Genomic DNA, 131858 nt, shown 5'->3' with positions numbered 1-131858 from the left:
CATGCTGAAGTTGCTGACATCAACTTGAGAACTGAAGTCTCATTTTCATCTGTTCTTTACTTGATGAATACTTTTCCATCCATTATTGATGAAAAATGTCTTAATCAAGTAGAAATTGAATTTTCCATGTATCAAGTAGATGATTTGAAAGAAATTGTAGATTTGCGTATTGATATAGCATGGGGAGAAATTGCCAAATTAAAAAATATGAATGGGTATTAAATACAAAGTATTGCCTTCTGTAATGCTTGCTGTCTTAATAATACCTCATTCAAATGCAGTTTGCGAAAGAATTTTTTCTATTGTTAAAAAAAATCAGACGGAATTTCGACCAAATTTAGGTCTTAAAACTCTTGAAGCAGTTTTGATTGAAAAAATAAATATGCAGGCAAATGAAGAACTGTGTTATAAAAAAAACATTCTCAAAATCAGAACTTAAGCTTGCTAAGCATGCTACATATAAATCTTTGCATTCATAAATTATGCGTATTTTGTTTAATACTTATATGTATCATTCTTGGTTATTTAAATTTTATTTCCCTGTAGAAATCATATCCAGAATAAAGATATGATTTATAGCTTCTGATTTTTTCTATGATTAGTAGTGATTTGAAGTACTTTTTATTAGTGAATGCTTGAGGAGTTAAAAGAAAATTTCTAATTAAATGTGCATATAATTTACAAGGTATATTTTTAATTATTTAGTTTTATATGTATATGGATTTTAAATGTAATAAAATTGATTACAATTAATTATTAATTTAAAATTAATAAATGGTTAATTACAACATACGCTACGCGCACATTTTCAAAGTTGTAAAAATGTCGTTCGCGCGTTGACTACTGACAAGGTTTGCTGAAGGTTGGAGTCTATGCATATTACTCGCTTCCACTGCTCTATAGTCCAGGCTTTATGACTTAAACACCACCTTTTCATGTTACGGGCATTAGCATCACCGATGAGTGGCTTCTCAATTGCAGCACGGCCAGCAATTCCCTGTTTATGAAGCTCCCTTCTAATTGTTTTGGTACTCACAGGGTTCGGTAACACAACATTCATTTCAGCAGTAACTTTTGCAGCTGTGGTCTTCTTATTTTTCGTCACAATTGCTCTTAATAATCGTCTGTCACGATCACTCAGGACACACTTTCGTCCGCGCTGTGATTTAGCAGATGATGTTTTTCCGCTTTTCAAATATGCGGAATAAATCTTCGATACAGTACCTCTTGAAACACTAAACACCTCGGCTACCTTGCTTACGGAAGCACCTACCATACGTGCTCTAACAATTTGCCCACGTTCGAAGTCTGTTAACTCTGACATAATGCAATGACAACCTCACATAACAGTACTCCGACAACAACTGAACTGTTTAGCACATTTACGAAGTTGTATAGGTGGCGTCAGTAGTCAAAAACGCCAGCGCCACCTACATATTTCATTAAAATCAATCTTTCTTTTCAAACATGCATTTCACATGGTGTTTCCATATTTTTGTCCATCCACTGTATATGAGCTTTATTTGTTTGTAAATATTTTACAGGAAAGATAAGAAGTAATCTAAATAGCATATCTTGAAGAGAAACACATTAAATACACTTTTTCTAAAGCAAAATTTAAAGAATAACTGATTAAATTTTCTTTAAATACCTTTTGTAAAATATTATATATGAAACCAGATATTGTTTTCAGAAAGACAATTCGTAGAGTGATTAGGTTTTTTTGATGCTAAGGACGTGTGTGATAAGGTCACATAAAAGAAGAAGAGACTGAAGATTAATATGGACAAGGATGTCTCGTGAGAATAAGCTGAAAATTATTATTTTTTTAACTTACAAACACGTTTTCAATAGTTATTAAAATAGTCTTTATTAAAATAATTAAATCGTTGGCAATGTTAAAAACGCAAGCTCGAGAGCCACGAATTGCTCTCGCACGTAAAATGTATAGAATTTGATTTTTGATATAGATAGGTTTTTCTCTGCAGAATTGTACGTAGCCATTTTTTTTTTGGGGGGGGGGGTTCAATAAAATTTTTATGCTGTGTTTTGTTTTCAACCTGATGTCACAACTCAGGGTTTGCATAGCAGTTTCGGCCACTACACCACAGCAGTAAATATTAAAAGTTGGTGGCAGCTTTTAGGGATTGTTCCTGAGAGTAAATTTAGGAACGGACTTTTTCGCCTGTGAACTTGAGTTTTGTGTGAACAGTAAGGACTTTCTTCTCTTCAAAAACGATCTAATTTTACGTGCAAGGACAGTTCGCGTGGTGAAGCCTCTTCAGTGACAAGTGACAGTGTGTCAGAAGGGAACGCCGGAGGAAGCGTGATCTAGTGCCGCAAAATAGTGAAATTTCGCGGAAGAATATCCAAGTAGTGCCAGGAGAGTCAATTGAAGGCGTCTTCAAAATTGGTGAGTACCATTTTTGTGATTTTGGAGAAGTTATGCCAGTTATTCGAGACTAGGCTTATTTTGGATATAGAGCAGGAAAAGGTTGCCTCTTAATTAGCATTTTTTTATATACGCTTTGTTTGTAGGCATAGGTATTATCATTAAGTGTTGTAAGGCAATTTGTGTTCAGAATTGTTAGGGAATTATTCAGTTTTGGAGAGATAGACCTGTTGTTGTTTTTGTGTTATTGTTTTTCGGGGTAGGTTATTTTTCTTTAATTTTCCATAATGGGTGAGTTTATGAGGAAATTTACTAAAACTCTGCTGTTGGAGTTAGCGGAGGAGTTTGAAACAAGTGTGTCTCAGGCAAATAGAGTAAGAGAAATTAGGCAGGCTATTCTAAATGCCGAGGACTATGAAGAAGAAGCTGCGAAAGAATACGCGGCAAGAATTTGGGCTGCGGCTGAGCAGAGAAAAGCAGAAGAAATAGCTGAACAAGAGAGAGCAGAACGTGAACAAGAGAGAGCAGAACGGGAACGGGAGCGGGAGCGAGTTTTTTAATTGGAAAGGTTAAAACTGATGAATGTGGTTCAGACTAATAGCCTAGCTTCAACGGTTTCGAAAGTTGAACAATCTAGAGAAAAAAAGTTTAATTTGAAAGATCTAGTACCGCGTTTTGAACCGAGTGATATAGATATTTCATTATTCTTTATGCTATTTGAGAAACAAGCTCAAAAAGAGAACGTTAATGAGATTGATTGGGTCTCACAATTAATTCCTTTATTACCTTACGATGTAGCCCAGTTAATAGTGAAAGAACCAGCGGATAAAGAGGATGATTATCAGCATGTTAAGAAATTACTCATGCAGAGATTCAAGCTTAGTTCTCGGGCACTAAAAACAAAATTTGAAGACCATTCTAGAAAAAACGGAATGTTATGGGTGGATTTAGTATATGAATTGAGAGTGTATTTAGAGAATTGGTTGGATTCAGTAGAAGTTCAAGATTTTGAAAGTCTTAAGAAACTTATGCTCACTGAGCAAATTAAGCGGCGAGTCCCTCTAGAAATAAGAGAGCACTACTTAGACAATTGGGAAGAATTTAAAACAGCTTCCATTTTAGCAGAGAAATGCGACATGTATGAGGCTTTGAGAAGAGATATGAGGAAGTTAGAACAGAGAGCGAGGTTAAAAAAACCATTTGAGAAAGATAGAGAGCGGTATATAAATTCTAACTGTAGTTATAATCAGAAAAGTAGTGGTCATCAAAGAATTAAATCAGAGGAGCATAGAAAAATGGAGGCTCCTAAAAAAAGGCAAGTTTTCAATGAAGCAGGTTTCGAGAAACAGCGGAAAATAAGGTGTTACCAATGTGGAAAGGGCGGACATATCCGACCTAACTGTCCATCGCTGGAAAAGATTAAGACTAATCTGGTGAATAATCTAGGAACGGAAAGTTTAAGAAAATGTTTTGAACCGTATTTCAAGAAAGCAGTAATTAATGGCATAGAGAGAGAATATCTGAGAGATACTGGAGCTGGAATAGATCTGTGTAATAGTACATGAATTAATACTAGTGACTTATTAGGGAAAACTGTATGGGGGAAACAGCCTTTGGACACAGAATGTAAATGTTTACCTTTGGCGAAAGTCACCATTGAAGGTGATTTTGGTGTGGTCACCACAAAGGCAGCGGTTACTCCGGTAGAGTTAGATAAAGAGTACTATTTGTTAGGGAATAAAACTGCACAGTTGATTGAGGAAATTAGGGAACGACCGGTTCTCTTGAATGCTGTGGAGACTCGTAGTCAGGCGCATGCGCGCAGGAGTTTAGAGAGAGCGAGTGCAAAAGACTTAGATTCCAGATCGGAAGAAAAGAAAGAGATATAAAATGAAATGGCCGTCAATAATGAACATTCGGAAGAAAGGAATTAACCAGTAATACGGAGGAGGCCATTAAAATTGCAGACATCAGTTTAGAAGAAAGGTCTATCCTTGCGATGTTTCGCCAGCAGAATTCTCGGAAGCACAAGCAACAGAAAATGATGATAATGTTCAACACCAAACAAAATTTATTATATCGCATACTGAAGGAACACAAGATCTGTAGAATTCGATATTCGAAAAACCCACTTCTATCAAGACGTTTTCTTCTGAGAAATTGCTTCCAAATAACCTTGCTGTAAAAATGATGTTCAATTATAATGCTGAATCAAATGCATATGCCATATGGCGTGAAATGTATAAGGAGACATTATCAGCCATTGGCGAGTTTTCTTTGGATGAACTGACAAATCATAAAGTCAGGAAAAAGAAATTGGGACCTCATCTAAATATAGTTGAAATGTATTTTGCTTTTGCTGATCAAACACCTCTGCTTCCTAGTGCCTTCACTGACCATCCACAAGCCCTTCCTGTCCGTCTTCTGAGTGATGGATGTTGTAGAAATATGATTCTATTTCTTGTTATGAAGAGATACAATTGCAATTTAAAAGAATATTTGAAAAAAAATAGATGTTTCTGGTCACGCAGCATTGCTACTTTTTTCTCAGCTTTTGGAAGTTTTAGTACACTTGCTTCAAAATGATGTTACTCATCGGGATTTACAGACTGACAATATTTCATTAGATTTCCAGTATGGACCCTTCACTCCTAGACTTGCTATAACTGAATTAGGGTGCTGTCATGCAGGCCTCTATTTGGTCTACAATTCATATGATTCTGAGAAAGGTGGAAATATAGCATTAATGGCACCAGAAGTTGTAAATGTTGAAGAGTGTCCTATCTCAGTAATTGACTGTTCGAGATCAGATCTACGGACAGCAGGAACTTTAGCATATGAAGTATATGGAAGAGCCAATCCTTTTTGTTCTGGAAACTCTTGTTTGAAAAATGATTTTTGTAGTATTTTGGAATTATATTTTTGTAGATTCAAATTTGTTTGCATTGTGTGTTTCTTATTCAAAATGGTTAGAATCAAATGTTTTGTGTTACGTATTAGCATTTTGCAAACTGAAAAGGTACTTTGTCTAAATTCAAAATTTAAATCTTTTTGTTGTATTTATGCAATTTTGTTATCTGGAAATAAGTGCAGGGTAATGTAACTGGCTTCTCTATTATCACTTAAATGGTTACCACTTGTGTTTTGAAAGCAGTGAAATGTATTTAGAATTTTTCCTTCCATAGTCAAGAAAAATTTCTTTATGAGGGGAGGAGCTGTGATAAGGTCACATAAAAGAAGAAGAGACTGAAGATTAATATGGACAAGGATGTCTCGTGAGAATAAGCTGAAAATTATTATTTTTTTAACTTACAAATACGTTTTCAATAGTTATTAAAATAGTCTTTATTAAAATAATTAAATCGTTGGCAATGTTAAAAACGCAAGCTCGAGAGCCACGAATTGCTCTCGCACGTAAAATGTATAGAATTTGATTTTTGATATAGATAGGTTTTTCTCTGCAGAATTGTATGTAGCCATTTTTTTTGCGTTCAATAAAATTTTTATGCTGTGTTTTGTTTTCAACCTGATGTCACAACTCAGGGTTTGCATAGCGGTTTTGGCCACTACACCACACGTGAAAAATGAGCAATGCCCTCGCCGGGATTCGAACCTGGACCTCTCGAATGCGCCCTGAGAGTGCTACCATTACACCACGAAGGATGCAGTGAGAAGTTAGAAAATACCTTATATACTCCGCCTTTTAAAGGCCGACTGGAGATTAGGAGACCCAACTGCCAAATCCTGGTGGTGAAGAATCATCATCCATCCCCCTTTTTTTTAGTTCGGACGACACTGTAGAACATTAGGTTGTTTGTGGAGGAGACACATAAAAAATGAGCAAAGCCCTAGCCGGGACTCAAAACTTGGACCTCTCGAATATACGCCGAATGCACTACATTACACCACGAAGACATGCAGAAAGGAGGGAGAAAATACCTTATAACTTTAAGGAGGAAAGTATTATTTTAAAATGAATATCGCACAATAATTTCCATCTTAAATTGTCTTTCTGAAAAACACTTTTTGTAATATTCATTCTATAGTTCGTCTAAAGCAATATTTCTATACATAAATTTGATATTCTTAAAGTTATGTTATCTAAATGTATTTATAAGCAGTCAGTTAAAACACAATATAACAACTGCACAAGATCTATGTAAAGATCCATTTCTATCGTCTATTTCCATATATTCTATTATCCGTTTCTGTCTATTCTATGATCAGCTAAAATAGAGTTATAATTATCCTCTTGAATATTTGAACGGGTAAAATATGTCAATATGGCATATGCAAACAAGTAAAATTATCTCATTATTGTAAGGGATGTTGAATGTGAAACTTCCTTTAAAAAAGCGGCAAAACACATCACAGTTTTAGGTTTAGTTTAGTTTATTTGATTACGGCAAAGTAAGAAAGTGTTATCTTACTAATGAAAGTATGTCTTAGTGGAGAACTTCCCAAGGGAAATTGGCTGGTATTGAACCACAGAAGGAAAATCATCGAAGCGTCCATGCAGTCAACTTGTTTGCCAGAACTTGAGTCCGGGTCGAACTACCAGTGTTCAACGATATTACCGCTCGACCATTGGCTAGCCCATATCTGTTTAGGAAAATGTGACTTTGCGTGCTATGTTAAATTTTTAAATCTATGTGGCATGCAAATTATTTAGCCGATGCAATGTATTAGCAAATTCTTTAATGACTCGATTCTTGTAGTTTTCTACGAAACTGGGTTTTCTGATGGCCGACTGGATATACCACAAAATCTGGTCCTTCGATACGGATTCGAATCATGGCGTACAGCCTGGCTACGTAGGAACTTTTTAGGATTTTTCTGTGTGAAATACAATTATGAGCCAAGTTTCCTTTCAGAAGCGTCCACGAAAGCATTCCACTTCTTAGTCAGATGATTCAAGAATGTTTCATCGTTTTCACTTAAAACAAATAAGCTTTTTAGGAAGTACGACATAAAGTATACATTAATCATTTATTTTTTCCAAAATATTCTTATTAAAAATCTATTTAACAATGATTATTTTGTTTATATATCCTAGTAAATTATGAATATTTTTTTAGTTTTTTTGTTATCTCTGTTTCTGTGTATTATAAAAATTCAAGTATTCAGAATTTAGCACAAAAATAAATCTTTCCGTAGTAACAAATATGACGTTTGCAGTCAAAATTATGTAAGAAAAATACTTTTTTTTTTTTTTTTTTTTTTTTTTTTTTTTAAAAGCAACAGTATGCTTTGGCTTATTTGACTAATGTAAAGCATTCTAGGGCTATCTGCCTAAAAGGAGGGATGCCTTCGTTGGAGGACTAAGAATTCAGGATTAGTATTCCATTATTTCAATGCCAAGACACCTCCTGAAATCTTTGTTATAAATATTAAAATTTTAAAGCCTTAAATCATAGTAAATACAGTTTCTGAAACTTATTATATTCATACAACTGCTTTGCAGTTGAAGAACACTTTCTATTTTGAAATTTCTTGCTGGAGGACTAATGTAAAAGTTAAATTTCGTAAATTAGTGTATGTAGATAAAATGATTTACATAGCATCTAGATATAATACGAAATTTTTTTGAATTGAAAAGGTGACGATCGGTTTAGAATCAACAAGTTAAAAAATAATCAATCATAATATCCATTTGGAAATACATTCCTTATAATTTTCGAGGTTAAGATGTCCAACAAATAATGTAATGCTGTCGTGTTGGTACATTTATAAAGAATAATTGCCTTTTTTTGCCTTGCGTCCCCTGGTGGTGCAAATAGTAGCAGGTCCAATTAGTAAACTGAAAGATCTATGATTCGAATTTCAGTCTTTAAGACAGGAGAATATATGAAATTAACAGCACGTCCAGCTGAATAAGTTTGGAGATTCATGATTGTGTTCAAGGCCTCATGAATGTGCGGAACAGTTAAGACCTCTGAATCTGAATACTGGTAGTTCGGCCTGGTTTGAGTTCGATCTCAGAGGAACGGGCTGACTGCATGGTTGGTTTTCGTAGTTTTCTTCATGTGTAATATGCTAGCTTTCTTCAGAATATCCTCCATGAAGGCATCCCCTCCTCTTAGGTAGATAGTCTTCATAACTTTCCTGTATTTAAAAAACCAAACCGGCCATGACTGTGAGCCTGCCGAGTGCGTTGTTAAGTTTACCTGTTTCATGGCTTTAAGCACCTAATGGATTCTATATATTATTTTTATCAATGCATTCCTCGCAGGAAGTTATCCAAAAATGTATTAACTGCATAGATTTTGTGAAGATGTTTTTTTTTTTTTCTGAGAAAGTACTCAGTAAAAAGACGGATTTCGAATTTGAAATTTTTATCATATTCGGTTAGTAAATTAATTGATATAATGTTATTAATGTGACTACTTAGTTATCTATGCTTTCATTGGAAACCCTTTAAGAACATATTATAAAGGAAAAATTATTTTTGTTCTTTTTTTAAGTTTCTCTATGCATTATAATATTAACAAATAAAGCAATATTTGCGTTATTGCAGCCTTACTGCCTTACAAGTACTTATACAATAAAATAAGCACTGTAACACAGCAACAACGATTAAATGCCTTCTTACATAACAATCCCAATTAAAACTACTAACTCAAAACAGCAAATGAATTTCCCAAAATGTAAACTTTCTAGTATGTTGTAAAGTAAGCTTTAAAATATTTTGGAAGAGCTAGTCAGAAATTATGTGAAAGGAAGTGACTCCAGTTTTCATTTTTACAAACTTTCGTATAATGTATCAATTTATTTTAAGCCATTTTAACCAGTAATTACAACTTAATATTGTTTCAAATTAAAAATAATGAATGAAAGCATTCACAATGCTCGAACACAGCATATTTAAAACAGTACAAGGCTTTGCTAGGAACCTTTGTTAGGAGGAAGCAACTGATTGAAAGCATGTGTTCAAATTATCACATCTGCCATTTATGCTGTGAGAAAAAGTACGTCTTTTGTATGCGTATGTTTAAACTCCACTTAATTCTGCTAAAATTTGAATATACTGCGCGCTCTACTACAATTTACATACTCTAGCATTGGCAATTCTAGGGGAAAGTAAAGGCTAGGCAGGAAATATAACTTAAAATAAATGTTAGTTAAAATAAATATAAACCCTACAAGCTCTAAAAATATTCCTATAAATCAGTTGGTGGGCTTAGCAAAGGACTGAGCTTCTGCGATGGAGGCAGAGAGAAGAGATTCACAACCTTGTGTCGCAGAGACAGTAGTATTCCGAAATTTCTGTTTTACCATTGCGTACTACACCAGGAGTCACTTTGTGGAAAGTTTTTAAGTATGGACAATGTGATGAAAATAGACACAAAATCAGTCAAAAATGTTGTTACAGCATCTGCAATTCAGAGACGTTTGTTCAGAGCACTGACTGATGAACTAGATTGCGAGTATGGTGATCTAGTGCTTGAAGTTCGTTGGTTGAGTAGAGGCAGTTTTACAACTTTTTCAAGAGTTGCAAACAAACATTTAAATTAACAAAGTATTTAAATTAAAACAAAACATTTAAATTAACATTTCTCAAGATCAACACAAATTATTAAACCAAGGAAAATAATAAAATGAATATATGAAAACATTATGAAAAAGAATATATTTTTTTAATGTTTATCAGTCGTTCAATCTATTTTTGACCAGTTACTGATTATTACAATTATTGATATCATCAATTTCTAAATTGTACAACAGCTGCACTGGATGTTTGATTACCGAATTACTAGTTTTCACGTCACACGATCTTATCATTCCATCTCTACCAATAAAAGATTTGGTTGTTCTTCCTAATTTCCCCCAGCTTCTAGGTAAGTTTTCATCATGAACAAGCACTATATCATTTATCTTTGATGCAGTTGGCTTTTTCTTCTCAGTATAATGAACAGATATCAAGCACAGGAGATATTCTCTTTCCATCTGTTCCAAAAGTGATTTATTAGATTTTCTCGTGTACGAAAACGTTTTAAGATATCTTCTCTGGAAAATTCAAGTCATTCTTCTTTGTAGCTGGCAAACTCAAGAGTCATTTACCAATCAACAAGTGGGCTAGACTAAGTGCGGGGCTCTTCAAGATCAGAAAAGATATATGTTAACCCTTTCAGGGGCGGTGGTTTCGCCTTGAAACCGCATTTTCAACATTTTTTTTTAATTTAGAAAATTTGGTTTCATTTTCTCAAAACCGCTGCTAAAATTAAATTACTTCTTAAAGCTGATAACAAATGGCAGCACTAAACCTTTTTGGGCATCCATTAATTGATACGAATCGTTCAAAAATAGCTTGTTTTTGTCATTATTCATTTTGGGCTAATTTAAGAACAAAAAAAACCTAACAATTTTTAATTTTTCCACAATATATTTTACATGCAGGCATCAATGATTAATGAAATGTCCTTCACAAAAAAAAGTAATGGAACCCTTTTAATTTTGAATGTTTTCAGCGCGGTTTAAGTATGAAACCACCGCCCCTCTGAGACATCGAAAAAAGGATCAGATGACGCAGTCGCGAGATTTTTTACGGCTGTGTTTATTGCTTTCGGATCACTGCTGTAAGCAGTTGCATCATATCATCGTTTGAGTGGCTTCAAAGATGAGGATTTATGGAGCTTTTGAGAGAGGGAAAACATTTCTTATTTTTTACAGAGACACAGAGCACACTGAAGAACACTCATAGTTGCGTTTTTATTCTGCTTTTCTTAGCCGTCGCTTTTCTCATTCTTCTAGTTCATAGTAAAATATTTGTATACATCTAAATTAATTTTATTTCCAAATATAATTGTCTTAGTTTTTAACATAATTTTTAAAAATATTTCATAGTTTTATGTAAGTAATTTAGTGCATTATTAGTTACTTTTTGTCTCATATTTTTGTTTCCTCTTTTAAATTTTTTATTTATATTTAAAAATGCGTGTTTATGCAAATATTACTTACTTCATTAGTTGTTCAGTAATTTACTAGTATAATCTGCAATGTGGGTTACGTTCAAATACTTTCCAGCAAAGTAAAGATAAATAAGCAAATGCTTAGTCTTAAATGCTCTAGACGGGCGCTGGTTTCAAGGCGAAACCGGTCCCCTTTCCATAAAGGGGGACGAAAAAAAATTTTTTTACACTCATTTATGTTGTCTATAGGACCATTGCATGTCATTATGCTTACTTTTTCAGAACTTTTAAAAAATCATAACATTGCGCCTCTGAAAGGGTTTTAATGGGTGCGAGTTTATCATTGCTTCTATTTCAAGCAAAAACGTTTCTCAATCACTTTGAGTCAAAGACGATTTCCCAATGTTCTCTCTTAAACTAAGTTTTAGACTGCGAACTAAACGCTCATAAAAACCGCTCCAACCAGGCAGCACGTTCCACATTGTATTTTCACGCGATTCCATGCGAAGCATAAAATTTTTTAACTTCAGGATGGTTAATCACTTTCCACATTTGCTATAATTTAAGTTCGGCTCTTTTAAATGTTCTAGCATTGTCTGAGTACACAGTGGAACACAAACCTCTTCGGAATACGAACTTGTAAAACGCAAGTAAAAATTCTTTCATGTTCGTATCCACATCCGTACCGATATAGCCGGAATATCGCGCTAGGCGCAACGTGTCCGGCTCGATGATAAGCAAGGCCAAGAAGGCACATGACGCTAGAAAATGCCGGACGTACAGAAGTGGAGGTCTAAGTTGGGTAAAAGGGGGGGGACCAGGAGTCACCGTCCAAACACGGCCAAAGACAGAGGAGTATACAAACGAGTCGGAGCAGCGAAGGCCAACTAAAAGGCATGTCTGCGCTATGCTAGGAGACAAAGACAAGATCATGATAAATTAAGCATACATAAATACATAAAATGCAACAAACTACACAATCACATACGAGGTGAAAGATAAATGGGAAAAAATTACAATAAAATACTACTGAAATACAAGGAACATAAAGGAAAAAATAAGGTAAAACAATAAATACATGAGTATGTACGAAAATTAGGTAGGGAAGTTTGAGTCACGGGTGAGTTGGGTCGCAAGGGGTCTAAAATCTGAGTCCATTTCGAGAATTTCATAATTGAAAACATTAAGTTGTCCAAGGTGTGGACAAGTCCGAGCATTCTTGAAGAAGTTGTCGTTCATTCTCTGGAGAAACGTATCCACAGTTTCGATATGTAGGTATCCATGGAGCGTATAATTGGAGACAAAGTGATGTGCACGAGTACTCAGCCGCAAGAACTTATTTTGAGTGATCTGTAATTTACGTAGGTCATTTGTGCGAACCGCAGCCCAGGCAGGCGATGCGTAGGCGAAAAAAGGCCTGATAATGGTAATATAAATATGCTGCTTCCTCCTGAGATCTAACTCGGAGTCTGCAGAAAGCAGAGGCATGAGGCTCTGGATAACTCAGATCACGTTTTTCCTTACATAGCTGATGTGTTCCTTCCACTTGAAGTCTGAGGTATACTTTACATCAAGATAAGTGGTCTTAGTGACAATCGGCACAACAGCATGACTCGGGCAGAAAGACTTGGCTGCAATAGCAGTATCATCTAAATAACATCCAATATAGTAAGAAAGGTCCATGCTCATAGTTGGCAAATCAGCAACATAAAATAGATATAACACGGGGCCGATAATCGAACCCTGCGGGACACCAGCGTTGATGCGCTTGCAATCAGAAGTGTCCTTTCCAAGCTGCACGAAAAACTTTCTTTCCATGAGAAAAGAGTAGATGAGAAGTATGAGTTATTTGCTGAACTGGAACCCAAATAGATTGAAGATAAGTCCTTCATGCTAGACGCGATCGAATGCCTTCGCCACGTCCAGCATAAGTAAGGCGACTTTCTGCTTATTAAGCAAGATGCCCCTAATACACTCATTGAGATGCACGAGCTGCTTCGTGGTAGAGAGGGCCTTTCGGAAACCGAACTGTTCCATGGGTAACTTCTCAAGGTACGGCTGCATTCTGCTTAAAATCAGTCTCTCTAAAATCTTGCTCATGCTGGGCAGCAAGCTAATTGGCCTATAGCTCTCCGGCTTCGTCTGGTCTTTTCCAGGCACCACCAGAGAAATCAATGCTGGTGTCCCACAGGGGTCTGCACTTTCGCCGCACCTTTTTAATATTTATACACAAGACATCCCTAAAGACCCTTCTGTTCATCTTGCACTCTTTGCCGATGACACCGCCATACTTACTAAAGCCTGCACAGTTATCGCCGTAAGAAACCAACTCCAAAGCTATCTCATAAAACTGAAAAAATGGCTTACCCTTTGGAGGACTAAAACTAACACTGATAAAACTAAGGCAATAATTTTCCGTAAAGGAAACATGAAATACTATCCTCCACCCCCTGAAATATTTGATGAAGAAATAGACTGGATTAATGAAACCAAATACCTTGGAGCATCCTTGACCAAAAACTTACCTTCAGAACCCATTTCCGATCCGTAGTACAAAAATTTTAAATCACCACAGCTACTATGCGACCTCTTCTTGGTAGAAAAAGCAATTTATCTACTACAAACAAATTAATTCTCTATCGCTCCATACTGCGCCCAGCTCTTCTTTACGCAGCATCGATCTGGGGACATGCAGCTAAAACCAATATTAAACAATTACAAATTCTACAAAATAAAGTTCGACGAGAAATTATCAATGCTCCTTGGTATATTCCCATTATCTATATTCACAGAGACCTTGGAATTGAACTTATTCAAGAGTATATTAAACGATTAGCGGTCAACTTCTTTTATTCAGTACAAACCCACAGTAATAGCCTTATTAGCACTCTCAGACACTCCCCGCGTCCCAGAGAAAAACATCGTTACCCTTATGACGTCCTTCCCACATAAGAATCACAACCTTAATTGACTCATTCACGCAAAACTGACTCTGCGGTTTTACCACCCGCGGCTACATCTTATAATGACACTGAACTTGACATCCCCCTTTTTTCGCCGCCGCTAGTGCGGACCTCACTCTCTTTCATCCGCCTCCCACACTCCTTTCACCCTTCTCTTTCTCCCCCCACCCTATCTTTATCAGAACTCGAGTAAAAAGATGTTTCTACATCTTGACCCTCGAGAATAAAATACGATCTGTGTGTGTGTGTGGTATGACGATCATTTTAGCTTTTTTACACTGCCTGGGGAAGTAGCTGTTGTAAAGACGTGCATTTAATATTCTGGTAAACCTAGTGATGATGCCAAGTGGAAGCTACTTGAGTGCAACGTTGTTAATATCGTCGAATCTGGGCGCTTTTTTGTTCTTTAACTTCCTGATGATCTCCGTAATCTCGCGGGGAGAAGTGAGTTCAAGAGAATTTTGAGTATTGGAGGTGTTTAACCCTTCGTATACAGAAGAGCTGACATCATGAACAAAGTTCTCGTCACATGGCCAACTATTAGGATAGAACTGCTTCTCGAAAAGTGCTCCGCGAGGAGACAAGCCTTGTCTTTATTTGTAAGTGCTTATTCCCCGTGTAGATTGGCTTGTTAACAGTAGGGGTATTCTTGAGTCTCTTCACAAAGGACCAGAAGTTATTATCGGGTTCATTAAAACTCGCGATCTTGTCCTCCCAAAGCTCCTTGTGGCGCGTGGAAATAAATTTCTTTGCCTTTATTTAGCTTGTTAATTTGCCTCTTAGTGTGCGGATCCCAGGTGACGTGGAACGTTTTTATGAGCCTATTCCTGTCTTTAATGCGTTCCCTGATATGACTAAGAAGCCGATCTGCGATGTGTTGTTTGGGAATGCTCCTGGTAGCCTTAGGTAAAAGTATAGTTTAGGGTACCCCTTGGCGAAACTTGGCGATTTTGGGCGGTACATGGATACCGATTTTGTACAATTCGACTCGTTATTTTGGCTTGCGAAGCGGCGATTTTTGCCCCAAAAATGCCGCTACACAAAGCCAAAATAACAAGACAAACAACTGCACAAACTCGGTATCCATGTACACATCAACTTATTTTCACTTAAAAAAAATCTCCGAATTGCACAAAAATGGCATTGCGCACTTCTTTGACTTTATCCATGTACAGGTCGACCTATTTTCACTTAAAAAAATCCCCGAATTGCACAAAAATAGCATTGCGCACTCTTTTAACTTTATCCATGTACACTTCGACCTATTTTTACTTTAAAAACAAAAATCCCAGAATTGCACAAACTTGCATTGCGCACTCCCTTTACTTTGTCCATGTACACATCGATATATTTTCACTTACAAAGTCAAAAGGAGGACCAAATTCTACAATATAGGCAAACAAAAAATACACAATCTCAATAAAATACATTTTAAACCAAACAATAAAATAACATAAAAAGGAAAAACATGTTATACATTTAAGCACTACCAAAAGTGAATATTCACTTTCCATGATTTTCGAGTTCGCTTCGTACACCCAGAGTCACGTAAAAATCAAAATATCAATCATACTCAAATGACTTTTTTCAAACCAGGTACTCTTTCTGATCGAACGCTTCACATAGTGATCATAGTGAACCTTTCTTCCTACAAACCCATTCAAATCCATCTTAACGGTTGTTACGTTCGACTAGACGCATATCCTTCCTACATACAAGGACACTTATAATGGCTACTAAGTAAACCTTCATTTACACACCAGTCAATTAAAGCTCTTTTCCCCTTTCACTCCAAATCGTACAGAAACTTCAAATTAATCTTACTAAATTCGGCCATTCTACCGTCTAAAGAATCAAACCAACACACATCACAAAAACGCTTACAAAACATCCCATGATTCAAAATTTCCCAGAATCATGCACCCGATTACGTCACAATAGGGTTTCCATGACATTCAACTACTCAGGCTACCATAAATGAAACAACAACTTAGCGATAAATCAGACAACTTTGCCATAATACAAGGGTTACCTTAAAGTCTACTCTACCCGTAGCCTAATTATAGACAATGTGGATTTTCACGTGAGCTGATTCACAGCAAAATGGATATCCAAAGGCGTTCTGAGACTATAAGTATCGAAGGAGTTATCATCCAGAAGGTCATAGAAAAGCTTCCAGTTGGTGGTCTTAATATAGTCATTCTCGATGTTCTTAGTAGTACCAAGAATGGCGACAACCGGTCACTGACTGGAGCTCATTTCGTGGAAAACTTTAAGGTAGAGAAGTAAGGCAGTAGTGGAAAGGAACAAGTCGAAAATATCACCCCTACGTGGGTTGTGCGGTAGAAAAGTATACTCACTACGAGCATAAAAATACACAGGATAATTATTAATGAACTCCAACAGCTGTTCACCATTCTTGTTCGTCTTCCGGCAATACCATTCCGTATTCTTGGCATTTAGATCACCTGCCAATATTACATTTTTGTTCATATCCAGTATGTTCACAAGTCTGCTAATCTCTAAGAGATTTTGCGGGGGATTGTGCAATTAATTGAAATACACAACTCCATAAAAGGGGATAAGTACTGAAACTGTGACTGACTCTTGCTCATTATTGCGTTCTTCACTAATTAGGCAGAACTGCAGCGAATACCTAATATAGATGGTGACTCCTCCACCTCTGTGGCTCAACCTATCACAACTTATAATTAGGGATATTCAGACGTGAGCTAGGCGTAGCAAATGTCTCAGTGAGCATAGCTACGTCGATATCATAATTAGCTAAACAGTCAGAGAGCTCGTAGAGTTTGTTCAGAACGCTACAAGCGTTCCATGTCATAATTTTGATAGGAGCTCCGGTAGCGTCTAATTAAGCTCATTATCAGTCTGTTCGGGTTTATTTGGCTCCTGATTGTTTAAGTTTAGAATTTTAACTTGTTGGGATTGTTGAAAACCCGCAGTTTTCATCACGGACACAAGTTCCGAGAGATCCGCGAAGACTTTCTTCGCTTCGCTTAATATGATAAGTAAGAGTAAACACCCGTTGATAAGGCCTGTGCATATGATTTATTTTCGACTACTCTAGTAGGGAAATTGTTAATCTTGTCAACTTTGCGTTTGGAGAATTTCTCACAGCCCCTAACATCTTTCATGTTCATGCCTTGGAACTACTCTTATATGCGCCCTCAGGTCGCCAAATGCGGCGACAAATTTCTCTCCAAACATTTTTGGCGAGAAACTCTATGCTGCCATATTACTATCTAAATTTTTTGTCTACACTTCGAACTTTAAGCCTAAAATGTCTCCAAAAATGCGATTTTCGCACACGCAAAAACCACGTTTTGAACACACAATTTAAGCTAAAAATCGGAAACAAAAATAAAAAATTTAGATAACAAAAACGTAAAGTTTCTAACCAAAAATATTTGACAAGAATCCATGTACACAGCGGTATGTTTTAACTTAAAAAAAATCTACGAATTGCACAATCTAGCCAGCGAAGGAGTCTACGAACTACGCACACGTCGCTTTAATAAATTAACATAACAACAATAAATTTCAAAGAAAATCATGTAGATAGCATTCTGTTAAAACTTTAAAAAATCTATGAATTACACAATCTAGGCATTACGCACAAATCAACAAAATAAACTAAAATAAATTTCAAAGAATTCAAAACAACAATAACAACAGAAATTCATAGTAAAAAACAGTGAACATAACATTCTACAAAATAAAAACAATAAAATAAAATGCACTTACCATAATCGATGCTTCTTCGGACAGCAGAACGTAGCTTTAACATGCCGCCAAGTACTCTCTATGGTATTTATATAACAGCCAGACTAAGTATCCACAAAATGTATACTATGGTTCACAAATAATTGTTCAATACCTTCTTTTTCTAAATCCTTGTAAGAGTTCCAGCCATCCGAAAAAATAGTTGTACAAGGCTCAATCCACTGCATCAGCGTTTCCTTACTTCTATCATGCACAGCCACTAATTGTAATCTTCCAAACCCTCTTGCAACCACGTCTCTCATTGCAACGTAGGCCATTTCGAAACACGCCCGACGCGAACCAACGAGCAATTAAACCACTCCACCAAAAGAGTTTTCAACGTCAAAAGGGTTGCCATACAACACGCCATCGCGCCCAAAACCAGCGCACACCTTCTTTTCGATTCCTTTTAATGATATTCTGGAAGGATTCTTTCAGCGATTCCTTCTTTTCGATTCGGTTCAAATGACGGATCCGACAACTCAAAGCGCATGCGTGGTTAATGTTGGTGCGAATAGCTGAAGCGGCTAATCGCACCGCTGGTGCCAATAACATCGGCTCGCAGAACACATATCGCCACATTTGGTGATCTTAGGGTGCATATGAGAGTAGAGCCCATGCCTTTACCAACACCTTCTTAAATACAAGCCTCCCTACTGAAGGCTCGTAGTTTAGTGACGTCACAAACTGTTGGTCTTCTCAGTGGGGTGCGAAAGATCGCCCCCTAAACCAAGGCCATCTAGATGGCATTAGCAATTTAGGGGAATTTCGTCCTTGGTCGTGAGAAAGGCGCGTTAGTGAACCAAGTTTTCTTAATTTAATATTAATATTTTTTTCGATTTCCAGTATGTTTTTAAAGTGCTGTGTGCCGTTATGCCGAGGAAATTATACTGACGGCCTTAAAGTGTCAGTATATAGATTTCCTAAGCAACAAGACGCATTACACAGATGGTTAAAATCGATACCACGAGAAAATTTTACCATTTCGAAGTATTCAGGGTAAGTTAAGCCTAACTTGAAATTTTAATTTATTAATGTATTTGCTTCTGTATTTAAAAGAGTGGATTACGTTAATATTAAGGAATTTCATTTCTATAGTATACATTATGTATAATATTGTGTAATAACGTATCAATAAGCATAATTATGTATCGAATTGTATGGTTAATAATTATGTATTGAATTGTATGGTTAATAATTATGTATCGAATTGTATGCTAAATATTCACTTACTTTTTAAAATCTCCAATTTTTTACTTTTTGATTAATTTTATAACTTGAAACGTTCAACTTTATATGGCAGAAAATGAAATTATTTAACTTAATATTTAATATATTTTGGTATTAAAATTTTTTTTAAAGAAATTGTGAAAGCAATAAATATGCTTATAGTTTTTAAAATTGTAATATAAAGTGCACAGTTTTGCGTAAAATAATGAATAATTTAAATTCTTATTACATGGAAATTCAAATATTATTAAAACTTATGTCACTAAGAATTCTTTTCTCCCCCCTCCCGAGTGGGAGACAAACACACATATGCTTGCTATTACCTGTTTTGTTAAAATATAAATTGCATTACTAGAAATCCTACTTTTAGTACTTTAAAATTAGTAATTAGGTCTATGTTTACATTTGCGGAGATTTAGGTTTGTGAATTACATTTTCATGAGAAAGATTTTCAGCGTGTTTCTGAATACTACGATGAAAAACCGGGAAAAAATGGAAGTTCCATTAAAACAAGTACGATTGAAAGAAAATGCAGTTCCTTCAATTTTCAGTACTTGCCCCAAATATTTGTTTCAACAAAATTATCTCGTGAAGAGCCGCTGAAGAAAAAAAGAGAGAAGGGAAAATGAGCAACTTGAAGCCAGTAATATCTAAAAACATAGCAGAATAGCAAGTATATAAAAAGAAATACTGTTATAGTAATCTCAGTGAGCTTTCATCATGTCTAAAAAATGTTAAGATACCTGATGATTTAACAGTTGTGATTAAAGAAAATAGTCTTTTTTTTTTTTTTTTTTCATATAAGCACAGAATCTGCTCCTTTTATTTCTGCATCAGTTGTTATCCATGATGATCTGCAAGTAAAAGCATATTTTAGAGATATTCCATTAACAAAAATTAGTAACCATGAATAATGTGCATAATCTCTATTCATTGCTTAAAAAAGTTGCAAAAATTAAAGGTGATAATAATGGAAACAGCTTAAAAATTTATTATTCGTAACTCAAGGCCTTCTTCGTGAATTAGAAAAAAATGCTCCTGAACATAAAAAGAAAGTAGTTCAGTTTATATTTGAGCAGCTTGTCATTAAATGACTCATTGTCAAAAAAACAAAAAATAAATAAATAACTCATTGTCCAAACAAGGTGGAAAGAAAAGAAAAATTCAAACGTTTAAATGATGAAAAAAGATTACTTAAAATTTTATTTTGAGAAACTTCATTTTTTTCCGTGGCATAAAAGTTTAATTGCATAGACACAAATGCCAGTCAGAGCACAAAACTTTATTGAAAAATTTTTATTTAATGTTAATTTGTATGAAAAAATCTACAATTTGAATGTAATAAGAATAAGAACATTTTGAGAATGTTATTAAAATACTTGGTAAATTGACAGCAGAGGAAAATTTATTTAAAAATTGTGAATTTCAAAACGGGAAGGAGTGGGAATGGAGTGTTAATGCAAGGGACGTCCGGTATCCTATTATGTCATAGCACTTTTCCTGACATAATTAGGTTCTACTACGTACACTCTGGTAACGAGGATTGGAAACCTCGGTTAACACCTTGCTATTTAAGAAAATTCTATTTAAGAATAAAAATAAGAAAGAATTGTAATTCAACTTGTGGTATATATGTGTATATAGAATTAGTTTCTTTAATGGAAGCTTTTGTGCTTATAAATCTTCCCTGCTAAAATTTAAAAGCTTCTAATATCCTTAAAAATATTTCCATACATCCTTCCTATGTATTCTTTATGCAGTTAAGTGACTTGAATATTATTAGTATATAGCGAGATTCCAACATTTCCTTACTGTTACTTATTAAAAGTCAAGCAGTACTTTAAAGCATTATTTTAACTGTAAACACACAATATAAGACCATACAAAAGTTAATAATATATAATATACTTTGTGCATGTGACTATGTTTTCAATATTATATCCGCGAATGAATTGAAAATACATATTTTCATCTCCCTCTGTATATATATGTCTATTTACATATATTAAATGTTGAATGGATATATACAGTAAAAAAAAAGAAAAATAATATGTATCTACATCACTAAAAAACACCATCTTGTTAGTAAAGCTTTCAGACAGCCGGAACACAACACGTAATTACAGTCAAAAGTCGTTAATTCGGACACCCATAATCCGGAATGATCTATAATCCGGACCTCAAAGCTAAAACCTTTGTGCGCATGCGCCGCGTTCACACATCCGCATAGGCGTTTCGCGTGCTCGTAAGGCCTTTACGACTGCGCATATGCGTGCGCGCAAGCGCAGAATACGTTTTTGCGTGCGAGTTTTATGTATAACGGACGGTATATGCTAAAATTATCTAATTATTTATTTCAGTTAATGTTGATGATTGCGTTGTTCCTTAATGTTCGAGTTGGGTCCGGCTTATTATTTTTTGCAGACCGTAAGAGCAATTTTATAAAAGTAAACTTGAACTTTCGATTATGTCAAATAGAATTTCCGATGATGGAGCTCCCATAGGATCTGCAAAACGAAAGTATGTTTCGATGTCCATCAAACAAAAAGTGGAATTGCTGCAAAAAATGGATAAAGACATGAAGAAGGTGACAGAGAGGTTAGTGAAAAAGAAAAAATTTCGATTGACAAGTTAGTTGGTAATCTCGGCACAGAAATTAAGGGACTTGAACAGCGGAACTTTGTAAATGAACAAGAAATTATGTCTGTTTATAGAATTAAAGAGAAAGTATTATCACATAAAACGAAGCAACTTAAACAACTTACATTGAAAGAAATGTTTAATAAAGTAAACAAATAAATATTAAGCTTTTTTTTGTAAATTTTGATACCCTTTAAATCATAATTGTTCTTTATTTCATAAATTACGATTTCATATTTTTAATTTTAGAATTTCTGCATGCCATCTTACGAGATTTAAACTGATGATCTATACACCGAAAAAATCGATAATCCGGAATTGCCGAAGTCCCGACGAGTCCGGATTAACGACTTTTGATTGTACTGCGTCTTATTGAGGAACTTGGAACCTAGGTATTTGCGATCCCAACTATTGGATAATCAATTACGCATTCTCGCCTTTACGGGGTTGATGAGAAAGAATTCAGGCTATTCACCTGAAGCGCGTAAAGGCAACACCTTCTTAAACAGAAGCCCAACTACGAGATCGTGACGTCACAAACTGGCGGCTGACAATAGCCGTTGGTCACCTACTACTTACCTTTAAAATGTATACGTTTTTGATGCTATTAAGAGCGCTGAAGGTAGAGAAATGCTTGAGCTGGGCAGTGCAGGAAGAGCTGTAGAAAGGGGTGTTACCAAAGTTACTTGAGCTCTGAGATGACATCTGATAGTTGTTGAAGTATTCGTCAAAAAGTAACGTATATAGAATGCAAGAAAAATATTAAATAAAATGCAGAATAAATAGATGAAAAACAATATTCTTAGTTAAATATAGATTATATACATATATACATAGTTTCAGAAAAGCTTGATTGCAGGAAAAATATATCTGAATAGCGGTGAGCGCAGGGACGCCACCCTCACGTGGACGTGGGACCATCATGGACCTTATAAGAAATAGACTAACACAAACGGGTTTTCTCCCTTGTCTGAGGCGTTACCGGCTGTCACCTTGATCGCATCCGGAGGAGTAGGGACGACTTGCAGAAATTTAACATTGCCTATTGCAGCGTGTATAATTGTCAAGAAAAAGCTAGTTGTAGCGCCTCATTTCACAAATTAGAATTTCTACATATTTTCATTTTTGAAATTGATATTGATTTTTAAAAATTTAGCATATTTATCAAGCATAATTAACGTTCCAAATTAATTATAAAGCTATTGCATGATTTCAGGGCTGGATATTTTTTTTAGCTTTTCCTATGTTGTAAGGAAATTTGTAAATACTTCTTTTAGAAAATAATATTTTAAATCTGAACTAATAGAAAATTTCAAACAAGCAATTTTCTCTTGCAATTTTTATGCTTTTTATTGGTAATAATAAATAAAAATAAAATAAGTAAAAAATACTAAAATATTTAAAACGAATTTTTGAACGTTTTGCTTAAAATTCTAAATTGTGCTGCTTTTTTTAAATTATAGATGAGTATTATAGCACAATTTCTATAAAGGAATTTTATTTCAATCATATTTCATAATACATCATAGTGATAAACACTTTTGACTCCTTAATTTTTATACACTTAATTCTAATATTAAAATTGTATTTAACCGTAATAATTAATTTTGCTTGTATTTTATAGTAATTATTTTTAAAATTTATTTTTAGTTCTGCGTAAGATTTTTTTTATTTACTATTAATTTACTTTATTAGCTCGAAACGGCATTTTGCGCTGTTTCACTATAAATAAATGTCCATGTCTCCTTGCAAATTGTTGTTACCAAATATTACCGCCCTGTATTTAAAGAAATCAAATAATGAAGAATCTGCATGAATACATATATCTTTCTCGCACTGTGACAAAAACGGCGGAATCTAGAGCCATCAAATTTTGAATAATGTAATCCTAACCCGAACATGGGCATCTGGACGGTCGAGTTTCGAATTTGTTTTAATCTATTTCATATTTTGTAAATTTTTAACGAATTTTTCATTAAAAAACTCAACGAGTTCAAAGCGAGCAATGGTAACACTGCATGGAAAATAACATTTTTATCTCCAGTGCGGAAATTCTAAAGATATGCTGTTTTCAAATGTATGTGGTTTACGGGCCAAGAACATGATATTCAATAATTCTAAGTACCACACAAAACGTTTAAAAAAAGGTTCTTTTTGGCCGTAATATAAAATCTGAATGCGTCTACATTTTATTTTATCTTTTTTTCCCCCCTGCATTTACACTCAGAAAATTTTATGCTCCGAATTTTATAAATTACTAAAATAAATAATCCACTTTAATGTTAATAATTTAATGATCATATAATCAACAAAATAATCGTTTTATAATGTTATTATAGTTTTGAAAATAACTGCCTGAAAATTTTCATTAAATTAAAAAAATATATATCAAATCTTGTTTAATTTTACCTGATTTATTTCAAAGCATCCCGTACTATCAATATAATTTAATTTTACTTTATTTTTACGCAAAATGAAGTTCATAAATTTTGTGCTTAAGAGTTTTTACCGTTTTACCAAAGTAAAAATGTTTCTACAAGAATTAATTACGCCTGAAAAAAATGCGCGAAATGCAGTAAAAAGTGCTTTAATGAGATATATTAAATTCTATTTGGAAAAAACTGTGGATTTCATAGTCTCATCACTATACAACGTATCACATTTAATAATTAAAAAGAGTTATGTGATACAAACGCCATAGGTTTCAGTGTTAAAGTAAACCAGATTGCCCCTACTCTTTCTTGCCGACATGTTGGTGACGCGCGCCCCGCCCACTGGCTTAGTCTATTTCTTATAAGGTCCATGGGGACCACAGAGTTGTAATGTACAGCTGTAAGCTGTAAATAACTGAGATGTAAATAGACACGCCCATAGAGCTGTAAATAACAGATCTATGTGTGGCAGGCCACCCTCCCAACTGCTGGCTCTGATGAATGCTGCTTAGGTTTGGAGAGTTCCAGTAGTCACTAGATAAAATAGATAGCAATTACGTAGGAAAGTTCTAATTGCTATGCAGGATAAAAGCAGTAAAAGGATGGAGATATCTGTCTTCGTCTAATATTTCATAATGAAATAGATTAAATAAATTCAGATGTTCACAGTCTTTAGCTTTCCTGAAGAACTTGTCATTTGTTTTGCGTAAGAAAGTATCCAGTGGCTGGATTTTTAAGTCCCTGCGGAGTACTTCGTTCCTCACAAAGTAATGAGCACTAGTTATCAGTCTTAGAAAACGATTTTGCACAGCCTGAAGCTTGTTTAAGTCAGTTTTTGACACAGTAGTCCAGGCTGGTGAGGCATACTATTTCATGATAGGACGAATAGTTGAAAATAAATTAATCTCTTTTTGGTGAGATCACGTTTTGAATAGCGTCCTAACATAGGATACAAGCATTTCATTACATAGATGGATTTATTTCTCACAGTATTAATGTGTTTAGTTCGTGCCATTTTACTATTCAGGGTAACTCCTAAGTACTTACCCTGTTTCACAACAGGTGCCTCTTGAGGTTCGTTTTGTTTTTCTTTTTTCTGATGATGAGTAGTTGAGACTTGGATGCATTAATTTGTACTTTCCACTTTTTGCACCAGTCTTCTAGGAGAGGGAAAAATACCAAGGTTCTTTTAATACATAAATAATACTGAAATACTGGTAAATATATCACGGATAAGGTTCGGAGAAACGCACCTACAACGGAGAAAATCTTTTAACTCTTCCGCTCTTCAGGTACCCCCTTTTTTCCCTTGTGAAGATCTCCTGCAAATAACGACTCTCGTTTATTTTCGTAGTAGTGCTGTAGAAGTAACGAGAAATTATGTACCCGTATGTATTCGTTACTCGGTGAACCAGTACTCGTTACTATCGTATCGTTACTCGTTACTTTCGGTAAAATCCATCGGTATCCGTATCCTGAGCCTATTTTATCGGTCTACGGACCTAAAAAGGGCCTTGAAACGTCGCATCGCATTGAATCACGTGAGCTTTTCTACCCCGCGGGAACTGGGTAGTGCTGCGATAGGGAGTTTTGCGTCGCATTTTTGAGTAGAAATAATTCACTTTATTTTGGCTATTATTTTTTGGTGCACTGGATATGATTCATTATTAAATTTTCTATTGCTGTCAGGGCTTAGTTTCTAAAGTCAGAAGCGCCTACGGAAGGCTGTCAGGAAAATAGGAAAAAATAAAGAAAGAAAGGAAATAAATATTACAATAATAACATTAATTAATAATTAAAATAACAAAAAATTACTTATTAAAAAACTTAATAATTAAAATAATAAAAAATAGTGATTAAAATAATGAATAATTAAAGTAACATAATAATTAGCAACTGAAGTATAAAATACTTATAAGTAAAATTTAATAAAAATGTAAAAACAAATAAAAATTAAAATAATTTTTAAGTTTATGATGATTAATTAAATAATAAAGTAAAATACCAGATCTTGTCTTATTGGCTTAGTATCGTTTCGTCCTTTCTCATTTCATCCCCAGCTCGAAAAAGTGTTATTTCGTTCGCTGCCTTCCCCCACCAATTCCCTCTTTCCCGTTTCATCCGCTGTTTGAAAAATAAGTGTTTACTTTACGATAAGGCGAACGTCTGTTTACTTCAATTAAAATGGTTTAGAAGAGATGACTCAGGACTTAGAAGACTTCAGGACTTATTTATCCTTGGAGATGACTGTTTCTACTTCGACTTAGCTTTTGATTTTTTAATAATATTTAATATTTTATGCAGACAAATTATGTTGAGCAGAATAATGAATTTCAGACGTGTTCAAAAGGTGTGTATCTGAATATAATAACATTTTTCTTGTATAGTATCCATTTTTTTAATTTCACACATTTCTAAAGCAACGGAAGTACGGTATCACTATTTTGGCACACACACATCAAAAACATGTATAATTAAGATTAATGTTACATTCCTTATTAAAAGTAATGGGTCTTCATTAAATGCAACCATTCATGCTTTTAGAGCATTTTACATGTGGTGGTCTTAAAAAGATGATGTTCACTACCAATGTTTGTTTATGTTTCCCAAAATAGAGATCTCTTAAAAGGTGACCTTTTAGAGATGTTGTAAATAGATGATTTGCTATAATTATTTTCCAATAGATAATGGAATTAATGTAATTTAATGTCAATAACTTGAGGAAGCAAGTTTAAATACGGTGCAACAAAAATACAGAAGTATTTTAAATGACGAAAATATTCATATTTTGTCAATATCAAATTTAAAAAAGAATTAATTTTGGACAAATTATGAAATCTAACTTTTAATGTCGTCTTCTGGTTTCTATATTTATATCTGGCAAAGTTTTATACTTGTTATGAAAAAATAAAAATGCAAGAAGTTTGAGTCCCGTAGGACAAAGATTGACCGGGAAATTTAGTTTCAAAATTTGCAATGTTTGGTGCCATTTGTAACTTGCCTTCGGGTATCGCTTAATTGAGTTAGAATAATTCGAGGAAATAAGTTTAAATGAAGTGCAGCAAAAAAAAGCATAATTTAAATAGTCGTAGAAGGAATCCATATCAAATTTTCACTTTTTCATAATGACCATAAAACTTTCCCAAATAAAAATACAGAAACTGGGAGACCGCATTAAAGATTAGCTTTCGTTATTTGTCCGTTATTCGTTATTTCGTTTGCTGCTTCCCCCATTCCCTTCATCAGAACCGCTAATGACGAAAGGGTGAAATTTCCCCGATTCATCCCCTTTCCAAAAACTCCTAATTGAGACTGTTATTTGTTGAGACAAGGAATGCTATGTTATAAATGTCAACTTGCTTTTTACACTTAACAATATAATCGATAAAAACATTCGCACATGCATAGGTTAAGTACGAATTAAGAAAGAGCTTAAAAGAAATTTAGAAATCTATAAAAGGTAAGGACATTTTTATGTTACTTTATTAGAGATAATACTGCAGCACTAAATATTTCAATCAGTGTTATTTCATAATGCAATGAGTATACCTTTATTCATTTAAGAAATGGCTCATCAGCGGTCGAGCGGTAAAATCGCTGAACACTGGTAGTTCCGACCTGAGTTCGATCTCAGGCAAACGGGCTGGCTTCATAAGCGTTTTGTGGTTTTTTTCCCGTACCAGCTTACAAGCCAGCTTACCACGTACCATACAAGCCAGCTTACCACGTACCATACGAGCCAGCATACCACGTACCATACGAGCCAGCATACCACGTACCATACGAGCCAGCTTTCCTAAGAAAGTGCTCTACGAAGACATTTTCCCTCTTAGGCACATAGCCCCAGTGTGTTTTGTCATAATCAACTAAACCAAATCATTTAAGAAATATACCAGTTGATCACTGCTCAGTGTACATCTGCTGTTTGCTTATAAAAACACTTTGTAAAGACATTTCCACTATTTTGCTAATAATTCTGGAAGGCTCATAGAATCCGAAATTATGTTACACCAGCTAACAGAGAACTTAAGCCTGCTTAATCTGCTTGACTTGCTTTCGTGTCTTTGGGAAACGTAAGTATATGCAGAAATAAATATTAAAATCTATCACGTATATTTGTAAAGATGTAAAGCATACTGTTTTGGTTCACAATAATGATAAATATGCATCATGTTACGACAGTTTTAAAAGATCACAAATAACTATACATATGCTACACTTCTAACAAAATTTCTGTTACAATATGAATATGCATTTATTATTATATGAGTCGTAAAACGGCCCACCAGCGGCCGAGTGGTAAAGTCGCTGAACACTGGTAGTTCGGTCCGAGGTTCAAATCCCGCGAACGATCCGGCTACATGGGTGTTTTCGTGGTTTTCCCCATGTATAACGTGTATACAAGCCAGTTTCCCTTAGAAAGTCCTCCACGAAAGCATCCATCCCTTAGTCAGATAGCCATAGTGTGCTTTGCCATAATTAAACACACGCATACACACATGAGACGTAAAATTCAGTATTCGTCAATTTTAGATTCTAGGTATATGACAAAAAAATTTCTTTTTTAATTTTCGTTTTCTTTTTAAAAATTAATTCACTTTATAGCTTTTCTCCAATTTATTATAAAGGTATAGGAGTTAAATTTTGATTTATATATAATATGATATAAATTCATCATTCATTAATAATATTTTATGTATAACAAAAAAATTTTTATTAATGTTCCAAATTTTAATTTTTTTAATGATTTGTCTTCCATTTGTTGTATATTTGTTGAATGCATAGCTAAATATTTCAATTATACACAATAAGATTCTGCAGAAAACAATTCAGCTGGCATGACAGCTAATTGCGAAAGAAAAATTAGAGTCTTATTGCTCTTAACTCTTAGTACAAGCAGCCATTTTAAAATTGACGTTAAAATAAATTTATTCTATGGTCTATTAGAAAATAACTATACTGAATCATTTATTGACGACTTCTAAGAGGTCGCTTTCTGAAAGAAACCTGTATTTTTGAGAACATAAACATACGTTGATATTGAACATCACTTTTTTAAAATGCCAGAGCAAATGCACAGAGCTCCAAAAATCATCTAAAAGCATAGACGGTCACGTTTTAAAAGGCTGACTACTTTTAATAAAGCTTGTATGTTAATGTTCATTATACATTTCTCACATTTTTACTTTCTTTCAAAACAGCGATACTGCGGTCAATTGCTTTAGAACTATGTGAAACTAATAAAATGGGCCCTATGTTATAAAAACCTAATTATATTCAGATAAACACCTTTTGAACATGTTTGATATCCATTATTCTAATCAGAATACTTTGTCTACAGAAAACATTGAATCAATATTAGAAATCAAAAGCTAAGTGAGATTAAAGTAGGAAGAGTCATATCGTCTCACACATTTTAATTGAAGTAAACAGGTGCTTACTTTATCGTAAAGTGAACACCCGTTTTTCAAACAGCGAATGAAAAGAAAAAAAGAGCCCACCAGAGCTCGAGCGGTAAAGTCGCTGAGCACTAATAGTTCGGTCCGGGGTTCAATTCCCGGCTAACGGCTAGCTGCACGGGCGTTTTCGTGGTTTTCCCCGTGTGTAACTTACATATGAGTCAGTTCCCTTTAAAAAATCCTCCACGAAGGCCTCCCTTCCCGTAGGGGCAATAGCCCTAGTGTGCTTTGCTGTAACCGAATAAACCGAAACCGGAAAAAAAAAAAAAAAAAAAAAAAAGAGAATTGTTGGTGGAAAGCAGCGACGAAACGTCGTTTTAGAAGAATGGGCTACATAACCAAATTTCTATCTATACTCTGGTAAACAATACATTATTTTCTCATCAAAAGCCTAAATTTAGCTAATGCTCGGCTTAGTTCTTAAATTGCAATTTTAGCCACATCCCCCAAACAAGACGATGTCTGGTATTTTATTTCATTATTTAGTTATTCATCATTAATTTAAGAATTAACTAAATTTTCATTTGTCTTTAAATTTTTATTGAATTATAATAATAATCATTTAATATTCTAGTTGCTAATTATTTTATTATTGTAATAGTTATTTTATTTATTTTTATTTATTTATTTATTTATTCATCTTTCCTGATGGCCTTCCATAGAGCTCCAGCACTTCTAATTTTAAAAATTAAATCCTGACTACAACCAATGATTGCGAAAATAAAAGTCAAGTAACTTATTTAGTGATAATTAAATAAAATAAAAGCCAAAGCTTTTATTATATATATATATATATATATGTTTGTGTGTGTGTGTGTACTTTAAATTTAATTATAAGGACATATATATATGTACTTTACATTTAATTATAATTTATTTGATATATATATATACATATTTACGTTTGGTAGCATTACCAATTGCAATAAAAAGGGAGGTGCACATCTAGATGTTATAACGGACCCATATACAAAATTTCAACGTTCTATAACTAATCGTTTTTGAGTTATGCAAAATGCATACATACGTACTTGCACATCACGAAAAAAATCCCTTTCAAGTATCAACTTAGAGTCATAATCATTAGTCATAAGTATCAGCTTAGAGTAAATGGGATTACATTTAACAATAAGTTTTTTTTTGAAAAAAAAAAGAGAGAGGTCCTTCATTGTGTTCGTACGTACAAACGTCACCCCAAAAAATAATTCACATGGATTCCGTAATCGTCAAAAACGGATATTTCCGTTAAAATATGATACCCAAAGTTTTCTCGATTACAATAATTACTACCATTTTATTTAATACAAGGAAGTAAAGAACCTATATTAACCTACATATTCTTATATAAACAATACCTAAGTGCAGTATATAAATATTTCAAATCAATAAAATCTCACTATGGCACGTTCAAGAAAATAAATAAATAAATAATCATCTAAATTTTCAAATTACAAACATAAATAGCAATAGTAAAAAGCAAATGCAAACTAACGCTTCCCGCTATCAAAATTGCTCATCTTCTTAAATATCAACAACTAAACTAGATAGTATTTCAACTAAAACACATAATGTAAACAAGAATTTGCCCGATGTCGAAAAAAATTCAAAATTATCTATGAAAAATATGAGCACATTGTAACGCAACCGCATCATTCGCATTCGCATAGAAACCGCATCATTCGTATTCGCATAGAAATCGCATCATTCGTATTCGTATAGCAACCGCATCGTGCATATTCACAAAGCCTACAGACAATTTCGCTACGGGCTGCTCTTCATTGGAGGAAACATCTTCTTGGCGGTCATATTTGGAATGGCGAGTTATCGCCCTGTAGGAGTGGTAATTAACAGCAAACAAACGGAAACAGCATTTATTTCATTCAATATTTTTTTAGTTTATGAATGAAAGCTTAGAGGAATTGTGTGGAATATATCTTAAATAACCTACTGATCTTATTAATAGTTTATTTGTATTTGAATTTAAACTTTTAAAAGTACGTAATTGTTTTACAAGAAAAGGTGTTTATATCGAGACAGCATATGCACTTTTTCGTTATTTCACTTAGGAAGAGCCTGTTGTGTAAATTTTCATAGCGCATTAATTTATACAAATAAAGGAATATTAAAAAATTAACCTAATGAAAACATTCAGTAAACATTTAAGGGTGTCGGATACCTATTCTTTTTACGAGTAAGTATAACTAAAATTATATTTTATTCCATTATGGGCTATATCTATTGAAACGCTTTTCGGGATCTTGGATCGTAATCTTGCTTACTGGTACCTACTACAAAGAGTACAAACCAGTAAATAAAAATAAGAAAAATCAACATTAACAAAAATAGAGAAAATAAAGGCGTTTAATTTTTAACACCGTACCCGAATGCTAAAAGAAAAATAATGACAAAGTCATTCAATAAAGTTAAAATAAAAATAAATCCGTATAAAGCAGAGTTTATAAAAGCTACGAGCGGGGATAGATCCGGCGACCTAGAAGTCTGAGAATTATTCTCGCACTTGTTACCACTGGGTTTTGCGGTTTCTCCGGTGGGTTATGCTCACTTTTTGGTACACCACGCTTAGATACAAATTGTAAAGGCGATGAACCAAAAGTCGCCAAGCACTAGATTCTGTAACCCTACCTCTTTTAACCAATCGGAGCAAAGAGCAGAAGAAACGGTCTGTAGGCTTTGTGAATAAGCCCGCATCGTTCGTACTCGAACAAACCGCATCGTACGACAGATGCGAGTAACAAACAGATGCGAGTAACGAAATGAATTCGTGAGTACGGAATCGGTACTTCGAGTCAACCGATGTACCCGTTACTCAGTAACGAATACATGCGGTTTGCTCCAGCTCTATTTCGTAGTGTCAACACGGATTGAGAGTTCTTTTTATCATTATGGAAGTTCATCACCATATAAAAAGTATTTCAGTTAAACTTTCTTGATTTTGTTAATATCAAGTAATCGTTTTTAAACTGAATATCACTGAAAGTAGCTTGATCTTGAAGAAACATGAAAGGCCTGCTTCCATATCTTGTAACAGTTCTGTACCTGTGGAATTACATTTTGTATGCTATGTGTAAAGACCACGGAATAGGTGAGTAAAGAAAGTCTATGTACCTTTATTTAAAATTGCTTATTCTTACCGATTATTCTTTACCGTTTTTCAGCCTGATCTCGTGCATGTGTTCAGTTTTGTATGAAGCAATGCCATTAGGAATTCTAAGGGGAAAATTCAATTTTGAAAATCTTGATATTAATATCTAGACTGAAGTGTATGTTATAAAGTTTCTGTTGTAGAGGCTTGTTATGTAAAATCTCCAAGGATATCATATGCGTTTCCTTACTAAGCAGTGTTTTAAACTGAATTTTTATTTAAACTTCAATAGGAAATATTTTTGCTGTGTAGTAACATTTTTGGATACACTTGTCTTAGTTGGTATTTGCTGATATATCGCTGAAAATAGCACACCTGACTCTGAATTGTGAGTGAATTGAATCCATTTGTATTGAAACAAGTCCCTAGCACAGTACACTTTTTAGCTTGTATTAAATTTAGTTTCCAAGTTAGGACAATTTAAGAATTAATAGATGTAGTGCCCACTGCATTGCCTTAGGTTAAAAAATTCAAGCTATGGAAATTAAACATTTAGCGAGTAAAGGGCCATTCAGATTGGAGTTTATCTGAGCTAATGGAGACAACTGACTTAGCTGACCCATCATCTCCAAAACCAGTTTTTCCCCATAGTGCAGCGAGTTGAAAAATCTGAACTGCATGCATAGCAGAGCTAGTCTACATATGGAACTGACTTCATTAGCTGAGATAAACCCCAGTCTGAGCAGCCCTTGGTCATTTTCTAAGCCCCCATATGTAGAGTTGATTGCCAAGCAGGTTGAAAAGGTGGGGAAAGTGTAGAATCACCCACTGCTTGGCGCGTTTTTAAGAATTGCACATACTCGGTATCCATGTACACATCGACCTATTTTCACTCAAAAAAAATCCCAGAATTCCACAGAAATGGCATTGCGACATGGCTCTTGACTTGATCCATATACACATTGACCTATTTTCACTTAAAAAGTCAAAGAAAATTGACAAAAATCCAATTCTTTTTACGCTTGTAAAAAGCGCCAAACAAACGCCAATCAAAAAAAGTGGGCAATTCTGCACTTTGGCCGAAAAGGTTGCTAAGATTGGATTATCTTTAAATGAAGAAATCACCAATTTACATTATGAAATATGGATTTGGGTTGTTTAAAATTTTGCAAAACTTAAGGATCATAATTAGAAAAAATTCAAATCGTATCATGAGAAGAATTTTTGAGTCTTTCGAAGAAATTATGGAAATACTCTGATATACACCCTCAAGTCGCCAAATTTCTCTCCAAACATTTTTGGCGAGAAACTCCATGCTGCCATATTACTATCTATTTTTTTTGTCTGCACTTTGAACTTTAAGCCTAAAATGTGTCCAAAAACGCGGTTTTCGCACACGCAAAAACCACGTTTTGAACACACAATTTAAGCTAAAAATCCGAAACAAAAAACTTAGCTAGCAAAAATGTAAAGTTTCTAACCAAAAATATTTGACAAGAATCCATGTACACAGCGATATGTTTTAGCTTTAAAAAAATCTACAAATGGCACAATCTAAGCTATGAACGTATCTACGAATTATGCACACCTCGGTTTAATAAATTAACATGCCAACAATAAATTTGAAAGAATACCATGTACACAGTGTTCTGTTTCAACTTTAAAGAACATATACGAATTGCACAATCTAGGCACTATGCAGTAATCAGCAAAATAAACTAACTAAAAAAAAAGGAACTACTTTGATATACCTCCCAAATCGGAAATTTGGCGACTTTTTTCCCTCGCCAAGATGAATTCTCGCTAAATACAAATAATTAATACATAAAAAATACGGAATCATTAAATACAAAAAAAAAAAAAAAAAAATACCTAAAAAATGCAATGAATACATAAAAAATACAAATAAATGACACTGAATAACATATTATATACAATTTACACAAAAATTTCAACAAATACAATTGAAAATACGTGTCGGCAATCTAATAAAAAGAATTATTCATACAGAAATTTTGAATTCCTCCCAGTTTACCCCAGCAGCAATTTCAATAAATTTATTGAAACAATCAACATTAGCCACTAAACGTGATTTACGAAACATGTACATCGCAAGGTAAAATTTATAATCTGCCTTGTGATTGTACATAGGCAAAGAAGCTTTAACACGCCTCCACATACTTTCAGTTGTATTTGTATGACACCCGGAATCGGGGTCTACAAATGTTAAAGAATGATTTACCTTTAAATGCTCAAAACCCTCATCCGTCAAACAATCATAACTTTTCCAACAATCAGAATAAACAGACGTACCTGGCTTAATCCATTCCTTAATTACTGACAACAACGTCTCCTGAGACCTATCATGCACAGCAACTAAAAAAACCTTACCTGATCCCCTTTCAACACCACCAAAAACCCACTGACCTTCAACACTATGACCCCTATTGTACTTCCTTTTGTCAAACTTTGACTCATCTATTTCCACAACAACACCATCACCACCTACCTTCTCAGAATTCTCCTCAATATAATTCAAAATGGTCTCGTTAATGAATTGCCTCCAATCAGCTGAAGTAGTACTAGAGAAACCATACTCCTCTGCAATCCTACCTGTCTTAGTGCCTCTCAAAATCTCATACATGATCAACAAAACCTTGAACAACTTAAGCTTAGACTTCGAAAACCAAGAATTATGCCTTATCGACATTTCAGTGTGGCACTGATTACCACCTACCATTTTGCGACAAACATACACAAATCCATCCGAATACGACTTCTTCAACTTCTGTTTCATACCAGACTCACATTTCTTACACACTGCAGCCTTCAACAATCCAACCTCCATAAAAAAATCAATTAACATTTGCATATCCTGAGCCAAATGATGCAAAAATAAACAATTAACAATACCTGGCCTTCCAACTGTCGGCCTACCCGACGAAAATGAAGCACAACTATCAATTTTCCGACTCGAAATTCCCTGAAACTTTTCAACAACACTATATACAGTAGGCATATTGAAAGTTAAAAGATAAAAGTAATTAATAGAAAAAAAATATAATTGAAAAATACAACCAGATTTGCAGCAAAATACAGCAAGTCAGAAATCCGCTTGATCACTTCACAAAGAAATGGCGAATGAATGAAATGGCGGTAAAACATATATGAAATCCAAAAATTGTTGCCGCAAAACTTTAAAAAAATGGTACAAAATACAAGAAAATACTAAATTTGGCAACAGCAAAAACCTAAAAGCTGAAAAAAACCTAAATTGGCAACACCAAAATAAGAAACAGCAACCCTAAAAAGTCCGTAGGGAGTGCCAGATTTGGCGCATAATTTTTTGATGGAGATGACAAGATGTCTTTTAGCTGACCTAGGTCAACCTCACAGATATTGGGCCGAAGCATGCTGACTGCATTATTTACAGAAGCATATGCCTACAAAACCAAATGCAAAAACTCCATACGAATTATGGAATAACAAGAAACCCAACCTCTCTCATCTGAGGACTTTCGGGTGCAAGGCTTTTGCTTTACATCCATAAATCTAAAAGAGGTAAATTGGATGATACTGCTATAGAAGGAATACTCGTCGGCTACGACAGCAGAAGTAAAGGCTACAGAATTTTAATTCCTGGAGACAAAATTATAATAAGTCGATCTGTACGATTTATTGAAAACACCGGAACTGAGAAGCCTGTAAGCATCTATTTAAACCAGGATGAAGAAAATCCTAAGGAAGAAAGCTCAGAATGGAAAGAAATAAAAATAGAAGAACCCGAAGAAGAAGAAATATCAGAACACAAAGAAGAACCTTTGGAACTCAGAAGATTGAACAGACTCACAAAAGGTAAACCTCCTGATCGCTACGGATTCCATGCCAAATATCCAATCTCCTCCGAACCTAAAACTTGGAAGGAAATTCAAAGTTTGGAAGAAAATGAAAAAAGAAAATGGCTAACAGCTGTTCGAGAAGAAATTAATTCACTAGAAGAAAACAACACTTGGGAATTAGTTGATTTACCAAAAGGAAGAAAACCAATAGGATGCAAATGGTCTTTCAAGACAAAGCTCAATGCAGAAAGAAAAATTGAAAGATACAAAGCCAGATTAGTCGCAAAAGGATTTAGCCAGAAGTTTGGATCTGACTATGATGAAACCTTTGCTCCTGTAGTAAAATACACAACGCTACGAGCCTTCCTGTGTGCAGCTTCATATAAAAACATGTCTGTCAGACATATCGATGTCAAAACAGCTTTCCTTCATGGAGAACTAGAAGAAGAAATTTACATGACTCAACCCAAAGGATACTCAAAAGCTGGAAATAAAAATAAAGTTTGCAAGCTGAAGAAATCTATATATGGTTTAAAAGAAGCTGCGTAGAGCTTGGAATCTGAAAATTGGAAAAATACTTCTAAACATGTCATTTAAACAAAGTAAAGCAGATCCATGCTTGTTTTTCAAAAACATCAATGGAAAATTCACGTATATAATATTATATGTAGATGATATGCTTGTAGGAAGTGGAAGAGAAGAAGATGTAATGGAAACAATCCAACAATTGAACGTTAAATTCGAAATCAAAAACCTAGAAGTCACCTACTACCTCGGCATAAACATTGAAAGATTTGAGGATGGGACTTTTGCCATAAACCAAAAGAATAAAATTGAAGAAATAGTTCAAAAGTTTGGACTTCAGAACGAAAAACCAACATATACGCCAATGAAAACAAATTACTGCAAACTAGAAGCTGAAGATGATCTTCTAGAGAATAATACAGAATATAGACAAGCAGTAGGGGCATTATTATATATTGCAACAATCAGCAGACCAGATATAGCATGTGCGATCAATCTACTGAGTAGAAGAAATGAAAAACCTCGGAACACAGATTGGAATGCTGTCAAGAAAGTCATTCGATACTTGCACACAACTAAAGAGTTAAAGTTGGTCTTTAACAGAATTCAAGAACCTATACTAACTGCATATTCGGATGCAGATTGGGCAAATGACAGAACAATGAGAAAATCCATTAGTGGATACATATTCAAACTAGGAAATAACTGCATTTCATGGAGCAGCAAACGTCAAAACTGCACTGCACTATCTTCAACTGAAGCAGAATATATTGCAGCAGCTAATACAGCACAAGAAGCACAATGGCTGTTAAATTTGCTTAAAGATCTAGGATTAAAACAAAATTTGTCGATTACTCTCTATGAAGATAACAAATCATGCATCAAACTATCACAAAAATAGCTCCAGAACAAAGCAGATAGATGTGAAATACCACTACTTGCATGAACTTCAACAAAACGGGATCCTGAGTCTAGACTATTGCAGAAGCTCCGACATGATTACGGATCTACTCACCAAACCACTAGGCAAACCTGTGCTCGAGAAACATCGAGAATCGCTGCAAATGGTGATCCTGCCCATCAAGTAGGGGTGTTGGTATGCATATAGTGATGGACTGTCGCCAATAGCACGATAAACTGTATGAACTGGAAAACCTGCAAAAGAGTTAACTGCGTAACTCTCTTATTCTTTACACTTACTTTTCTCATTCCTTCAGGATAGGACAGTGATATGATACTCTCTATAATATAAATTCCTTTTTCAATATGTATTTGGAATACTAATGAATTTTTTATCTTTTTTCATGTACAGTCAAGTCTTTAATCCGGACGTCCATAATCCGGAATTATCTATAATCTGGACCTCAAAGCTACATACTTTCGGCGCATGCGTAAACGTAATTGTGCAAAGGTATTATGTGCATATACGTTTACGCATGCGCGCTTAATGTATAACGGACGGTATAAGCTAAGCTAAAATTATCTAATTATCTATTTCAGTTAATGTTGCAGATTGCGTTGTTCGTTAATCTTCGAATTGCATCCGGCTTATTATTTTTTGCAGACTGTTAGAGCAATTTTATAAAAGTAAGCTTGAACTTTCGATTATGTGAAAAAGAATTTCCGATTCTGGAGCTGCCAAAGGATCTACAAAGCGAAAGCATGTTTCAATGTCCATCAAACAAAAAGTGGAATTGCTGCAAAAAATAGATAAAGGCATATCCTTTGTTTCTCTAACCATTCTGAATCTGTTTATCAATTTCACGCTGCTCTCGTGGGGGGGAAACGTCGCGGCGGCACAATGAACTGGAAGTTGATCTGTCAGCACTATCCTTATCTTCAAGGCAGATGTTTTTATTTTATTCGACTCATAATTCCTTACTAAATGTAGTATTTCATCTCGATGTACTCTGTCTTTGATATGATATAAATCAAATTCCTCGTCATTATAAATATCACGAATACACATCAAATAGTTGTCTGGTTGCAATTTTCTAATTTCGACTATGCGTAATGTATGCTTTAGGCATGTGCGCATTGAAAGAAATGTTTAATAAAGTAAACAAATAAAAATAAAAAAATTTTTTTGTAAATTTTGATACCCTTTAGATCATAATTGCTCTTTATTTCATAAATTACAGTTTCATATTTTTTATTTTATAATTTCTGCATGCCATCTTACCAGATTTAAACTGATGATCTATAATCCGGAATCGCCGAAGTCCCGACGAGTCCGGATTAAAGACTTTTGACTGTATTAATAAAGAATGTGTTTTGTGATCTTACAATTTCCGTCTACACCTATTTTGGATTACAAGTTAATTAGGTATGATCTCGCTTAATGCTGCACTGGATACAAGGTAAGAAGAATAATTTTGCTCTTTATTTTTATTAATTTGTTGTGAAATTTCAAGGCTATAAAATGTTTTACAACACTTTCAAAGTGTGCACGCGTAAAACATACATTACACATAGTCGAAATCAACAAATTGCAACCAGAAAACTATTTGATATGTATTCGTGATATTTATAATGACGAGGAATTTTATTTAAATCATATCAAAGACGGAGTACATCGAGATGAAATACTACATTTAGTAAGGAATTATGAGTCGAATAAAATAAAAACATCTGCCCTATAGATAAGGATAGTGCTGATAGATCAACTTCCAGTTCATAGTGCGCCGCAATATCCCTCCCCTCCCGCAGCGCAGCGTGAAATTGATAAACAGATTTCAGAATGGTTAGACAAACAAAGGATATGCCTTTATCCATTTTTTTGCAGCAATTCAACTTTTTATTTGATGGACATCGAAACATGCTTTCGCTTTGTAGATCCTTTGGCAGCTCCAGAATCGGAAACTCTTTTTGACATAATCGAAAGTTCAAGCTTACTTTTATAAAATTGCTCTAACAGTCTGCAAAAAATAATAAGCTGGATCCAATTCAAAGATTAAGGAACAACATAATCTGCAACATTAATTGAAATAGATAATTAGATAATTTTAGCTTAGCTTATACCATCCGTTATAGAGGATGATCTTTTTTAAAGTGGCAGTGTTTGGAGCGCCCTATAGCGTAGTCTAATAGCCGAAATGGCACCAAACTTGGTATTTATACTAATCAAGACATGGGACATCAAGACATAAAATCGTACAGTTAAATTAATTATGTTTATTTGCTACATTAACTTCCCCGGTGAGGAATTGGACCACATTCAATGTGAGCACCGTTCTCATAAATAACACCGTGCACTCTGTGCACAATGTTCTCCACAGCCGTATGTAACATATCACGAGGAATATTCTGCACTGTCTTTGTTATGTTGTCTTTTAGAATAGACAAATTTGATACTCCACCAACATAAACTTAAGATTTTAAATAACCCCAGAGCCAAAAATTGCATGGCGTGAGGTCAGGGGAGCTGATTCATGTAATACAGCTTCACCAGTAACGCACGTTCCGGTAACGTGAGAGGCATGTTCACTGTAGCTCGTTTACTTCAGCTGAGATTATTTGTCGAAGCTGTCTACTACTTGCTTTTATAGCCGCTATTACTGGCCCTGTCGTCGCACAACATTTGCATTTTTCTTTGAGACCTGCGTTTTATGCTAATTCTCGTTATTGAAAGCTACAGCAGCGCCACAAAATACCCTAGTGGTGATTTTTGGAACTAAACTGTTTTTTCATGGGATTCTTTTTCCCATGGCTTGATTAGTCTAAATACCAAGTTTGGTGCCATTTCGGCTAGTAGATGGGGCTACAGGACGCTCCAAACACTGTCACTTTAAAAAAGATCACTCTGTACATTAAATGCACATGCGTAAACGTATTATGCGCATGCATAAACACATATGCGCAAGCGTAAAAGTATTGTTACATATTTCTTTTCCTGACACCAGTTGTTACGTTATTTTCTTCCTTCACGTTCGTATGGGGTTTGTAGATTTGGAGGGAATAACAACGACACTTGATGAAGTATCGAAACACACTTTATTCAGCCAATATTAATCAGGACAGCTCCAATAACACTTTTTACAGTCGTCGAAAATCTATTATAAACATGCTGGAGCAATCAGCGACACAGCGTTCACACTGTCAGGCAATAATGGTGAAGATAGCTTCACTGCAAAGTAGAGTACAGCTTCCGACTCTGTTTGGTCGTTCTCGGAACTCCACGTACTTTCGAGACTCTCCACGCTATGCACTCGATGATACACAAGAGTAAATCTCTCGACTCAGCACGGTCTAAGACAAAATTCGATGATGCACTAATTTGCGATGCATTAAAAGACTCTCTCGATGCACTCGATGACCAACTCGGCGCTAGACTTCGAGAACATTCTGGGCTAAACCGGTAAGAATTTGTTCCAGAAGGTTCTCCGTCCATCCATTTCATATCTCCAATTTCGTCGCCAAATGGACAATTTCTCGCCAAGTGTGGCAACCCTGCCTTCCCTTGCCATTCTTATGGCAACCCTAAAACTGCTTTGCGGGCGAGCTATCTCACCGCACCTGTACATTTCGTAACAGTATAATGCGTTTACGCATGCGCAGAAAGTTTGTAGCTTTGAGGTCCAGATTATAGATCATTCCAAATTATGGACGTCCAGATTAAAGACTTTGACTTTACTCTGTTATTGAAGAAAGAATAATTTAGCATAAATTTGTGAGATCAATAATTTGGCTCCATAGCTGCGTATCTGCTTGGCATACATCTCAAACTGAAACATTCTAGATAGAAACATCGTTAATTTTACGCCTACTAATATTTTATATCCCTGATGCCAACCTGGTAAGTATCTGAGCTGCAGAGATTTATGTTTAAAAATCAGTTTTGAAGATGCTCACAACTCTTTAAACTTGTGGTTCGTAAAGTGTGCTCATTAGATATTTTTTAGTGGTTTGCAGAGGTTTATAAATATTTTGTTTTCGTTGCATAATTACGTGTATTTATCCATCATTATGAAGTTACTATTTAATTAGTTTTACAACTATACACTTATTAATAATTTATTTATTCTTATTTTCTTCTAAGTCTTCTCTGTCTCTTTTCCCTTTGAGACAATTAAATGTGCTTGATGAAGTTAAAACATTTACGAACTCGGCCTTGAAAAATTAGTTTTGTTTGATTTTATTCTGATTCTCCTGTTACTTAAAAGTTAACAACCAAGTTTTTTTATTGCTTTCACTTTAACTGAGAATACTGGAAAGAATATAGTCTTATCAGTGATATTACTAATTTGTATTGCTTATTTTTTATATGTCTAACCTTTTGAAACTTGATGGACTTGGATGCAGTAGTAATAAGAATTTTATTTTAAATGGAATTAATGCAGGATACCTTTTTTCTCTGCTTTAATTAAAAAAAAAACTCGTTATTGAGATCATTTATGGCTTCTTCATGAAGTAAAAATTATGTTATATGAGTGTGTCAGTTATGATCAAACAAATCTCAATCTTTAATTAAATGTACAATACACAACTTCATTCTGTTAATGAGCTTTCTGGGTACTTACGTATTATCGCAACCAGGTTGGCACGATTTGTAAGTTTGAGTAAAAAAGTATGAATAGAAAGAAAATGTACATTTATTAATTACAGATAATTTTTAATACAGTTTTTTACATTATTTTGTTTAAAAATATAAAATAGCCATTAAACCCTTCCGGTTTCGAATTTGAATAAGTTGCAGAATTATTTTTTCGGCGGAAATCTTTTGGCTATAACTTTTAGCACTGATTGAAAACCGTCTTCGCCATTGACAGCTTGACCTTAGCACCATATAAATTCGATAAGGTATGAGTCAAGATGATTTTTACAAGTACGTTCGTTCGGTATAATTCCATATCCCTGCAACAATTCAACAGCATCTTTTTCACTCGCAGGCAGATCCCAAATACCCATAGTTAAAGTATTTCAGGGCATTCAATCTAACCAGTAAGAAAAATAATTTCTTTACGAAAAACTACATATAACACGTAGGGTTTCCGTAAGTAGGGTCACCAAATTTGGTGATTTATGCGAATTTTGGCCTGGTTGCATTAATACTTAAGTACCGCTTTCTGTTATGATTGTCATATTGAGCATTACTGGATTTTATGTTAACTCTTTTGGAATGAAGCATAATTTTTCCTTTTCTGTATTTTTGAAAAGTATTAATTATACTTTTGATTTCATTCAGGATGCTTTTGGCACATTACTGATATTCATGCAGACCAGAATTATTCCAGAACAGGAAATCCATTAAACCTTTGTCATTATGAATATTCCTCTTATCCAGATAATGGCTTATATGGAAATTTTTTGTGTGATTCTCCCCAGTACCTCGTAAATGTGACAATAAAATCTATGAAAGATATTTATCCAACTCCTGATTTCATAATATGGACAGGGTAAGTTCATTTTACTTTAACTATACCTTTTTTAACACTAATTTGTTTTGACTTCATTGCTTTTTAATATTAAAAGGGCCAAATTTATAAAACTGCCAAAAATTAGCATATCAGTAAAAATATATTTACGGGTAACCCTTGGCAAAAATTGGTGATTTTTGGTGGTACATGGATACCAAGTTTGTGCAATTCTTTGGCTTGTGTAGTGGCGATTTTTGCGCGCTACATAAAGCCAAAATAACAAGACAAAGAATTGCACATACTCGGTATCCATGTATACATCGACCTATTTTCACTTAAAAAAATTTCAGAGAATTGCACAAACTTGGCATTGCACACCCCTCTTGACTTAATCCATGTACACATTGACCTATTTTTCACTTTAAAAATCATCAGAGACTTGCACAAGCTAGGCATTGCGCACTCCCTTCACTTTGTACACATCAAACTATATTCACTTAAAAAGTCAAAGAAACAGCCAACAAAAAATATGTATTATCTCAATAAAGTACATTTTAAATCAAACAATGAAATAAAACAAAAAAGGAAATTCATCTTTGCACTACACAAAGGAAATATCCACTTACCTTATTTACGAATTAACATGTCATCAGTCAAACAAAATTCCTTAACAGCATCAAAAAACTTTCTAAAATTATCTGAACTAGAATCTGTATACTGGTGTCACCAAATAAATTCACAAAATAAGAGTAAAAAATATCATCCATAGCGCCGTTATTGTCCAACGTTCGACCATGCTCATTTCCTTCCTACAAGTAGGACACTTAATAATGGCTGCTAAGTAAACCTTCGATTACACACCAGTCAAGTAATGCTTTTTTCCCCTTTCTTTTCAAATCATATAGAAACTTCAAATTAATCTTATCACATTCAGCCATTTTACCGTCTAAACAACAAAACAAGCAATATACTTCCTAACCAACACACACACACATAAGCCCTTATGAATTTACCGCAATCATGCAGCCTATTATGTCATAATAGGATTTCCATAACATTCAACTACTCAGGCTAGCACAAATGAAACAGCAACTTGGCGATAAATGAAACAACAACTTTGCAATAATACAAGCAGTAGCCTTCTCTACTCTAAGATAAACGAAACAACAACTCTGAGATAATACAAGGGGTAACCTTCTCTCTATTTTAACCTATATATCTTTTATTAGTATATTAGATTTTCATAATTTTAAGTTTAAATTAGCTTTATGCAAATAGAGAATATTTGTTGAATTCAAATCTCATTCCTTGCAGCAGTGGTGCAAGAGAATTATTTAAATTTAACTTTACAATTTATTCTTATGAAATGATATATTGTTATGTGCGTATGGGTTCGTTACGAATTGAATGCTTAAGTCTGAGGAAAAATGAACAAAATTTATTACTATTACAACAAATAAAACAAAATGCTTAAATTTCCTCAGATATTCATACAGTATTACAATATCTCACAGTAGTTATCTTCTAACTACTCAAACGTTAAACAGTACTTAATTCAAAACAGCTAGAGAAAGCTAATCCATGAATTCGCTAGTCAGCAAGAGCAGTTTTCTAAACAAACTCTTAAAACAAAAACTAACTAACCAATTGAGAGGTTTTCATGCCGCTCATATAAGCTTTTTAAATGCGCAAGAATTTTCTCGTAATCAAAAAAAGATATATGTTTATTAAATGTTAAATACATGTGCTCTTGTATTTTTAATTTTCCGACTTGCCTTTCTCCTAATATTTGTCTCATGCTGCACTGCACAGGGAATAAAACAATTTTATTTATAATTCTAGTAACATTAACTATTTAAATACCAAATCCAGAACAATATATATGTTAAACAGTCAAAAGTCTTTAATCCGAAATGATCTATAATCCGGACCTCAAAGCTACAAACTTTCTGCGCATGCGTAAATGCATGATGCGTTTACGCATGCGCATAATACCTTTACGCATGCACATATGCATTTACGCATGCGCGTTTAATATATAACGCACAGTATAAGCTAAGCTAAAATTATCTATTTCAGTTAATGTTGCAGATTGCATGGTTTCTTAATCTTCGAATTGGATCCGGCTTATTATTTTTTGCAGACTGTTAGAGCAGTTTTATAAAAGTAACCTTGAACTTTTGATCAGGTCTTAAAGAATTTCCAATTCTGGAGCTGCCAAAGGATCTACAAAGCGAACACATGTTTCGATGTCCATCAAACAAAAAGTGAAATTGCTGCAAAAAATGGATAAAGGCATATCCTTTGTTTCTCTAACTATTCCGAAATCTGTTTATCAATTTCACGCTGCTCTGTGAGGGGGGCTAACGTCGTGCCGCGCAATTAACTGGAAGTTGATATGTCAGCACTATCCTTATCTTCAGGGCAGATGTTTTTATTTTATTCGGCTTAAAATTCTTTACTAAATGTAGTATTTCAAGTCGATGTACTCCGTTTTTGATATGATTTAAATCAAATTCTTTGTCATTATAAATACACATCAAATAGTTTTCTGGTTGCAGTTTTCTACTGTCGACTATGGGTAACGCATGCGCACGTTGAAAGAAATGCTTAATAGAGTAAACAATAAATATTAAGTTTTTTTTAAAATTTGATACCCTTTGTATCATAATTGCTCTTTATTTAAAAAATTACGGGTTCATATTTTTAATTTTATAATTTCTGCATGTCATCTTACCAGATTTAAATTGATGATCTATAATCTGGAAAAACCTATAATCCGGAGTCGCTGAAGTCCCGACGAGTCCGGATTAAAGACTTTTGACTGTATTTGCAGTAGATCGCCATTGGAAATGATGAAGCTTAGCAATCTGTTCACATCAGAGTCCGGGTGTGGTCGTTGCAGAGTGGGAAAGTATTCAAATTGAAGACACAGAAGAATTTAAATTTTAAAACTCCATAGCTTTTTATTCACTTAAAATGGCAGATCATGATTCTTTCAGAATCTCCAAAAACTACATATCCAACAATGATTTAAATTAAGATAAGGTTAAGCTTTCGACGAAGGAAAGAAGAAGCGACACAGAAGCATAAGGTCTTATTGCAGTGATCGTAGGGAGCAGTCTCCTGAAAAATTGTGCAAACTCTTCATTTATAGCAGCGGTTACATAACATGTCCAAATGTTCTTGAAAGTACTGGTGTAGGGTGAAGATCCTGAAATTGTTGAAAGTTAATTAGAGGTTGCCTGCTCACATAGAGCAAAGCCATCATATTTTTTATATTTTACATATACAGTACAAAGTCCAAAATCTGGACTCGTCGGGACTTCGGCAATTCCAGATTTGGGATTTTTCCGGATATTAGATCATCAATTTAAATCTGGTAAGATGTCATGCAGAAATTATACAATTAAAAAGATGAAATCTTAATTTATGAAATAAAGAACATTTATGATCTAAAGGGTATAAAAATTTACAAAAAAAGAACTTAATATTTATTTGTTTATTTTATTAAACATTTCTTTTAATGTAAGTTAAGTTGCTTTGTTTTTGGTGCTAATGCTTTCCCTTTAGTTCTATAAACAGACATAATTTCTTGTTCAGTTACAGAGTTCCACTGTTCGAGTCCTGTAATTGCTATGTGGAGAATACCGACTAACTTGTCATTCGAAACGTTTTCCTTTTCAATAACCTGTCTGTAATTTTTTTCGCAATCGGTAGCGGTATTTTCTGGATCTAGAACCATATTACAGATTTTGCCGTCCGTTAATTGATTGATGATTGGGGTATTGTCATTGCGATGAAGAACTTCTGTTATATCATCTTCATTTATTACCGCTTCTCCATATTTCTTTACAAACTTCATGAACTGGAAAATTTCACCTTTAGTTTGTGATATCCGAAAGCCTTCAAATTTGCGGCTATCATCTTCATCGTCCTCACCATGAAATATAGTAGCTGGCCATAAATTATGCCAAGCACTTTTTAACGTATCTGGAGACACGTTCTGCCACGATTTTGCGATGCTCCACACAGCAGATTTTATGCTAAAATATTTCAAAAATTCTTGAATAGTTCAAGAAATTTAAGTTGGATTTTAAAAATGTTAATTTATATTTGCACTTCAGCGCACGCACTATTTCGATATCTATAGGCTGAATGACAGAGAGGGAAGAATAATATGGATACATTATCTTTCACTAAAACTGTAAGTGAAGTATGAGCCGAACAGTTCTCTATACGATCAGGACTATTTTTTAATTACCCATCAGGTATAAAATGATTTTCAAACTAATCATTCATTAATGCTTGTGTCACCCATGTTGTTTAATTTGCACTATATATGGGAAAGTCGTTACTCCCTTAAATGCTCAAGGTCATGCATGTTTTCCAATTACGAAAAGTTTGCATTATAAAAAACTTCTTATCCATTAATTTTGCCGTTCGGTGCTTCTCCAAATTCCAAAAATTTTGTCTTCCCTAAATTCTGCTGTCTGGTGCCAATATATTCTGCCGCCACTACGGGTTTATGGTGAATAACATATCAGTTATTCTTAATTAAAATAGCACTAAATGTAAAATTTTGACCTATGAGTTTCATTAACGAAATCTATTTTTAGCGTATGAAATGAAAGTTTTGTTGAATTTTTCTTCGTCAACATTTCTTAGAGCATTTAAAAATGCTTAATGGACTTCGAAACAAACTTTCGCTTTGTAGATCCTTTACATATCTATAATCATCACCAAGCATAATGTTAGCATAAAAAATTGCCATACTCTTGTTATTCAATTACTAATGTAAAAAAAAGTTTAGACATCACTGCATGAGTTATTACTGAAGCTGTCATGTATTGATAAACATGGGGTGATGAAAGCAAAATATACTAAATAATGACTCGCCAGGTCGGCGTCAGGGATATAAAACAGGTAAATGTTTAGGTTTGAGATGTATGCCAAGCAGACACTCAGCTATGTAGCCAAATTATTAATCTCACAAATTTATGTTTACATGATTGTTTTTCTATAAGGAGATATTTTATTTAGTGCCTAAGTGAAATTAAGAATTGGAATTTTTAAGTGAAACTCTCCACATGTTTTATTATGAAAAATCAACTGTGCATGCCTTAAGCATAAAAAAAAAGTTTGTGGCTTTGACATCCGGATTTTGGATCATTCCGGATAATGGACGTCCAGATTTTGCAAAGTACAGTACATATATATATATATATAATGTTGTATGATCTTAAATTCACTTAGTGCGAAATCGAGTTATTCTACTACTTGCGCAATTGCTGCAAAGTAAGTTAATAATAATTTATTTACTAAACAATATTGATTATATTATCTCCTAAGATTAATTGTAGTAGAATTATCTGAAAAGAGTGAATCCATATATATATGTGTGTGTGTGTGATAAAAACAACAATTGTAATTATCTTGACGATTGGTCGATAGCTATAACAGGCTTGGGCTCTTGTTTCACGATATAGTTTGACGATGCGTAACAAGGAGAGGCTTGTAGACAGACGTGGTCAAATGCACTTTTACCATAAAGTGGTATCAAAAGACTTTGCATTAGCATTCAATTTAGTAATAAAATCAAATTTATGTCTTATGCATCCATGCTGCAAAATGCTAGTAATGGAAAAATATGAGTTTAAAAATGGATAATGAAGCATTGCTTTAGAAAAATTCAACTTTCATTAAAGAAATTCTGGTGTATACTTATTGGTTTCTCTGTTTTAGTTTTAGAAAGAAAAATTACAAGAAGCTTACAGAATTCAGAAAGGGCTGTATACACACACACACACACACACACACACACACACACATATATATATATATATACGTTGTGTCAAGTTGTGTTGTGTTTACGAGATTCAAGTTATGATTATGATTTACATTCAAGTTACTTTAAAACACAATTTTCGGAATTAAACTTCCTACATATGGGTTCACTCTTTTTTGATACATTCTACTAAATTTATATTAGGAGATAATTTAATCAATATTTCTTTAGTAAATAAATTATTATTATCTTACTTTGCAGCTATTGTGCAAGTATTAGAAAAACTTATTTTCGGAACTCAGTGAATTTTAGATCATTCAATATAAGATAAAAAATGTATAAATCAAAATTTTAATTTAAATTAGTAATAGGCCTTAATTCCCCCTGCATCATTTCTATATCAATCCATCTCATGTGGCTTGCATAACGCTGATGATGCAACTAATTTGGAACCTAAACACAAAATTTCAAAAACTGAAATTTTTCTCTAAATGAACAACCTAAACCAAAATCTTCTCTTGGTGAGCTTCCATACTGGGTAATTGTGTACTTATGAAATATTAACCCAGTATCCAGATATTAATCAGTCATGTAATCTCAAATGTTAATCTGGTATAAAAGGTTCTTTGCTGCACAGTCTCTCTTTCTTTTGCTTTGTCTTTTTTGTTTCGACTCTTGTTTCCTGGCGGCTCTTTGGTTTATTGCTCTTTTTGCTTTGCGTTGCTGCTAACTATGCCGTTATCCAAAATATGATACTCTATACAAAATTGAAGGGTGTATATTGCGCCCATGATCATATGTTATGAAAAATATATTTTCAATAATTAGTGCTTGTCCAGCAGTAAAAATTATGTTCAATTCGACCATGTCTGTCTACATGTCTTTCCTTTGTTATGCATCATCAAGCTACGCTGCAAAATAGCTGCCCAAATCTGTTACAGCTACAGTCAAAAGTCGTTAATCCGGACTCGTCGGGACTTCGGCAATTCAGGATTATCGATTATTGCGGATTATAGATCATCAGTTTAAATCTGGTAAGATGGCATGCAAAAATTATACAATTAAAAATATGAAACCGTAATTTTTGAAATAAAGAACAATTATGATCTAAAGGGTATCAAAATTTACAAAAAAAAAAAAAAGCTTAATATTTATTTGTTTACTTTATTAAACATTTCTTTCAATGTAAGTTGTTTAAGTTGCTTCATTTTATGTGATAATACTTTCTCTTTAATTCTATAAACAGACATAATTTCTTTTTCAGTTACAAAGTTCCGCTGTTCAAGTCCTATAATTGCTGTGTCGAGAATACCGACTAATTTGTCAATCGAAATTTTTTCGTTTTCAATAACCTCTGTGTCACTTTCTTCACTATCGGAAGCGAATTATAATGACGAGGAATTTGATTTAAATCATATCAAAGATGGAGTGCATCGAGATGAAATACTACATTTAGTAAGGAATTATAAGCCATATAAAATAAAAACATCTGCCCTGAAAGATAAGGATAGTGCTGACAGATCAACTTCCAATTCATTGTGCGCCGCGGTGTTTCTCCCCTTCCGCGCCGCAGAGCAGCGTGAAATTTATAAACAGATTTCAAAATGGTTAGAGAAATGAAGGATATGCCTTTATCCATTTTTTGCAGGAATTCCACTTTTTGCTTAATGGACTTCGAAACAAACTTTCGCTTTGTAGATCCTTTACATATTAATATTAGTAAATATATATTGGAAATTCTATTTGAACATAATCGAAAGTTCAAGCTTTCTTTTATAAAATTGCTCTAACAGTCTGCAAAAAATCATAAGCTGGATCCAATTTGAAGATTAAGGAAAAATGCAATCTGCAACATTAACTTAATTAGATAATTTTAGCTTAGCTTATACCGTCCGTTATACATTAAACACGCATATGTAAATGTACTTTGCGCATGCACACACGCATATTCGCAGCCGTAAAGGTCTTACGCACATGCGTTAACGCGACGCATGCGCAGAAAGTGTGTAGCTTTGAGGTCCGGATTATACAGTCAAAAGTTGTTAATTTGGACACCCATAGTCCGGAATGATCTATAATCCGGACCTCAATGCTACAAACTTTCTGCGCATGCGCTTAAGACCTTTACGGCTGCGAATATGCGTGTGCGCATAATACGTTTACACATGCGCGTTTAATGTATGCATTTTGTATGCATTTAGTTTTGCTACTTCATTCTCCGAAATTTCATCTATAGTCATTCAGTATCTCTAAATTTAGGTATAAAATTGCTAATTTTTGGCAATGTTAAAGTTTTATAAATTTGGCCATTATATTAAAACTGTGATAAAATAGTAACAAATTTATGACTTTTATATAATCATTAATTTGATAAGCTGCTTCAGATGAAAATTGTGCTGCCAAGTCTTGCTTTTATTTCCAAGAATGGTGAATCTTCAGATTATGGTAACTTGGTGATTTTTTGGCGAAAATTTGGCGGCCAACCCTGCTACAGCAACCTGCTAGTTTTTTTTTTTGGACGCCATTTTGTTTTCACGAATTAAAGGCTTTTTCTTTTTTTACTCAACATTTTTTCCAACAATCTGCTAGCCGAATTATGCTTATGCTAGAACTTTTATGGAACAAAAGTGCTTAATCATGACGAAGATTAGGTGCAAAATTGGGAGAAAGTGCAGAATCGCCCACTGCTTCGTGCGTTTTTAAGAATTGCACATACGCGGTATGCATGTACATGTCAACCTATTTTCACTTAAAAAAACATCCCAGAATTGCACAAAAATGGCATTGCGCACACTCTTGACTTTATCCATGTACACATCAACCTATTTTCACTTAAAAAGTCAAAGAAAATTGACAAAAATCCAATTCTTCTTACTCTTGTAAACAGCGGCAAACAAATAAGTGGGCGATTCTGCACTTTAGCAGCAAAATTGTTTGTAAGTGCTTATTAGCTAAAATTACAATCGGAATTTTCCGAAAAATGTCACATGACATGTCTCATGATCTCTCATTTCTCCGATACAAAATAATCTGTGATTCGAACTGTGTACTTCTCATAAAGTCCTACCTAGTAACCTTTATCGCCTTACCAAAATGTCGCGAAACTACCTGTTACCATTATGGTGATTCCTATCATATTGTTACCTATATGTTTTACCACCAATCCTCGCATTCCATATCACAGGTTATGTTCTTACTGCATTAGTATAAATATTAACAAGACATAGTGCACAATACAAATTAGGCTTTATTTCGGAACTTCGCGCACTCTCCCCGACAGCCGGCTTGTTTTGCTCTGCTGGCTACTCGTAAGAAACTTCTCCTCTAGGGTTGTCACACTTATCGGAGGGCGCAAGGCGCGCTCCTTATCACCATCACCACAGAGTTTCCCTCCAGTTCCTTTGATGGCTATTCAAAGGAACGACATCAGGTTATGAAATTATCTCAGAGGATCCGTACTGTCAGGTATTTATTTCATGATTACAAAATTAGAATATAAAATTAGAAAAGATTAAAATGCAGTTCAGTATATAACAAGGTAATGACACATATAATAGACATGAAATAATAAAAAATATGTTACAATATGAATTAAAAAAATGTTTTAAATTGTTATGTAAGAAGCAAGTTTCTTAGGGAAGTGAACGTGTCTTCCTGATCTGGTGACAGTTTGTGTCTTAGAGAGTTCGTTTGCAGATTTTTTCTGCTGAACTGTCTTTAAGTCTTTATTTGTCTTCAGTTCAGGCAAATTAGAGTCCGAAAGCAAATAGGCTGTTTTCACACTGTCTATAGACACAGTAGATTTCAGACCGTTAATATCAATTGTGAAAGTTTTGTTCATTCTAGAAAGGACTTTATGCGGACCTGTATATGGTTGGCACAGAGGTGGCTTTACTCGACCGACACGTAAGTATACATGCGTACACGACTTTAAGGTAGCACTTACGTAACACTTTTCTTGGCAATGTGCAGATGTTGCTATTGGATTTGATTGTTGCATTCTACGCCGAAGATTCGTGATAAATTGAGTGTCATACGGAGATATCTTAGATGACGTTATCATATCACTAGGCAGCTTGAGAATTGTGCCGTACACCAGTTCAGCACAAGATGACTGTAGATCCTCCTTTATGGCTGTCCAAATACCAAGCATAACAACTGGTAGTGTTTCAGTCCAGTTATTGGTCTTGTGAGCCTTGAGAGAAGATTTTAAATGTCGATGAAATCGTTCAACGATGCCGTTAGACATTGGATGATAGGCTGTTGTTGTGATTCTGTTCGTACCCAAAATGCGCGTAAATTCTGAAAAAATTGCGGATCTCATTTGAGAACCTTGGTCTGTTGTTATGATCGATGGGCAGCCAAAACGAGATATCCAACAGTTGAAGATGGCTCTGCAAATGGTTTCCGTTTTCATATCCGAGATGGGAATGGCTTCAGGCCATCTGGAGAATCTATCTATTAGAGTCAAAAGGTACACGTTGCCTTCTGATGGAGGTAACGATCCAACGATATCTATATGGATTTCTGAAAAACGTGCATCAGGAAGAGAGAATGTGCCCAGTGGTGCTTTAGTATGCCTAGTAATTTTCGATTTTTGGCAAGATTCACAGGATTTCACCCAATTTTTGATATGATGTTTCATATCGGGCCATACATAACGAGAACAAATAAGCTTCGTAGTAGCTGCAATTCCTGAATGTGACAGATTATGCAAATGATTAAAGATGAGTCTGCGAAAGGAATTCGGAACAAATGGACGAGGAATGTCCGTTGATATGTCACAAAGAATATTACCATCAGAATACTGGCACGATTTAAATTCCAGTTTCAAAGATGATGTGTTGTTTTTGAGAAGGTCTTGTACCTCCGGATCATGCCGTTGAGCTTCTGAAAATTTTTTAAAATTCAAAAATGGAGATTTTGTTATGGAATCAATTTCAATTCTTGAAAGAGCGTCAGCAACGATGTTTTTTGAACCTTGCACATGCCTAATATCAGTAGAGTACTGAGAAATAAAATCTAAGTGGCGCAATTGATGAGGTGAACATTTAGGAGGGTTCTGTTTAAAAGCGTGTATTAACAGTTTTTGATCCGTATAAATTATAAAATTTCTGCCCTCTAACATGTGTCGGAATTTCTTAATTGCAGAATAAATTGAAAATAATTCCCTATCGTACGCGAACCATTTCTGTTGACTTTGAGTTGTATAGAGAAAAATGCTATAGGTTCCCATGTTTGTTGAGACAACTGCATAAGTGTGCCGCCTATTGCGACGTCTGAGGCATCTACCCAGATGTTTAGCTGGGCTCCGGGAATAGGGTGTCTCAAAAGGGTAGCCTGAGCAATGGCATTTTTGGCAGCAATAAAGGCTTGTTCAGCATTATCGTTCCAATTTAATTGTGGGGATGAATCCTGAACACGAGAACGAGATTTCTTTTTATTAATATAGCCTTCTAACAATTTTATTAAAGAAGAAAGAATATGTGCTGTATGAAACATCTGTAAAAGTTAAACATGCCTAAAAATCTGCAAAGCTGAGTGAGAGTGGTAGGTTGAGGAAAATCTAAAATACATTTGACTTTGTCAGGAAGAGGTTCAATTCCGTTTTCACTGAGGTGAAAACCTATGAAATCAATAGACCTTTGACCAAAGGTGCATTTTGAAACATTTATGCAAAGTCCATATTCTTGAAGTTTGGAAAATAAAGCTTTCAAATGCCTGCAATGTTCCTCAGAATCTTTAGAGGCTATGAGCAAGTCATCGACGAAAGCGTAAACACCTTCTAAATCCCGCGTGACTTCATCTATAAAATGTTGAAAAGTCGTGGATGCATTGCATAAGCCGAATTGCATACGGGTACTTTTGAATAAACCCAATGGTGTGCATATGGTGGTTTTGTGGATGTCGGCTGGGTTAATTGGTATTTGATGGTATGCCTTAATCAGGTCAACATTATTAAAAATTTTAGTACCGTGCAATGCAGCAGTCATTCAGTGATGTCTGAATAAATATTTTTTTTTTAATATTAGTATTGAATACCAAACATCTTGGTAACTTTTTATGTTGTTATTATACTTGAGGACAATTATAGACTTTGACCTGCTGCGTAACAAAATGTGTTGACGAGTATAAATTAAAGAGTAATTTCTTTTCATATGCTAAAAGTAGATTTTGTACACTATTGTTTGTGAAAATTACGACACGATGAAGCAGTTATGCAAATTGAACCAAACTTGCAGGAAAGTGAGATAAGACATGCAAATGATAAGAACTACAAATTGATAGAATACAAAAGATTGTGCATGTGTGGAATGATAACCAGCCGCTTGTTTTATATACACAGCACAAAGTCAATAATCCGGAATGTTCTATAATCCGCACCTCAAAGCCACAAACTTACGCATGCGAGTTTGATGCGCGCGTCCGCTACGCATGCGCATAAAGCCAGTAAAGCGTTTACCCATGCGTGCTTCCGGTAGTGAAGAAAGTAACAGAGAACGTTATTGAAAACGAAAAAATTTCGATTGACAAGTTAGTCGGTATTCTCGACACAGCAATTACAGGACTTGAACAGTGAAACTTTGTAACTAAAGAAGAAATTTTGTCCGTTTATAGAATTAAAGAGAAAGTATTATCACATAAAACGAAGCAACTTAAACAACTTATATTGAAAGAAATGTTTAATAAAGTAAACAAATAAGTATTAAGCTTTTTTTTTGTAAATTTTGATACCCTTTAGATCATAATTGCTCTTTATTTCATAAATTACGGTTTTATATTTTTAATTGTATAATTTTTGCATGCCATCTTACCAGATTTAAATTGATGATCTATAATCTGGAAAAACCCCTAATCCGGAATCGCCAAAGTCCGGACGAGTCCGGATTACGGACTTTGAACTGTATATAAATGACTGTAAAGTTGTGCTGTTATCTGTTTATCTACCTCTGTCTGCAGTGACAGGGTTCGTACAGTCCTTAAGAGTCCGTAAAAGTCATTAGATTTTTTGGAATTGATTTTTGGTCTTTAAAAGTCCTTAATTTTGGCCAAAATCAGCAGAAGGTCCTTAATTTTAATCATCTGAAATTTCTGTTTGTTTTTTATGACTGCCATTTTGAGTGTGAATTAGCATTTTGGAGGAATATTTTTGACGATTCACTGGTGTATATGGTTATCTTTTGAGTGGGTTCATGGGTTATAATTTGTTTCTATTTCTAATATAAATGATGGGATACTCAAGTTTCTAAGCAAGAAGCATTTCGAAATTCATTTTTTCTAATATCTCTTAAATAACTTTTCGCGTTTGGGGATGTGAATTCTTGTATTAAACGGTTCAAAATTTGGTAGCTTATCAACATTTTGGTGATTTTAAGATCAATTTGTATAGAAAATTTTGAATTCCGAGATCTGAGAATTTTTTGACGATTTTTCTTAAAACATTGTAACATTGATAAATTTCATTAAAATAATGGTAATGTATTGAAATTATATTTAAAAAATAACATTAAAAGAAAATATTTTTATTTTTCGCTGTCGTATTATAAAGTTTCATTTTGGCAACTTATTATACAATATTTTGAATCTGAAAAATAAACAAGGTATAATGCTATAAAGCACAATTTACGAAACAGCTCTTTGCAAAAGCAAAATTAGCTATGTAATTAATTAAAAATTTATTCTTTTAAATTTTTTCATAGTAAGAGTTTTTCCTATGTAACTGTTTCAGAATATTCAAAATTCTCAGAATATACATCAGTTTTCTCTATAAAATTAATTTTACACTTCCCCCCTTTTTTTTTCCAAAATATTGCTTTCTTTTTGCTGTTACAGAATTGGTAGGAATAATTTTTCTTTATGATTTTAGATATTGCAGCTTGGAAAGTTTAGAAGGATTTGAAAGCTAGATTTATAGGGCCACAATTCTAGAAGATTCGTGAAATATGTGACAAAATGAAAAGTGTCTCCATGGTATCAACACGTAATGGATGTATTTTACTGAAAAATTACAATGAATTTCTTACTTTTTAGAGAACGTCTGGAAGAACAATGAAAACATAATATTTGAATGTTTTACTTCTGATACTAGCATTTAACATGTTTATCTTCCCTTTATTTTCTCTACTTTTCGCTAGACACAAGCATGGAAAATATCAAAAATGCTTCTAATCTTATTACAAGAGCAAGCATTATAGAAAGAGATTTTTTTTATTAATAAAGAAATTGGAAACTTACAATTTAAAAGATTCATCTAATATGTCTTAATGCCTGACATTAGGCATTTTCCCACCTGATGCAATCTCTGTGGATCCTAAATTCTGCTGCCTAGTGCCTTTCTAAATTCTGCTTCCAGTGCCTGCTCTAAATTCTAAAAGTTTTGCCTTTTCTAAATTTTGCTGTTTGGTGTGTCACTAAATTCTAAAAATTCTGAGACACCAGCTCTGTAACCGGCCTTTACCATATATGTTTCATATTTTTTCAGAATGTTCATATTACTAAAAAAAAAAAAAAAAAAAAATTAGCCACTTTTTTTATACATATTCTAAATGCATTTAATGTTTTTTAGAATAACACAAATCCTTAATTAAATCCAAAAATCCTAAAATGAAAAGGAAACATGTAGAAAGAAACTGAATACATAAAGAAAAGTATTCTTCAAAAATATGTGCAGTTATTATTATGTAAATTACCCAAATGTTTATGATTTCAGCCTTTACTATAATGTCCCCTTTCTATTTCTTCATATGATAAGAGTTACTGAGCCAGATTAAATTAAAATTAAATTGTATAATCTTTGACCACTAGTCCACGTTTTTAATTTGAATTTGACTGTTCTTGTTTAATTACATCACTGTGAGCTGTAGTTGATTTTGTTAGCATTAGAACATGCCTTTATGTTCTAAGTTCTTTTTAAATAAGAGGCTTATTTAAACCTTTGTCTGATATTGTAGTTATTTTCAGACATAGCGATATGCTTCATGTCTGTCAGGGTTTTGGACTATTTAACTTTTACCAGATCAAGTAAACCCTCATAGGTACATTGTGGAGAGGTTGACAAGTCAGAAGATAAAGCACACAGAAACTAGCAAGAGCATTGGTTTGCATATTGAGACAAATCTTTAATTGTTAGATAAGATGCTTAAAGAGAAGGAAATAAATATAAACTAGCCAAAATATTCGGGAAGGCTTCAAATTAAAATGACGGATAAATATTTTGTTCAGTGTTGTTGTTAAAAAGCATAAATGTTTTGTAGCTTTTAAAGTGTAATTATCCTAATATCATTTAAGAATCAATGTCATAAATTAATTGTATTTTAAACTGTGAAATTTTATTAGATTTTGATTTTAATAGGGCTTTTTTAATAAATAGTGTTAAAAAATAAAACTTAATAGTGGCCATGTAAATCCATAAAGACTAAGGTTATTAAACTACTTAATTTAATTATTTATAACTAACTGCTAACCCTTAAAAATTATCTCTACATATTAAAGCGAATTATTGCCTTTCATTAATGCTCACTGTGGTCACAAGATAAAATACAAGTAAAACTTATTCTTTGTATCTAGTGAGACTTAAAATAATACAAACCAACTTATCACCTCTGGTGCTTTAATGGCTTATTGGACCCTTAAAGTATATTAACCCTTAAGTATTATGTATTTACAAGCCCTGGAACCTTACACAAAGCTATGACACTAACTGCATCAAACAGAGCATAACTAACTTTCATTGCTTGCCAACTGTGCCTACATCAGGCCTTTCAGGTTTGTTCTAATCAGCAGGTCTCTATCTAGACAAGCAGCAGTGGTGACAACATTCAGTCTTTCGTTACGAATCATGCTGATTATGATCTTACTTCTCATTTTAACCTATACCGCTTGACATAAAATCTACATGCTATTTACTAAACCTCTAGACTGACCAAGTATGTGACAAAATGAGACATAAAAAAAAAAAAAAAAAAAAAAAAAAAAAATCAACATAAAGCTAGTAAAACGTAAATGTCGCTTATCTTCTTTCAAATATGTTCAACTATTATAAGTGTAAAATATTTAATGCCACTTGATAAATTGTATAAAGTTTATTTTATTCTCAAACTTATTAATAATTATGTTAATTCATGTTTAGTAATAATGCATACTACTTAGGGATCTATTTTATTTTTAGGATGTTATTACAAAAGTGAAATTCAAGCATAGATAATATTTTTAATTGAATTTATTCGGTTCCCCTTTTCTTCCTAGGTCCTTAATTTTTTTCATTAATGGTCCTTAAAAGTACTTAATTTCCATGTGCAGAAATATGTACAATCCCTGAGTGAGCTTTTAATTAGTGGTGTGTATGTCATGTCAACAGCAAAGGGAGCTATACCAACAACTAATGGAGTTCAAACTAGTCTGCATCCTTGGACTTTCATATCGAGCATTTGCAACCCACACACAGTGTAATGCCACAACCAACAGTGATGTGTGTTTGGAAGAAAATGGACAGAGGAGAGCCAAATGAGGTGAAATCCTGGTAATAGGGCATGCTGTAGCACAACAGCACGAGAAGATGGACACCACATCTGCATGATTGTGATGGATCATAAGGTGTCCTCTCATGTGTTAGTACAGTGTTGGAGCATGTCTCTAGATGTTGTGTTGTCTAGTTCCATGGTTCGTCGCTGTCTGGTTTCTCTTGTCGCTGAATTACAGATACCTTCCACTTCATTAGGCAAGGCAACACAGTGTGTAGCATTTGTTAGGTCAAAAAGATGTTTTCTCCGATGAAACTTGCTATAGTCTGGAGTACAATTAGGAAAGAGCATGCGTCAGATATTGCAGAAGGGAATGTCTGCTCCCACAGTGTGTTATCCAGCATCATACTGCACAAACACCTGGCATCATGGTGTGGAGAGCTATTGAGTATAATTGGCAATCCCATTTAGTGCAAACTGCAGGCAACCTCAACAGTGATCACTACATAAGGGAAGTTATGGAGCCAGAGATCCTCCCCATTCTTGGATGGATTTTGGACAGCCAATGAAGAATGATTTATTATCGGAGTCTCCTTTAAAATTCCTTTGTCCGTTTTTCTTTTATTATTATTATTATTATTATTATTATTATTATTATTTTTTTTTTTTTAAGAATAGAGAATATGACACTCAAGAAAAAGCAAGAAACTACATTTTTATTTTCAGCCCTTAAATGGCTGTGTTTGGGAGGGTTGCTGCAATTTTTTTTTTGTTTGTTTTTGTTTTTTGTAATGTCTTTAGCTCTGTATGCAATAACTGAACCCCAAAGTACCATGTTTGTTTGGATGATAGTATAGCAGAAAAGAAGGAAGCTCAACTAGCATTGTTAATTGTGCTATTTCTTAATTTTTTTGAATGGACACAGTATTATTTTTTTCAGTTTTATTATTATTTATTTTATCAATATTAAAGTTTTAGAAAATGGATGTTTCCATTTTACTTATTCCTCGAAAGTGTGCATGCGTCATTTGGCCAATGGATATCGGAATTTTGCCCACACTGAAATGCAGATATAAAGTAGCTTTTCCAAAACTGATGCAGATCTAAGACCATCCAATAATTCTAGAGCTATTTTTTTATTATAAAATCTGTTGCATGTCATATTGAAAGGTCATGAGAAGATGTAGATGTTTTAAAAAATACATGGTTAGTTGTATAATGAGCAACAAAATTTCATTTTGATGATAGCTAAGCATTTAAAATTTTCAGATATCACAAGTAAAAAATGAAATTTCCTCATTAATAGATTATCTGAAGAAATGCTAGAAGATGATGATATAACTGATGTCTCCCATCGGGGCAATACCCCAATTATTAATCAATCAACACCCCCTCCCCCCCAAAAAAACTCCAGCCCAAAATTTACGAGTAGTTTGAACTTCCTATTTGAAGGCATCTGCAGCTAAATCTAATGATCGAAATGAAACCAAATTTCGTATAAAGATTGTGGGAGGCATGAATTAAAAAAAGTAATATGAGAGGTTGCTGATAGGAGAGATTTTGGCACTGTTGTGATACACGCACTGGGATATTCACTGAATCTGGGTAGATTATGCAAATTTCTTAGTGCATACGAGACAGCAGCACTTCTCATTCCTTTTCAAAAGATGTGGGCAAACATTGAGTCAACAGTTTTTTTGATTGACTATTTATACATTTGTGTCCTACTTTGAGAATATTTTTCTCGTAAAGCTGCTTTACACTAGAGAGTCCATGCTGCTACACTCTTAGGGAATTTAGAAGGCTTCATAACATGCATAAAGGTTCAATTTCTATTGCAGCACTGAGAGGTATATGCAGACAGAGTGTGGAAATTTTGTTTTTGTTTTGTTTTATTTGATTATTGCAAAGCACTCAAAGGCGATCTGCCTAAGAAGAAAGATCCCTTTTTGGAGGGCTTTTTAAGGAAACCTGACTGATACATGTAACACACAGGGATTACAAAATGCTCACGCAGCGAGCCTGTTGGCCAAGATTTATTCTCCAGACCGAAGTAACAGTGTTTAGCAACTTTACTACTCAACTGCTGGTAGGCAAGAGTATGGAGAGACAGAACTGGTTACCATCGCCAGAATGTTTAAGAAATGAATTGCTATGGCTGAGGAGTAATTGTGTGGGCTGATATAATGTGCTATGTGTGGTCATGCTGTTAAGGTATGATTAAAGGTGAACCAACACATTATTTGGGATATCTAATAGTTTGGCTTCTCAGTGTATATCTGTATCCAAACATTTTTATACAGGAAAAACATTTTTCCTGAACTAGATAGACGAAACCTTTCTTGAGATTAAACTAATGAAACACACAGCAACTCATGGGAAAACAAAAGGCACAAGAGGGAGAAATAAAAATACAGTGCAGACCCTTGAACACTCAGCTTTTGGCATGTCAGGACAAAATCCTAACAACTGCAGTAAGCCACAACCAAAAGCATTTTGAAATTCGCTATACTCTGATATATTGCTGAGGACTTCTAACTAATATAGTCTTCTAACTGATCTTTTGATATAGTCTTAATCATATAAATGAGTTATATTCCAAACAACCCTTTGTACATTGATTATGTTTGTAAAATGTTACAAGGCTTCTATGCATATCATTTAATGATGCTCAGGAGATAAAAGTATAAACACTATCAAATAAGCAATTACAAATTTTAAAGCAAATAAATAATGCATTTTAAATGCAGTACTTTATGAAGAAAAATTATAAGTAAATAAATAATTTTGCTATACAGTGCATACCTTGGAATTATTTTGTTTGAGGGCATGTGTAGATGGGGTGAGTATGAGGCTGGTAGATCTTTATACAGGAGGAGGTGAGTAAATGTCTGAGTCAACCTCTGAAGACTTGTTTTGCAAGTGTGAAGCACATATATGATTGAGAAGGCTACAGGAGAAGTGGAAGGAGTTAGCATATTGGATGGGCCTGCAACTATGATTTCTGAAGTGAGTGTTTTAACAAAATAAGTGTCTAAACTTGCCTAAACAGAATTCTTTTTCTTTCATCATAAATAAGACAATAGAAATGTATGATGTCATGCACAACAGATTTTACTTAGAATATGGGTGTTTTATAAGTTTTCAAGTTTTTGTCTACAAAGTCATGCTCAGTGCCAAGATCTGTCATGCAATAATTGTTATTTCCCTGTGGCATTTTTGTTTTACGAGCAACACTAGCTTAACTTTTAAGTTTGAAATATTACTTAAGGGCTGTTTAAGATATTTTTATTGTTATTGATTGTTTTATTAATTGCTTTTATATGTTAATATACTTACATATTATCTGACTGACCATGAAACTTGCCAAATAGCACGATTGAGCACCAGTTATGGATACATGTGATGCTGCAATGCAGTCATAACACCTGTGCTTTCATTTGATTGATAAGCTACCTTTTGTATTTATGAACAAGGATATAAACTGTTATTGCTATATTTTTTTTTGCATTATAAAAATATCATTAAAGTTTGGAACCTGCCTTCTACTGAACAGCAAGCAGTGGAATATTTTCAATGTTATGGCATTGTACCACCAAATAAATATATTAATAGACGTGATATGGTACTTTATTTGAAAATGGATAAATGCAGTGCCAATGTGATATAAAAAATTATGACGAGAACAAACAACCTTCTGAGAGGAAACATGCCTTGAGGATTATAGAATCACATTTGTGACTGAACTGCAGTTAATTTGTAATGTTGCGCGCTTCCAACCTGCATGCAACAATAGTGGTGACTGCTAAGTACTGGAAAGTAGACCAAAGTCTTGAGAAGGGTTTAAATCCCTTTTTATTCAATTTTAGAAATTACAAATGAGTGCTCTTGACGCTCACAAACTACGCCGACCCGGCGGTAAAATAAAAATAAGAAACTAAGAAAAGAATAGTAACAAGTGACTAACTACGAGGCTCTCTAAACGTAACTAACCTCACTGCGTTCTAAGATACCGCTGATAATTCAGAAAACTTCTGAATATTACGTTGAACGAATAACAAACTGCCAAGGCAAGCACACAGGCCAAAACGTGTGGTTCTTCAATTTCTAACTAGCCACCTCCACGCTCGTGAAGCAAGAAAGCACACCTTCGAAGTCGGTTCCCTTCTATTTAACTCAGAATGCTTCCGCTGGCAATTTGAATCCTTGCGCGTTCTACTAAAATTTACATACTCTGGCATTGGCAATTCCAGGGGAAAGTAAGGCTTGACAGGAAAGATAGTTTAAACATAAAATAAATGTTAGTTAAAATAAATATAAACCCTACAAATTTATAGCTGATCGAGAAAATTAAGATCTGTTGAACGTTAAAAAGAACAGCTGGATAAGGCGGGCATCAGATTAATAGATTGGAAAAATTACATTCGAGGAGGTTATGCTCATAGCATTCCAAACAGATTTTCTAAAGTTGGAGGGCTCAACAAAGTAGTAGAAATTGATGAAAGTTTTCCTACAAAGACCAAAAATAAAGCAAGTCGTTTGTTTTACTATAGTGTCTGTTCAGTGGCTAATACAGAGAGACTGCCAAATATTTTATTGTAAGAAGTGCAGATGGAAGTGTGGCCAGAATTCCACAGGAATGAGTGAAACAACTTTGGGAGGATCTCTGCTAGCTTTCATGGTTCGATGCATCTAACTTTCATTGTCAACAGAATAATGCATAAGCATGTGTGCTTTTATATAAGCAAGTGCTTGCCACATATTTAATGCATAAACACCTGTGCTTGTATATAAGCAGGTGCTTGCCACATATTTCCATTGGTAAAAAACATGTTGTTTGCAGTTCTCAAATTTGTTTTGTGTTTCAGCTTGGTAAATGTGTGCGGTATGTGCAAAAAATTTTGGCTTTCATTTTGTTAACATTTTGATCTCGGGAACATTTTCCCTGTATTCATTAGTTAGTGGCAGGGTACTGTTGTATTATCCAGTGTTCTGTCTATTAAAAGGTGCTGGTATGTGCATTGTATATTACTTTCAGGTAAGCATGTTGGTATTTTTGAGTAATAAATATGATGAATGAATTAAGCATGTTGGTATTTTTGAGTAATAAATATGATGAATGAATTACAAAAATGAAAGGTAGTGCAAATAATAGACTGCATGTAGCATATATATTTATTTATTATTTTGAATATTTATATGTAGATATTGACGTAATTTTGCGTATGTAGAATCTTAATTTACTGGTATCATATCCGTCTAGTGACTGTACTTTGTGTAATGCTAATTATTGAAAACTGCCAGTGAATTAAATGAACAGTGTTCACCTTGAACTCGGTCTTCGATAAAAATTTAAAAAATATTTTTCTTACTTGATGTTAACATAGCTAACATGCATCTGTAATATGCATCATAAATCTGTAATTATTATTTTAACAGTTTTCCTTCAGTTTCAACCATTCATGGATAAGTGATCTGTAACAGTAAATATAATAAGGTATAATGCTCTAATGGTGCCATGTTTTTTTACTTCAAAGTTGGAACTGTCTTTAAAGTTTTTAAGTAATATGTTATTATAAATATTAATTTGAATAATTATTATATTTTGTTTCTCTATTTATTTTCAGGGACAATCTTCCCCACACTTTGAAATTTGATCCTGACTGGAATGTTGTGTTTGAAGCTATTAATAATGTAACTGAATTATTGATTTCTGCTTTTCCTGATGTTCCTGTGTTTCCTTCTATTGGAAATCATGATACATTCCCACCTAATGTTTTGCTACCAAATGAAACATCATATTCTATATATGATGGATATTTGAAGAAAGGTGGTTGGGATAAATTTTTGCCTAAAACTACATGGTTTACTTTCTTGAAAGGTATGTTTTTTTTTTCAGTATCTTTCAGTTTCTTATCTAAGCAATAAATTCCTTAACTAGTTTTGTGCAACACACTGTTGATTTATTCAAAATGTTATGCCTTTATATGTTGCTATTGAGTGAAATTGTAACACTAACAAGGTTATGAGTTATCAAATATATTTATGAGGCCAATGATAAATAGTGTAAGATAAATAATATTCATATGACAAATGATGTAAGGTAAAGAAGAATCAAGTGCCAAATACGTGCATTCAATGAATGGGCTAAACTCAATACTTTCTGTACGCATTTTTAATTGCTATAGCAGGTTGCATATGACAGTGTATTCATTGATAAAGATCGTGAATATTAGCTTATATTACATTATTCATGCAAATTTCAGCATGCATCCATGTTGCATCAGTAATAGCTGCAAGTACTGAAATGTAAGCCAACCTTTGCACAGTCATATCCCACATGGCATTTGGACTCTTCTGCTAATGAACATACACATTTATTCTCTCAGGTATATACAAAAAATGTCACTAGAGGGCTGTGATGCATAGGTGTAGTTAATGATGTAACATACAGCCCACATTGAAATCTAAATTTCAGTTTTATATTTATATTACAGCTCAACATTGATACAATTTACAAGGAAATATACTTTTTTAACGCATTAAATGGCAAAAATTCTGATCAAGCTTCATCATTCTAATTCGGGCGACTTTAATATTTGAGTATTTATGAGGTAAAGTGGGTATTTGAATAAAACTAGCTGTTGAATGGTGAAAGAAAGAAATGAAAATGATTGTTGTTGACACATAAATTCATTCATGCTATCTTTGGCATCAATTTTAATTTCTTCCTAAATAAATTCTTGTAAAATATGGTTAGTAATATCGACACCACATTTATTATCACTGCATATATCAGTATCCAAATCAGAGTCTGATAATATCATTCTTTTTATAAGTATCTTTCTGAAAAATCTCAGCTATTCCTCATAGCGACTATTTAAAATTTTGTAACTTCTAATAGGTTTCTTCTTCACTGCTGTGTAATTCACTAAAAATAACTTCCATTTTTCTTTTAGACAATACAAAAAACTAGGGCAGCAGTAAAGTTTCAAAAATTTAAAAAAAAAAAAAATTAACCATTTGTCACTACAGAAAATATATTTGGAAACAAAGAAATAATTTTTAAATCTTACATGCTTGCTTAGATGCTTAGGAAAGATTTTCAACTGAATGAATGTCCCGAATGTTCTAAACTCTTCCAGAAACAGTTGGCACATAGTTTAGCAGTGCTAATAGCCTGACGGAGATTTTTGTACAAACTAGCATAGCAGTCTATGTGTTAAACAGTAAGGAGATTAAGTGAATAAAAGTCAAATATATGTAAAAACAAACATATAAAGATGAAGATGTACTATTTACAATCTATGCAAAATGGAAATTCAATCATTCATTAGAAGCAAGTCAGAACTGAATAATCAGTAAGATCTATTGAAATTGGTACAAGGAGTGTACTATTTAGTATGCCCCCTATATCTGTGTTTACAGTCCTTCAGATGTAAGTCTGGCTCAGCCTACTGCATGTTTTAAATGGCATTTAAAAGATTTCGCCCCAGATTCCCATAGTCTACTGAAATTTGGATATCTCAGGGGAATAAACTTCGAACTAATTTTTTTCTGAATGTAGATAATTTGCTGGGATAACTCATTAGATTATGCAACCTCTTTATTTCTGAATTTGTGCCAATGAAGATACGAGCATTATCAGAACATAAACAAGAAAATTTCCTCATCTTGCAAAGAAAAGTTTTAAAGCTGGAATTAATGTGGCTGTAAATAGTAAATAAGTCTGCTAATAACTCTAAATGAATCGCCTTAGTAGTAATGCACACAAATACTGAAACATAATTTTTTTAAAATGTGCTGTTGTGTTCACGATTGTATTTAATCAAAATTGGGCCACAGAAGTTCATTCCTGAGTTAGAAATTGGAGGATTAGGGTTAACTCTCTCTGCTAGCAAGTTGGTCGAAAGTTGCTAAAAAATGTGAGTTTATTTTTAAAGCGTATTATACATTCATTTACAGATTTTCAAGCTAAATTTCTTCCTCCTATTGCCAAAATTTTTGCCTGATTGAAATATAACAACATTTGATAGCCTATGTGTAAATATCTCTTAACCCCTTAACTGCCGCGGGCACATATATACGCCTTGCTCAGCCGATGCGTTAACTTTGCGAATAATTTTAGGTGTAGCAGCGCAAAGCAAATGATAGCAGTTTGGAAGAACGTATATATATGCCTGGGACAGTTAACGCATCGGCTGAGCAAGGCGTATATATACGCCCGCGGCAGTTAAGGGGTTAAGGAGGGATTTAATAATTTTAGTAAGTTTGTGCCAAGAAGGCAAAAGCTTGGGATGTTTTTAATTTTGATCAGAGTCTGCATTTGATCCACCTACACAAAAGTTCTCATCAAAAAGGAATTCAAATTACTTGATTCACTATTCTTAATATCTTTGTTCCTTTTTAAATAAATTTCTTCAAAAAATTTATTCTTTTGTACTAATCTTATCAATATATCTGAAGCTTCTTTCAGTTCTTCTACACCACTGATTTTCAGAGTCACACAATGTCATTAAAAGGGGCACAGGCCAGGTGAGCAGTACTTCACTGCTCGTACCCACAGCACTAACTGCGTCACACTGCACTTGTGTCTTAGTTGGGCTAAAGAACGTGTATTTTAAGAACAAAAGCTTTGCCAAAGCAGGAGAGGTTGTGTCAGACCACAGAGGGAAACATGCACCTCCGAGTTAACTTTACAGGCCTGTCCATCCAGCCTTAGTATGTTTTTTATGCATGCGAACTGGCGAATAGCTGTCGAAGCAGATCCACTCTTAATACCTTTCTGTGCTTGTGCAAAATAGTAGTCAAGCTGGTGTCAAAGGTTACGTTTGTCAAGAGTTCAAAGTTCTGTGATACCGTTCTGTGTAAATTCTGGATGCACAAGTTACAGGTATTTATAACGCGAAAATGAACTGTCGACTTGTTATTTTTTCCCCTCATCGTGAGTTTGTCGAAAAATGTAAATACAGTGATGATTATATTAAATACAGTTTTGTTACTATAAAAAATGGCATTGACCAGCTGAAATGTGTTATTTATTGAACAATGATGCTGCAAGACCTTCTCATCTGGAGTGACATTTGTCAATAAAACATAACACATTAAAAGACAAGCTAAAGGAGTTTCTTACTGCAAAATGTTCAAATCTGAAATTCGATAATACTGGATCTTTTGCTCAGTCATCTGAAAAAGTGCTAGAAGCTTCGTATGAGTTATCCCTACTTATTGCAAAGGCCAAGAAAAGTGATATTGGAGAAACACTCGTCAAACCTTCTTTGTTGAAAGTAACTGATATTGTTCTTAGACTAGAAGGTAAACAAAAGCTTTCACAAATACTGTTTTCTGACAATGCTGTGAAACATTTCATTAATAATATATCCAAAGACATAAAAAACCAGTTAGTGCAGGTCATGAAAGAACCAAATTTCTTCGCAATACATTTGGACATAGGTATACATGTTGCAAAATGTTGTCAGGCTGACCATGTACCTCCCGAGACTAGGAAATCTGCCCTAGGGGTCAATTCCCGCTGGTTAAGAACTATTGCTTTAGATCATGTATGATGTTCTTCAATATCTGTACAATACGGGTTTTCATTTAATTATGTTTAGTATGTCACGCTGTCTTTTCATTTTTAGGAGTTACTGAGGCATCATCCAGTAGATGTGTATATCTGTTACCTTTTTCTGATGTAGCTTTTGATATGAGAAGAACAACATAAATTCTTTAGCACCCAAAAGTAGGGTGGCATTAGTAAATGCTGATTATAGTTAATAGAGGATAATGGATATGGCACATTTGAAAACCCATTGAAAATCTTTGAGATCATTATGAGTGTGAATAAAATAGAAGCTGAATTACATAAAGAATCTGATATGTAAATTTCATATGCTTCATTCCCTGAAATGCATATCACTGAAATTAACATGCATTTTGCTAAATATTATACAAGTGTTGCATTACAGCTTTTTAATGCAGTTGTATTCTATTTGGCTATTAAAAACAGTAGTATTTTGAAAACTATACAAAAGAAAAATAATGTTATATAAGTACTCATAAACTTTCGAAATAAAATGATTAATGTGAATAAATTATCTAATAGTCTGACCATAGCATAGAAAATATAATTTTAAAGGGATCCTCATATTTCATTTTAGGAGAGGGGGCGAAAATTTTTAAACCAGCCCATGCAAGACAGTAAGTGTGCAGGTTACAAGAAAACAATGTGGGGGAAAAAGAAAAGAAAAAAAAAGTAGAATATCTTTTTTGTTATTTAGTATCCAATTGGCAATATTTATTGACGGTATGGCTTAATTGAGAACATTGTGGTTGTTAATAACATTTGAGTGAGCTGTACCAAAAATATCTTAAAATTATTTTTATGTTATATTTAGAAAGAACTACTTGAAAAATAAGACAGAAAGAAGGAAGGAAAGAAAATGCATTCAAATGTAGGAGAATGTGTGAGTTGTTTGTAATGAATCTGATCTGTAAATGAAATTTTAATTGAGAGTATCAGGATGAAAATATAATCTACTGGATTTATCTGGCTTTCACCTTGATCTTATTTAAAGAAGGCTATACTGCAATTTTGTATGATGCTTAAAAGAAAAATCATTTCTAACCAGTTCAGTTTCTTAGCAAGAAAATTTTTTTCTTGACGAAAAAACATGAAATTTGTAAAGATGCTGTCATATTTTAAATGTATCAGCCTGAATGATTATGGAATTTATTTTAAATTTCTGTTACTAAGCAGTTAAACATGGGAAATGAGACAAGCAGTTTTATAAAATAAGATCAGTCATATGCATAGATAAGATTAACTTTCTTTTCTAGGTGGGTTTTACAGCAGATTGGTGAGACCTAGCCTGAGGATAATAAGTCTGAATACTATTTTATGGTATACCTCAAATAATATCACATCTGGTTTAATTGATCCGGCTTATCAGTTTGAATGGCTTGAAATGGTACTTAAAAATTCATCAAAATTCTCTGAAAAAGTAAGTATTTGTATATGTAGATTTCTATTTTTGAGTTCTTTTAATAGGAAGAAGGATTTTATAAAAAAATTGCTATAGGAACTCTAACATTTTTTATTAAAGGGATATCAGTGGTGTTGAAGTAATAAAACTACAGAATTTTGCTATCATCGTATATTTTTTCTTTGTAATAAGTTCATTTGCAAAATTTAAAATAAGGGAAACTCAAGCTTATTATTGTTAGGAGACATTAAATGAATTGAATTATCACAATATTAAATTGTAAATTTTTTGATACAGTCGTTAATAAAACCATGAGTGCAAAAAGTCATTTCTAAATCTATGATAATTTTGTTAATATGGATAAGCCTTTTTCATTTATTTGTTGTTGTGGCTTGTGTACTGCTGTTTTTAAGTATAATTTAAGAAACAGAATCATATATTTATTGCATTTAAAGTGAGCTGAAGCATATTAAAATTCTTAATGTTAAGGATAATAGTGTACTCTAATTTTTCATAACTCATCTGAAAATGTACAGTAATTAGATGCCAAAATGTAAATATCAGCTTTCTTCATGGTTGGCTTTTCTTTCAAGAATTCACATCTCTGTAGTTTTTCTAAGTATGATTTAATTCTTATATTGTACAGTAGAAGACAAAAGAATCTGCTGATCTAAAATTCGCCAACACCAAAAATTTGCATTGTTTCTCAAATTGGAACAGTCAAATTAATAAAACTTAAAAATGCAGAATTTTGAATAAAAAAAGTTGTGTTACTTTTCTGTTCTGGAATGCCACTTAGCGCCACATTGATGCGAAATCCAACTAGATGGTAGCAACCGCAATGGTACATAAAGCTTCTTGAAAAGGATAATTAGAATAAATTATGGAAATCTTCAAGAAGAAAAAACCACAATCATATAATATATTGCAATGTTTAATGTGTGCAGTGCTAAATGATGCTGAATTTGTGCAATTTTTTTAAACAAAAACAAATTACTGTGTACATGGGGAGGATAACAGTTTCATTCTTTCTGTGTAATTATTTATCTGTTTTCACTTAAAAGAATCAGAAAATTGCAAAAATTTGTCATAGTGCACAGCTTTGACATTGTGCACATTGAACATTACATATGTTATGTGATATGTTTTTGTTATTACTAGTTCACTGTTACTGTTATTACAAGTTACTAAAATTACTGCTGTTATTACAGGCTCATATTTCGCAGCTGCCAATTCACCCACTTAAGCAACTGAAAATCTAGGAGGAAACAATTCCTGGAATGAAGCTCATCATTCACTTTTCTCTCTTATTCACAATGTCATGCGATGTAAATAGACTATGGCATGCCTTGATACATGTACTGTGTGGCCATATTCACATAGTGGGGAATTTTTAGGTTGTAGCATTCAATTAAAGGTTAAGCAAAGCATTGCTCTTATGTACAATGATAAAAATCTTACAAAATGATGAAAGATGAATGAATATTTCAAAATGACAATACCGTAGATTGAATGACAAATTTGGCTGAACTTAATGACTACTATCAAACGACTGAGGATATTCTTTTCCTTCTCATCTACAGTATTTTAAATGTAGTGAAAAAAAATCTAATCACGGTGATGATATAAAAACACTGAAAAGGTGCAATTTGAAGGAGAATGATACTCGAAATCTTTATTTATGAAACATATTTATTATACCATACTGAAATCATTAGAATAACAGAGCTGCATGACCAATCAGGGAATAATGACGTACGCAAAAGATGATAATTAAATCAAAAATGGTGTTATGCTAGCTAACAGGAAGAATATAAATCAAAACTGAAGGTGGGGGGGGAAGGCAATGCAGTGAAATAACATAAAACTAGAATAATAATATAACTCTTAATTAATTTTGTAGCATACTGCATGACAAGAATTAACAGTTTTAATTTTGAAATTTCCGAGCTCTTGATTTTATATACTATATTGTAGGAACATGTTCTCTTTGGTAACCTCTACTAGATCCTGGCATCTTCTTGCTCAGGCATAAGAAAACCAGCACAGAAGAAGGGTAAAAAATAACCCTTTATTATTATTTTTCAAACTCTGATCAGAAAAGGCAGGTACTTCGGGCTTGCAATAATACTAAGAACTTGTGGTGGAACTTAAGAATTGTTACACAGTAAATTAAAAACTAAAGAGTAGTGCTGGACTAACACTTTGAGTTAAGGTTAACTAGGCAGACTCAACAACCTACCAGTGTGATAAATATTTAAATGGCCCAAAAGACATATCATCAACTCTGCTTAGCAAGGACAGACTCATAACATGCCCTGGCTGACGAAGACACACTCTCAATAAACTCAAAGATTCACCCATTTAAATACTTACTTCACTCAACTTTAAATTTTCATCCTGATGAGGAAATGCGAGGGCAAGTTGAGCAGTTAGGAAAAGATAACAAAAGTTTGAATAATTGGTTAATTGAACTAAGAGAAACCCTACATCTTCCCTCGCCTAGAATTTAACTATTGCATAACAAGGCTTTAAAAGCCGGGATAAGGTATTTAAATTCTAAACCTAAGTGTGAGTCAACCTTTACAATCGACATCTTGACTTTCTAAATTAAAATTTTACAGACGACAAATGGGACATATCCATACAATTCTTCTTTAAATTTTCTTGTTCTGTCTCCTTCGAGATACCTATTTTTATTTATCATGGCTGACAAGCCTAATGGCAAAGGATAAAATTAAAAAATTAAAGTCTATTAAGAAATGAAAAGTTTATGTAAATTTGTAGCTCTTAATCAGGAGCTGACCATAATTTCCATGATCTATTACTTTTTTGAATTTATTTTTGAAAGAATTGAGGGTGATGGAAATTAATTTAGACAATTTTTGTAAATAAAAATTAAATTTTATTCTAGAAACAATTTTGCCCAAAGTAGTAAGAACAAATAATGTGAAATGTAATTACTAAAACAAAAATTTGAAAAAAAAAAAAAAAAAAAAAAAAAAAAAAACAGCATTAATGTTCAAAGGCTGGGAAAATTATGGAAAACCAGAGGAAAACATATTTATAGATAAAAACGTGCACTTCTTTGAATTGTATTTGAAATAAAAGAGTTTTATTTAATTATAAAAGTTATAAAAAAATGCCAAAAATAAAACAGTCAGCGTGGTGGCAGTTGAGAAAACAAAGATGTTTTGCTAAGCCAAAGTTTTAGCAATGCAGTTAAAAGCAAAATCAGCATTATAAATTTTAAAGCACTGCTAAAAGCTTAATTTAGATCAAGGTAATAATTTGAAGAAGAAAAATTGTTTTGGCAAAAAAGCACATGCCAATCACAAAAAACCATATAACAAAAATTCTAGCACATTTTGTTAATGTCTTTTTGTGAATTAAAATTCTTAAATGTTGTATCCTATGCAGTGATGCACAGATGATTCGACACTTATTAATTATATTATGGTCAGAGACTACTGAAACCTATGCGAAGAAATAAAAATAAACTAAAGAAATATGCTGGAAGTAACAGAATCTAAGCAAAATATATGTCAAAAGTAAAATCTGTGTTTGATAAAAATAAGAATTAAAAATTTTTTTTCCCTCACTAGTGACACGAATAATTAAAAACTGGTACACTAATGTTACATGTGGCTAATTTACTTTCTATAAGAAAGTAGTTACTTGATAAAATCATAATTAATATAAGGATGAATAAGAAATTGTCTCCTTAGCAGTGGGATTAAAGTTATCTGAGAAAGAAAAAAACCATAAATTAACATTGGTTTGGACGAGTACACAGTTTAAGACTTTAAACATAAAACATGTCATTACATCAAAAATAATTTTAAGAAAATGGTGATTTAGGCTTAAGAATATGCTATAATTTCAAGAAATAGGTGCTCTAAATATAGTAGTAGTAACGATTTATGTTTATTCTAAATTTATTTAAGTGACTACTGCTTTATAGGAAAATAATTGCTGCACAGTCTTTGCATACTCCCAGACAATGCTTAGTAGAGGAAAAAAATGAACATATTTAATTCTTATCAAGCTCTGATTTTTTCACTTTTGGCACATATTTCATTTATATTTCGTAACTTTGGCCATATGGGATTGGTTTATTATTATTATTATTTTTTTTTTCTGTTTGTGTTTTCCTCACTTAGGTTTGGTAGCCTCTATGCATAATGTAATTAATATATCTGGCTGGGCATACAGTCTTGCGTGAAGTACAGCTTTTGAGAATTTTCATCTTATTAATTTTCATTATTTTTGTCTGTATACACAGTGTCCACAAAGGTCCTTAACTGGCCTGTATTTTGTAACCATTTGTAGTAGATTTCGAGAGACAGAAATATTTTAAAGTATACAAATGTTAGTGTTTTGGTGAAGTTAAAAAAAATAATTTTGCAAGTTTATGAAATCTAACATTTTAAACCATTCTTTGGTCCCTGTTCTTATATTAAAAACAATTTTGTACTCATTCTAAAAAATAAAATGCAAAATATTGGATGCTTGTATGAAAAAATTCACCAAGATATTTAAAATTTTGCAATTTTTGATGCCATTTTCAGCTTTTCATCAGAGGTTGGCTATTAAATAAATTAGAATAATTCAAGATTGATTTTCTCCTCAAATATCATTGAATGATATTCTTTTGTGATTTACCACTGTGTAATATCTTTTAGTTTATAATTTTGTTTCAGTTGCCTAAAGAATTTTTTCAAATGCTATAAATGCATTATTAATATTGCACGAAGGCTGTTTATGTTAGAAGAATAATCTAAGAATCACCCAAAAAGTTCAAAACGCTAGAAAGATTTTTAATTTATAAAAATAATGTTGCATGTTATGTATGTGTCTGCCACTGTTTTCTAGAACATGATTTCAGTAAAATTTTGTGGGTAAGATCTCCTTTTTGAACATAATTATATCCATCAATACTTTTCAGTATATACTCTGTATAGAAATAACTGTGTAATATATTTTATTTTTAATTATCTGCTGATACAGACATTTTATGCTTCAATTTGTGTGCAGCCTCTAATTATAATTTCTAAATGATTTAAAACTAAATGTGTTAGATTTTTAAAATACAAGATGCACTTTTTATTTTTTTTTAATAAAGAGCATAAAATTTTCTTAAATATGAATAGAAGGACTGGAGGAATGTACAAAAAGTTAGACTTTGTAATTTTTACATACACACACACACACACACACACACAAAAAAAATGTTAAAACAAAAATATTTGCATCATTTTAAACATTTTTGTAACTGGAAGTATATGTCTATGACCAACAATCCAACAAATCAAAATGAACAACAAACAACCATGACCAACAAATTCGGGTAAGGACTTTGTGGACATGATGTGTGTGTCTGTGTATACTCATATATGCATTTGTTCCAAAAAGCATAAAGGAAGTATGTAGTAATTAGTATGTAGATGGATGACCCTTATCCATTTCTAATGGATAATTTATAAGAACTGGAAGTGCCATTCAACTGTCTTTGGATATTAAATATTTCTATTTAATGCTTATATAAGCATGTTTAATGTCTACAACTCCAAAGCAGTTTCATTCTTTCCTTGTATACAATGATCTGTTTTTGCTTAAAAGACATCACAGAATTACATGAGTTCATCATTGGGCACATTAAATACATATATTATATTCATTGTACAAGAGTGAACAGTTTCTTATAAGAAAAAGATTACTAATCATCAAATAAATTATACTAATCATCAAATAAATTTAAGTCCTTTGAAATAATCACCAAGGGAGTCTATATAATTTTCCCAACATTTCTTCAGGTCATCAAAACATTATTTATAAGTGTTGGAACTAACCATTCATACATGCAACATTTGATTTAATATCTGATGCATTTTCAAACCTCTGTCCTTCCATCTTAAGCTCTGAAAAAAGAAAAAAAATCAGATGGTGATAAGTCGGGAGAATATGGTTGGTGATTTATCACTGCATTTAAATGCTTAATAGATATTGTTTTACAGAAAATGCTGAATAGACATATAATGTAAAAGAATCATTACCTAGTATAAAGAATTTTCTTCTAACCTTAATTGAGTACCGTAATTGAAGATACACCTTTTAGTAAAAATACTGATTAATTGATTTAGTTTCAGGAACAAATTCATGGTGAATTAATCTAGAAATGCAGTCATGTACTTAGTCTTTGATTTTGACATCCACACTTTTTCTGGGGGGTGGGATGTATGAGAGAAGATGATTCTTTCCAGTGTGCATTTTTTTTTTTTGTTTTTGTTTTTTGTTCCTAGGTCATACTGGACATACCAGGCATCATCATCTGCATTTATTCTCATACATTTATTCTCATATATATATTTTTTAATTTTATCATTTGGTCTTTTAATTTATGGGTGAACTGTGTATGCAGAATAGCTGTTCTGCTCATGAAGTTTGATGTATCATTAGGGTTAACATCTGGTAATTAAATTTCTCACCAATATTTAAGTTTACCACTAAGAAATACCCTAAAATGTATATTGCTTTATCCTTTTAATAGTTTATGTGTACCAGAATGTCAGTTGTGTTTTAGTAATTTATCTTAAGTGGTTTTTTTTCCTGTTATAATTTATATATATAAACTAGATCATCACATACATTTGGTCTTTTGGTACTCTTGTTCATGGTCATATGCACTTGATCTTTGCAACATACAACGGGTCACATTTAACTACAAATGAATAAAAAAGTAATGAAATGAATTTGACATAAAAATAACTGTTCATATGAGTATGATAACTAGCATTTTCAGACAACATGACCAAATTTGCAGTGATTTTATACTGTAAACAAAGTTCTTGTTGTGGCCACATGCTGGCTTTTCCAAAGTTGCACATTTGAGATATTTGTGTTTCATTGTCAAAAATGTAATTTAGGAACTCTTTTTTTAGGGGGGGGTGACAGGTGTCCTTTTTTTTTTTTCTGTTCTAAATCCAAAATACAATTACTGTAGCATTATAAGGCAACTTGCACAAATTTGCAATGATTTTACCGTATGAATAAGGTTTTGTTTTTGGCCGCGTGCTGGCTTTTCCAAAGTTTCAAATTTGAGATATTTATGTTCCATGAACAAAATTACTGTATTTGACGGCATATAAGACGCACTTTTTTTCCTAAATTTGGTCTCAAAAAAGTTACCTGCGTCTTATACGTGAAGGATACAGGATAACTTTCAACACTGAATGTTATTTTTAGCCCGGATAAAGGTCTAGACACACATAACTTTTTCTACATCTGCCATAATTATTTTGTGCATGCGTGAAATATCTGTCGCCAAAAAGCACCAAAGCTTGAAGCTGATGTCAAAGTTCGAACAGGTTCGACGGTCACATTACGTCTATGGAGCCTTTCCTTCTTTACGTAGACTTTCTTTGACTCAGCCGACACACGTGTCGGTTTCAATGCTACTCTATATAAATGTGTCGGTATCGGTGCTTAAAACTATTTGTTTAAAAAAAATACCCTGCAATATATTACTACAGGAGACAAGAGATTAAGCTATACAATTCAGTATAAACTAGGAGTGTTTAAACTACGCCAAAGTGCATGGAAACAGAGCAGCAGCAAGGCATTTCGGTCCACCACCTACCAAAAAAATGATACATACTTGGTAACTGGAGGAAGATCAACTGAAGACTGCTAAAAAACAAAAACATAACCTTCGAAGCCCAGCTCCATCTTGGCCTGAACTTGAAAATGCCTTAAAAATGTGGATGCTAGATAAGAGAAAATCTGGCATAAGCGTTTAAACCAAAATGATAATCAATGAGGCCAAAGGATTTGCAGAAAAACATGGAAATCAGAACTTTTCAGGATCTGAGGGCTGGTGCTACAGGTTCATGAAAAGGCAAGGCTTATCAATGCGCACAAAAACAACTATTGCACAGAAAATGCCAGCAGATTATGAAGAAAAAATACTAGCATTTCATAGGTTTGTTATAAATGCATGCAAGAAAACATCTTTTGAGCTTGGTCAAATAGGAAATATGGATGAAAGAGAAAGAAACCACATTTGAAGTTAGCACGGACTATTGAAACTTTTTTTCCTTGTGTGTGGCCTTCTAAATAAAGGTGTGTCTTACATGCCGTCAAATACGGTAATTTTAATCTGAGAACTTTTTTTTGGTGACAGGTGAATATTTTTTCTATTATAAATCCAAAATGCGACTGTAGCATTATCAAGCAACACTAACATGCCACAGTCTCGCACAGTCTGTAAACTCAGTCACTTCCAAGCATATGTATGGTGCATTAATTAAACTATAATGAATGAGCATAAAATGTCTACTAACAGGAAAATGCCTTCATCTACTGTTACAGAAAGAAGGCAAGAAAAATGATTCGTTTAGAATGTAAAATGAAAGTTATCCAGCAGTATGAAGGCACAAAGAAAGTAAGTAAGTATGACAGCATGTGATTTGAAGTTATCACATTTTACGGTATCAATAATTCTTAACCCGGCGGAAGGCACATCAAGAAAAGTTACTAGAGTGGGCGCGTGGGGTATCACATACCCCAATATTTAAAATACGGTAAAAGTAATTTCATTTAATTGTATAGCTTTATTTTCTTTTATAACACATGAATAATACTTGGGTTACAAGAAATTAATTTCCAAAATAAGCTTATAGACAGTTAAAATTAAGATAAATGAAAATAATAATAAAATAAAAATAATTTCTTTGGTCTTATTGCATCTCTAATACACAATCCTTATTTGATCTGTTTACACTTTGAATAAAATACATTCATGTGTTTCTTGGCACAGAAAGTTCTCATTTTAAACATTGCATTTGCGTTCTTCTGTCCCTGGCTCGATGGAAAAAAAATCATCATATCTTTTATACTTAGTTGTTTTGAATTTCATATATTCGTCTGAATTATTCATCGAAACTTCTGCTCTTCTTTTACATGCAGTACGTAAGTCTCTCGATAAAGTATAAATCTCTGATCGTTGTTCAGTACTTTTTTTTTTAGTAATTGTAATGCTATGTCCCTCAAAAATAGACATCTGCTGGTGACATCTGGTCGGTGGAGTAGCAGTTGAAAGTATTATAATTCAGAAATCATTTGCAGCAACCTTTAGTGCAGAAAATAAAATTAGCATTGCCCACCTCCTTTTTATTCGGGCAGTTGAAAAACTTGCTGCTATTTCATCCACAGTGTCCACTGCACCCTTAGTCATACTATAAAAATATATAATTTCTGGCGTTTTCTTTTTTCCAGTAGTATCATCTATAGCATCATTGCTATGTAATGTTGAAAGCATTAGAACAGTTTTTCCTTTTTTTAGGAACATAAGAAATTTTAAATAATAACACATAAGAAACATAAGAAATGTTTTATTTATTTTTTTTTTTTTCAAAACCCAAACAGTGTAGAAAATATTCCTATCTTCATTTTCAGTTTCCGAAATGCAATGTTCATCACTTTCAACTATTTCTAATAATTCTCACAGTAATTTCATCTGCAATTCCATCTCCATTTGCCATAATAAGATCAGAAATCTTTAAAAATATAATTTCAAACATTTTGAAACCATTTACGAGTGGAAATATTTACTGTTTCACTCTAGAAATAAATTTCTCAAATAAATATTCAGTCACAAAAGCACTTACGCGGACAGGCGCGTGGGGTGTGTTATAACCCAGTTGCAACCGAAAAGCGGTTCTGAAAGACAAACACTGCTAGAAACTCAGCTACTGAATGCAGCACAGAATTTCAGTTTCACAAGTTACGAATATTCCATTTTTTTGTAGAGGTGGGGTATGATACACCCCATGCGCTTTCCCGCGGGTTAAAGACAAGGAAGGAATTCAAGAATCTGTTAACAGTGTTGTCAACTCTCCTGATTTACGACCGTTCTCCCGCCAACCCAATTTTCAATAGATTTCTCCCGACTTTTTCTTATTCGTAAAATTTCTCATGATTTTTATGTATCTTGTCTTAATACTTTGTTGTTTGCCCCAAAAATGTGATTCTGGGCATCGCTTGGTTTTTCTCTAGATTATATCAGAAAGAAAACCAAATCCGTTTCATCAGTGAGAAATTATGCCATGTTTCTGCTTTGTGAGTGAGACCACATGTGTTCGAAAATGTTGTGTTCCGGTTCTCCAATCAGCATCGAGCGCCACTGTGTCTCATCTGGCGTATATTAGGCAATGAGCACAAACTCAAGGCTGTTAATTCGTTCATCTTATTGTTGACTGGTGTGAATTCACATGGTTTCAAGAAATAGTTTAAGAAATTATGATCTTTTGTTTTAGTTATGTCTGCGAAAAAGGTAAAATACTCATATACTTTTCAAAAATCAAATAGAGATGACTTTCCTTCTATTATTTCCTCAAGAAAATGTAATACATTTGCGATGTGTACTGTTTGTCATTGCGATTTTTCGATTTCGCATGTTGGAAGGGCTGATGTTATCAAACGTGTGTACACAAAAACACAATGACGACATGAATTGTATTGGGAAAAAAATAGATTTAACTGTGGAAACAAAGGACCAAAAAGTTAATGCCAAATACCTGTTCTATGCCTTTTTACTTAAGCACAACCTGTCACTGAATGCATTTGATCAGGCTGCAGCTTTATCTAGAAAAATGTTTCCTGATAGCGAAATTGCTAAGAAATATTCAAGTGCAAGAACCAAAATGGCTGCAATTGTTAAAGAAATGGGTATGAAAAATAAATCTTCAGTTATTAACTGCATTAAAACTGTTCCATTTTGCTTCTGTGCGGATGGAAGCAATAATACCGATTCAAAATTGTATCCAATTATTGTTTTTTTTTTTTTTATTTTTTTTTAATTAATTAATTTATTTATTTTTAAATCCAGGTCTTCAGAAATTGATTGTAGCTTATTTTTTTTTTCCCACTTTAGAAGGACCTTCAACAGGCTTTAATATAGCACAGCTACTTATTAAAACTTTGAAAGAAAATGCAATTTCTGTGGATAACTGCTTAGCACGTGGTGTTGATATTGCACCAGCAATGGTAGATTTGAAGACTGGTGTTGCAGGTATCTTAAAAAAGGAAGCTTCAGATTTGCAAATTATGAGGTACATCTGTCACCTCTTAAATTTAGCAGCTGAAAAAGGAGCAGCTTCTTTACCAATAAGTGAGCACGAACACATTGTTGGTATTTATTATCTTGAAAGGAGTTCTAAGGAAGGAAAAATTGAAACAGTTCCAACAGCTGCATAATAATGAAATAAGGAATAATTTTGAAACTTGTATGTACACGCTGGCTGTCTTTAAAGAAATGTTTATCTAGAATCCTTGATCAATTGAAACCACTTCTTGGATTTTTTAAAGAAGTAAATGCTTCTAGAGTAAAGATGAAACGTTATATTGAAAGTTATCAAATATCTGACATAAATGGAGATGTAGTTACTATTTCAACTGTTAAAAGATTTGAGAAAAATAAAGACATTTCTGCACCAGTGAGGAATTTAATTGGGAGTTCTCAAAATAATACTACAAAATATAAGCGTAAAGCTGATAGAATTTTCTCTCAAAATAAAATTTAAAAAAAAAAAAAAAAAAAAAAAAAAAAAAAAAAAAACAATAGTGGAAACGTTTTCTGATTACTGGAAGTTTATCTTGTGAACAACAAATATTTATGTTTTTGTCTTTGGACCTTCACAAAGGTTTCTGCTTTTTTGTACAGTTCATTTTGCCATCATTTGATGTTCTTAACGCAGTTCTACAAAGCAGAATTCCATCAATTTATGTTTTGCAGTCAATGATTTCTGATCTGGTTAAAGACATTTTATCCAAGTTTGTAAAACCAGTCATTGTTTTGTCTTCATTTTCTGTATTTGATGTGATTTATGGTGAAAAATATCAGAAGAAAGATGAAGATTTTTTTAATTAGAGATTTTTTAAATTAGGGGCTGCAACTAAAAGAGTAGTGGAAGACAAAAATGCATTTTATATCCATGTTAGAAGCTACTTCTGCCAAATACATGATTACATACTACATAAATTTCCAATCAACAATGAAGTGATTTTACATGCTAAAGTTACAGATGTTTTGCTCTAGCAAATGCATTTTTTTAATTTCATTTTTTTTTTTTTTTTTAAAAAAAACCTTTATTAAAAAAAAAAAAAAAAGTTTCCTTCATTTAGTCATAAAAGGTGATGATATTGATGTTGCAACTTCTAAATTGTAGTCACAGTTTTGCAGTTTACAATTAGAAAACTTGAATAAAGTTATAAAACAAGCTAGGATTGACACCCATTGAAGTTTCATTGGAAAACTGAAAGGTGTTCATGGGATTCTAAAGTATAGTGAACTGTCTAAAATAATGCTGGCCATTCTGACAATTCCCCACAGTAATACAGAGTGCGACATGATTTTCAGTGTTGCTGTGACAGTTAATGACACAGTAGAAATAATAGTAAGTAAGAAATGACACATTAGAAATGGCACATCAGGAGTAATGACACATTAGAAAAATTTTATTACCGAAAGCAGGCATATGTGACAAATGCTGTGAACAAAATTATGAAGTTTCTTTCTTAATGAAAGCAATATCTGCCACTGTTCGTAGCATTTCTATGAAAACTGATTAAAGTATAATTTTGTTGTTAAAAGATGCAAAAATGTTTTCTTAAACGTAAGTATTTTTTTGTACTGTTTGCATTTTAGAAATAGTAACTGAACTTTCAGATATTTATTTAAAAAAAAATATCATTTAAAAGTCTTTTTATCGTTGACAAAAAATCTCCTGAATTTTAAGTGTCTTAGGTTGGCAAGTATGTGTTAAGAGTTCTGCTTCTATGAAATCTACAGATACAACGCATCAACGACAATAAATTTGCCTGTATAATTTTTGATGGGATTCCCCCCCTTAATGCCAGTAGATTTCTTGAAAATTTCATGTGGCATCTGAAATGAAATTTGGTATGGAAATCTTGATATGTATTATGGCGATTGGAGGAGTTAAAGCAACAGGAATCAGTATAATATTTATAAATTTGCAGGACTAAAATAAGAGTAACATTCATAAATTTGTCAGGCTATTTCGAAGGTTTACTAAACATAGAAACTGCTTCTTCAGCTGCAGAAGTACAAATTACAAAAGAGAAGCCAATAAGAATGACATAAGGTGAGGAGAATGAAAGGAAGGAAGTCAAGCTACTGGCACCATCTATTGATGAAAAATTAAAGCAACTATGAAATAAATTCTTTAAAAGCTGAGGGTAAAGATGGATTGGAGATGAGGTCATTAACTAGAACTGAAACATGTTTATAAATTGAAATGCCTCTACAAAAGATGTTTTTTGACTAATTTTGGCTGCAGGAAAATGGAAAATGTGATTTTTTTTTAGGCTCAGTGATGGGCAATAGATGATTTATATATTTCTTTTTTCCTAACATATGCCTCATGTTCCTTTGCATGAAATTGTAAGGCTGTCTTAGTTCGGCCAATGTAAATTAAACCACACTTGCAAGGAATTGTGTGCATATCCCAGGAGCTAATATTTGGGATGGAGTCCTAAATATGGAACTACGAATTTTACTGATAGAAGAGAAAACGGCTTTAAAGTTGAATTTCTGTAAAATATATGCAGTTTTATAGCTAATAGATGGAAAGAAAGGAATGGCAATAAAATTCTTATAATCTAAAATGAGAGGATGCTTTTTGATATTTTCAGATTTTTTTAACCACTTGGTAAATAATGTTAGGCAAAAAGGCCTTTGTCAACAGTAACTGCTTTTTAGTTATTTAGATCTTTATAGAGAGCTAATTTGGAGGAAAAACTTGAAAGTGCTCGGAGAATGAAGGAATATAGCTACTGTGTAGTTGAATGACATGATTTGATGTCTAGCAGAGAGCAAACAAATTATGGTTCATGGTAAATAGTGTAATGTTGCATGTGACCAAGATGTTGAGATATGGAAAATAATTTGATGTTTCATGTTCAAAAGTGAACTGAATAGCAAGATTAGTGGAATTCTTCATTGAAAGATTAAATCATTTTAGTTTCTGTCAAATAAGGTAAAGGTATTGTCCATATAGTGGAATGACACAGGAAAGTTTAAAATTTCAAATAATTTTGATCTGGAGTAATGCATGAAAATATTAGCTTGGATCTATGAGGGCTTCCATTGCTAATCCCTCAGTCTAGTTGTAATACCTGTATTGAAAAACAAAATGCTTGTTTCTGACAGAGCTGAATAAGATAAATAAACTCATCATTTTTGATTCAGGAAAAAGTCTTATTATACATTCAAGTGCACCTTCCACTGGAATATTGGCGAATGATGATTTTACATCAAAGAAAACCATTAAGAAATTTTAGAGATCAGCTTTTATGGATCTTGGTTTAAGAATTTAGTGACACCATTTGTGTAAGTGTTTTTGTTCAGCTTTATGTTCATCATTTGCATTTCTGCAACTGAGGAAGGTTTTATATCTAAATCTTCGAAACTAGGCCTGTGAGTTTACGAATATTACACTGATTCTTGGTGCTTTAACCCCTCCAGTAATCATTATTCAGTGTGTTAACTCAAATATTTTAAGGTTTAAAATTTTACTTTTATGTATTGGTATATGTAAATGTTATGCCAAAATGTATTTAGTTACATATTTGTAAAATGTTATAATAATATATAAACAGAAGTACTTACAAGTATAACTGCTCTTTTCTTATTTCATATGCTTACTAAAAATGAACAGCATTTAAATATTTGAAATGGTCCTTCTTCTTAGGTGTATCTCATAGGACATGTACCCCCTGGTTATTATAATAGAGTCAGATATGGAGAACCGAGTAGTCCAACATATCATCCTCAATATTTAGAAATGTATTTACAAATAATATTACAGTATCATGAAATTATACTTGGACAACTCTATGGGCATTTACATATGGATATGTTTCAGCTATTTCAGTCTGACAGTGGTAAGTACCATTTTCCATAGTATTTCTTATTAAATACGGAAATTTCCGTCATGATATTGTAGTACATTGCATTTATTCAATTTATTTTAATAGCCCAAAGGGGCAGTTTGCCAAGAAGGGCTGTTAATTTTGTTTTGGCATTATGCATCAGTTCACTATAAATGTCAGTTTACTTTTCAAATTGTTGCCACCAAATATTAGAGCCCTGCATTATATTTAAAGGAATTAAATAACAAAGAATCTGCATGAATGTATGTATGTTTCTTGTACTGTGGAAAAAAAAAAAAAAACAATGGTATCTAGAGACATCAAATTTTGAATAACTTAGTTCTCTCTTCGAATATGGGTACCTGGAAGCCTGAATTTGGAATTTGTTTTATTATCTATTTCATATTTTGTCACACATTAAAGAATTTTTGATTAATAAACTCAACGATTTCAAAGCGAGCAATGGCAACTCTGTATGAAAAAAACATTCTTATCTCCAGCATGCGAGTCTGTGTATTGAAAATTCCAAAGATATGCTCTTTTTAATATTTTGTGATATTGCTGTTGAATTGAACTTTATGGTTTAAGTACAAAGAATGTGATATTTAATATGTAAAGGTAATACACAAAACATTAAAAAACGCTCCTTTGGGCATATATATATATATATATATATACATATATATATACACTGACTACCAATAGGTATTTGTACACCTGTGATAGAAAAGAAAAACTAACTTTATTCAAAATCAATAGTTGGCAGAGCCTCCATGAGAGGTAATTACAGCGTGGACCCTCCGGGGCATACTTTCCACAAGTCTTTGTATGACAGCTAGTGGTATTTTCTTCACTCGGCTTGGAGAAGACATAGAAGTTCCTTCCCTGATTTTGCACGGGTAGTGCACCCCTGAATTCGGCGATGCGACTCGCCCCAGAGGTTCTCGATACGGTTCAGGTCTGGACTCTGGGCAGGCCAGCCCATTCGATAAACTTCATTGGCACCTTACCAAGCCTTGGTTAACGTCGAAACATGACAATTAGCATTGTCGTCCTGAAAGTAACAGTTGTCCAACCCGTAAAACTGCCACAACGTAGGAAGCACATTGTCATCCAAAATAGTGCAGTAGGCATCGGAGTTGAGCTTACCATGAATGGGGACCATGGGTCCCAGCCCATACCAGGAGAAACACCCCCAGACCATAATTCCACCTCCTCCGAACTTGACTGTTGGCACAATGCATTCTGGCAGGAGACGTTCTCCAGGTAGGCGCCAGACTCAGACCCTGCCATCCGAACGGTAAATGGTGAACCTTGATTCGACACTTCAAAGAACCCGTTTCCACTGATCTACGGTTTAATTTCGATGTGCTTTGCACCACATTAACCGAGCAGCGTGGTTGGACTTTGTGATCAAAGGCTTGTGGGCAGCAGCGCGACCATGAAAAACAAGCAGATGTGCTTCCTTATGGATGGTATTCATTGAAACGATACTCCCGGATGCCTGTTGAAACTCCTCGTGGATGAGGGCCATCGGTTGGGTGCGGTTTTTCCGAATTTCTCTGGACAGCACTCGTCGCTCTCTCTCTTCCAATTTCGTTGGTTTGCTGACTCGGGGCACATTCCGACAATCACCGCTCATCTTCCACTTTTTAATCACATAGGCCACCATCGATTTTGGATACTTCAGATCGCTAGATATGTCCCTTAACCCCCCGAGCGTTACGGGTTTTTTCAGGAAACGACTTAAAAATAATCGAGTTTTCTTACCAGGACTGTCGCAAAAGCGGTAAGCATTTTTACTCAAACTGCTTCAAAAGCGGGCCCCCTTACCATGTGGATATAATTAAGCTAATTCTCCCCTCCGTTGAATTTAGCGAGTGAAATTAGTTTTTCTCCCTATGGTATCTTCGTCACGAGACTGGTTTCTAAAATAGTATTTTATCTCCTATTTGGCTACTTTATAATTTGCACACTAACACATATGCTGTATATTACTCATACCTTAAATCAAGATGTGTGCCGAATACAGAAAGTTAGTCAATATACATCAGTAAGAGAAACTACGTAAAATGCTTTAAATTTTCAGTTTCTTTAAGGAATTGCTTCGATAATGGTGAAAAATTAATCTTGCATTTTTTTCTCTTTATTTTCTGAGGAAATACTTTTTAATATACAAAGGGAATTTGTGAGAATTTTTCTCTCTCGTGTTCCAATTTTTCGAATACAAATTATTCGCAACTTATTTTAGTATTATGTTTATATTTCATTTTCAAATATTATAAGTTTATTCCAGTTTAAAGTGTTAGATTTAAATAATTCTTTAGATTGCATCATAAATTTATTAGTAGTTAGTTATTTATGACACCGTTTTGACTTGTGAGAAATAAATAAAGTATTGTAATCGCAAAACATTTCGATTTTCATATTTCAAAGGAAATTTCCATTTTGAATAGTTCCATCATGACGTTTGCACGTACGTATGTCGCATAACTTAACATAAAATGTTGAAATTTTATATTTGGGACTTATAACTAGTTTTAGCGCGACGTATGTCTGGACGTATGTATGCATGTATATCGCATAACTCAAAAACGGTTAACTGTAGAATGTAGAAAGTTGTGCACCTCCCTTTTTTATTGCTTTCGGCAGTGCCAAAGGGGCATTTTGAAATGGAAGATCATATCTCATTTTCAAACGAAATAGATTTAAATGAAGTTTAGCAAAAATTGCGTTTCATTTATTTGTCGTACAAGGAAGTCGTGGTGTCCGCATCAGATTTTTTAAGATGTTTCAAAATAAATAAATATATGGTTTGAATATCAAATGATCTCAAATGTATCAGCTTTATTTGTTTGTAAATATTCTACAAGGAAGTCAAGAAATAATTTAAATAGCATACCTTGAGAAGAAACACATTAAATACATTTTCTTTTCAAGGAAAGTTGAAATTTTAAAGAATAACTGATTAAATTTTCTTTAAATCCTTTTATAAAATATTACATATAAAACCAGTTACGGTTTTCAGAAAGACAATTTAAGGAGGAAAATATTGTTTTAGAATGCATATCGCACAATATTTCCACCTTAAATTGTTTTTCTGAAAAATATTTGTGTAATATTCATTCTAAAGTAATATTTTTACTCATAAATTTGGTATGCTTAAATTTATGTTATCTACCTGTATATAATATAAGCAGTCAGTTCAACCACAATGTAACAATGATAAAAGCTCTGTGTAAAGATCGATTTCTATCATCTATGTCCATCTGTTCTATAATCTATTTCTAACTCTATAATCAGCCAAAATAGTGTTATAATTATCCTTTTGAAAATTGGAACGGGTAAAATATATCAATATGAAATATGCGATCAAGTAAAATTATCTCATTGCTGTTACAGGAGGATGTTGTGTGTAAAACATTTTTTAAAAAGTGGCAAAAACACATAAGTGTTTTAGGTTTAGTTTTATTTATTTGATTGCAGCAAAACAAGTATTCGTAAGTATTATCTGCCTAATGAAGGCATGCTTTTGTGGAGATCTGCTTAAGGAAAACTGGCTGGCACTGACGTTAACACATAAGGAAAGCCATGAAAGCCTCCATGGAGTCAGCCTGTTCGCCAGAACTAGACACTGGCTCGAAGTTTTAGTGTTCAGAGATATTACCGCTGTGCTATGTTAGAATTTTATATCTATGTGATCTTTAAGTTATTTAGCAGATACTATGTAACAACAAATTATTAAATTCTCAATGACTTGATTCAAGTAATTTTCTATAAAACTGGGCCTTCTGATGGCCGATTGAATAAGCCCAAAGAATTTGAGTTTTCGACCTGGGCCAGAATCGTGGCAAATGCCTGGCTGCATATGTGGATTTCTCCATAGGGAGTACAAATGTGAGGTAGGTTTCCTTACAGAATCCTTCACGAAAGCATTACGCTCTTTAGGCAGATAACCTTAGTATTTTTCATCGTTTACAATTAAATCAAATGAGCTTCCGATAAAGTGCGATGTAAAAGTAGGACCGAGAAGTACGACAGTCCTCTATATACATATATCGTTCTGAGGAAGTACGATATACATACACAGAGAAAGTATGACATAAAAAAAAGGCAGTAAATACATTTGAAGTGTTGAAACTTTTTTCGAAGGAGAATAAAATGCAAACAATATTTTGCTTCTAGACACACTTTCCAAACTGGGATAAATCAGAGTGCAGAATGCACTTAAAACAAATTAGCTTGAATAATTTTATCAAAAAACTTATTCATGAATGAGAAATCATAAATACAATTTTTGTTATTTTTTACATTGTAGAGAAATTAGGTATTTTGGAAGCAGAAAAAAGGAAAAATAAGCAATGCCGGGAAGCGAACCTTGGACCTTTCAATTATGCGCTGAGCGTGCAGACTACCACACCACGAAGGCATACCAAGAAGGTGGGATTTGGCAACTGGGTTTTTAGGTCGCCAAATCCAGGGGGAGGAGAATCATCATCCAACATTCTTTTAGTTCGGGCGCCACTGTAGAGAAATTAGGTAATTTTTGGAAAGCAGGAGTGATGAAAAATATGCAACGCCTTTGCCGGGAATCGAACCCCGGACCTCTCAATTACGCGCTGAGCGTGCAGACCACCACACCACGAAGGCGGGAGAAATACCTTATAATGTAATGAAATTTATAAGTATTAAAAATTTTAATACAGCTAAATTAAAACTGTATATAAAATTAACTGCGATAATTCGATTCTTCGGTTATCGCCATTTCAATTATGCAATTTTAATATAATAACATAATTACAAAATATTTTTGCCGGTTTTTCAGCCGCCTTCTAAAAAAGGAGTATATGATATGACGTGATTTTCTTCACTGCTTAGTTGTTCGATATATTGCTCATTAGCTGTTTATTTATCTGATGTCTCACTATATATGTTATTAAATTAAGCAAAACTTTATGTATAATGCAACTTAATATTTGCCTATAGCAGTTCTGTTACAGATCGGACATACGTACATATTATTTGTCTCATCGATACATCATATACCTGGGAGTCTAAATTCCCTTTTCTCATTGTTTAAAATCTGATAAAATTATTACCTTTAAGCTGAGGTAATCTGGAATACCTTGTCACGCAAGGAAATTTCCCTTAAATTGTGCATTTTACATCCATTCGGTCGTTTTTTTTTTAAGTCCAAAAGTGCAGGTTGGCTCTGAAGGACTATTAATTTCGTTTTGGCATTTTGCTAAGAGGCTGAATCACTTTTGAAATCGTTGCCACCATGTATTATCGCCCTGTCTTATATTTAAAGAAATTAAATAATGAAGAATCTCAATAAATGTACGTATGTTTCTCGCATTGTGATAAAACAACGGTACCTAGAGCCACCCAAATTTGAATAACATAATTTTCCATAGAATATGGGCACGTGGAAGCCCTAATTTGAATTTGAAATTTATTTTATTATCGATTTCAGATTTTGTAACCCTTCATTTAATTTTTGATTAAAAAAACGAAACGATTTCAAAGCTAGCAATAGCAACACTGTACGGGGAAAAAAAATTATCTCCAGTGCGAGGCTCTGTTTCGGAAATTCTAAAGATATGTAATTTGAGATGTTGCTGTTGAACTGAATTTTATAGTTTGAGTACGTACAACATATTTAATAAATAAAGGTGAACACAAAACGCTAACAAAGGTAAATAAATAAAAGTAAACACAAAACACAAAACACAAAACATTAAAAAAAAAAAAAAAAAAAAAACCCTTTTGGACGTAATTTAAAATCTGAAACCTTTCAGATTTTTTTTTTTTTTTCTGAGCATTGATTTCTTTTAATCGTAAATAATATGTAAAAAGTTTTAAAAATTAAATAAAAATATGTTAAAACTGTCATTTATTTTTTATCGATTAAAGGAAGGCCCTAAAGAATTACCATTTTGTAATAATCATATATATATTAAACGTTACGGCTTATGCAGAGGAAATATTTCGAGTGTTATTTCGAAGTTCATCTGCGACAACAAAGTTTAATCATTTTCAAAGCAACATTGTTTTTGTTTTTTGCTCTTTCTTTCACGTACATAGGTTCAGTATTTACCATTTATTTTTTCAGTTACCTTCATATATATTACGTAGTAAAATCGTGTTTTTAATCTTACCCACGAAACAAAATCTGATAAAGTGATAGTAGTGGGAAAATTAAAAGACTTCTACTATCATTTATATTACATACATCTATCTTTATTTTAAATACTGAAGGACTGAGTATTAAGTATGGTTTTTATGCAGAAAACTAAAAGATTATGGAAATTATGGCACTAGCGTCTGAAATTTTGAACACACATGACCTCTAGCAACTGATTTGGCTTTGCTGATAAACAGATGTGCAAGAATACATCTCTTTAAAAGCTGTCTTCTACAATAAATTAGAGGTATTTGAACTAATTTGTAAAGTTTATATGAAACATATTATTAGGATAGCTAAGCATTTGGCTTCCAATTTGTAGAGTTGTAACGAAAAACAGTAGTATCATACATTTCAAAGCCTTGTTTTTGAAACAAAATAAAAAGGTTCGTCGAATTAGGTCGTATAGCAGTTTATTTCAGTTATTAAATATTACAGCTGAGCGTAGCGCAGGACTAAAGAACACAGTATAATAACTGAACAAGTATAATAACTGAACTAAATATTTCTTTTTTTCTTCGTTTACCAACATTATATTAGGTATGTAATTCCCTTGTAGTGCATGCTATGCAATGGGGTTAAGAAGAATTTCAGGGCTCTGACTTTTTCATTTTCTTATTTTTATTGAAGAATTCGATGACACGGATATTGTAATTTCACACTGTTGTTCAACATGCTAAAAGGAGGGATTAACGATGACATTGTCCTGGTGGTGAATGGAGAAATTTCCATCCTTTTGATTTAATTAAATTAATTCGAAGGTGAGCATATTTTAGTATACTAATCATATGTGAAAAACCTAACAATTTTTATACAAGAACCTGGGAAGCTGATTTAAACTATTTTTGGTAACTCATTTGCAACTTCTACGCACACTGCACTGTCCCTCTCACCTTTGTTTATATTTTTTCCTGAAAAGTGCACAAAAGTAAAGAGCGTCAATTCTACTCTTCTCATTTGTACATTATTTTACCTTCGAATTAAAAACTTTTACATTACAGACAATTATGTCTTTTTTAAAAGATCAGGTTACTCCTTCAAAATTCAATTCATTCATTCAACTCCAATAAACTCATTTTAAAGGTTACTCCTTTAAAATTCAACTCATTCATGCAACTCCAATAAACAGAAAAAAAATGGAAATCATAACAAAACGCCCCCTATTTGTTTCCAAAAAAGTGTTTTTAATATAGCAGAGACAAATCTAATAATTACATAGCGTAGAAAAATATTTACCTTAACACAGAAAAAATTCAAGGGTCATTTATTTGTATGTGAGTATTTATGTTAAAATAACAACAATGATTTAAAACTATTAAATCCTTGTTAGTTCATTTGAAATATTTCTGTTCACAAGTCCTTTTACGTTTTCAGAAATGATATAAATTATGGTCTGATCTAAAGACAGTTTAAAACGTCATACCCGATTTTATTCAAATGAACTTAATCACAACGAAGAATGCTACAAACATTAATACGTCAATGTTTAATAAACTATCGATGGATTTGTGAATATACGGCTTGTTTTTTAAAGAAAAAAAGAATTCGCTTCTAAAAAATACACTAGCACTGTATATTGCTTGCTGCCTTGGATTCGTGATTAATTTATTTTCAATTTTCGGTTTTATCTATATCGATAATTTAGAAAATTTTTTCCCTTCCTTACTAATCAATAAATGTAATCTAATTATCTAAAATACTAATTTATTTTAATATGTTATATTTAACATACTGATTATGGATATTCACAAAATATATTTTGCAACATATAAGATTGTGTAAATACATGCTTAAAAATTTAGTATATATCTATGCTACTTTACACATTGAATCTTTAACTTGGTTAGCCCCTTCTTAAACAAAATCTGACACTTCGCTCTGAATTAATCAAAGGCTAATTAGAAAATATATGTCTTTTTTAATATACTTTTATGTCGATTCGTTTTTCTATTCCTTGTTGACTGAATAGTTGACTAAATGGCTTCAGTATTTAAAAAAATAAAATCTAGAGCCCATATGAAAAGGTTATGATTATTTTCTCATTAGTAACCTAAGTAAGTTCTCTTTAGAACGCCCTCTTTGAAAGAAGTCCCTCTCATAATCTTAATGTGTTATTCCATAATTTACGAATCTAATCCAACCCAACTGATTTGGGAACTTACCTCAAATTTTTACAGCATCCTTCATTAATTTATCCTTTTAGCTTACCTCGAGATTTGATCAACTTTCTACATCTAACGTGTATATAAGTAATGCTTCTAGCCCTAATTGCTATTTGTATGAGCCTCCTCTTCAGTTCAAGGTTTGTTACGATATCAAACTTGTTAATAAAGAATAACATTAAAGCTTTAAAAAAACTCAGCTTATTAATTTAGTTGCCTTTTTTCATTGATTTAGAAATGTATTTTCAAGGAAATGCAAGCGAAGAATTAATATGCTAATATTTGTTATTTAACAAAACCTCAAAATCATAATTCAAAGAATGTTTACGAATGTGCAAACAATTGTTACTTAGGCTGCTACCTTTCCTTTCAAGTTCCAACAAATGAAAAAAAAAAAAAAAATTCTGAAGCATTTTAGTAGCAGTCAAATATAGTAGTTCTGGCTTCTAACTTTCAATTAAAATGAAAATGCAAAGCATTTCTAAAATATAATGCAAAAATTAATTTAATATTTTTATAATGTAAATATCAAAGACAAAGAATGAAATATTTTTAATGATGACACTAAAAATAAATTTAAAATGAAGTAAAAAATTATACAGGGAACAAAAATATAACTGAACTAAATACACTTCAGCAAAATCTAAGGCAAACTAAGTACATTCAATGAGTACAATGATATGAAATATATTGTGAATTAAAAATAAAATGGGAAAATAAATAGTTATTCTTTAACTAGCAAAAGCATAAGTTCTTACTGTTGTACGTAGCTTTGACTCATATTTCTTGAAAATTTAACGCTTGACAATATTCTACAATAATCTTTAAATTTACGATATAATTAATACATACATTCAAAATTAAAATATTTTACACTCAGATTTGATACTTAATGACAGGGTTTCACCACCAATTAAAAGTTCTTCTTTTCACTGAATTCGTATACATCTAACCAAAATTTTTTTAAAGATTTTCTAAAAAGACAAAGTTCTTTATCTAAATATCTGAGTTATGGTAATGCAAATGATAAGATGAATTTAAAATATAATAGCATTTTCACTTTAAAAGTAAAAGTAATGAAGAAACATACCATAATTTAGAAGTCCTGAACAGTGTGATATGTTTTAAAACATGGGTGAACACATAGTCCTACATTACATTCTTCGCACCAGTATCTGGTTTCACGTCTAATTCTTTTTCCTTTATCATTTCTTTGTTTATTGCACACAACACATCTACGCGAAGGATTGTTTCGAGTAGCACCAGTATGAGGAATAACAGAAGGAAAATGCCTTCCAGTTAAGCGTACGATGCTACCATATTGTGATGTGTCATTTGGGTGCGATAACTGTGTTAAATGCTTTTCAATTAATCTCTCTATCAGTCTCAGTCTAAATTCAAGATGCCTGTTAAGGCCTCCACACTTCGTATAAATGACGAAAGCATTCCATAAGGCTTGATCTAAGAGATGCCGAAAAATCTTTTTATAATACTTTCGTTGTTGGTTTCTTATGACTGGATAATACGCTAGACACTGGTCAGCTTTATCCACTCCTCCCATTTTTTTATTGTAGTCAATTATAGCAGTAGGTTTTCGTATGAGTTTATCATTTTTCGAAAGAGTTTCAAAATCTGTACCATGGTAGGTACTTAAAAATGAAATGGGTTTTTTGTCTTGCCATTTCAGAACGCATATTTTGCCTTTCTGAAAGGCCATAATTTCGCCCTTCTTCAATCTTTCTGATTTCAGTTCTTGAGGAAGACCTTTCCTATTTGCACGCAAAGTGCCACATATATCTGTTTTTCCCGCGATAAGTAATTCCGAAAGTTCAAGTGAAGTATAAAAGTTGTCTAGCGTTAAGCTATAGCCTTTGTTTAGTAAATCATGTATCAGCGTCATTGCGCTTTTCGTTTCAACTCCAAATTGTTCGTATCGCAGATCAAATTTAGTACCTTTACCGGTATAAAGTACGAAATTCCAAATATATCCACTTGACGATTCTCATAATTGGAATATTTTAATTCCGAATCTAGCTCTTTTAGTCGCTATATATTGTTTCCAACCTAAGGCGGCCTTTATAACCCAGCAGAGATTCATCTATAGGTATACCCCTGTCAGGGATATATGCGTTTTTGAATTTTTGTCGCAGCCTTTCAGAAAAGGTATAAATTTTTTTCAGTTTAGGCTGAGGATGTACACTTTTGTCGAAAGTTTCGTTATTTTCAAAATGTAAGAACTTCATAAGAAGACTGTATCGCCTCTCTGTCATTATTTTGCCTATAGATGGAGTGCTTATTATTTGTTTTTGAGTCCAAAACCATTTCTCCACTGGCTTCTGCATAATTCCTTGCAATAACAGCAATGCAAAAAACACTTTTATTTGACTTGGATTTGTTTCAGTCCATGCGCGTGTTCTTGCTCGTGGACTTAATATAGTTGCGGCCAAATACTGGGAGGCATATCTATTAGTTTCTTCAACTACAATGTTTACAACTTCGTCTTCGATAAAGAGAAGGAGGAATTGTAAAGGATCATTCGCATCCTTTATGGTCATTTTTAAACCTGGGTAAGCGCTGAATGGAAATTTAGGAGGAACAGGTTGAGTTTTAGAAGTGTCTATCTTGCACCAATCCTGCACTTTGCTTAATTGTTCTTCATCTGAATCACTTTCAGTTTCAGATGAAGATAAAAACTCGCTTTCTGAGCTAGATAATAAACTTTCTTCTTCAGATTCACCAGCCATATATGCTTCTTTTCAAAACAGCACGAAATAGCAGCAGCAGATAACACAACAGCAGAATAGATGAAGTGGCTGATGAATGAGATCAGGCAGTTCGGCTTTTATAGAGTAAAATCACTTTGGGGGTAGAAAACAAGTATATAGCTTGGTCAAAGGAGCTTCTTGAGAAAATAAATGTATTTTCGAGTTACAATGCAATTTCCTTGTAATTAACTATATAAGAGTTACAATGCAAGTATTTATATACTATGTGCATTATCGAGATGTTAATAGAAACCAAAAAAAAAAAAAAAAAAAATCTTTGTAGCAAAATTGTTAACGATATTATTTCTCCAAGACATTTACGCAGGTGTGTATTCTTTTCATGAATGATGAAAAATAAGTTAACAGTTTTCCGAGCAGATGCTCCAAATTATACAGCTTTGAAGATTAAGTAATGAAAACATAAACTCTTATTTCTGGTTATGTGCTGAAAAAGATATTACCCTTTTCAAAGAAAACACCTAATAGCGGAATCTCCAAGTTGACTTCAACGTAAATATACCTCCAGGGGGTACTGAACTAAAAGCAAAAGAACTTTGTACATTTTCTACTTTGTATGGGAGACCATTACCTTTGTGCAAGGACAAAAAAGCAAAGCATCCGCTATCTATAACCTGATCTTTCTCAGTTTGTTCCTTTTGTTAACTATGACGAGAAATGGAGCTGCCGTAAATTCTAAATTTATTGCTTCTTCCAAAGACTCTGATTTCAAGTTGTGTATTTGCCGTCTGTTAGTAATTTAAGCTACCCTGGCTTTAAATTCAGAAACATCCTTTCATCAGTAATTACAGTACATATAAACAAAATATCATTATTTAAATTCATACTTTAAAATCTTCATCTGTGTTAAACTATAGCAAGCAGTTTATTTCGTGAAAATTTATCACATTTTTCGTAGAAATTATTAAAACGGTTTTGTATGTAAACTATATATATATATGTAAACACACATAACAAAACACTGTGTATACATATGGTGATGTATGTTTGTGAGCATGAGTGCGCGTGTATGTTATATTTCCCTATTATATATCAGTATTTTATTGAAAGTAGTTGTAGACGACATTTAATAAAAAAAATAAAAAAAAAAAAAACTGAAAAGTATAGTAAATCTCAAAATGCCATTATGAAACTGAATATTACATGAAATCGAAAATTTATGTGAAGCAACTATGGAATGAAAATAAATTCTAGTTAGGTTTCACAGCATATAAAATAACACTTTAATCTAACCACTTGAGTAAAACGAATGCCAAGAAAATATCCTGAAAATGTATATCGGTGAAAAAAATCTCCGGAAAATGCCTCACGGAAAATATGCATCTGGTTAAAAGTATCGCTAGAATAATAAAAAATGTAAATCTTTTTATCAGGTACATATACACATGCACCTTGAAAAATATTTGTAATTTTTATACTTTGTAGAGATATATAGAGGATTCTTTAATATTAAATATATTTTTCATTTATTTATTACAAAATATTCTTTCTTACTAAAAATATGCTTAATGATTACATAGTTTATATATCCCAATTAATTATGAATATTTTTTTAGTTTCTTGTTATTTGTGTTTCGTTTCTGAGAATTATTAAAATTCAGGCAATCTGAATTTTACACAAAAATAAATTCATTCCTAGTAACAAGTATGACTTTTGCATTAGAAATTATTCACGATAAATGCAATCTTGCTTTTTTTTTTGGCTTATTTGACTACATCAAAGCATACTAGAGCTGTCTGCCTAAGAGGAGGGTCTCTTCGTGGAGGACATTTTAAAGGTTAGATTATTTAATTACGGCAAAGCCTCGAGGGCTATCTGCCTAAGGGAAGGGATGGCTTCGTGGAGGACTTTCTAAGGGAAACTGGCTCGTATACACGTTACACATGGTGAAAACCACAGAAAACAGCCATGCAGCCAGCCTGTTCGTGGGATTCGAACCTCGGACCGAACTACCAATGTTGTTCAGCGACTTTACTGCTCGGCCGCTGGTGGGCCCCAGGACTTTTTAAAAAAACTGCTCGTATATATGTTATATATGCGGAAAAGTATGAAAACGCCCATGCAGCCAGCCCATTCTCCTAGAATCGAACTTAAGTCGAAAGTCGGTATTCTGCGACTATTCAGCAACTTTACCGCTCGGCTGACAGTGACAGAACGTCTGCTACCTATACATTAATCTACTACAGAGGTAGATTTGTTTCTGAGAAAGAGATGCGAAACAGAAAAGAGATGCGAATGTGCCAATTGGTAGTGCTCTATTTAAATGGTCAACGTGTAAGTTAAGTGGGTGGCCAAATCAAGTAAATGTTTTAATGATATATCTAGCATCTAGATTTGATTCGAAAATTTTTTGAATTGGAAAGGCAACGATCGGTTTACAAACAAACTTAAAAATAATTGAACATAATATTCATTTTCAAATACTATTCTATCTAATTTCCGAAGTTAAAATGCCCAACAATTCATATAATTAATGCTGTTGTGCTAGTACATTTATAAAGACTTACTGGTTTACCTTGCGTCCTGTGGTGGTGCAAGTTGTAGCAGATCCAGCTAGTAAAATAGGAAGATCTGTGGTTCGAATCCCGGTCCTTAAGGGAGGAGAATATAAGGAATGATCTTTTTTTTTTTTTTTTTTTTTTTTTGTTTTTTTTTGGTGCCCTTGTAAGGTAAATTGACAGCACGTCTAGATGAATAAGTTTGAAGATTCATGATTGTGATCCAAGCCTCATCAGTGGTTAAGATACACCTCTGAATACTGGATAAGTACTGAATACTGGAATAGTTCGACCTGTTTTGGGTTCGATCACAAGCGAACTGACCGTCTGCATGGTTGGTTCTTGTGGTTTTCCCGCTGTATAATATGCTAGTTCTCTCAGAATGTCCTTCACGAAGGCATTCTTCCTCATAGGCAGGTAGCCCTCGCAGCTTTGCATTATTTAAATAACTGAATCGATCATGATTTTGATCCGTCCAAGGACGTTTTGAGTTTGCCTGTTTCATGGCTTTACTATTATTAATGAATTCCTCTCAGGATGTTATCCAAAAATATATTAACAACTCAGATTATTCGAGAATTTTTTTTCTATCTGAATACCCAGTAAAACACCTTTGTTATGCATGAAAACTATTATTTATCAGTTTCCACTAAGGGATGGTAATTGAAAGAAATATGATTATTTTCTAAAGCTTTAATGTGAGCTTTAGTATAGAAGAAGAAAGATACTAGGATGCTGAAACAATGAAATTTTTATTAATTACATAAGAATAAACTGGCGGTTCTAGCTTCATTAATCGTTCACATTATGCTATTTGTAATTATTCAACTTAGAGTGGATCACTTAGTTTTAAAAAACAAGTGATTTATGCATTTACAATTACCAGACAAGGCATTTTTTAAAGCATAAAGATAATGTATTTTAAAAATTGAGTTTGTAATCAAGCTTCGCTATCAAGGAATAAGATATAGCGCTGCAGTTAAGTTATATTCTTTCTTAAAAAAATATTTCTTTTGTTCACCTATTAAAAATAACAATCAGCAGTGTGTGTTTTTGAAAATATCCCTAAAAGCAACATAAATACAAGGCAGATTTCTTTAGGAAATCCTTTACGAAGACATTTTACCACTTAGGTGGAAAAAGTTTTGCTAAATTAAACTCTAAATTTACAAAGGCGATTTTATGAGAAAACAAAAGGAGGACTCTACATTGGACTAATAATTAGCAAGTTGCTCATCAGGGAAAAATAATGGCAATCTTGGATAAAATAAAAATCAGAACGATATTATTGCAAATTCTTCAATAAAGCATCTAACATATTGCAAATTAAAAATTTAAAAAAGCGTTCTTTATTTTGTGAGTTTATTTGTGAAACTATGTGAGAAATAACCTCATTTTATCTTGTAATATTGGAAAATGTTTTCAGCTGTCATTATCTATCACAAATTAAATACTTTGAAATTGGATTCATTTTAAGCTGTTTAAAATATTATTTGTGTTCGTGCTTAGGGTGAAGAAAGTGTGCTGTGTTCATTCATAAGTATATGTATTTCGCCAGGATTTTGATTTTCCACTTCCCAGTTTTTATCAAATAACATAAAATTAGTATTTCGTGGGGGGAAAAAAACAACATTTTTTGTTTATCTTTAATTTAAACAGCAAAGGGATTAGAATTTTTGTTACTTTGCAAAAAGTACTTAGTAAAAAGATGGATTTCAAATTTGAAATGTTTTTGCTATTTGGTTAGTAAATTAATTAATATAATGTAGTATACTACTTAGTTAACTATGTTTTTATTGGGAACCATTTAAGGACATATTATAACGGTGGAAATTACTTTTGTTCTTTTTGAAGTTCCTCTATACATTATAAAATTAACCAATTGATCAAAATTTGCATTATATAATAAAATAAGTACTGTAACACAACAACAACGATAAGTAGCCTTCTTATATAACAGCCCCAATTAAAATTGCTAACTAACTAAAAACAACGAACGTGGAGACATTTCTATTATGTAGTAAAGTAAGCTTTAAAATATTTTGGAAGAACTGGTCATAAATTATGTGAAAGAAAGTGAATCCAATTTTCATTTAAAAAAAATTTCTTATAATGTGTCAGCTTATTTTAAGCCATTTTATCTAGTAATAACAACATGATATTGTTTCAGATTAAAAATAATGAATGCAATATCATCCATATTTCGAAATGGGCTTATTTAGTTATGCTGTTATAACTACTAATAACTGTTGATGAAACATTTCCACAGCAACATAATTTTGATCTGCTATGCAAGTTTATTTATGTGTTTATTTTTTTAATAAATATTGAATCGCCGAATGTAAAAGAAAGCATTAATAAAATATTTAAATGCCTGTCTTTGAGTCTGAGTTCGAACACAGCATATTTAAAACGAGAGACTATTACAAGACTTTGCTAGGATCCTGCTAGCAGCGCAAGACGCTTTGTTAGAAGGAAACAACTGATTGAAAGTATGTGTTCAAATATCACATCTGTCATTTATCTGTCGAAGAAAAGGTAGGACTTTTGTATGAGTATGTTTCAAAGCTTGTTTTTCCGTTCCCTAAGTACGCCAATCCCCAGGGGTGTAATGAGTCTTTTACGACAAATCTGAATTACTACAGTTCTTCCGAAACGTGAAAAGAATATACTTACGATGACATTACTGAATGATCTGAAAGCCATCTGCTATTCTGAACTATTTTGTACTTTCTTTAAAAATGCAGAAGGTTATAAGTACAGGTTATAATTTACAGTTATTGTTTTCTAATTACTTTCATGTAACATAAATGCAAAAGCATTTAATATTTATTTAGTCTTTCACATAATATGTTAAAACAAATTTCTCTTAAGTCACCTGTTTATGGCTGAAGTTGCTATGTGCATTTTAATTTATGCTATGGAAGTTAAAAATACAGCGATCAATAAAAAATATAAAAATTCTGCACATGTAAAAATAAAATTATGGTAAAATGCTTGAACACCATCTCCAAAACAAGAGACTAAATTAAAAAAAAAATCATGTTTGAGCAAAAATATTAATGTCATCTTTTCTAACATACGTGACAATTTTCTATAGAGGGACAAGCTTTTTTTTACTGCTTAGACCTGGAGTACTATTTTTTTACTTCTTACTAAACAATCATAGATCTTTTCCCAGATTTTACTAATCAAGTCTTGCTGGCCTAAGATGTAATACTTTGATAAAGAAATTCTAAAAAGGTTAGCTTTTTTTATTTCAGTAATTCTAAATACTTTTAAAAATTCGGACTACTACAAATTTTATTAAAACTCATACTATGATTCAAAAAGGTGCTTCAAACCGAAGTTTTTAAATTTAAAAGAAACTGTATTTGATATGGTAATGAAGTTAAAATATCATTGCACCTGCTTAGACAATATTCAATATAAGAATGCTACTATTTTAGAGAATTCTATGCATTTCAAATAAAAAATAGCACAAATAATTATTATATTTTCAGATTATACACGACTACTGCGTCATTCGCCAACAACATATATTAAAAAAACAATAAAAATTTTTAAAAAAATACGTCCAAAAGGACATTTCTTTAACGTTTTCTGTGCTACCTTTATTTATTAAATATCATGTTCTTTGCACTTACACCATAAAATTCAGTTCAATAGCAATGTCGATAATTAATTTTAAAATGAGCATATATTTAGAATTTCCGGTACACAATTCCGCGTGCTGGAGATAAAAAGGTTTCCACCCCCGTAGAGTGTTGCTATTGCTTGCTTTGAAATCTTTGAGTTTGTTACTAAAAAATTCGTTAAAGTTTCACGAAATATGAAATAGATAATAAAACAAATTCCAAATTTCAAATTTGATCTTCCACATGCCCATATTTGTAGGAGGATTACGTCATTGAAACTTGGATGGCCTTTTTTCAAACCTTTTTTTTATCACAATGCGAGAAATATACATACATGTACGCAGATTTTCATTATTTAATTACTTCAAATGTAATGCGGGACTAATAACATTTGGTGGCAACAGTCTGAAAAGTGATTCGCCGTTTCTAGTGATTCAACGCAAAATCGCAAAAACGAAAACTGTATTAGTATTTAAAACAGTAGTCTCTCACGGACTATTGTTTTAAATACTAATACGTCCCTTTGGACTAATAAATAAAAATATGAAAGGTTTCAGATTTTAAACTACATCCAAAGGAGCGTTTTTAACATTTTGTGTGTTACCTCATTAAATATCATGTTCTACGTACTCAAACCATAAAGTTCAGTTCAACAGCAATATCTCAAAATTATTTTAAAATCACCGTATCTTAGAGTCTCTCGCGCTGGAGATAAAAATAGGATTTTTTTCGTACGGTGTTGACATTACTCGCTTTGAAATCGTATAGTTTTTTAATCAAAAATTCGTGTAAGTGTTATAAAATATTAAATCGATAATAAAACAAATTTCAAATTCAAATTAGGGCTTCCACATGCCCATATTGTATGGAAGTTTACGTTATTTAAATTTTGATAGCTCTAGGTACCGTTGTTTCATCACAGTGTGAGAAACATGCATACATTCATGCAGATTCTTCAATATTTAATTTCTTTAAGTATAATACAGAGCGATAATATTTAGTGGCAACAATTTGAAAAGTGATTCGCCGTTTATAGTTTTCAATGAAAAATGCCAAAGCGAAATTAAAGGTCCTTCAGGGCAAATTGCCCCTTTGAACTAAAAATAAAGTAAGTAAATATAAAAAAATAAGTTTTCGTGCTTCTTTTCTTAACAGTATTTCGTTTTATTTATTTACTGCGGTTTTTTTTTAACTGAAATTTGTTACTTTTAGAAAAGAAAAATATTTCGGACATTCAGTTGTTAGGCTGTAGGTTGGTTATTTTAATAATTTATATAGCAAAATACAGAAATTTTAACGCACCTTTGCCTTTCTGCTTGTAGTTATTTTGCGTTGAACAATGTAATTACAATTATGTAAGAAAATCAAACTCATTGAATTTTTTTTCTAATAAAAATCGCATTGAAATCAATGTACATAAAAAGATTTGGAATATTTGAAATGAATTTGAACAGAACTTCATCAAACCAGTATAAGCCACGAATATTGTTCCAAAATGAATAAATAATTCGCCATTATTATTTTTACTATCAAATTAGATTATGCTTCATAAACCCGTTCAAAATACGCTTATTATAAATTACTGTTGATGGCTAATTTTTATTTGAATTATTGCTTAATTATGTTATTCTTTACATGTAATTATATATAATTCATATTAAATGCAGTATTAAATTAAATGCAGTAATTAAATGTGCTATTCGTTTCGCTCGAATAATTAAAACTTATAACTTGTCGGTTTTAATTATGTATCTATATATCCATAAGTAAATTTGTTTAAATATTTCCTAATGCTATTTTTTAATTGAATTCACGAGCATTTCGCATATTTCTGAACATTCAATTTAAAAACTAAAGGATATTTTATGAAAATGTTATCTGTTTAAAGAGAGTATTGAAAAAACATGCTTACATGCTACTTTTTTATTTCGTGAAGAATGTCCACGTTTGTTTGTTGTTTATAAACCACTACATGCTCAAGCGTTTTCTTGGCGATTAAACATATCGGTCTAAAACGAAAAAGAGCAACCCTGCCTCCTACTGAGAACTGTCATTTAGAGATCTCCAGGGTTCCAGAAATAAGGGGGCCAGGAGACATCTGCACGGCCGCTTTAAGGCGGTCATAACGCTTTCGAGGTCTTCACCACTGACCGAGTAGAACCGTCAGTAACGCTTTCGAACACTTTTCCAGTGACCGCCTAGAAGCGTCCGTAACGCTTTCGAGGTAGGCCTTCTTGACCGCCTAAACCTGGTCATAACGCTCAGAGGGTTAAGGATCGGCCACATTTATGATACCCGATAATTATACCTTTCTCAAAATCAGGGAGCCCCAAACTGCGAGGCATCTTGCATGCGTCTAAAGCCGATGCTGTTTCTTACACGATATATACCGGCGGAGTCCGTTACGTACCTTAGGACCACAGATATCGTCAATTACATAGGTTTCCAAATACTTATTGGTAGTCAGTGTATATATATATATATATATATATATTGGTTCTAGTCAAATATATGCTTTCTCTACTTTGGTAATTTTAACTGCTTTTAAATAAAATTATTTCTGTTATTTGTACACTGTTAGTAATTCATGTGTCTTTTATTTGTGCCAAGCATTTTATTAATCTGTCATAAATAAGTTTATCTGTTTTTATATAAAGTGAACATATGGTACTTTTCTTTTACCTGGTCACCAAATGCGGGAGACTGTTTATATCACACTATGAATAGCCATGCAAATACATTACAAATAAGCACTGTAATAAATAAGCTTATCTGTTTTTATGAAATGAACATATGGTACTTTTCTTTTACCTGGTCACCAAATGTGGGAGACTGTTTATATCACACCATGAATAGCCATGCAAAGACATTACAAATAAGCAGGAAGATTGAACATCAGCCAAAGAATTTTCTCCTACCCGTTCGTTGCTTAAATGGACAAACGGGCAGCTTCCAGATATGAACACCTGTAAGTTAGTTGCAATACAATGTCACTGATCCTGATAATGAATGCCATGAGCAAAATGGTGACAAACATCAGAGCTGCACTAGTCATTACCTATCTCTCTGAATTCATATAACCCTGACTGCATGAAAAGATGTGAGTTTTTTTGGCAGTGGCAAAGGCACTGCCAAAAAAACCGGCAGTTTAATGCTTCCTGTGTAATCTGAAATTAATTTGATAAAAGTATATTTGGTGTTTTCATATTTGTTTTTATTTTTTATATTTTTGTCTGGCTTTTACAAACTAGTCATTCTTTTCATAAAACTTTACATTTCATTAGGTTTGCCTTAATCTAGTTAGATTTTGCCAAACATTTATGTTTGGTTCCAAATGGTGCTCTATTAACTGAATATTAACCAAATATAACCACACTAACTAAGCATATATATTTGTATTGGAATAAAAATATGTTTAAATTTGTACACATTTCCAATGAAGCTGTACTATTTTCATAAAATAAAATTAAAATAACAAATTTGTTAAAATGAACTCTGCAACAGTCACATAAAGAACATATACTATCCATTATTATCCAATCTCTCCTTGTCTCTACACGGTTTGATCTGAGCATGCATCCATTTTTGGTACCTTTTCCTTTGAATGCACTTTTGCTATCAATTGTAGCTTTTTAGCTAAAATTATATAAATTTTAGAAGCATTTAATATTAGTTGAATGATAAGTGTCATCCGTGCAGAGAATTACTAGATATCTGGAATTAGTTCAGGCAAATTGAGATCTATAATCGCATCCAGGCTGTTAAAATTAGATTGATTGTACATTCTGTTAATAAGTTTTCCTGTTAAATGTATGAGCTGTTGTTCAAAGGATTTGTTTTAACTATTAACAACATTTAGTCTTCAGAAATGTTGGACTTTTGTGTTATATTCCACTCAGCAGCAAATAAAATCTAAGACAGTGCATATAAGCACAAGTGCGAGTATTGGTATGTGACATGAGTGGGACATACATCTGACACAGGGCACAAGTCAGATGTATTTGACAGCTTGGCAAGACAGATTACCAGCCACATGTTTGATGTTTTGGCTCATACTTATTCGACTCGGTGCTTTATTACTGTCAGTTCCACAGCTATACATTAGGCCCTGTAATAGCTGGTTAAGTAGTACTGGACCATCGTTGCCCGAGTTCCTAACTGATAAGACAAGTAGAAAGAAAGTAAAATGCCTAAATGATTATGGCAAAAAGCAAGGCAATTGAAACTACTTTTGCCATTGACTAAAAACAATACATTTAATGAAACATCTAATGAAAGCAAAACATCTAATGAAAAAATATTAAAGTTTTTCTCTCAGCATTTTCAAGATAACATGAGAATTAGAAACATATAACTGATATCATTCAGGGGCGATGGTACACAAGTGCATAAAAGTAAATTTACATCAACAACTGAAATAGCTATTCTGTTGGCAGAAATAGTCAAATTCTGTTGGCAAATGTTGACAAGTTAAGTTCTGCTGGCAAATGATGAATTTGTAAATGTTAAAGATATAAACAGAATTGAATTTATGGAAGTGCCAATTCAACTGCACAGCACTTTGCACAGCAATTAATTCTACATTCCTAGGCTGAAAATGAACTTAATTCTAGTTAATTTAGTGACACAATATAAATTCAGTATTTCTTTTCAGGATACTATGCATGGGTTCATTAAAAAAATAAACACATTATTTTACTTGCAAAATGGAATTTATGCTGGAAATCAACAAGGCATGCCTGAAATTTCAAATGTAACACCTTGTAACGTAGATACTCAAAACAAATCATATCAGTAAATTACAGCTATAGCATGAAAGATGTAGTCACTTAAATATAGCTGATTTAAAAGCATTACAGTCGAAAATGATGTTACATGGTCTAAAGATACAGAAGTGTCATAATGAATCTGTGAAACTTGGGTGAAATGTAAATAAGCTAGCATATCTTTCCTAAAAGAAACACATGCAGCAAATCGGGACATTATTAAACCTATGCTCACTCATATTTGGAGACCAATGAAAGTCACATTCTTAGTTGGTACAAAATATTTCATAACTTCATAGATGACAAGTGACAGAAAATTACTGTAAATGCTCTACATTAAGGATCTGAAGCCCTTCAAGCATTACAAAGTTCAGCTTATAGGTTGAAAAGCAGATAGGACAGCAACTTAAAATTCTCCATAGTGATAATACCAAAGAATGAACAATTTATGAATTAAATTAATTTATTTGAGAGGGAGGGCATTAAACACCAGTTCTCAGTTGAGTACAGACAACAAATAATACAGTACTAAGTCCGAGATCTGGACTCGTCGCGTTTCGACGATTCCGAATTTGGAATTTTTCCAAATATTAGATCAACAGTTTAAATCTGGTAAAATGGCATGTAAAAATTAAAAATATCAAATTGTGATTTATGAAATAATGATGTATTTATTATCTAAAGGGTATCAAATTTACAAAAAAAAAAAAATATTGTATACCTTTGAACATTTCTTTCAATTGTTTTAAGTTGCTTCATTTTTTGTGCTAATACTTTCTCTTCAATTCGATAGACAGACATAATTTCTTGTTCAATTGCAAAGTTCCACAGTTCAAGTCTTTTAGCTGCTATGTCTAGAATTCCGACTAACTTATCAATCAAAATTTTTTCGTTTTGAATAACCTCTCTGATATTTTCTTCACTAGCCTTCAGATTCGTGCCTATCATCTTCACCATGAAAAAGGGTAGCTAGCCATAAATTATGCCAAGCATTTTTTAAAGTACCTGGAGACATTCTCACGATCTTGCGATGCTCCACACATCAGATTTTATGCTGAAATATTAAAAAAATTCCTGAATAATCTTGCCATTTTTTAAAGAAATTTAACATGGATTTTAAAAATGCTACTTTATATTTGCATTTCATCGCCTGCACTATTCCAATATCCATACTCTGAATGATGGACGCACAGTTTGAAGGAACGAATAATGCGGATACATTATTTTTCACTGAAACTTAAAGTGAAGTATGAACCGAATAGTTGTCTACAATCAGGACAGTTTTTGTTTTTCAGTTTCTTGTTGGACAGTTTCAGGTAAACCACCCGGATTTGAATGTCGCCAAGCTTCAGTATTAAATGATTTCGAAACAAATCATTCATTAATGCTTGCCTCATCCGTGCTCTTTTATTTGCACAATATATAACAGGGAAAATCTTTATTCATTTAAATGCTTGAGGTCATGTATTTTTTTGATTACGAAAAGTTTACACTTGTATGTTTGTGTAGCATTAGCACATGCTAAAATTGTTGGTTTCGCATTAGAATCTTTGACAGCAGTTGGATTTCGTGGTACATATTGCCAGTAAAGACCAGTTTCATCAGCGTTGTAAATTTATTCTGGAAAAACCTTTTCGCTATTAACGAGTTCAACAAATTCATACGCAAATAGTTCAGCAGCTTCAGTATCAGCTGAAGCTTTTTCTCCTGAAACTTTTAATTGCCTTACACCATGGCAATTTTTAAATTTCCATAACCAACCTGTAGAATATGTGCACTCAGATATTAAGTTAATTTCTTCATGTAATATTTTGGCTGGAGCCATCTTTAGTGGACCTGTCAATTGCACGCCCTCGCTGCGACACCATCTGATCCATTCAATCATCACTTTTAACATAACGAATAATTTTTCTGTTACTTATTGCAAGTGGGGTGTCAAATCCACAAAAAATTCAAAAAGTTCCTTTTTCTGTTTTCTTATGTCATATACAGTTGACTGTCCAAAGACATACTCCTTGTATAATTTTGAGATGGATATGCCTTTATCCATTTTTTGCAGTAATTCTACTTTTTCCTTAATGAACATCAAAACATGCTCTCACATTGTAGATTCTGTTGCAGCTCCAGAATTAGAAACTCTTTTATGACAGCAATTATGCTGTCATAATAATAGTCTGCAAAAAACAATAAGCTGGATCAATTCAGAAAGTTAAAAATCTGTGCATTCTGCTACAGAACTGAAATGCTTTGAAATCAAAGTAAAGTATAATTTTATCCTAGCTTACTATCATGAGATTGGTGACAAAAGACAAGTTGCTCTGCTAATTTTTATCTTGCTTCTATCGTGTACTGAGACAAGCCTGAATTGTATTAGTTTAGTTATTATACTTACATTTATTTCTTGTACATTCTAAAGTCTTAGCTGAGTCCATTACTTAGTGCCTAAGTGAAATTAATCGGGGCGCTCTACATGATTAATTATGGGGGAAAATATGAAATGCACATGCGTAAAGCATGAAAAAAAGGTTATGGCTTTGAGGTCTGGATTTTAGATCATTCCGGATATCAGACTGTGTACAGTAATAAATAAATAAATTGAATTCTGAATGTAAAATGAAGTAAAACATATTTTTTTGTGTTTTAATTAACGTCATTTTTAGAAACACATTTTTATGTGTTAATAAATTTGTTTATATAATGCATAGATTTTTTTTTTTTTTTTTTAAGTATTGAGAAATACTTTCATATACCCGCATAATTATTTTTCCATTTATCGGTTCTGTTTAAAATGTAGCCATTAAAAAATAATCCAAATGTGATACTTTAATTGAGATGTAATTTTTGTAAGGAATAAGCCAGCTGCTGTGAAAGCCTTCAGATTCAGCGTTTGTGGATCCGATAGTTTGTAGGAGACCATAGAATAGTCGAATATATTTTCTCCTTATTTCTTCCTGCTGGAAATTTTCCTGTTGCTGTTTCATGATTTTTCACTTCTGAGTAGAGCTTGTTCCTCATAGGACACTTTTTTGGTTTTGATGTTAACTGATTATCTCCACCCCACTGCAATATTGCAAAAAAATATTCATGAAGCAAAACAGCATATCACCAAAATAGTGTTGCAGCAACTTTCTGTGTTCCCAAAAAGCATTTGTCTGGCAACCTGAGCATAGAACATTTGTTTTGGCCTGCTGCACAATTTTGAGTTTGTGCAATTCTGGGATTTTTTCTGAGTGGAAATGGATCGCTGTGTACATTAAAGAATAACAGCATGAGAAAGATTTTTCAAATATGATAGGAGATTTTTACCAATGTGTTTTGCTTTCTTAATTTTATTGATTGATTCCTCTTGTATGGAATTCTTAGTTGTGCTGCTATTTGAAAATGCCTGTTGTGTGTTGCTCATTAACTTGGCAAAAAATTAGTTGCTAATGAATTTGTGACTTTTCCATGAGTTCACATATTATTAGAAGGTAGAAAAGTTTTTCTCTTCATAGATAATATAGTAATCCATGTGAAAGAAATTGTACCAAGAACTTCTATAATCAGAATCTCATGTTATTTCTGGTAATTAAGTAGCATTGCTTTATTATTTTGCACCATATTCATAAAAGTCCTTCTGTGGCCTTTATTTTTATACCTGCTTAGTGGTACACATATACTTTGTGTTATAAAATTATTTTAAATGGGCCAAATATTCATGTTTTGGCACTTTTGCAGGGGAAAAAAATGTATATATATATATATAATAGTTATTCACTCTTAACTTTTTGTATGCTTCCCTTCTCCTGATCATTTAGAAAATTTTACACTCATCATAAAATATTCCTACCTATATTTAATTACTGCTTTTTCTTGGAGTCTGTTAAAAGATAGAATAATTTGAGATTTTGTTCTCATTACATGTTATTTAGTCATATATTTTGTGATTTACTACTGCACAACATTCTTTGTTTTGTGAGATTTCGTATGCCAGAAGAATTTTCAAACAAGTAATTTATAAGTTTTCAAATACTGAAAATACATTATTGATATTATAATGCATTTTTTTAACTTTAGGTTCATAATTTAGTTGGCATGTAAAAAAACTTCAATGGACTGGAAATATTTTTCATTTTTAATTTATGCAAAGAGTGTTATGAAGTGGCTACACGGCAATAATGAAACTTGAACTGTTTTGTAGAACATAAATTCTACAATAAATTTCTGTTGATAAGACATTGCTTTTGAAAATATTTATATTTATCAGTACTTTTCACGACGGTTTTGTCACTTAAGTCTAGTAGCTTAAGAAAACGTTTTCTGAACTTATTTCAGTTCTAATAATGTGCAAATGCAAACATTTTACTCTTCAGTTTATGTACAGCCACTTTGTATGATCTCAAACCTTGATAAAGTATCTCTGATATTTGTCCTAAAGGTGTCATTTTATTTTATTTATTTATTTATCTATAGTAATGAGTAAAAGCTTTTAAATATAAGGGCCAAGGAACTGTATAAAAGTTCAGTTGCATTATTTCAAGTAAATTTGTTTGAAATATTAAAATGCTAAAAGCACAAATGTTTACATTGTTTAAAAAATTTTTGTGATTGGAAGTATAAGTCTGTGACAAACATTTGCAAACTTTAAGGTCATATAGACTTTAACATGGTGTAGTATTCGTTTGGTTTTTGTCATTTTACTTAGATTTATTAGTTTTGTTAAAAATTCTGTAGTTTTTGTTATTCTGATTTTTGAAATCGGGATCCAAAAGGTATTGTAGAAGATTAGAATAAATATTCATTTTTCTTTTGTATGATGTATCAGAACGTACCTAAGCTCATTATTTAAAATTGTGTTTTGATTTATTAGTTCAAGCAGGAATTTCAATGTAATGTCAGAAATATTTACAAAATAACTGTTCTGATACAAAGTTTTTCAACACAAAATTTATCTCTTAACTCTCTGACTGCTCAATTTGTGAACCTAAATCGTTTCCAAAATTGCTTTTTTTTTTTTTTTTTTTTTTTGTTTTTGTTTTGCCTATTTTAAATCTATATATGTAGGAGAATTGAAAAATGCACTTTTTCTTTCTAGAAAATGTTTTTTATATAGATTTTTATCATGAGAAACTAAGTTGCCAGAAAAACCAATTTCAGATGTTATCACAAAAAAAATCTTTTTAAATGAAATTTCAGTCAAATTACAGTTAATTTCTATTTATTGTATAATATAAAAAAGTAAAATGTATAAAATTTAAGAAAATATAAAGCGCTGAGAGAAAAATACCTTAAAAATGCAGTTTAGTATGATAGAGTTCAAACTTCACAGTCTTTGCACCAGATTCAATAAATCTAATTATTAATCTAATCAATTCAATAATTTAGCTAAATAATCAGGATAATCGCTGGACATTTTCTAGCAGCCATTTCTGTAAGAAAAAAGCAGCAAAAAGTGAAGTTTGAGCGCTAATACCACTTGCCTTCAAATGCCGCAATTTAGCGGACAACTAACGATATATGTTGGCCAAAACGTAAACTAAACACCTAATACTGTATATAATTTATTTCAATGATGAAACAGAGAAAAAATGGGAGCTCCTCAATAAAGGAGTAAAAACATGTACCTGCGGAAATTCCGGGATGATCAGACGGGTTAATAGTTCTAATGTTATATTAGACAGCAATACAATTTTATAGTCTGTAACATTTATATTTTTAATGAGATATACAGCAAAATTCTGACTATCCAGAGAGCTTAAGAAACGGCAGATACATGAAAATTCCTTATAGTTGAGCATGTAAAAATGCTATAATGGTCGTAAAGTAATTGAATGGAAATTTAGTTTAAAATTATAAAAGCACTTATCAACTTTAGTATTAAAAGTTGAATGAAAAGTTATTTTCATAATGAGCCATCGGAAGCTAAACGTCTAAATAATAAGGGACAATTAGTCACGTTGGAAGGAAAGTTCATAATTAATTTCATCTAGAATTCTGCCTTCAAAATTATTCTGGCCCTTTATCTTTTGATCAGAATTAAAAATGAAGTTTAGAGTCCATCATGGTAATAAAAACTTTTTCTGCAGAAGACAGTTTATTTATAAAATATTTTGGCATTTCATTTTGACCTCAGATTTTACCTGTTTGCAATATTATTCATATTTGCTGCAAATTTAAAAATGTTTTGATAATTTAGGGGTAGAGGCTATGCCTAAGAACCATATAATTGCAGCTTCCTAGATTATTGAGCTACCTTTCAAAAAAGGTGTTGTCGATAAGACTCTCTGCATTTAAAAAAAGAACTTCATGGATCTTGACCTTGATCTTATATCCATGCTATTATCTACTGTGACAAAACAATGACTTTCAAGAAGAACATGACTTTAGAGAAAGTCGTGTTGACCTGCCGTCTAGTGTTAAAAATGAATCGGTAAATTCTTCAAGGATATGGACAAAAGACATGAATACAGCATTTTTTAAAGTGAGAGAATGTTCTGTAAAAATTTTGCCAAATACTACAACAATCTAAATTTGCAGGCAGGTCATCAACTTGCCCGGAGAGTTTAACTGCCTAACCCCCAGCGCTGCTAGGAACAATGCAGACTAGCTAGAGCATTACTTTGGAGAAGACAATGCCGATTGTCTTCTCCAAAGTAATGACCAGTGAAGTAAAATAAATAAATACAGTCAAAAGTCGTTAATTGAGACACCCATAATCCGGAATGATCTATAATCCGGACCTCAAAGCTACAAACTTTCTGCGTGTGCTGCATTGCGTTGACGCATGCACATAGGCGTTTATGCATGTGCGTAAAACCTGTACGGCTGCGCATATGCGTGTGCGCATGCCCATAATACGTTTACGCATGTGCGTTTAATGTATAACGGACGGTATAAGCTAAAATTATCTAATTATCTATTTCAGTTAATGTTGCAGATTGCGTTGTTCCTTAATCTTCAAATTGGATCAGGCTTATTATTTTTTGCAGACTGTTAGAGCAATTTTATAAAAGCAAGCTTGAACTTTCGATTATGTCAAATAGAATTTCCGATGCAGGAGCTCCCAAAGGATCTACAAAGCGAAAGTATGTTTCGATGTCCATCAAACAAAAAGTGGAATTGCTGCAAAAAATGGATAAAGGCATATCCTTTGTTTCTCTAACCTTTCCGAAATCTGTTTATCAATTTCACACAACTCTGCGGTGGGGGGGGGGCAGAACGCCGTGGCGCGCAATGAATTGGAAGTTGATCTGTCAGCACTATCCTTATCTTCAGGGCAGATGTTTTTATTTTATTTGGCTTATAATTCCTTACTAAATGTAGTATTTCATCTCGATGTACTCTGTATTTGATATGATTTAAATCAAATTCCTCGTCATTATAATTCGCTTTGGATAGTGAAGAAAGTGACACGAGGTTATTGAAAATGAAAAAATTTCGATTGATAAATTAGTCGGTATTCTCAACACAGCAATTATAGGACTTGAACAGCAGAACTTTGTAACTGAACAAGAAATTATGTCTGTTTATAGAATTAAAGAGAAAGTATTATCACATAAAATGAAGCAACTTAAACAACTTACATTGAAAGAAATGTTTAATAGAGTAAACAAATAAATATTAAGCTTTTTTTTTTTTTTTTTTTTTTTTTTTTTTTTTTTTTTTTGTAAATTTTGATACCCTTTAGATCATAATTGTTCTTTATTTCATAAATTACGGTTTCGTATTTTTAATTTTATAATTTCTGCATGCCATCTTACCAGATTTAAACTGATGATCTATAATCAGGAAAAATCAATAATCCAGAATCCCCGAAGTCCCGACGAGTCTGGATTAATGACTTTTGACTGTAATTATAATAAAAAATGTTCATGCTTAGGACTTAAGATAGTTTTTCTGATGGATTATAAATTTCAGCAAGGCTATCTATGCATATATACGAATTTTTTGTAACTTTCATAAAAACTGCTCTAGTTTTAAAAGCTTGCATGGGATTTTAAATTGTTTTAATTTTGCATTTTTTTTTCGTAAGGCAAAAGAAGTTATTTGCCAGTTGGCAATTTTTCACCAGATTTGTATCTCAAGGGCATATTCTTGACAGATATTTAATTACTATTTGAATTCTTTCTCTTTATTGAACCCAAAACTACATACTCTCCATTTCACTTTGTGTATTCTTTTGTTATGCATTGTGAAATTTTCAACATTTTGGCAACTTGAGGATCAATTTTTTGATGTATTACATGCTCTGCCATTAGTCACTACGTGGGAAAGGAGGGATGCTCCAAGGAAGACTTTTTAAGGGAAACTGGCTCATATCCATGTTTACGCATGGGGAAACCAAGAAAACGCCCATGCAGACAACCCGTTCAATGAGGCTCGAACTCCAGACCAAACTACCAGTGTTAAACGGCTCACTCAGCCACTGGTGGACAAATGGACACTGGTCTACAAAAATTTTGATTTGATGAATTGGTTTACAAACTTTTTATTTAGTTTTTATTTTAACAAATGTGCTAATTTTGTTACGAGGTCATCAAAATAATGATAAAATTATAATCAAAATAATGTTAAAATTAGTTTTTTTAGAAAAATGACAGTAAAATAAAATATTTTTAGTTTCAGCTATCCAGTTTTAAAATGTCTTTACCTTTCATTTTGGTGATTTGTGACCATCTTGATTCTGAAATGTAAAGATGTTATAAAGTAGAATGTTACACACATCTTATAAAGTAGAATTTCTGATTTACTTCTTAGCAAAAAAACTTCTGGAATTATATTAATTTTGTTTGCATAATATTTTATGATAAGTGTTTTTCTGTTTGTAATTCCTTCAAAATATTCATGTGTTTGTTAGCTTTGTCTGTAAAATTCATTTTATGCTCCTTTCTTTTTTAAAATGTGTTTAAAAAATCTTTTGATTTTTATTATTCTCACAAAGTTATATATATATTAATGGCTAAAAATTTAGAAGTCCATGACAAGATGAAAAAAGTATTAATGGTATATTAACACACCGGAAGGTTGCGATGAGTTTCTCATTGTTTGGAAACTCTTTGGGAAAAGTTACGGTAAGTGACGACAAAGTTATTCGAGTTTCCTATGGTGCTTTCATATTATTGCAGACACCATTATTTAAACGGTACAAGGAGCTGTCTTTAACAGAGTGTACCAAAATAGCAACCTTACCCCAAGCTTTTCTCATGATGGGCTCACTACACTAGGCCTTGTGCATATTGCTAAATGATTGTTCAGTGTCTTGTGAAGAGCTCTGAATAGGGATACGGGATGCAATTCATTAATAATTGGAGTCTTGGCACTGTTAAATTAAAAGGGGGGGTGTAATAGTAAAGAAATACTTTTCTACTTCTCTTTGTCTTGACACATTTTTTGTTTTTTATATTTTTGTTTTATTTTTCTTTTATTATTTACTGTTAAAGTATGGAATATTGCAAATTATTTCTGATAGTGTCACATGAATAGAATCCATAGAAAGGAATTTCTCTGTTAATAAAGATATCGAAAATAGTTTAGTAGATTCATGTAATTTACACCACATATTAAATTTTTTCATAAAATATTGTAGAATTCTTAATATTGAAAGCATTAAAGAAATAATATTAGCAACTTTTGCATATTCTTGTGTAGCTTTTCGAAGCCGCAGAAATTTGTAATTAAATCTGAAAATTCAAAGAGGAAAATTATTGAGGAAAAAACTGATTACACAAAACAAAAGAAAATTCTTTTTGAAAGAAATATTGTTGAAAATATTAACAAATTGAGCAGATACTTTACAGATAATGCAAAGACTAATAGGAAGGCTAATGAGATTAGATTTTTTAAGGGGGAAAAAATTAAAACTACTACTACTCCAAAATAATTTGGAGTAGGAGTAGTAGTTTTAATTTTTAAGGAAAAGGCACAAATAATTGGTAATCTTTTAATAATTTCTGTAACATCATTTAAAAAACTAATGTCACAAAAATTATATTACTAGTTGTCCATTAGTTTTAAACTGCAAAATTTATCAGATTGTGATGATGTTAGGTAATTCTTTTTTTTTAAGGAATAGCTTTAAAATATAAAAGGATTTCCTAGTAGTGACATGTAAATCATTTCTAAAATCTCATGTAATCCATCCCTTTGTTGCCTATTCCAAAAGGTCTTGCTTATCCTTCCTGTCAGCCTGAAAATCACCAGAAAGTGATCGGAGTCAACATTGCCTCCAAGATAACTGCGGGCATCTAAAAGGCACTTTTGGTGTCTTAGATCTACCAGGAAATGATCAATCTGATTTATTGATTTTCCATCTTGGGAGTACCATGTAACTATATATATTTCTATGTTCAAAGAAGGTAACTCCTATAATAAGTTCATTTGCAAAATCATTAAGTCTTAGGCAATTATCACTACTTTCCTCATGTGAACTGTGATTATCTATGGAGTTTCCCACTAATCTCATGCCAATATTTGCATTAAAGTCACCAATAATCAATTTTACATCATTTGAGCGATATTTATCATAGGAGTCTTCGAGTTTATCTTAAAACTCATAATTAATAGTATTACATTTCTTCTCAGTAGGTGCATGTATGCTGATAATACTAATATTTTGAGGAAAAGTTCAAATCCGCACTTTACAGATCCTTTTATTTATAGGTTTGAAGACTATGGCTTTGTCTCCAATTTTCCTTGTTACTACTAATCCTACCCCAAAGCAGTGCTGCTTATCCTGACAGCTGCATAAAACACTGTGTCTTCTTTTATCCAAAATTCCTTGGCCAAGCCATCTGACCTCCTGATTTTCCAAAAATGTGTAATTTATAATTCCTAAACATATCAATCAGATATTTAAGGGTGGACACACATTCCAAGTGCCAGTATGCAAGTCTGTTGTTGTTTTCCATGTCCTCTGGGTGGTATCTGTCCATGATTTAGCCTTTGAGATTTCTGAACTGGAATTTTTTTACATGTCCAACCTTCAACCTTAAGGACTAGTCCCCTGATATAATCTCCAGGGGCAGGGTGCCCAGCTATATCCCTGGACACTGGGTACCCATTTTAGTCGTCTCTTACAAGATGCAGAGCTACATTGGGACTATCCTTTCACACCTGGTCACTACATGGGTGCCTAAAATTATTACAAGTGCAAGATGTCAGCATTTCAAAAAATTATAATCATAATGTAATGTTTATGTTTTCAAAACGTTTAGGGTTATTTCCAAACTTGTTTTTACAGCTATATCAAAACATCAGATTGTGTTTAATAATAATGCATCTTGCATACTTTTATTTCATTCATAGAATGGTATTGTGAAGTCGATTATATAGATAATTGCTGTAATTTATTCAGTTTTGTCTGCTAAGGGCCCTTTAAGGTCCTAATTTTCATTTAAAGAAAGGTTCATGGGCTCTGTCTGAAGGCTTTTTGCCATGACAGCAAGTCACAAAAATGAAAGTTTAAAATTATTTGTCTTTTATTTATTATTATGAGGATTAGCAGGTAGGGTGCATTTTGAAATTATTATTCACATTATACATAATTCTAAAAATTAAGCTACCGATTGTTAAACGACATATCATATTGTGATACTTGTTTTGTTTTTAATTATGTTTAAAAATAAAACTGCTATATATTACAATGTGAACTGAATTTAGTGGGTCAAAGAACTGTAAATGGCTTATTAGCCGAAGTTTGACTATGTGTACTACATGTTAAAAAATTAATATTAAATTGTCTCGTAAGATGTGTGTGTAAAATAGTTGAGAGTGTTTTTGAACAACAAATAACCTTTCTTGAAAAAAGATTTTTGTAATAAATAATTTATAAGTTATTAATAATTAAAAAAAATGTAGGTTTAAGAGGGGAGGATATGTAAATCTAAAAATATCTCTTTAAGTAGTCATCTGTTTTTATGCTTGTATGATCATGTTATATTTCAGGTACTTGTTGAAAATGACCCTGAGAAAAGTGACATTATTAACTTGTTTTTAGGTATTTTTAGAGGATCCTCACTTTTGGCAGCATCAGTCACTCCTTGGCATTATATTGATGAATATAATATGAGCCTTCCTGTGAACCCATCTATAAGGCTACTGCAGTATTACCAGAACAATGGAATTTTGAAGGATTTTAATCAGTTCTATTTAAATCTCACAAAAGCAAATGATTTAAATAAAACTGCTAAGGTAATGCAGTTTTTTTTTTTTTTTTTTTTTTTTTTTTTGAGACTGTGTATCTATGTATCACTGTTATTTATGTTAATGGTAATGTAACTAAGTACACTTCAAAACCTTTACACATCATCAAAATTCTTCTTATTTATGATAATACTATATTGTCTGGAGTTGCAATTCCCAGTTAGACCTAAACTTTTACCATCTGTTTCGCTGATCAATAAGCTTTAGAGGGCGAATATTTGCATTCTTTTCTTTGTTTAAATGAAAGAGCAATTGCTTGGAAGTATTGTGAAAAGAGAAATTCCTTTTGCAAACTAAGGTGAAGTCATCTTATTTTGTATGTTTCACCGACATCTGATTTAACCAGTTTGCCGTCCTGGAAAACGCAAATGTTTCTTACCATTTTTCTCCTCCAAAGATAAATTTTTTTTTCGTCCAAAACTGGGCTCAGAATATTTCTTTCCCCCCTTTCACCAGCTGTGAAGATTGATTTAGAAGTTGTATTCAAATCAACTTGACCGTGTATTTGTCACACTCAAGGATGCTGAATAAGGATGCCCTAATGAAGACCATAAAACACAAAGACTGGTGTATAAATTACATCAGATATTTTTTGCTTTGACCTCACTTCTTGTACCCAACTCCATATCTATTGCAATCTATTTACAATGTAAATGCAATTTTAAATGACAAGTAAAAGCTTTGTTCATTGAAGTATAAATAAGTTCATTAGCTACTATTGCTTATTTGAAATATCCTTAATTTTGTTTTATCATTTTCTTGATGCACTGTAACAAAAATAACGATGGAGTTATTTCCCGTATATATTTATATATTTAATTAAAAATTTAGTTTCTTTATATGAAAAAAAATTTCTCCTTTAGCTTAGATATTTAAGGTTCTTATTTAAAATTACAATTATTTAATTTATTTAGAGTTGTTTTTAAGCTTATTGTACTTTTTGTACAGCAAAGAAAGTTTTAATTATGTGAAGTGCCAATTTCAAAGAGTAAGAAGGTAGTAAGTGTTTGTAGTTGTGCTTGTTAAATATTTTTCTAGAGAAGTGACAATTCTTTTTTCAAATTGGACTGAAAATTCAACATTTATTTGTAATAAAAAAAAAATTAAGTGGAAAATTTTTTAATTTTTAATATTGTAATTGTTGCTACTATCTTTTAATTCAGTTAACACGTTAAAGGCGGGAGTCGTAGTACTATGATTTATCTTGACTGTAGCTTAAAGGCAGGAGTCGTAGTACTACGATTTATCTCGATTGTCGCTTAAAGGCGGGAGTTGTATTAGTATGGTTTATGATTTGCAACCACATTGCGCAATCTATGCGCCACTTTACATTTGTATTTAGAACAATACATGTAAACCGAGGAGTTGAACATGAATTAATAAGTTGCAAAGTAGACAGTCAATTTTCGGAGAAAAGGAGACGTGTTATTACAAATTTGGCAGTCAAAGAGAGAAGTGAAGATGATTTCGAATTGAAGATTGGCACACAAATACAAAAATAATGAAACCAAAATGTGTAATAGAATACAACTATATGAAAGGTGTTGATAGGGCAGACCAGTACCTTTCATATTACTCAATATTGCGGAAAACAAGAAAGTGGACCAAGCAGGCTGTAATGTATTTGTTAAATTGTGCATTTTTCAATTCCTATTTAGTATATAACATGCATAATAATAGTAGCTTGGCGTATAAAAATATTTGTCAGAATTATCACGCTGTCTTATAACTGACAAAAAAACCGAAGATCTGGAATTGATGGACATTGAAGAGCCACAACCTGGTACATCGAACTCGGCACCACGGACTCCATGATATAAAATTGATCCGCCTGGACGTCTTTCGCTAGACATAAAAAAGCATGAATTAATTCAGATAGAAAATAAAGGCAAAAAGCTAAATGCCCAACGAAACTGCGTAGTTTGTGCGGCACATTAAAAAAAGAAAGTTGACTTGTTTCAAATGTGAGTTTTGCAATGCACCTCTACACCATGGCGAGTGTTATCAATATTATCACACTCATAAAAAATACTAGATTCTTCTCATAAATATGCACTTTAAAAAATTTTTTGTAATTAGTGTTTAGTTTTTTTAAATTTCTTGTAGTTTTAAGGGTTTAAATAAACTTTTTTAAGTCTAAATTTTTTTTTATGATTACATAAAATATCGCCTGCTCTAGAAAGGAAAACTAGGCAGGGCAGTCGCCGCGTTACCTAGTATACTTTTGTCAAGATCCCCCGCCTTTAATGTGTTAATATTTCCTTTTTCTTATTCTAGCCTCATAAAAGTAAGTGGCTTCAAGAATTGTATCTTCCAAGACTATCCTCATAAAAACTTTTCAGTGACTTTAAAATTAGATTAGGTGAACTTAAATACTTATCTAAACTTATTTCTTTAGGTTTTGATAAATGTAGTTTAAAAATATGATATATATTTTTGTATATTTTAAATGATATTATAATATATAAAATCAAGTTTTTCACTTTGTATTTAGAATTTAAATACATTAAATTTTTTAATACTAAATTTTAACTGTTAACATAAGTCTAACATAAGTATTAAATAAATAATGAGAACATCATATCAAATATTATAAATTGTAAATTACCAGAACTGTATTCTTATTTACATATTTGTATACGACTTAACAATGAAGGTATAACTAGTTCTACGTAAAGAAATTAAAATTTAACTTGCAAAATAAATTTTTGCAAAGATATATTATGAGGTTTGTTTATGAAATGTGATTGCTAATTAATTTTAAGATTTCTACAATGTAAATGAAAAATTTATAAAATTTTGTATTTTGCAAATGCATTTTATTTTTTTGAAAATGAATGTATACTGGCCATTTCTACCACTTGTTATTATATAAATCTGTCTAGAAAATGGCAGACATCTATTCTCAAACAAAAAAGTACATATTGTCGAAAATGTTTTGTGCAAAATATATTATACATTTAGGAAAAAAACTAAAAGAAACAATAGAGCAATCCAAATTTCATATATTACTATTTTTTTTTTTTTTTTTTTTGTTGGAAATTCTGAGACTTTTAATGCTATAGCTTTCTCAATTAGTGAGATTTAAAAAGACAAAATTATTGATTGAAAAGTAAAATATTAATAATTCAAATTTTGAAAAATGAATTTCGAAAATTTCAGTTCAGCAAAGTCATTTTGTAATTGCCGCAACATAGTCATAATGAAATTTAAAGCGAATAATATTTCCATCTGTGCAGTTAAGGTGATAAAATAAAATGCATGTGTTAGGTTTTAACGTTTCAAAGCAATTCATAGTTCCGAGAATATTAAACAGATTATATCCTCAGGGAATCATTAGGAGTTGAAAAGATATTTAAAACCATCAAACCTCTTTGTTCATTAATGAAAGAGAGGAATTTGTTGTGGATCTTACGAGATGTGTTGAGGAGGAATCCACTTGGAGAAAATGATGTTTGGAAATGCATGAATTAGTAGTTGTAGTAAAAGAAGTTGCAGGCATGGTCTAATGTTAACACAGGGTATTTACAAATGAATAGTGCAGTTTTAAAAATTAATATGTTGATGAATTTACCTTACCTGTGTAAAATCTACATTGCATCGGAAACCGTCCAGATTCTCATGTGCTACCTGCTGTTTGCTGGCCATGCTTATTACACAGCCACAATGTCAGTTTTCCAAAAAGGCATGGCACCACAACAGGAAAAGCTTTTCAGTGTGCTTCATTTGAGGTGTCCAAATCTCTGGTTTCAGTGCAGTGAGAGTTTCATGCACATTTTCTGTGCAGTGTCTCACGAGAAAGTGCATGGCCCATTTTTCTTTGAACAAAGAACTGTGATTGGTGGCTCATTTCTAGACATGTTGGAAATTCGGTTGTTACCCTTGCTGATGACCAATTATTACATTTTGCAACTGTATGGTGCTCTGACCCATTTTTACGGGAATGTGTGAGAGCTTCTTAATCATGTTCATCACCAACACTGGATTGGATGTGCTGCAACAGCAGACAACAACCTTCTTCCCTGGCCACCCCACTCATCAGATTGAACACCATGAGATTTCTTTTTTTGGGGGGGGACTGAGTTTATGTATCACCAATGCTGTGTACCTTGAGAAGTTTGTGATCAGATAAAGCATGCACTGCAGACCGTCATGGCAGATATGCTATAAGAATTTAATTACCATGTAGATATGTGTCAAGTAATCAATGGCGCACATATTGAAGGATTATGATGAATGCATCAAAAACTTGGTTAGTTGTTGCTGCTTATGCTGTAAGGTTTGCCTGCATAAAATAATACATTGATTTATTATTAATTTTTAAAACTGCACCATTCATTTATAAGCACTCTGTATTTCTTTATTATTCTCATTGACCTACACTTTTGAACCAACAATGAAGTAGCTCAATAAGGGCGTCTGTTTAGAACATTAAAATTTTTTATGTTGCATTAAGAAGAGAAACATGGAGGGAATGCGATTATCTTTGAAAGTTGGGTTCAAAGAGAGTTTAGTTTCAATTTACAATGGACCCATATTATGTTTCAGTTTGCAAAATTTCATCCGTAGCATCATGCAACTTTCATATAGCATGGATTAATTTATAAATGACACTGGAGAGATCTGTTATGGGCAGAAAATATCGAAATTAAAAAATTAGAGTAAAGAGGCTATTGCAGATTTAAGTTATAATTTTGATTTGCATATTTTTTATCTTACATACATGACATGGGTTAGTTATGAAATGATGTAGTTTAGAGAGTTTTATTTTAAGCAGTTATTATTTTTTCAAGTGAAATATTTATTTCAGCTCATGACTTGTGCAGCAATATCTAAAAAAATTTTTTTCTATTAGTAATTGAAGCCAAAGAGCCTGGTAACCTTTTATGTTGACATTACACTTCCCATTGATTCCCATTGGCTTCAGCTGATTGTGTTGCAAAGTGTTGAGGAGAAATTTAACAGAGATTCCTTTCCATAGGCAAAAAATAGATTTTGTAAATGACAGTCATAGGCCAAAAGATTACATTCAGTGCTGTTTGAATTGAGAATAACTGATTTGTTATAAGCCCAGGACTGCTGCTGGAGCTGGTGTCCACACCTGGTAAGAGAATTTTGGAAATATGAAATTTTCAGAATTTAGATGAGTGCCAAGCAACAAAATTAAGGATGGCCAAATCTTTAGGGATGGCACTGGGATGCAAAATTTAGAAGCGGCAAAATTTTTAGAATTTAGGGGAGTTCTTGGCAGCAGAATTTAAGATCTGCAGAGGCTGCACAAAGCCACAAAATCTCTACTGGTAGCCCTGGATAAACCTTAATTTAGGACTTATATTTATTTGGAGCTCAGATAAGTATGTGCAGGAAATAGGCATAAGTATAATGAATAACTACTGTGCTAAAAGAAAGACAAAATAAAGCAAAACAAACCTGTATTAGTTGTCAATCTCTTGATACATCGCCTATAGGGTATAGATACTTTGATACTTAATTTACTGTGGACACTAGCTAAGCGTGGTGGTGATAGCCGAAAATGTGAAGTGTTCGGAAATTTTACTGTTAATGGAATTTGTGGAGAAATATGCAGAAGTGGAAATAAATGAAGATGATGTAACAGATGTTTTTCTCTATGATGACAGTGCCCCAATAATCAATCAGGTAACAGATGACAAAGTCCGTAATATGTTTCTAAATATTGCTAACGGTAGTGAAGAGGTTACTTCCTTCACTACTGAAAGTGACTTTCTTCACTTTTTTTGTGTGTGTGAGAACTCACACACACACACAAAAAAAAAAAAAAAAAAAAAAATCGATTGACAGTTTAATGGAGATTCAAACAGCAATTATATGACTTGAATAAAGGAATTTTGTAACTAAACAAGAGATTATACCTATCTATAAATTAAGGTATTTCTTTGTTTTTTTTTTTTTTTTTTTTTTTTTTTTTTTTTTTTTTTTTTTTGTAACTTGATTTCCTTAAGGTCATAAATGTTTCATTTATTTCATAAAGCACTGTTACATATTTTGAATTTTATAGTTTCTACATGTCATCTTACTAGATTTAAACTGATCTAATATCCAGAAAAATACCAAATCCGAAATCGCCTAAATCCTGACAATTCTGGATCTCAGAGTTTGTACTGTACTGTTAACATGTTGACTGCCCTGTCATTGGTGGTGGCTCTTGACTTGGCTACAGCACCGTGGGGGTCACTGGCAATGCAACCAATAGTAAAATTACATAATTAGAGTAAATATCGATACTGATAAATTTTTAAATACCATTATTACTATTATAGTTTGGAGAATGGTCCCTAATGGTCCAAATACCCAAAAATGGTCTATAGTGCCTCGGGGTCACCTGTGATAGCTACCAGGAAAAATGCATTAAACACAATTATGGAACTCATCTTATCTTTTGTGGATAGTATTTCAACATAATATACATTGCATAATAAAAAAATCATGTTGGCGCTATTGGCAAACCATGTAAAACGTGTCAGCGTGTTAATGTGATGCATGTCAAGATGTAATAGCCATACCTTTAGATGTGTAGTATTTAGTTATTCAGTTTCCATAAAAATTGTAGCTTCATATTTCCACCACCCCTCTATGTTAATGTAATAGTCAACTTTGTACATTTTCAGAATATCGTAGAATAAGATTTTTTTTTTACTACAGTCAAAAGTCGTTAATTCGGACACCCATAATCTGGAATGATCTATAATCCGGACCTCAAAGCTACAAACTTTCTGCGCATGCGTCGCGTTGACCTTTACCGCTGCTAATTTGCGTGTGCGCGTGCGCAAAATACGTTTACGAATGCGCGTTTAATGTATAACGGATGGGATAAGCTAAGCTAAAATTATCTAATTATCTATTTCAGTTAATGTTGTAGATTGCGTTGTTCCTTAATCTTCGAATTGGATCCGGATTATTATTTTTTGCAGACTGTTAGAGCAATTTTATAAAAGTAAGCTTGAACTTTCGATTATGTCAAATAGAATTCCCGATATATATTTACTAATATGTAAAGGATATACAAAGCGAAAGTATCTTTCGGAGTCCATTAAACAAAAAGTGGAATTGCTGCAAAAAATGGATAAAGTTTATCTAAACTTTAACGTTTGTTTATCTAAACTTTGTTTATCTTTAACGCCGCGGCGGCGTGCATTGAATTGGAAGTTGATCTGTCAGCACTATCCTTATCTTAAGGGCAGATGTTTTTATTTTATTTGGCTTATAATTGCTTACTTAATGTAGTATTTCATCTCGCCTTTGATATGATTTAAATCAAATGCCTCTTCATTATAATTCGCTTCCGATAGCGAAGAAAGTGACAGAGGTTACTGAAAACGAAAAAATTTCGATTGACAAATTAGTCGGTATTCTCGACACAGCAATTATAGGACTTGAAAAGCGGAACTTTGTAACTGAACAAGAAATTATGTCTGTTTATGGAATTAAAGAGAATGTATTATCACATAAAAAACGAAGCAACTTAAACAACTTACATTGAAAGAAATGTTTAATAAAGTAAACAAATAAATATTAAGCTTTTCTTTTTTTGTAAATTTTGATACCCTTTAGATCATAATTGTTCTTTATTTCATAAATTACGGTTTCATATTTTTAATTTTATAATTTCTGCATGCCATCTCACCAGATTTAAACTGATGATCTATAATCCGGAAAAATCGATAATCCGGAATCGCCGAAGTCCCGATGAGTCCGGATTAACGACTTTTGACTGTATTCTTCATCTGCAGTAGTAGAAAAATTTCGGTATCACTGTTATTAGAGTTAAAAATTAAAAGTGCTTTGCAGTATTTACCATCTTGCAACTAAGCATGAAACAAGTGATAGAATTACTAGAAAGTAGTGATTTTAAGAGTTATGCAAGGCCTCTTGATGCTTGAAAATTTGAAGTTATTAGGTGTACAAATTGATCTGAAGTATGCATAATCAAGTAATCGAAATTTTATATTAAATTTATAGCTTTTATATGCAACATTGAGTTTGAACAGCAACTCGTAAAATGTAAAAACAGTGCATAATTGGACACCACTGATAATATAGTCTTGCAGAGTTGTATTCAATCGGATACTGCCTAGTTGCCTTGAGCTAAAAAGCATCAGCCTTGTATACAAACTTTATTGAAAGCATGAAATTCTTTGACAGAAAGATTGCCTGCAGCACAGTGCAGCTAAGAACGCTATTCTACTAAATTATAAAACATGAACAACTGTTGCCATTCACATAAACTCAATTGTAAAAATATAGCATGTTAACAGTAACAAGATTATTATAAAAATCATGATATAAAATAATTAAACCATGAGAAAATAAATAAGGCAAAAGGGGGGAAAAAAGAAAGAAATGCAAATATTAAAAATACACCGAACACTGTCAATTAAGTAGTATACTGCATTCTTTTTTTTTTTTTTTTCTTTTTTCTTTTTCATGTTAACTGAGAAAAAGTGCTTTTGAAGCTATGGAGAATATTTATTTTATTTTGGGATTATGGCTTATAGCGTAGGAGGAAACGCTTTGTGCATTGCAAAGAGCAACTGAATTGTCTAAGTGGAGATAATAGCACCTAAATGTGTCAGTGGAGCTAAGCAGGCAACATTGCCGCACTTGTAAACAAATATTAAATTCGTGAAATAACAAAAGTTGGAGGATTAATTTCTGTAGAAAATTATATAATAATTTGGCCTCTTAAATGTGAGAAAAATTCTTTTCTGTTATATTAACAGAAATGTTCTTTTTTTCATTCTATGCTTTAAATCAAAATTTCAAACACTGTATCAGACTTCTAGTTTTGCAAATATACTAGTTAGATACAAATTAAAAAAAATCAAAATCAGTTGTTTAAATTCTAACATTATATTCCTATTGTCGTTTTATAAGATTGATTATCACTTGACTGTGAATTGGATGCATTTGAAGAAATTATTCAGGAATAATAAAGTATTAAATTGAGACCAAATAATGAAGACTGATATTTAAAGAGTACAACATATTTCATTATAAGGCTCAGTTGTTGTTTAATATGGAATTAATAATAAATTATATGGAATAAATAAACTAGAAGACAGTATGGTGCATGAATTAAACCATGTAGTTTTAAAACTTTTATGTATCTCATTGTGGTTATTATATGGTATCTTATTATAGGTATTATTTTTACTTATCTTATTATGGTTATATTATTGGTTATGTATAAAATTGTTAAAGTTTTATCCCCTTCCTTTCTTAGGGTCAGAACAACCTGTATGAACTGCTGTACTCATTTGCAAAATTTTATGGTGTTCAAGATTTATCCACAGAATCTCTTGTTAAAGTATACACAAGGCTGAAAACTGATCAGAATTTATATACTTCATTTTTTAATTTTTTAACTGCTGGGAAGGAAAGTGTTACTTGTGATAATTACTGTAAAATTGCTCAACTTTGTTCTATTGCTTGTACCAGTAGTGAACAATATACATTTTGTATGAAGAATTCTGATGGCAAAGAAAAGTTCCCTTGTTATGGCAATTTTGATCTTAGTTTCAAAGTAATATTTATGTATGCAGCTGTAATAATTATACCTATTGGAATTTTTGTGGGATTCTTTTTCTATTGTCACAGTAGATGGGCATTAAGAAAGGAACCATTATATGAACCTTTGATGAATATTCAATAGCAAATTTTTAGAATATCTATAAATATGATATATTTCTGATATTCTCAGAAAAGTGGAGAGAAATGATGTGCATGAATGATAATTTTCCCATCAGCATTGTTATGCACAATATTTTAGGTAACTGATCTGTTCCTATTAAAATATATGCCATTTGATCACTGTGATAATGTTACTTGGAAATAAGAACTTTTCCTTTCTTATTCTTTATTTTACTTTATACACCATGTCATTTTTCTTACAGTATCATATATTGTTGAATTTAAAATTCAAAAATAAATATACTGTTTCATAGTGTTCATTGTATTTGTAATTCCAAAATTCATTCAATCTTTTTATTTAAAGTACTGTAAATTTTTAAAATATCTGCAACTTATGACTTTTCATTGCTTATATTTTTAAAGAACTACCAGAGTTAAAATTGATGATGTAACAACTTCATTTATTCATTCAAATAGATAGCTTTTAATATTTTCACTGAGCATAAACTTGAAGTAAATGTGAATTTCTCTCCCTGAGATGGTTAAAAAAGTATTTGAAAGAAGTCTGATTTATAACAAAATCTAATTAAATGGTGGATTACTTTTTTCGCATAGTTACTTTTTTACAGGAAAGTTTATGAATTTCTGCTCAAGGGTAGACTTAATATCATCAACAGCAATAAGCGCTAAATTTCATGCACATGTCACTGCAGTTGATAGGTACAAATTAACTTAAATTTGATTAAACAATGTTATAAAGTTCATGCAGGTTCTGAGTTAAACTAATAAATATTTTGCTGACCAAATAACAGTTTAAACTGCATTAGTACTCTTCTCAGTTTAAAAAAAAAAGTGATAAAAAAGGAAATTAGCTTTGCTACAATTAAGGAAATCATAGGCGTCTATTAGTATCCAGTTTTAGAATGAATATCTGTGTTAAAGCATTCTCTTAAAATTAGTTTTTTTTTTACTGCTGTTAGATAACTTCTATCATGTATCAGGAAATAAGAGGTGTAGAGGATTATATCGGTTTTAGAATTATGCAAAATCATGATTTAAATTAGAAGTAATTTAAAATTCTGTATGCATTTCTTAGTAATATGGTTTCTCTCTTTGAGGAGTCTACCCTTGAATAAGGCAAGATGGATTCATGGCTTTATGAGGTTATCGCCAAATTTGAAGTTTTCCATCAGTGCAAAATAAGGTGTAGCGTGATTCATCCGCCATTACCTGTTTCTAATCTTCAGATATCCAGTGTCTTCATTCCCGACACCAGTGTGAACGAATTCTTGCATGTCGGGCAGAAATGAGTGTTTTCGTCACAGCACCGATTATGCATTCCTATTCTCTACAATTCTGTGCACAGGTTCGAGTTGAAATCTGATGGGAAGAGGCTTGGTTGATGAACAGTTGAAGTACAGTAGAGTCCCTGTTCCTGCATACAATTCGTTCAGAGACGCCGCCGATCACTCTGTGGGAAAACTATGCTCGAACCGCAGTTACGTCTTCCAGAGAAGAACTGTACGTTCTGATTCCACCTTTTAAAAAACCTTTGATATGGCTGCTTTTCACAACGCAGTAAGATTTGCTGCCTTCGAAATCGAGACTACTGCTAAATGGGCACCAACAATAAACTCTTTTTTCAAATGGTGAAAGATCTGTTGTTTTTCCCTTTTTACTTCATCAATCGTGAAAAGTACTCTTACACCTTGCTTATACTCGCATTCTAACCACTTGTAAGCCAAGTCATAAAAACAATTGCATTCTTCATCCCTAGCATGAATTCAAATGAAAATCTCAAAGGTTTCTAATTCATTGGCCAGTGTGTGTGTATAATACAGTGTTTTCCAATGCAAAAGCTTCTATTCATTTATGTGTTTTACTGCATTGGTCGCTTAGATGCACTTTTAAGGGGGGAACCAGAGCTCTTAAAAGCTTCTGTCACCCACAGAGTGAAACAGAATGAAAACGGTAAGTGCAGTCTTTACAAAATTATAGCCGCATACTTCTTTAGGCCTAAGAAAACAACGTACAACTTTTCTTACTGAAATTCCAACTTTAAAGTAGTGCTTTTTTTAAAATATCTCTTTACTGCCCATTACCTTAAAGTGACTACTTTAAAGCCGTCACTTTAAGGTAGTGTGCACTAAAGGAT

The 131858-nt window shown here is 32.7% G+C and overlaps 1 protein-coding gene across 1 annotated transcript; it reads left to right on the top strand.

Moving 5' to 3' along the window:
* Nucleotides 1-32585: 32585 nt before the first annotated feature.
* Nucleotides 32586-130021, top strand: LOC118195867 (acid sphingomyelinase-like phosphodiesterase 3b). Its single transcript, XM_085808328.1, has 7 exons — nucleotides 32586-32911; nucleotides 43460-43670; nucleotides 65507-65760; nucleotides 70719-70882; nucleotides 85639-85831; nucleotides 119829-120022; nucleotides 129297-130021. Exons 1-7 carry the CDS (start codon nucleotides 32827-32829, stop codon nucleotides 129723-129725), a joined length of 1530 nt encoding a protein of 509 aa, XP_085664454.1. The 5' UTR covers nucleotides 32586-32826; the 3' UTR covers nucleotides 129726-130021.
* Nucleotides 130022-131858: the final 1837 nt, after the last annotated feature.

Source organism: Stegodyphus dumicola, chromosome X1 (assembly GCF_044657685.1).
Source record: "Stegodyphus dumicola isolate Sdum_Otavi_A_Nest chromosome X1, ASM4465768v1".
In the NCBI taxonomy this organism is placed as follows: Eukaryota; Metazoa; Arthropoda; class Arachnida; order Araneae; family Eresidae; genus Stegodyphus; species Stegodyphus dumicola.
The sequence above is the reverse complement of the archived record's forward strand: the minus strand, read 5'-3'. Positions and strand labels throughout refer to the sequence as shown.

Excerpts from the sequence above, each read along its gene's own strand:
- LOC118195867 (XM_085808328.1), top strand. The coding sequence starts at position 32,827 with ATGAAAGGCCTGCTTCCATATCTTGTAACAGTTCTGTACCTGTGGAAT. Across the intron at positions 85,832-119,828 it reads GCTATTTCAGTCTGACAGTG|GTATTTTTAGAGGATCCTCA; the intron begins GTAAGTACCATT and ends ACTTGTTTTTAG. Across the intron at positions 120,023-129,296 it reads ATTTAAATAAAACTGCTAAG|GGTCAGAACAACCTGTATGA; the intron begins GTAATGCAGTTT and ends TTCCTTTCTTAG.